The 121,896-nt window shown below is 43.0% G+C and overlaps 1 protein-coding gene across 13 annotated transcripts; it reads left to right on the top strand.

Moving 5' to 3' along the window:
- Positions 1 to 3,113: 3,113 nt before the first annotated feature.
- Positions 3,114 to 89,947, top strand: tcf7l2 (transcription factor 7 like 2). Of its 13 annotated transcripts, none has more exons than XM_085416532.1 (15): positions 3,114 to 3,756; positions 3,957 to 4,023; positions 4,224 to 4,348; positions 33,029 to 33,130; positions 39,566 to 39,625; positions 72,962 to 73,094; positions 75,542 to 75,644; positions 76,588 to 76,674; positions 80,797 to 80,937; positions 81,024 to 81,186; positions 81,406 to 81,514; positions 83,195 to 83,257; positions 84,023 to 84,073; positions 85,904 to 85,976; positions 88,380 to 89,947. In XM_085416532.1, the coding sequence occupies exons 1-15, from the start codon at positions 3,568 to 3,570 to the stop codon at positions 88,837 to 88,839; spliced, it is 1,926 nt and encodes a 641-aa protein (XP_085272658.1). In that variant the 5' UTR covers positions 3,114 to 3,567; the 3' UTR covers positions 88,840 to 89,947. The 13 variants fall into 13 exon arrangements, with proteins under 13 accessions (XP_085272658.1, XP_085272657.1, XP_085272663.1 ...); XM_085416531.1 differs by lacking the exon at positions 85,904 to 85,976 and adding an exon at positions 85,294 to 85,366 and having other exon boundaries at positions 3,115 to 3,756; XM_085416535.1 differs by lacking the exon at positions 85,904 to 85,976 and adding an exon at positions 85,294 to 85,366 and having other exon boundaries at positions 3,117 to 3,756; positions 80,812 to 80,937.
- The last annotated feature ends 31,949 nt before the right edge of the window (positions 89,948 to 121,896 follow it).

The raw sequence follows: 121,896 nt of genomic DNA, 5'->3' as shown, positions 1-121,896 counted from the left end.
AAAAACCCCAATGAGGACTATTAGTATAGATGTAATTACGGCTAACTGCAGTATTATCCCGGTGATAGAATTCATGTGAGCCAAATGCCAAAAAAAATGCTCCGCAGCATCTTTCTCAACAATAGAGGGAATTTGCAAATGCACATGAAGTTAAATCTTAAGTCTGGCTTATTAACAAGTAAACAAACCTCGTCGCAGGAATAAATAAGTTACCATAAAACAGCCTGCTTTTTTGTGCGGGAAAAAAAGGAGGAAAATGTCCAGCGTTAATATGTTAATCAGCAACGAGAGACCTTTTAGTGGCAACGCAGATGCATGATGGGAAATTAACCGTTTGACAACGCAGAGCATGTTCGCTGCATGTTGCTCGAAAGCAGGCGACTATTTGCTGTGATGTCTGAGGATTCGAGGACTCTGAATCTTTTTAACCCTCCTCCTGTTGTGTTTTTAAGACTGGGAACAGCTGTAGACAAACTTTATTTAGCCGCGTACATGTGAACACAAAACCTATGGGATATTTTTGTCTGTGCAGGCTGTACATAAACCAGTACAGCCTAAACACATGTCAGTTTTTACTTGTGCAGCTTCTATTTGCTTTACACAAACATGAAGCATATGTGCAGGGTGGTGGTGGGGATTGAGAAGAATTATGAGATTATAGTAAACAGTAACTCCTCTTCATGAAAGCTCTTTTCACCAAAGACTGTTTGGACTGGGTAGGCCATTTAATTATTCAAGCCACTATTTGAAAGCAAAGGAGCAAATTAAAAGCAAAATGTGGACTACTACGTAAAAAGCTTCTTGTGTGTGTGTTGCAAATATTGCTGCATGCGTGTATATTTCAAAGCAATGTCGTGTTTTGTTCCTGTAAAGCAAAAGCAAAATGATCAAAGCATGCATTATATACTTTTAATTTGACATTTAATTATATTAAATGTGTGTGAGGGAACATTAGTGTGATTAAATCTGGGCCAAGTTTCATTTCCAAAAGTGCCAGTTCAAAAAAAAAAGAAAAGAAAAAAGGTCAGAGTGCGATCATGTGATCAGGCGCAGGTGATGCTTCTGACTTCCTCCACGCGCTCAGCCAAAGGAGGATGAGGCAGTCTGCGTCTGCACTGAACGACAGCCACAAGGATGCAGAGGTGAAGATGCCGGTAACAAAATAAATAACAGCGACAGACACTGAGTGTGCTCCCGCTCCATCATTCAAGGCAGCGGCGGCAGCAGCATAGCCTATCATTATGATATTAAAGGGTCCTGTAGATTAGAATCACCAGGGCGGCATCAGAGGCAGGTGTCCCCACGGCATGCATGATAACATGCTGCCAGCCCCCAGTAAACTCTCAGGTACCTGCTGAGGCAATCCGGGGAGAGGCCAGCTTGGATCTCCTCTGCTTTGGTCTGGTCTGTGTGGGCTCGGGTTTGGAGGGCCCCGAGCGGAAGGGTGCCTCTTCTTCTTCCACCGGCTGCCTAAACACAGACACACTGGATGAGAACCACAGACGGCAATGCCTTCCCCTTTTCCTCCTCGCCCCCTAACACTGCTGGCTGGGCTGCAGCCAGCTAACACAATCACAGCTTTCACCGCATCCAGATAAGGCACATCAGTGATCACCGAGCGGAATCGTCTGCTTTCATGGTGCTGCCTGGTCTAGGTGAGTCAGGCAGGCAGATTCACAGCACAGTGGTGCTACGCTGTGCACATAATTCCCCATCAGTTCTGTTTGACAACACTGCTGAGAGCAGATACAGAGGAATTAGCGTCATAATATTTGTTTTTATGCGTCTTAGAGCGTGATGACATGAAACAATATTTTTTTAATCAGCAATTCTGTGGCTTGTTTTTTTTTTTTGATCTCACACTCTTTTATTTTTGCCTGAAAGGAGCCATGTTGCAACAGAGTATAAGTGTCACCTGGATGTATGATGCAGCTCTGTTTCTTGCAGCTATATTTAAATTTTTTTGTGCATGTGTGTGTGTGTTTGTGTGATTACTCCATCAAATATTGGCTGTAAGAGAAAATGCATTTCCTGCCTGATGAGGTTCACCTCCCCCTCCTACTCATTTACCGATATGCATATATATAGATATATATATGTATATCTATATATTTATATATAATATATAATATAATATAATTTCTTTTGTTATTTAACGCATACCCTTAATGAATCAATTTTATTTTGAGAAAACTGGTAAACATTTTTCCCTTTTTTAAAAAACATTTTTTATAATAATTTTATGCAATGGCTTTTAGATGATAAAATCTATAAAATCTAAAAAAAATATGTATATCGTCAAATTATAAGCAGTTCTCTCAACTTTCTTCCTAATATATGCATATGTGTAGTCTGCAGTATCATATAGCTGTCTGTGGTTGATTTTCTGCTAAATAAAACGCAGAATTGGAGCATCTAAATCTGCATCAGTTGTTTGTGTCCAGCCTGGGTGCTAAAAGAGAAGAGAGAGAGAGAGAGAAAAATAAATAAATATATGTAGTCAGTCTGTGCTGCCAGTGAGGAATTCAGGTTAGTCCCAAAGGACATCACACCTGTCAAGAAAGCAGGATGCAATAACACCCTCCATCCCAAAAAATAGATCTGAGGAAACATTATCTAATATGATGAAAAATAGATCTAAGGACCTGACAAAGCAGATAAAGTAGGAAAACAAGGTCGGAGTAATAGCTTTTATTCTGCCTTGATGGGCCTCTAGTAGTTAGTATGCAAACTAAGGACAGATCCAAAAGTAGGTTAGAGAATCTGAATGTGAAAGGATAGGATTGGAGGGGATAAAAAAATAAAACTTTAATTTCAGCTATGATCTTAACTTTATTTGGCCCTAGTGTGGCAGACTGGTCGGGAACAGAGGAGTCAAACTGGTTGCAAACAGCCTGAGGAAGTACCCTCTTTTCATTTTTTTATTTTCATTTTTTCTTCCTCCTCCCTCTGGGAGACCGCCCATATGTGCGTTTAATCCACATTTGCAAGCAACTCCTATCTTCCTCCTATTTTACCATCACTGTCCTGCTCCCAAACTGCCTTTTTCCTCCTCACATGCTTTTTTCACCGCAGTCGTCCGCCGGCTTCCTCCAGCCTCCATCTCTCACTATCTCTCCCCTCCCTCCCTCTCTCTCTCTCCTTTTTTTTCCTCCTATTTATGAAAACGTCACTTCAAGTCCCTCCCTGTTTGAATCTCATTAGTTTCTTGTGTGTTTCTCCCTGTCAATAATCCTGAATCCAGACTCTCTCTATTTCCATCCCTCTCTATCTGTCAATCAGCGCCGCCTTTGAACTGAAAACCACTCCGACCAACTTCAACTCACTCAATCCGAGCGGCTCGGCTCCTTCTCCGGCTTCCTTTTTCTGCCAAGATTCCCTTCTTTTTTAGTTTTGTACCAACCGCCAGAGCTTTGGAAAACGCCAATACAGACCCCAAACTTAAACTCGGACTTTTCTAGATCACCGAGATCAAGGTTTTTTTTAAAAACTTTTTTTTTTTGGTTTTTTTGTGCCCCCTTGTCTCTTAAAAAAAAAGAAAAGAGAAAAGATTTTTGCTCGGGAAAAATGCCGCAGCTCAACGGCGGTGGAGGGGACGATCTGGGCGCAAACGATGAAATGATTTCCTTCAAAGACGAAGGGGAGCAGGAAGAGAAAATTTCGGAGAACTCCTCGGCAGAAAGGGATTTAGCAGATGTCAAATCTTCTCTTGTAAACGAGTCGGAAACAAATCAGAACAGCTCGTCGGATTCAGAGGTGAGTTCAGTCTGTTTCTTCGCATGTTAGAGAAAAAAAAATCGGGGATCGATCGTCCCCCCGGCGCTGTTTTTAAGTTTAGGGGCCTACATTTACTAACACTGTAACAGCGGGTGGACTTGGAAAGAAAGTTAACTATCGCCCTTCACCGTCCGCTGTGCTAACTTTAACGCAATCCTTGTGTTTCATTGCATTTCAAGGCGGAAAGACGGCCTGCGCCTAGATCTGAAACTTTCAGAGACAAAACAAGGGAAAGTTTAGAGGAGGGTGAGTTTCTGCTTTATTGTTCACTCTTGTTTTTTATTTTATTTCTACCTACAACATGACATTATATGTGCCTGTGCCTCCGCCTTTTATTATGCAATTGCAATTTTTTTGCAAAAAAAAAAAAAAGTTCTCAAGGCCACTTTATAAAAAAAAGTTTTCTTCTCTCCCACAACCCCCTCTTCCCCCCCTCGCCATGTTAGCTGCGAAAAGGCAAGATGGAGGGCTGTTCAAGAGCCCACCGTACCCGGGCTATCCATTTATAATGATCCCCGATCTCACAAGCCCCTACCTTCCCAATGGATCACTTTCTCCAACAGCACGCACAGTAAGTTCATTTATTTACAGCTTGTATGTGCACACACACTCGTCACACACACACACACACACACACACACACTGACTCCCCGGGTTAGGCGCCGAGGCAAAGGCAGACGCGGAGTGTTGTCACCCTGAAGTGCAGCCGATAAAAATGCAGAGCCAAGTTTTGCAAACTCCCCGTGAAGTGTACAGTACAATGGCATGCATGCGTGCATGCGTGCCCGCACGCGGCTCCCAGCCCGTTTGCCCTGGTCAGAAGCTAGCATGCTAACAGTGCTAAAGAGCTGCAAGTGGGTTAAAATAAAAGGAGAAAAGGAAAAACAGAAATAAGTAGGTTATTGTTATATGTCAGCTTTACGTGCACGGCATTTTTACCAATATTTTTAGCAACTTTTAAATCAAATGCACAAGCCCCTGTGAAAATTTTATTCTCCTTGTTATAATTTAATAATGATTATGACATTATTATTGTTGTTATTATCATTATTACTACTAAGGGTCTGCGTATTCTCCAGGCTTACAAGTGCATGTTTTTACTCTCCTGAATAATGCAGTTGGCTTGTGTTTGCATGGCCTCATCAAAAATGCCCTTTTTTCTAAATGCAACACCATGCATGAGCATTCAGGCCTTTATATAGCAGCTTTTCTGACACACTGTAAGCAGGGGAAAGCAGTGTAAAACCACACAAATAAAATCAATATGCAAATTGGGTTGGTTTTTTTTGCAGAGTGATTTGCATGTGTCAAAACCTGTAAAGACACTATGTAAAAGATGCATGCGTGATAGCTTTCCCCCCTGAAACATCAAGCAGTGCATTTTTTTCTTTTTAATTTAATTTTTTACTTTTTCTAATTATTCTTTCAAATGCGTGTGTATATATATACATATACAGACATATATATATATATTTCTATATGTTTGAATGTATGGTGTGATTTACTGATAGGAATTGTGTGAGACTGTGCTGTTTTGCATCTGCACTGCCTTTGCTCCCAGCGAGGAATCCATGGCAAACATGTGCCATGCAGTAAACCCATATTTATAAATAAATTCATGTTATTTATTTAAACACAATCAGCCATGCTGTAATTATGCCCACTTACTCATTTGCTCAGCACCTCGCCGGTCCCACTGGGCGATGGCAATCCTTAAGCAGCATAATTTTCTCAACCATGGGTGTTGTTTTTTTTTTTTTCCTTTTTCTTTGCCCCCCTATTTTAAACGGTTGCAATTACAAGTCTGCGCTTTAGGACCTGTCATCTCATTTTACAAGGTTAAGGCAAAGACCAGGCATTAGGAAATGTGACCCTCCAACACCCCCCCGCCGCCACCACCACCACCACCTCAGCTCTGCCTAACGAAACTGATATTTGTTACCTCTTTTTTTTTTTTTGTGTTCTCCGCACACCTTGGAAATCAACGCACATCTGACACACAATGCCTTCTTTTGTGTTTGACACAAATTCTGCTTTTGAGTTCAACATGATCACCCATGGTTTCACATGAAATATTTCTTTTGCTGCTTACACAGGTTCTCTCTTTGCGTGCGTGCTTCTTTTGCACATAGGAGAACATTTTGCCATTCATTCTCTCTTAGTCAGCCAGCCTTTTTAACGCTGCTGGCTGGTATGTGGAATTAGTCACTCATTATTCTCATCAGCACTGACACAAACACACATTCACAACAACACGCATGATTTGAAGTGAAGCACTTCCTTGTTTCGATGGCAGAGTTTTGTAGTTTGCTGTCACACACTACTGTGTGTGGAGCGCTCGTTTCCTTGTGCTTATGCAGCAGTTAGAAAAGCAGTAAACTGTGTGGTATGGCTGGAGGATGCTGCGGCGAGACCGTATTGACCTTTGCCCTCTTAATGATGCCCTTGAAATACTATTCTCGGACATAATTGAGGAAAGGAAAGATTTTTAATTTTTTTTTTAAAATATATGCTCCCAGATTTATTTATTTATTTTTTTATCTGTTGTTTTCCTCTCTGTGCCGCTTTCCCTTATTTAAGGAAAAGTCATTACAAAATCTAAAAGAAGGAGGTGCTCGTTTGCAGATGATTAGGAAACCTTTATTACAGCTTAACCTACTGATGCACCTGGACGTGGTTTTTGACTTATGGTGGTCTTCCTACTGTACTGCCTCGGCCCCCTCTTGTCTGCAGCGCGCTGTGTGTCCAGCCATTAGCGCTTTGAAGTCAGCGGTCGCTGTAATATAAATCTATTAGACTTAAAGCTGGCATAAATAATTCACCTGGACATTGATTAGCTGTCTTGCTCCCTAACATGTCATGTAAGGCACTGAATATGACTGCTAGTATCATTAGAATGAGACTTTCTCCTTCATGGCATGAAAGGCTTTGATTCTCGCTGCTTTTACCTTCGCCTTTTCTTTTTCTCCACTCGGTTTTGGTGATGCTGCGATGCTGGTTTTTCCTTTTGCCTCTTTAAAAATTATATAAATGAATACAATTGATTGGAAGTCTTACAGGCTAAATTCTGATGGGTTTAAATGTTTCCCATCAGCTGGCGGTGATTCTGATCTCCCTGGACGTCTTAACTTGCTTCACTTATTTAGTGTTTGCATGACTTAAGGAGGGGAAAAAAAGATTTCTTGCATGTGGCTATTACGATAGTTTGTCTGACCTCTGGGAGTCATAACCAGTGAAAATTTGTTTTTCCTACCACCTAAGCCCAAGGAGGCTCACAATTTAGTATCATTTAGCAATTTGACATGACGCTGTGCCCGGGCTTTAAAAGCCTTCCTGCCCTCGTCTCCTCCTCTCCTTTCCCTGCCGTCTCCCTCCTCCCTAAACCTCACACAAAGGCCTACTGGATCACTCGGTGCAGGTTGAATTGCAGAAGTGGCCTGGCTAGTTCACCCTGGGTTTTCTATCTCCTTTCCCCCTGTTCCCTTTGCTCTCTTCCTTTCTTCCTCACTACCTTTTGTTTCCTGCCAATGCTAACACTAGGCTTTTTAAAAAAAGGCGGCGGGTTAACTCCCGGTGCTGTGGGCTAATATCTACACCTCAACAGGTCTGTGGATGCAGAGGCTGAGGGAGGGAGAATGGGATCTGGGCGGCCAGCTCCCCTGCATCGGGGCTGCTGGGCCGTAAATCCACTGGCTTTATTTACTGCCTCGCGGACTTATGAATGTTAAGATATTTGACGCCACCCCTGGCCCCATAATTCTCCAGGCCTGGAGACTTTTGGCGGAGGTTTTGAGTTTCGACGTATAATTACGAGCAGTTTAAAAAAGAACGAGAAAGTGCACGGGGTGGGGAGCAAAACGGGGGATGAAGACACAACACTGTGCATCCAATACTGTGTTTAGAGTGGGAAGGGAGGAAAATAAGAAAGACTCTCCGAGAACCCGTGATGATTCTACTACAGGGCGGTGAAAAGGCTTTGTGTGGTTGAAACAATAGTTTTCTCCCCTTTTTTTCCTCTTTTGTTTCATTCGTCTAGTCACGCCAGGACTGCTCATGTTGCTGCACATTCACCTATTTTTTTAATAAAAAAACATAAATCTACTTTGATACGGGGGCCGACTCGGTCTTTTGTCTTTTTTTATTTTATTTTTAAGGAAGAAATAATGGAGGATTTTCTGGTGAGATTATTATAATCAACACGCATAAGTGCACACCACCTCCTTTGTGCTCACGTGCACACATTGCTGTGGCCTGTTATCTGTTATAAATGACACAGACAGTATCTTTCCTAAACATGGCAGCAGCATAAGCATAACAATGGTATATCATATGGATTATGTGTGTTCGGCTGTTGTAAAATGGATTTTATTTTTTTGTGGCCGTGACAAGGGGGGAAGATAGTTTAATGCGGATTTAAGGGATAGGGCCCACACCTTATCAAATTGGCTTTACATGTTAATAGGGCCTAATTGGTGTCCGTGGGGGGTTTGGTGGCACGACGTGGCCGCATTTTGTGCCTCAAGCTGCAGAATGCACTCCGAATTTAGTTGGAAGGTTGCGCTCCTTTTGTCTTGCAAATCACTTTTGTTTACAAAGTATGGCGGAAGCGGCTCCCGCTCACTCTCTCACTCACTCTCCCCCATCTCTCTCTTCCTCTTCTGCATCTACTCCCTCTTTTCCACTCACTCGCTCTCCGCTGCTTCTCTCATCCTAGGCAAGGAGAGGGGGAAAAGGAAAAAAAGGTCCTTATTTTTCTTCGACTCAATAAACACTCATAAAAAAAAAAGTACAATCTGCTTTGGATTTGAGGAGTTAAGTTAGAGAAAAGGGGGAGGCGGGGGTGGCTGGGAAGCAAAGTTTGGCACCATTAAACTAAAATTGGGGTCTGCTAGACATTAGCGGTGCACAGCACATTCTCAGAGCTTAATTAGTCCGAACTGTAATTGTTCATGGTCTGCCAATAGGAGTAATGCTCAGAAAAAGTGGAGTTGCACTAAATCGGCCCGGGGTTTTTAAAACAATAAATCACTCGCATATTTGTGCCGTGATTCAAATGGAGGCTCGACCTCTCCCATCTCGACATGTGGTAAATTGTAAAGTCAATGAATCGCAGATGTAGGGGTGGGGTGGGGGGATTGGTGATGGTGCTGAGGACTCAGAAAGAGAGCGAGAGAGAGGGAGTACAGTAAGGTTTTGTTAGTGCCTGGTGAATGAATGGAAAAGATTTGTGCAGTAAATATTTACCTTTTTATATATAAAATATTAAAAAAAAATTCTCCCTGCTAGCGGGGCTTAATTGTCTAATGCTGATGATGTTGGCAGGCTGAGCCGTGTGAGAGCTTACGCGCTGGTCGATCTGTCACTCCGCTTGAAACACCACAGAGGCAGGAGGAAAAAAAAAATCAGTCAGTTTGTGGGGTGTGTTTCTAATCAGATTTTAAACTAGTGCGAAGGGAGTAGTGGTTCCCTGGTGGCAGTGTGAGCTGGGTTTGGGTGTAGCAGCTGCAGTAAAGTCTGGTTTGGAGCTGAACCTTTTTTTTTTTTTTAATTAAATCATCGACTTTATTGCTTTTAATGTAATAACAGCTAATCTGAGGCCTAATTTTGCCTTCGATGTGACATTATGCCTGTTAATCATTATCAATCTGGATATATATATGTATATGTTTATTTTTGCTTTTTATTCTTAAAAGTGAATTAATCCATTTATCCTAGTTTCCGTCAGTGAGCCACCAACACTCTGCTTTTCTGTGTCTGAGCAAAGAAAAAAAAAGGCATTAGTTAAGCAGCTGTGCACTGGGGTCCCTCTTACCCCAGCCCCCTGGTGTAACCCCCTTCCTCTCCCAGTTTACCCCCACCCATCCAGCCCCACCTCTTTCTCCAGTGCATTTCTATAGAGCTGAACACAAAGATACTACTGTACATCTGGAATGAAACTTGTGTCATCTGTTTAAATATATGCTAGCTCCACTCTTGGCCCACAGGGATTAGGGCTCCCTCAAACATGGAAATTAAATTATTGTGTGTGTGTGTCCATGTAGCCACACTTAAAATCTCTTATCTGTGTATGTTACCTTATTTTAGCTCAATGTACCCCGGTGAACAGCTCATCTTGCACATCCACAGCATTGTGGGCAAGTTCATGCTTAATATCAAAAGCAGTGTGGAGATATATGCTTGAGAAGCCAATATTTTCCCATTTTACTTCTTCCTCTTACAAAAATATTTGCACTGTTGGAATATGTTACCAACAATATACGCCAAGTTCCTTTAAAAAAAAAAAAAAAAAGCAAAGAAAAACAAAAAACCTTTACTGTCTCTTTATGGATTTTAAATTACTGAAGAGCAGCAGGGTACAAATGCAGGTGTTCCTAGGATGGAATGAACTTCTGAACTTATATGGAAGTGGCGATAAGATAATTAAAAGTGGTTGCTGGAAATTTTCTTAGCAGTGTTACTTTGCTGCATCCAGCAAAAGAAGATAAGGTTAAATGACTATTGATCGCATCTTTTTAGATATGAAGGTTATGGGTAGGGCTAGGATTAGCTGCTTTCAAGAGATGATTACCTAGAATTGGTATTTTTATTTTTTTCTATTTTTTAAAAGCGTCGTAATTACAAAAAAACACTGGAAATGTCACTTTTTAACAAGGCGGTGGATGCTGTGTATGTGCATCCAAGAAGGAAGCCACAGATTGTTTGTCATATTCCTTTTCCTCTAAGTTCATTCATAATGGGACCAGAGTGCTCCAGTAGTCAAATGAGTTCACCAGTAGCTGAGTGGGAGGGGAGGGAGGGGCTCAGAGAAAAGCGGGAAATGTGTGTTAGGCCTCTGTCTGTGTGTGTGTGAGTGAATTGGGACGGTGGGGGGGCCTGGGGGTCGACCGCACAAAAGCTGTCTGAATAGAGCGCATAATTGCTGTTAATGCCAGGGCAATGAGAGCAGCGACAGTTCCTGGCTAGATGTCCAAACAATAGTGCCCCTCGGCTTCACATTTATCTTCCCGTTTGGAGGAATGAAAAAAAAAAGGGGGGGGGGGGGGGAAAGAGAGGAACACAGATTGGAACAGGAGAGTTTCAGTTTTCATTCACGCCTGACGAACAGGCATGTGTTCATGTGCGTGGTTCGCGTCTCTGAATAAACCCCCCTCCCGCCCCGCCGCCCTATCTCTCGGCCCAACCTCCACTCCACGTTTTCCCTTCGTGCTTCCCATTCTCGTCGTCATCAGAAAATATTTGCCTTAAAAGCTCTGGGTGAGAAGGCCGCCGTGACGCTGGGAGGAATTCTGGTTGCTGTCGACCTTCTGTTTGGATTGCGGCATGTGTTTGGGAGGGGTCAAAGTGCACTGGCTCTGACATGCTTTTCGTTGACGAACGAGCTTCCCCTCTCACCCCCTTTTTCTTTCTGATGGGGAGTGCTTGAGTATCCATTGGAGGTTGTTTTGTTTTTTTTCCGTAATTCCAGCTTGTGTGTGTGTGAATGCAGGGAGGAGGTGCCAAACTGCCATCACAGCTCCTAATGATCACGTTGGGCTAGATAATGACTAGCCGTGCCAGTGTGCAGTGAACACCTGTGGTACACCAGCCTTTTATGGATGTGGTACAATGTCCTGGAATGTACCACAGAAGAAGAATTTCATTCATTCATTCCAGTATCTGTTTTAAAAATACTTTCCTCACTTTTTCCTCACAAAAGTGGTGGCAGTGTGATTTAAATATTCACATCTAGATATTAAACATTAATTATACAAAAGTCTTTGTCCGGTGTTCATCCAGCCACGCGCAATATATGCAGATGGTTGTTTTTCTACCCAGTTTGTATCTGCAGCCTTAATGTAGTCAAGGGAATTTCAGTATGCAGATAATCTGTTCAAAATGGCTCAGATGGGAAGGAGGCACTTGTGTGTGCTAAACACATAATAGAGGAGTTTAAGGTGATAAAAGTCCAGTCAATGTATTTTTAATCTACTAATTAAACTTTTAATTGTAGCGGGATAAGCTCCAAGGAGCGTGTGTTCGTGTGATTATGTGTGTGTGTGTGTTTTGGAAGCGAAGCCGGTCCGCTAATGAGGTGATCGTCTGCTTTTTTTGTCGTCAGGAGGTGGTGGATTCATAATTCCTCGCAAAAGGTGAGGGAGGGTTTAAAAGTGTGAGCGAAATAAATGCATTTACTAATCTGCGGATTATGGCGGGATTTGTGTAAAAAAAAAAAAATGTTGGCAAGATTATTTTAAAATGCACAAGGCTAATAAAATGTAACCTCCATACCCTGCGATGTGGTGCAACTTTAGAGTCTTTTTCTTTTTTTTCTTTTTTTTAGCTAGTTGATGAAGCAATTCCAGTGGAAAACAGATTAAGAGTAAATTCCCATGTTAACTCTTTAACCAGCTGTTAGAAACCTATTTACACACAATAATAATACGCCTCTTTTAAAGAGACAGCTGTTGGCTTGCGTACAGCACTAGATAACATTTCATGAGAACAGCTTGTCACATCCACACACGGCCTGCACATGGGCACTGAATTGCCAGTCATTGTGCAGGTGATGATATTTGGAAGTGCATATATATATATATATAAATACATATAAACTTCTGCTTTTGACCAATTTTTAAATAATAAGATGGATTTTTAATTTTTATATGGCATAGCATATTTTTTCCCCATTATTTTCTTAATGGCTTCAGTTTTAAAAAAATAAATCCCCCCTCCCATCCCTTCCCTGGCATTCTCAGTATTATGTATTCATCCGGGCTCCAGTGAGAGGCCAGTGTGTCACCAGTGTTCAGGGTCAATTCCAAAAGTGCACAAATTGACTGGTGGAAGTGAATTGTCAATTGTCTTTCTCCCTCGAGGGGTCAGAGTGAATGGAGAGGCTTGTTTGGACAACTGTCCCGAGGTGAGATGTGTGGCCCTCTCTGTCCAGCCAGAGGGGATGGACTGATGAACGGACAAGAGAGCGGGGAAACGAATGAACAGCAGATAGGCAAGACGACGCTGTGGAGGTAGAAAACAATGCAGTCTCGTCCCCCTGAAATCACAGTTTTGATTGAGCGGATTTAGTTGGCAACTCTTGATGGTATCCAGTGGAGGCACTGACACAATAGGGAAGTAATTATCACAGTCTTCCTATAATAAAACCAACACTGAATGACGCCTGGTCTCTGTGTTAAATATTAAATCTATTCCCATAACTTAAATGTACATAGTTCTGCACGGATACTGAAAATCAGGTTATTCCAAAAGTTTATTTTTTAATTTTGATCCCAGTAAAACTCAACTAAAGTCCACAATTCATTGATGGATCAACACGTAAGGCAAGATATGTCTCTAACTATTTGGATAGTCATATGTATGACTTTTGCATGCTCTACTGTGTGGGTTAAATTGTTCCGCTAAAGCGGATCTTTACTGTGCGATTATTTCGAGAACTATTCATTTTATTCTTAGATGGAACCTAGTTTTAGTTTACTGTCCATTGGCATGCAAACCAAAGGTTCATTTTATAGATTAACTTTGAACCTGAAACCACCAGTTCAGCCATAATGAAAGTTGAGATTAGAGGCAGGCATTACTAAGCAGGTTTGGCCTTTGTGTCATGTGATGCACGTCACAGTGTACTTTAGAACCAGAAGGTGTTTTATCTTCACTTTACTGCCTCCTCTATCTTTATTGGCAGCCACACTTTGCATATTTCGTGTACCAATAAAGATAAATTTCCTGCTTTATCATTACAGATGGCGTCAAATGGTTAAGGTCTGGCTCGGCGATGTTATTATTTTAGCTCTCAGGGTGGTCAGCTAGGACTACAGCATTCAGCAGCATGGGGAGCATTTCTGGAAGATGCAACCTGTTTTGCATGTTGTATAAAAGCCCTTTGTCTGTTGTGGATGACCCTTGCTGTTGTAAGGCCTGTATCTGTCTCTGCTCAGGCAGGCAGGCAGGCAGGCCTGCAGTGAGGATGCAGCAGCTGGCCTGGGCCCAGGCACAGGAATGCTGTGTGTGCTGTTTAAACACTGGCTTGTCTCAGTGCAGGCCTAGAGGACTGGAGGGAAGGAAGTTGCAGCATGTTTACATAGCTGAATTGTCCGTTGCCCCCCCCCCCCCCCCCCCCCCCCCCAATGGCTGATACACTTCTGTTCAAACATCCACAAGTGTGGAGATGACCCCCGTTGATGCCGGTGTTCACAGCTCTGCCTTAACACTTACTTCTTTCTCTCTGAATGTGTGTGTGTGTGTGTGTGTGTGTGTGTGTGTGTGTGTGTGTGTGTGTGTGTGTGTGTGTGTGTGTGTGTGTGTGTGAACACTGAACACTCATAGCCAGTACTTTCTTCCCTGCTGTGGGTGTTTGCTGTTTTAACCTGGAGGCTTGGATAATAGATAAAAAGTGTTATAAGGGAGCATTTATCACACTGAGAATGGCAACAAGAAGAGATATTCAGACAGATGAAGCGATAGAGGGGAACCTCATTGCTTCAACCAAGGTCCTATCCAAGCAGGGAGCCAGCCATTGACATACGGTGGAATTGTCATCTAATTGTTGTTTGAATTACCTGTTATGATCCAATGACAAATCTCTCACACTCTTGCCATCAGAGCGGAAAATGCATCCGGGGATTGGCATGATCTTTGTGAGTGTGTAAACCTGGCTTCAACAAGATGGATAAATGCAATTACTGGACAGACCTGGAGAGGAGAAAATCCATTTAAAGCCCGTAAAGCTAAGCAGGGGCCGTGCTTAATTCATTTGGCCAATTTACGGGTGATGTACGAGTGTCAGGGCACATTAGTCAGGCGGGGGGAGAGGTGAGTGTATGCTGGCTCAATGGGTTGGGTGTATTTTCTTTCTTTTTTGGGGAGGGGGGGCTTTTTGGTAGCAGAGTCTCCTTGAGACCGGGTTCCATGCTTTCCTCCAGACAAAGCCAGTGGAGCCTGGACATGGAAATGACAAAAAGATGCACTGAGTGGGAGGGAAGCGGGATTGCTTTGCAAATGAGGTGGGGAAATGTTGCTTTGGTCTGCTGGGCAGCAGAGTGAGTACCGGCATGCTTTGCCATACCAAGAGCTCAATCAGGTGCTGTCAGCAACCCTTGCGTCCTACAAGTTAAACGACTGATTTTTATATAGAAGTGTAAACGCTTGTGACCAGTGTTGTTGCCTAGTTTCTGTTTTTTTTTTTTAGTTTATTAATAGTGCCTTTGCAAACACTTTCGCAAACACTTTAATTTTAGTTAAAGATAATGAAGGAAGAGCAGACTAAAGCGTTAGAGGGCTCTGTTCATTTTGATCCCTGCTGACTTTGAAACTCTCTCTCAACTCTTTACTTTCAAAATGAGTTATAATTACATTGTTTATCTAGACTGCAACCGGTTCACCTGAGAAATCTTTGCTTTTGGCCTGTGCAGTGTTTGCCTCAGCCGCTGGCAGTCTCATCCGTGTTACTGTTATTATTTTATCCTGGAGGCACTTTAGTCTCCCAGTGCTTACATTTTTATTTCGTCTGTGCTTCTTGCGCCGCGTAGACCGACTTCTGTTTATCAACTCTTCCAGTGCATTGACATTAGACGTCTTTACTCTGCTTAGTCTGTTACGCAGCCATTGTCTTGGTGGAGCAAAACCACTCAACGGTTACACAAGCTGAGTGGTATGCAAAAACAGTGGTTAGAGCCTCGCCGGGCGGGTGAGAGGCGTTGAGGGAAGCTTTGGTTTACGGCTTCAAGCCGCAGCCTGAATCAGGGCAGGGTTAGCTATCAGACAGAGAGACATGTGAGGCTAAGACCTCACTCACTATGATGCAGATGCTTTTTAAGTGGTTGGGATCACACTTAAGTGCCTCTTGGGTTAGTAGATTTGGATTGCCAGAGTGTATGTGTGTGCACTCGGTGTCAGGGAAAGTGTGCGTTAGCATATCACCTGACTGCCAGGCAGCCGGCCTCGGGAAACCAGAGTTAGTGTGAATGCCGGGGCTTGTCAAAGACAGGTGCCACCACTGCGGCCCATGCCTGCCACACAGCAGCTGGGAAAAGACTGCAAGGCCCACGGTCAAGTGTGGGCCATTGGGAGATCGCATCAGGCTAGAATTCCAGATCAGTGGGGGGTGAAATGGGCATGCCTCCCTGCAGTACTGTGGCTTCAAGGGTGATGTATGCATGGTGCATAGGCTTCTCTGTTCACTTTCTGCAGCCAACACTGTTTAAAGTAATTAAATAATTTGTAGGTCAACTTTCCACTTCCTTCAAACATGTCTGTTGCATTGCTCTTGATGATAATCTAACACCGAAAGACATGCAGTGGGTATTTGGGGTATAAATTTTGAGTTGCACATACTGGCTACCATCATGTCCCCTGCTCCTCAGCCCCTTCTGTAAATGTCTCTCGACTTCCTATAGCAATGTGAGGATTGGTGTAGTGTTGTGGCTCAGTGGTGCAGCTTCTTTCCCGAGCACGGCAACTGGAAGCCTCCCCCCGTCATCTCGGGGTATCGTGGGGTTGTGGATGTGCCTGGGAGTCATCACTGTAAGTCCTCTGAGCCTTCTGGGGGAAGTTTCACGGACCCTTTCTTCTCATTTTCTGCACTTGCTTTTGGGATGACTTTGAGTCCTGAAAACTCAAAATCCTGTGCTGTAAATATGCAGATGTAGTCATCGTTTTTCCCTGATCCGCCTGCTCGCTTCTTCCCAGATGCCTGCCTCCCCCGTCCTCATGGGAGAACAACTGCTGGTTGCCATCTATAGGCCAGTGGAATTCCTCACCCTGACTCAAGAATAATAATATAAAAAAAACGTGGAAGTTTTCTATATGCTCCTGCAGATCATTTTACAGCAGTGCCTCTCAACACAACTGTTCCTAGTTAGTGGAAACTTCCAGACTTATTACAGTCACCAACAGGGCAAATTTCTTCACTACCAGTGCTTGTACGTTTAATGCTACATGGCTTGGGGTGACGTTATTTAAGCCAATGAGCCAGTCTGTCCTTGTATGATATGTTAAATTTAGAATTAAATGCTCAGCTGTAAATTATGTAGTCTCCTGGCATGAGACAAATAGTTTTGGTTTAATCTGACACCCACAGGCGTAAGCGGGAGTTACCCCAACTAGGCTGGAGAATTTATGATCATGCCGGCCAGAAGCCATACCTTTTTTGGCCCAGAACCAAAGTTTGGCAACCGAGTTTACATCAGTGGTTGCCATTGCACATTCAGAAATGATCTCAGTGAAAGCATTTTATGCATGACATTAATGAGGCCAGTCAGCACAGTTAATTTGCTGTTATTTAGCTCTGCGGTCGTGTTAAATCATAAACAGGCCGAGAGAGGCCTCACTGCTAACAGTAAGTGTTGAATAAGGGGTAAAACTCAGACCTGAACTTGAGGGGAATCTTGATTCTTGGCTAGGTAGCTCAGTTATCGGAGCTTCCTGGCCAGAAATTGAGATTCTGCGGTTTCAGACGCTGGGAAAGTTAACCTCTAATTGTTCGCAGAAGCTATTGGCAGGAGGAGCTAAGTGATGATGAGTGAGGCATCGACGGGGAACACGGGTTGGATGCTGAGATGAGACAGCTCACACTTGCCGGTCAGGGGTTTTGTTTTTTTTTCATTAGGAAAGAACTTGAGCCCAATGGGATTCTCCCCAATGACAAAATGGTAGTCCTAAAGGGGGAAAGAAATGAAGAAAACCCAGCTCTTTCTTTCTTGGCTCTGTTTTAAGAGACAGACACTTTGTTCACGTTTTAAATTGGCCTTGTCATGCGGTTTCCTCCACTGGGCTGCTGGGAGCTGACTGTTTCCACATAGGCCAATGTTCTGTACCAGTTTTGGTTTCGAGAAAAATAAGCGTCTGTTTTTTGTGGCACTGATCGCTGTCGTATTAAACTTGGGTTTTTTGTTGCTTTTTCCCCTCCCCAAAAGCTAACACAGCCGTGCTTGTATTCTTCACGCCTTATATATTTTTTTTAGTATTATTATTATTATCTCAGTTGCAGTTGCTTAACAAGAGGCACATCAGCCTCTGTCCTAACACGGCCACGACCCTGTAACCTCACCCCCGACCCCTCTTCCCGCTTGTACTACAAATCTACTTTTTGTAGTGTTTTTCTGCGTGCCACATTTTCGCAAATAACATCAGTAATCATTCAATTGGGCATAAAGTAATTGAGAGGCGGCCTGCTTGCCATCTGTCTGGTGAGATTACTACTTTCTGTGTAATTAAACGTGTGACCTTGCGGCCATGGAGGGAGGTGCCAGCGGGCGAGCCACTGCCAAAGAGCCAGGCTGTCTTATTTGAAGTCAGAGGGAAGCTGTTGGTGAGGGTGGGAGGGAGAGAGAGTTGTGCGGTTTTAAAAGTTTAGCCCAGCTGCTAAAGATAGCACAGGTTGATGTGAGTTGAGCTTAAGCGGCAGCCTTTACATGGCTGCGTCCTGCGTGTGTCGAAGCCCAAGCCTCAGTCAATTTTGCAATTCTACAGGAGCCTTGTTGAAGTCAGCATGATCCCTGTGTGCATACAGTGTAACCAGGAGAGGATAGAAAAGCAGGGGTCAGAAAAGTGTGTGTATGTGTGTTTCTGTGTGTGCTTGTGGGGTCAGGATGGGCTGAATAGAGACTGCTGTTTTAACTCTGATTTTATGTGTGGTTTTGTTTGGACTCCTGAGGTTTGGTTTCCTTTGGACAGTGTCCAGAGACTACAAGGCCTGCTTCTCCTCAGCTTTCTTGTGAGGCCGACGTGAAGAGCCCTGCAAAGCCCTGTGATTGGATTTCAGCGCTGATCTGGTTGATTTGCGTTGTAAACAGGACATTAAAGACAGGGGAGATGGCGAACTAATGAGTCTTTGTGTCAGTGTGCATACTGCAAAAGGGTGCTTGTGTGGTTTTATCCTCTGCATCCTGCATCGCGGTGTCACACGCCCAGTTAAGAAGAGGAACTAAAACTCCTGTAGATCCCTGATGACATTCAGTATACTCATAGACGTATACATAAACACCAAATGCGCAACTGAAAGAGACATCGGCATGGTTTAGTCAGTGTGGGCTGGATGGTGTCTTGCAATACTTCCGCTCAGATCTGGAAAAAAGAAAAAGTCTCTCTTGTTCCCCCAAACAAAAATAACCGTTTTAATTACTATGGTTGTGCTATGGTGCAGCCACAGCATGGCTGGTGGGACCCAGCTGAGGTGGCACTTGCCACTGGGGATGGGGACAAGGTCTGGGCCGGCCTCCAGGGAAATTACAGGGTGGTGTGGAGGATGGGGGGGAACTGTATCCGTCCTCCAGTCCCTGCTGTCAACCCAGAGAGCTCCTGTTTGCAGCTAAGCGAGGCTCTCTCCGTTTCATCTTCACCCTCTGGAGATAATTGGAGTTGTACTGTGTGTAAACATGTTTTTGGTTTCAAAGATAAGTTTCAGTCTGAAGACCTGTATATCTGCCCGGCATGCAGGGGGAGGAAAAAAATCAGTTTTTAATTTTTTTTCTAAAAAAAGAGCAGCATTTTTAAACTGAACTTGATTCTTATTTTCTGTTTCTTACATTCTTCTTCTTCTTCTGTTTTCTCCCTAACCTCTTCAGCCATCTCCCTTTTCTCTTTTTCCACTACCCCTCCCCTCCCCTCTCTCAGTATGTGCTCTGATTACCTCTCCAAACTGGCAATAAGTTGATTGCTTTACAGAGATGATGTAAGCCTCTGCCCTAGGGTACATCAGGTTGGATTTCTCCCGCTTTATCTTGTAAAGCCTAAATTAACAGCTGGTTTGGTTGGAGTTCTCCTGGATCTGACTAAAGGATTAGGCTTGGTTCTCATGCGAGTCAATCCGGTTTGATTTATTGCAGGTCTATCAAAAAAGATCAATGGGAGTCCTTTTGAAAGTAAATCCTTAATCGCTCTTTGCACTTACGTGTCATCATTGTGAATTTTTTCACTCCCCTCTGTTTCTTGCTCCCTTCTTTCTCACTCCCTAATTCTTATTCTTTCCTTACACCACTGCCTGTCTGTTTTTATTTTTTTATCTCCTCCTATACCCCACCCAACCCAATCTGCGGTAGCGTTTTGCACTTGTCGATGGTATCATGGTGAATTGCTGGATAGATTTTCTCTCTGTTCTCATTAGTTTTCCATCGGGGCAAATGCTCGCTTTTAAAGCCTCAGGTTGCGATTGCGAATGAAATATAGCCAGTATAGCTTGGTCTTAACCCAAACTTGCCCCAAGTTTTTTTCTGTATAAGACCCATCAGTCACCTTTGGCCATAAGTAACAAGGATGCTGAAGAAATCAGTGTTTGGTTCTCATATTCTCTTACCCATCTGGGGTTAAATTGGCCATAGATATAAAAGTGAATGACAGGTGATTTGGAAATTAAAGCTCAGTCGGACTATTAATCCCATTTGCATGTTATGGCTGCTGTTTGCATTTGGCACTTTTATTATATCTGACATTGCTGCCTGGTTCCAGCTAATCATCAATGCTTTTGGCTCATTAGTATCCAGGAACTGAAGATCAGAAACGCTTGAGATGTTTTTAACTCAAATAATGACGTATCATCCTTCACTTCCCCTTTGGATCTCTCCTGTCTCATGCTAGCGTTGAAACATTTGCTAAACTGAATGAATTAACTCAATCCTAGCTCTAATTATGGAGCACTGAATGCATTTTTCCTGCATATTCACATACGTCTGTGCTCACAAAATGATATGCGAGTCGAACAACACCCTGCAGCGTGCGGCGTATTTTCTTCCACACTTACGTAAATGGACATGGCAGCTTCTGCTATTTTTCCGCCCAATCTCTCTCCTTCACTTTCCCTTATTTCCTCATTAACAGGGCTCGTTATGTATTAAATATCATCCTCCTCCTCTTCCGCTAGGCTAATTTTCCCCTGCTCCGCCTCCATCGATGCCTTGGCTCTCTAGGAATCTGTATCTTGAAGGATGCAACCAGTATCACTGACAGGAAGACTAGATGGATTGGCAGACCCCCTTTGATGGTGCCAGTGATATGTAGGCCTTCTCCTGGCCAACATTCACATTTATCTTGAGGATTTTCCATGTCTTTAAATATATTTTTGCTCTGACGTATGACTGATGTGATCAGTGTCAAATTCAGGTGTATCTGCTTGGCATGCTCTGTGGCCTGGTTGGCTGTCAGACCTGGGTATGGAGGTGTGGGAGGGGCTCTAAATAAGGGAAGGGGGTGGGGGGTGGAGGTTGGTGGGTGGGTGGGGGGAGTTGGGTGAGATCGACGGGATACGTGGGAAGGAAGGGCTTGCTGTCAGCCAGCTGGACCTCTTAATCCTACAGCCTTGGGGAAAGGGTGTGTGTGAATGTGTGTGTGTGTGTGAGTGAGTGTGTGTGTGTATTGTGTTTGTCTCGTAGAGATTTGTCAATTTTAGCACACCTCTGCTCGACTCTTTGGCCCAGCTGAGCCCACAATCGCGCGTGCGTGCGCTTGGTAGTGTGTTGTGTGAGTGTCTCTGCTCCAGTGAGACACAACCAGGATTTCATGCACGCTGTGTTTACTGTAGTCTTCGCTTTAACAGCACACTGTATATTTATGTCAAGACGACACAGTCTCTCACCCCCTTGATGTTGGAGAGGAGCTGGTGGTTGGTGCAGGGTGGAATTGTCTGTCTGTGTTTGCACGTACACGCATGTGTGTGTTGAGGGTAATTTTTGTACTGTGTTGCTGGTTGAGGAGGAACCCGTGGATGGGGGTGGGGGGGCAGGACACTGCCAGCGCCACTCACTCCAAGCCTTTATGCCCAGCCCTGCGAGCATGAAGCATCTCTAAAACTTGTGCACGCGCGAGCTCCATCCCGCTCTACGTCATTTTGTAGCTCGCTGTCTGATTGCGTCACCCCCTTGTCATTCATTAGACACAAAACGCGCTATTTAACCAAATTCCATGCAAGCTTCCTCTTTCCCGAGCACCCTCTCCTGCTCTCTCTGCCCCACTCTCTCGCTCTCTTTTGGCGTAGACTTTTGCATATATAACAGGCTGGCAGGCTAAGAGCTTGGGACTTCCCCACGCCACACTCCAAGCCTTTGATCCTTTGCTTTGGAGGTAACATCAAAAGGAGAGGCATAGAAAGGCAGCTACTACTGTGAAGTTCAATGTTCAACTTGATGGCTTGGCTGAGGGCTTTTTTTCCCTCTCTCCTCCTCCTCCCCTCCCGCTTCACCTCCCTCCTCCCACCGCTCCCTCGATCCCTTCGCTGTATCCCTCAGCTGACAAAAACACACAGTTTGTAGCCAAGGGTTTTTTTAATTTTTTTTTATTTTTTTATTTTTTTTATTTTAGTGCCTCTGACCTCACCTCCATAGAATGAGAATCTGACATAAAACAAGATCTCAACCCTATAAAGAAAACAAAAAAACTCAGCTGTAGAGAGGGTGTACACAAACATTCAGATGTTTCCTTTTTGACGCCGAGGTAAAAGGCGCTTTTCCAGCGCCAGGTCCTTCTTTTCCCTCTCAGTTTCTCCCACTGTCTGTGTGGGTAACATGCAGCAGCAGCATCCCTGTATTGCACCTTGTTGCGTCAATGCCGAGCTGGGCTCTTTGCTGCTAGGTTAAGCAGCAGGATGAGGGCAACATAGCGTATTGTTTTCTGCACACCCTCTTTTGAATGGATGCATCCTTAAGCTTGATTTAGGGTCAGTGCGAACTGCCTTTGGATAGCTTTGAAAACCACTCCCCTGCAACTTATAAACATTGGACAGTGGTTGTCAAAGTTGCTTGCTCTCAGGACATGGGAGAACAGCCGGGCATTTTGCTTATTTTTTTCGTCTTACAGCTGTTTCTTTTTGCCCTGCCTTTGCATGCGTCTGCCAGGGATGACTTAAAACACATTTGATTTCCAACAGCACGCCTTGAAAACTTGTTCCGAGAGGTTATAACCTGACCCTTATGCTCTACCTCACTTTTTCTTTCTGATTTGCAGAAAAAGAGAGTGCCAGAATAAGCTCAGAGGAGAAAGACCTGTTTTCTGCTTCTTTCTTTTGGTTGTTTTGTTTTTTTCATCTTCTCCTTTGCAGCGTTGACATGTGAAGCTTGCAATCAGCCGTTCACGGAAAAAACAAACGATTTTCATAATGAACGTCTTAACCGAGTTTCTTATGCAAACTCTGTAAATTAAGGAAGAATCAGACGAGGCCGTGGCCTTCCAGGTCAAAAGCGGGCTTTTGCTGTGCTATTTGCAACTGTATTTAAATGACACAGACTTGATAAAGGCGATCTAGAAAGCTGAGATGCTTCACTAAATGCTTTTTCGTCCTTTATGAGCTTCGTTGTCTGACTGTGCCAATTAGCAAAGGCGTGTGGCCTGCTTTCCCTCTCCTCTTTTTCTCTTTTTCCCCCCTGTGCTCCATCTCTCTTTCTAGATAGATGCTTTCTCTATCATGCTCCTGCACACACACACACACACACACACACACACACACACACACACACACACACACACACACACACACACACACACACACACACACCAAGCACACATTTGGTGTATCATTAGCTTAGTGTGCGGGGAGGCGTGCGAGCCTGGGCTCTCTCCTGCCTTATCTCCATGTCAATCACAGCGTGTGTGTGAACATCAGTTGTAATGATCTCCATCCAGCCTGTCGGTGCGTGTTAGCGCCTGGCTTCCCTCGCCCCCGGTGCAAGCCGTTCCCTAGCTAATAGATGCAAAATTAAGCTGATCAATAGATGGCCTCAGCTCATTATTGACACGTTATCGTGGTGTGGGATTTTTGTGTTTGTGTGTGTGTGTGAGAGTGTGTGTCCAGGGGTTTATATACAGTCAGAGATGCAAGACAGGATGAGCCCACCCCCAAAAAATTTAAAGTTAGCTTTCTTCTCCAAATGGCTCAGACCACTTTATCTCAGGCCTGCAATGATATTGCATTAAGCTAATTTATTCTTACTCTGTTTTATGCATTTTTTGGATGCTAAAGCCTCTACTCAAAGCGTAATCATCGGCTCAGTGGTAGGAAATGAGATGGAGACTTTGCAAAGCGCCATATTAAAGATTCATCAATAATTGGCATGTGTGCTGCTGTTTGTGTTGCGGGGGAGGAAGGTGGAGGGGGCTCTTATGGACAGATCAGCACGTGATTGAGCTAAGTGGTAATTAACCATGAGAGAGGTGTGTATGTTTTGGTGTGTGTGTGCACATCCTAGAAGATGTATGCGCTGTTGCGTGTCAGCGAAGGTGGGAATGCTGAGGGTAAGGTTGGCTGACAGAGTTGATTTGGAGGTGAGCGTTTGGGGCCATGTGGTCAGGTCATTGAGGGATGGGGTGTACGGAGGTGGCGAGGGGTGTGTGTGACACTAGCCCTAGTCACACAACCGCCTCCCCTGACCCTCTTCAAGTCTTATTGTCTCGGAAGCATCCCCCATTTTAATGAGCTCCAATAACCAAGTCCTTATTACTTATTTATTCATTAAGCCACCGTGGCAAAGCGGCAGTACCCCACTGTGTGTGCGTGCATGTAATTGCTCGTGTGCATTTGTCTTCCGTGCACAATATCATAGTAAATACCATGTTTCAATGGCAATAATAAGTTTGATTAAAGCTAATTAAACCTAAAATAGATTAGATGAAAGCTAATGATTTTCCCCGCTTGTTTGGGTTACGAATCTATAACCTGAAACCATATTTGAGATTTGAGTTGAAACCTTAAAATCCTGGGCTTTAGCTCTGCTGAGGGAGTATGTCTCATGAATATGGAGGCTGAACCGCTTCAAGGTGCGCAAGTGTGAAAGAGACATGAAACAGACTAAATGTTTGTTAGTTTCAGATGATTCTTTTGTGAGGATTAATTGCCTGTTGGTATGTGCGTGTGATGCCTTCAACATAATGCTTTGTGATTGATGAACGCGCGTAGGTGGAATTGTGTGATAGCGTGTAGTGTTTTCAGAATATCGGAAGTCTTTGTGAAGCCTGAGAGTGTACACACTCTCTCCCTCTGAGGCATGTTTCATAGCTTCCCTATATCCAGTCTGCCGTTTAACTAATTCATAGTGAACTCTCGAAGAACAAAACCAGACACCCAACATCAAGGGCAGCGTTCAGCTCTCCTCCAGCACAATACCAAATACAGCATTCTCCAGCAGAACGTGGGCGCTGCAATCAGCTTACTTTTCTCCCGTAGCAGAGCTCAGCTGCTGTTCACCTTTTTAACTCTCCCCTCTGCAACCTTAAGCCTGCTTCCTGCAAAGGTAACATATGAGTTGCCCAACCTCTTCTTCTCCTAGCTCCTGCCCTGGCCTTGCGTAAGGGGCTCAGACACACCCAGGCCTGCAGACATGCCCGTTCACCTCAAGCAGCTTCTCAGTAGGTCAGCGTGTATGAGACTTCAACTGGCAAGGCCCTCATTGTTTTGTCGGACCATTGGCCCCTTCTGCCACTGATCTTCAAGGGTCTTCAACGGATTACTATTAGAAAATGATGCTAAATAAGTTACAAAGAATTCCTGGTTACTGGAACTATCTAGACTAAGTTAATATTTACACTGGGTGTTTACATGGGTTTCAGCGAGGTTATGTTGTCTTAGGTTTATTCACAGAGCTGTGTTTTGGTAACTGGACTGTTTTGAAGTTAAAGACACATTTAGCCTTTGTCTTGTCACTTGTTGGCTTGTGAAGTCCAGTTTGTATGAATCTCGGCCTCTTGGTCTGCTGGAGCCTGAAGTGAACATATCTTGTAAGTGTGGGGAATAAATTTATGTGGCGATATTGTATCGATACAGAGACAACAAATATCGATATTTCTTAAAATATATTAAAACACTATGGGAATACTAAGGACAGAAAGACTGTTGCCATCTGTCTGATTGAGTTTTTGTCAGCGAGCACAACTCAAGGGGACTCGACTCAGCTGGCTTCCAGCTGGTTGTATTCTTGTTATATTCTTTTAGAATAAAAGTGTAATACTAAAATATGAATTTCTGTCCTTTTAAACAGCTACAAATGTGTGATTTTCGCAGATTTCAACAATTCAGTTGTAGACTGATAGCAGACTGACTCCATCTTATGGCAACATTTCTGGCAGGGTTGAGTGACAGTGTTGGTATGCTTGATAAATGACAAAGTTGGATTGTTTAGTTGTTGTTATTTTTTAACAAGAAGTTTAGCTTTGAAGAAATAATTTAAAATTGATAAAAGGCGATAAACAGCTATATACGTATTACAAAACTCAGCTAAATGTTAAAGGGAAACAACCCAGTTTGCTTGCCAACCAAATGTGTTAACCACTACACTTTGGAACCTGTATGTTTTTGCTGTAAAGTTGAGCATCTTAACTTTGGAGTCTTCGGAGCTTGGATCCAGCCTCAAGAAGCCATTCAAGGAAATCCAGTTTTCCCCACTTACGTGTTTGTTAGTTTCATTTTTTTTCGCTGCTTTGCTAGTTGATTCATCAGACATCCAAGATTATTTGATCTTCAGCTTTCAGGAGAACACAAACCTGTAATTCCAGTTACCTTTGACTTTGTACATCTGATATGCCATTACACTGTTGGCTAATGTGGAGGGACTTGTTCATCGTGTTGATCTGATAGGGCGCCCGTCGTTTGCTGTTGAGGTACAAAAAAACCATGCTTGACGTATACTGCCTAAACTGAGCATTAAGGTATTCTTTCAGCTTCTACGGTGTGAACTCTAGAAGATATCAGTTCTTTCTAGTCTGCCTGAATATCCCACTCTGTTAATTGATTAATTTAACAACCCTAATAGGAGAAAGTAAAATAAATCAATTACGATTCATTCACTGAAATAATCAGAGCTTCCAGGCTCATAACAGTTTGTTACCCCAGTGAGTCTGGAAGTCAATGAAAGCACCCTAGAGCCTATTTGTGTCCAAGCAAAGGAAACGAAAAGAAGTGGAAGAGTCACTGAGAAAGATGAGCAGCAGGAGGAACACCTGAAAGAAAAGGCATTCTGTCGCAGAGCTGGATGCTAAAGGTGCCAGAGTACCTGTTCATTAACTGGCCCGATGGAAGACTAGCCATCTCCTGCTGGCCTTCACCCTTCATGCCACTATTTATAGAGCAGCCAAGAGATACTCTTAATGACACAGGACAGTGTTAACTGGGGGGGAGGGGGTGCAAAAATCAGAAATGGAACGGTGTTTACTTTCTGAGAAGAGCTGAGAAGTTGGCGTATTTTAGAATGCTGTCATATCATCCTCACACTTCCTTTGAGAACTTTATAGTTTCATCCAGGTAGTGTTCGTGGCACACTTTCCCCATCTAATTAATTGAATGAAGTGAATGTAACTATATTTTCTAGTCTTTTTCTTATGTCTTCTCCTTGTTTTTTCCACTTGGAAAAATATGTCTTCTGTGGCTTGTGCAATCCTTTGAAACTCTGGTCAGTCAGCTGGTGTTTGAACAGCACATTTGTCCACACCTGCTAAGCAAACAGTGATGGAGCATAGCCATACTTATCGCGTGACCCAGTGTTTAAAAAGAGTGAAACAAACTTCCAGGACGGACCTGATAAAAAGAAAAAAAAGACGAAGAAGAAGTGTTCATGGACAAAAAAAAAGAGTGTTAAAAGCTGAGAAATGCTCCCCCTTTTTCCATCATAGACTACAGTGCTTTCTGAACTAATATAGAACAATAGTAGTTTCTCGTTTCTACAGCTTCATTGTAAACGGTGAGCAAAGTCTGAGCTGGGTAGAGAGGCAGGAGAGGTCATGTGCACATTCTACCCTTGTGGGAAAAAAGGCTTATATGAAAGTGTCAGGGCGAGTTTTTCTGCAAGAAAGAAAGCGAGTGAGAGAGAGAAAGAGGAGGGGAGTTTGAGGTTTAGGTGGAGATTGTTGGCAAAGGGGGTAGGAGGTAAGGAGAGGAGAAGGGAGGTTTTGGATCAGGTCGGCAGCCCCTGTGCTGTCAGGGCCAGTGGAACCCCCAAGTGGTTCTGGCTTTGGAGTAAATATGGGCCCAGCGGACCCCTTCCCGCCCCAGGGCACACAAACCCCAGGCCTTCCCACATTTCACTTTTATTTTCCTGGTTGCAAAATGCCTCTGGCTATCAGATCAGGTGGGGTGCTTTTTTTTTTCCCTTTAATATTTACTCATAAAATGTGCATTAGTAGAACCAAAGCAGCCATGATGGACCCTCTTGTGTTGGCTAACTTTCTCTCAGTTTTGTCAAGGAACTCTTGCGCAGGTCTCTTTACAATAAACACGTTCCTCCTGAAAAGACATGTGCTGTATGCAGAAGCAGACACAACAATGGATCATGTAACAAAGTGGGCTGGTGGGTTTTCTTGGTTGTTTTTTTTGTTTGTTTTGTAACCAAAACTATTTCAAAGACTCTCCTTTAAGCTTTTCCTCTCTGTTGCAGAGAATCACTTTCTCCCCCTTAATAAATTACGTGTGAATAAGCGTGCGTTTGCTTCTTCTCCTGCACCTGTGAGTGAGGACAAAGACTGCCAGCATTATCCGCAACAGATCAAGACAATATGCTCAGCTCTCGTTTTTAAAGGGATAAAATTGTAGTCAAACTGGATGGACTAATCTTTTAAGCTCAGTGCAGTTTACTCTGTGCAGCTTTGAATGGGCTCCTCTTACTAGCCTTGATCATTTCAGACTTAAATAAAGCTCTTTATAGTAAGGGGTCTGATTGGTGTAATCTGCAAGCTGTCAATCCCATCTCTGAGCGCCCTCCCCGAGGAGCTGCTGGCCCAGTCGAGCGTGGCATGTTCAAATATGGGTGAGCTTTGTTTTTCAGGTGTGAATCAGTGAATAAGCATGTACAGTATGTTGGGATTGGAGGTGGGGGGTCATGTATATCTGTTATCTGTATATGTTCCCCCCTGATGTCTGTGTAAAGCTGTCATATTTGTGAAATGAGGTGGCCACAGATGGTCTGAATATCTGCTGGAGTCTAGAGCAACACCCAGCATCCATATGCTGACACTAAAACCCAGGCTGCTGCCTTTCTATCTTTTACATTACTCACATGGCTGAAATGCTCGATGGATCCCCCATTTGTCTCCTGTTCCCCATCTGGAAAGTAGACCAGCGTTTGGGAGCCACATTGGCACATAAGGACCTCTGTTTGTTTGATTGGTCTCGAGCCCTCTGCTCTTAATCCAAAACAAAACGAACAAGCCGTGCAGTGGCATGTGATAAAAACATCAGATGGGGGGGGCTTTATAGAGAAGAAGCTGGTTGTTGACGAGAAACAGACAGAACAATCCTGCTCGTTCACACTAAAAAAATTATGAGTAAGACTTCCTCTTCTTCTTTGTCGATATCTTATATTGGCGTTGGTCAAATTTTGATGGGCTGTAGTAAAAAAAAAATGTTTTATTTTCAGGAGGATTTGGGTGTCTGCTGTGGGTACTGGGAAGTGGTGTTTGAGGCCAAATTGCTTCTGTGCCAGCTTGTTGAATTGGTAATGACAGTGGTGGAAGCTGGTGTGAGCTCAGGATGCCCGTTCATTTGTCTCTAGGCTGCTTCCTTCCCCACTACCATGAGCTGTGACACGGTACCAGGGCCCTAGCTTGTTTTCCCTTCGATGACAGTCAGATCTGGGTTAACACTCTGTAGCTCATAACATGTCAAACCTGGGTGTAGTTGCAGTCAGTCACAGACTTGGGTGAGTGGTTCAACATGCAAGTAGGAAACACCTACTCAGATATAGTATAGTAACAAAATATAGCTAAAACAAGTAAAAGGTTATAGAATTAATCATTGTAAACAAGGGGGGGAGTTCCTCGGAGGTAAGGATATTTCAGGTCAGGTCAGGTCATGTGTATTCAAAAGGAAATTGTTATTTCTGTTTAGTGCATTTGGCAGCATGACTGTTTTTACCTACAGTTGCACATATGCGGTAGGAAAGAGAGAGACAGCTGCAACAACACAGAATACAGGAGTCCTCGAGACAACAGAGTTGACTTTGTTTGAGACAGAAAGGGTATAAAAAAAAGAGTTGCGGATTAGGTGGGTTGCAAAGAGACTTGCAGATATGCAGCGTAATAGAGCTTAAAAATGTTCTATGTGTGATTTACATATTGGATTTGAAGGGTATCAGCTGAGCTGTCAGCTGATGTGGGCTTGAACCCCACTTTGACTCTGTGGCAGGTCTAAATCTAGTGCTGTGTTTGGTGTTGGAGTTTCGGAGAGTCAGACATCAGCCAATTTCAAGGTTCTTGGACTCTGACAAGTTCTGGCAATGAAATGTTCCTGTGCTCTGGAATCTTTTATAGACTAAACCTATAAATTGATTGCATTTTAAAAAAAAAAGCTTACCTAATAAGCTTACGTAATGAAATTAATTGTAAGATGTAGCCCTTGCCAACACCCTCCAGCCCCCCCAATTGCCAATCACCAATTGCCTCCTTGTTCTTAGGAAAGCAGCAGACGACCGGAATATCGGGACAAGCGAGAGTGAGTTCATCCCTCTGTTAGGATTTAGAGGACTCCCTTGTCTTTCACTTCATCAGAGACAATTGAGTCATTCAGATCCCATTGTGGGGCTGGCCAGCTGAGGAGGGGTGCAGGGTAGTGAGGAGAGAACAAGAGGGATATTGGGTGGGAAGACTGAAAGGGAGAGAGGAGAAGCCGTATGCTGCATAACCCAGAGCAGGAGCACAACGGCTAGGATGGCTCTTACAGGGTGGGGGTCTGTCAAAGGGGGGCTTGCTAGTGTTTGTATGTGTGGGAGGGAGGGGAGGAGAGACAGACGAGAGGAGAGAGTTATCCTGGAATGGAGCAATTTGTCACATTGGAATGGCTCTTGAGTTACACGGGGGGCCCCCTCATAGCAGGAGAGTTTTCAGGTCGCAGAGTTGGGAACAGGGAGGGGCTTGGAGTAGCAGAGAGGGGGTCAGAGGTCACGGCCTACTCAAGCCCAGGCAGCGTGTCCGTTAGCAGGGCAGACGGGCCTGCGGAGAGAGAAAGAGAAAGAAGGAGAGGGAGGCAGGAGGCCAAGAAGGGGGTGGTCGGAAAGTCTGGTTCTTGCCAAGGCTCCGTTTTCCTCTGCATGCTTATAAAATCTGCAGGAGAGATTAGTGTGTGAGAACATTTGCAACAGCAGAGCTGAAGTGGAGCCACTTGTCAGGGCATGCACTCCCAGCACCCTCCCTCTCTCCCTGCTAGACTTTTGGTGTCTCACTACCCCATCACCCCACTCTGGAGTGTCACCTTCACGGTCTTTACCCACCTCCTCAGAATGTCCCCTTGTTTTAACCTCCCCTGGCTGCAGCTGTGTTTGAAAATTCGAATGTGTGAGCACATGTACACATGCGCACGGGATGGCAGGACTTTCCCATGACTGGATTCACAATTCCTCCAATTTCTCCACCACTGCCCTGTCCTCTCGCCCCTCTGGCACCACTGGACGCTGTCTTGAATTACCTCATACATGACAGCAGCCCCGTCACTCTCCTCCTTCTACTCCTTGCCTTTTTTTTTTTTTAGTTTTTCTTTTTTTTTTTTTACTGTTACAACACCACCCTTCTCTCCTACTCACCCCCCTTCATGGCAATTAATACCCAGTGTAGGGGGTGCATAAAAAGCTCACAAGACTTCGGCTCTGGAGTTTTTATAACCATTCCCTTTTCCACTCTGAGGACATACAAACAAGCATAAACAAACCCAGCTTTTTAGCAGTAAAAGCCATCTTTGGGTCATAAATGAGTGTTAGCTGTGGAGAAAGACCAGGCAGCAAACTATTTTTTTTCCCAGTACAGGCTATAACCGAGGACATGGAGTCAATAACTCCCTCCAGCGTCTATCACTGGCAGACACCCCACAGTGAACCCTTCGCTAATTACCACTGATTTAGACACAGTCTCAGGAAGAGTCGCGACACGCTCACTCTCACCAGCACCGGCACACTCTCGCACACATGCGCACGCACATATCCTCAGACGTGCCTGAGCCGTCACTTCTGCGAGATGGCAACACAAAGAAAGCGGATGCGTACCTTCGTCGCTGTGCGAGCGCTACCACACAATTAAGCTCGATCTCTTCCACTCTGCATAGATTGTCCTCGAGGAACAGATAATGCAAACTTTTTGTCATCATGTGCCAACATGTGATCATGGGTGTAATAATTATATATAAATATGGAGAAGAGACTGGGAAGAAGTGTGATTTAAGAGTGTCCGTGGCACTGAAGTTACAGCATTTGACTGTTACTCCTCTTTGGTGTTAGTTAGTCCCAATCCCAGTGATTTCTCAATGGAATTGAAGCAGATATAAAGCAAATATTCCAATGTAACTGAAATACCCGTTGTTATTATGCTGCGTAGAGCCCCTGTTGTTCCTTCCTTCACAGCTGAAACAGTTGCTGTGACCTCTTTCCCTCGAGCTAGGTGGCTGTGACATTGATAAGCAGAGTCAACACCAAGCAGTTGGTGGCTGAGCAAGCCACAGTTTACTGTGTGGTCAGCAAGAATTTATAAATTTCGTACTGCTCTTGCATGTTTGAGCATTTGCAATGTTTTAATATGACTAAATATGCACATGTCCAGAAAGTTTCCACGGTCATTTTGCCAACAGGTATGAGCTAATACTTTTTAAGGTCAACGTATGTCATCAAATTACAAAGGATGCCACCAAGTTTATTACCTGGACAGATGTTTCTCTTGACCTGTGTTTCTGCTTATCTGTGTGCGTGTGTGTCAGAGAGAGAGAGAGGGTGGGAGAAAGAGACAGACTGACTTCTGATAGAGGCCAAGTCAATCATTTATAAGTGCAGTCAAGAGGTTTAGCCTTAGACGAGCGTGGTGGTGAGACGCCATGCTCTATCCACTTTATGGGTTCTAATAAAATGTCTGACAACAGTCACATTTATGACATTAGGTCATCTTAAAGCCATAAGCTGCGTACAGTGCCAGCCCTAACTCGACCTTAACTCCAAAAATGTGTCACTGAATCATGTGTCTGCTGCTTAGTTAACATAAAAAAAAAAAATTAAAGATAAGTAGAGCTCTAAACCTGCGATGGAGCCTGGTTACCACATGTGTGCTATGTGTTTCTGATATGATTTGGTTTTGCTGCTGCCACTGCTGCTGCTGTGGACTCTCGTGTGCATGCTTGACCCATCCTCACCACCTTCTACCATCCGCCTTTAGATCTTTATTTGCGTTTCCATGTTTTTAAGTTACCACATCCATACACTTGTCAAGAAATGTCGTCTCCCCCTTTTTTTGTCTTTTTTTTAATTTGGTCTTTTGGTTTTTGCTTTCTGCATTGTTAACATGTTTTGTTTCTTTCTTTCCATTCTGTTTCCTTTCTGCCATTCAGTACCTACAGATGAAATGGCCCCTGCTAGATGTTCAACCAGGAAGTCTTCAAAGTAGACAAGCACTTAAAGATGCCAGGTCCCCTTCACCGGCACACATCGTTGTAAGTAATACGCCGCTCGGTCCTTTATCTCTTTCTTCCCTCATTCACGACTGACGGAGCTGAACAGAAACAAACCCTTGGACTTGAATACGCATAGCTGTTTGCATTTACCCTTAAACACAGTCACTAACCACCCAATCAGTTTTATATCAACTTTTTCTTTTTTGTGCGGGTGCACGCTTTGACAAGGGCAGTTTCGTGGGTCCCAGAAAGCAGAGGTTTTGCAAGTGCGATCAGGGGCGGCCGCTGTGGCAGGTGCTGTAATCTCAGGGAAAAATGATAACTCCCGGGGCAGGCTGAGCTGGCTGATGGTGGAAAAACTGGTCTCGTGTTGACAACTTTCATGAGAATAGGCTAACGCTGGGCTGCTAATACACCGCCTTTGAGAGAAGTGTGGGCGTTCCTTCAGCATTGATTACCCTACCCATGTAGTTGGAGGAGTACTCTGGAGTTGGCTGGACAGCCATAGGGGCATATTCAGTACATGCACATAACAGAGCATCTATCCCAGGCATGTCAATATCTAAGAGGCTAGCAGTTCTAGATTGAACAGTTGAATATGAACTTCATAGTTAGCCAAAGGCTTAAAGTTTTCAGGAGGTCAGCGGAGAGGTTGAACATGGGGAGGTGTACGTATGTGGTCACAGGGTTAGCGAGCCAAGAAAATCAATGAGAGTAGGGATTGAGCATATTTAGTGAGGTGGCCATCAACGCCCTGGGCCGTTATTGGCACAGTTGTTACTTTTGTTTGGAGTACATTAACTGTTATGAAAATGAAAATTTAAGAAGGAGAAACCTTCCAAGTTTGTATCCTCGTGAGTATCTCCTGAGGTAATGGCTACAGAGTAACCCACCCCCCCCCCCTTTTTTTTTTGTGTTTGCTGCACAGTTGTCATCATGACTCTGGAGCTCACGCCAAACTTAGTAAGGATTTTTGTCACGCAGATTACACTGTCAAGACACGGTGTCCCTCTGAGTCACATATGACATTTGATCAGTTCACTTACATTTATGGTGTGTAGTAAATACGTGCTCGAACGCTTGCTGAAAAGTTGGCAAACCAAAGCCTCTTTAGTGTTTTTGGCTATTTAAGTTAAGCACAACATAGCTTAAAAATAGCAGGACTTGACAAGGCTTTTTATTTAAAACAGAAACCCTGTCAAAAGTGGTCTTCAAGACAAAGAGCCAGTGATGACAGTGTTATTCTGAACAAAACAAGCCCAGCTAAGGCCCTCCTTATCTTCGCCTGCGATGCTAGTGTTATTTTTATACCAAAGAGTTCAGGGGGCCTCTTCTTACTCTGTTATTTTCGGAGACGCTGAGAAAAAGAGTCCCAACTTCTCTGAAGTCATTAAACTGGTCGTAGGCAGCAAACGCTGCAGGTAAATACTTGAGGTTTTATCCTGCTATGAGTCATATGGCTGTAAATACCACCTCACATACGCATCAACCCGTGCAGCACAATTCACGTTTCTTCCCCGCATGAAGAAGTTTAAGGACAAGAAAAAGCGCTGCAGCTCTAACTTTGGAGACTCTGGGGGTGACGTCATGCTGCTTTTCTTCTATAATAAACTGCTTTAATTAGAGACCTCATTTGGCTGCTAAAATGATCTATAATTGCAATTAAAGCACATTTTATAAATGTAAACATCTGATTTTTAGAAGACAGAGTAAGCTCCATTACAACGCCACACAGTCAGTCAAGCATGAAACAGTAATAGGCTTGGAACAAAAAAGGCAACACCAGCTCAGAAAACAGAAATTTGCTATGGGGCAAAAACAAACATGAAACAAGAAAGATGGACAACCAGACTGATGGAAGAAATAAGCTCGCAACAGTGAAAAGTAGAGACCGTACCTATTGAGTTACACCAAAAGATAAGAGACATAAAGACATAAATTGGTCATAAGTAATAGATCAGGGAGATGTAAAAGCAAAATGCATGAAGAGAAGCGAAGCCGTGGCCAGATCAGTTTTCTCCCAAGTTTAATAAAATCCTGGATCATTTTATGCCAAAGGACACTTTAAGGCAGTAAAGTGGGATTAAATGTAACAGAAAATTGCTTCTTTAAAACAAATAAAGACGAATAAAGTTATGTTAAAAATAGGGATGCTGCAGTTGTGACATTCTGAAACAGGCCGTATTTTATTTTCTCGTTTATCTCGTTTTCTTTTAAGCTGGTGGGCGGAAAAGAAATCCTTATTATAAACATTTAGCTCTTTTACATTTAGCCAGTACCACAGATAAACATTGGACACTGTAGGTCATCTAGTTTGCAGATAGCAGCAACATGTACATATGTTCATCCAACATAACCCCTAGTAAAAAGGAACCGTTAAGCCTAGTGTGGGCACAGATGGGCTTTGAGCATGGATACAATTTAGTTTGGGACTAAATAGGTGATTTCTGGCCAAAAATAATAGTGAGCCTAAGCAACCTTTTCCCAATTCAATCTCCTAAATGGGTTTTTACAGGGCTGTGAGTTGGATTTGATAATTAAAACCTCATCTGAATTCTAAATAAACCTTTTGGTGTGCTTTTTGCTTTCTTTGGGCTTTACTTGTAAGCAGAGAGCCAAAGAAATATCACATTGCAATAGTGAGAGCGCTCTTAAACTCTTAGTGTGATTAGTACCGACAGTGATCAATATGGGAGAATATATTGTAATATCTGTGGTCATATTGCCCAACCCCAGTGTGATCTGTTTGATAGAGTACACAGGCTGGTAAGATCAGAGGCATTGCAGCATGGCTGCATAGGCACACAACTGGCTGTTAGTACAAGTGATGAAATTGAAGGTGAACTGCAGCTTGTATTGTTGCCACTCCTTCCATCCTGCTCCAGCATCCACCTCTGACTGAGAAGGAAGTGTGATTGAATGTTTCCCTGGTTTGCATCATATCGGCTGTCATACATATAGAAAAGACAGATAACTGTGTACAGCGTAGTGAATTCCAATGATAACCCCACGCGGACTCCCACAGGTGTCACTCATCGGTCAAGCCCTTTTTTCCCCCTCCTTCTTCTTCTTCGTCTTCTTTTTTTACATCTACAAGATGTAGGTCTGCACGATCTAGTACGTGATCCCCTTATCAATCAATTGGGCTATAAACGGTAGCTTCTTTTTGTTTACAAATGCAAAGAAACATTCAATCACCTTGACTCTTCCTGCCTGGAGCGCTAACAGGCTGCTTCGACAGTGATAAGAACCTCTTGATTGGCCTGTCGATAACAGCAATCTGAAGCCTGAGTGACCAAGAGACAGTTAAAACAACAATATAAAGACGGAGAAAGAAGGAAAGACATCGATGCCTGCAGATAAAGCCTCTGAGAAAGTTAAGGCACAGAGAGATGGGCAGGGACAAAGATGCAGACAGATGGTGTCATTTCTGTCTGGAAGGCTCATTCGAGGTGGAGCACTGGAGGATCAGCCAAGAAAAAGAGGAAGTGACCTCACGCCGGCTGGTCTTTCTGAGGGCACGGTGTATGCCCCTGTTTACCATGCCCTCAAAGGGGGGCACGCAGGACTTTTTGAAGTGCCTGACCACCCCGCAGGCAGCCTCAAAACCTGCCGCTGCTGAACTTTCATGCCATTGGTTGAAAGTTATTCAATATTTATCTGCCTATTGATGTGTATTTCTAGAGGGAGAGACTCCAAGAAACATTTTTATGCCTCACACAGCTCCTGAGGGAAAGATCATAAACAGTCCTTACTTTGTCAACTTGCCTTTTTTATTGTGAGGGTTTAATTTGACACTGTGGTCTTGAAGACTGTTTGTGCACACTTGGCTAGAGGAAGTAGCCTGAAGCTGGTTGATAGGTTTTGGAGTAGATATGCGTGACTTAATCAGTCTTATACTTTTATTTAGATAGGGATTATTGCGTTAACTGGTAACACAACATGTCACAACATGAGATTGTTTTGGAAATCCACCTCTTACACAGCATGTGTTGATGGCATAACAGTATTGCCGTAGCTGAAATCCAGGCTCATGTTGGTAATGTCATGGCATCATTTGTCAACTTTCAGAAAGTTTTTTTCTTCTTTTTTCTCAATTTTAATTAATCCAGTACCAAGAAACCAAGATATGCCATTCTAATTGAATTGGGAATGGTGGGTGGGCATGTCCATGTTAAGAGCATACGCACACAGTCTACTTTCTGACATCCACGTGCACAATCATGCACACGCGTACACAACCCTAGAGTTTAGAGTCTAGTCCTGGACGAACAATGTCTCCATTGTTTTGTGGGCTTTCACTGGCAGCAGGGGACGGCTGGAGTGTTAACCATTTCCCGACTGCACCTCGCTGTGTGCCATTGTGTGCGTGTGTGTGTGTCAGAGGAAGTGAAGCATGGGCTCAGGGATGAAGAGAAGAAGGGCACTCGCTCCAAGTGTATGGTAATTAGTGTGGAGGAAGTGATGGAATCTGGGCATTTTTACGGCTTGTAAGACCTCCCACCTGAGCTTTTGCAACTGTTGAACATGCGTATTTTACTCCCATTCGCTCTCACCGGTTCTATACTAGAAGGAGGCTGGGAAGAAAATAATACAAAGTGACATATTTTTGATATTAGGTTGGGGGGGGAAAAGCAGCTTTAGCCATGCTTTCAGAAAAGACAGACCACAGTGGATTCTTATTATAGTCGTGCGACTGCTGCTCAAGGTCAGCATTAGAAAGAGACAGGATCACATTCACCCTCCTTGACCACTTCTCTGTCCATTTTGAGGGAAGAGGGATAAAGGGAGCTTCCTGTGGTCTGAATGGGCCATGCACCTGGGCTGTCCAGACAATCGTCCAGGCCTCCGGGAGGCCTAGCCTTCTCTCTTGTTAATTAGTGACCCCGTGGTCAGCAGCCACCACCCACAAACTGTCCATAGGCTTTACCCAGCGCACTTTCTCTATCCTGGCTTATGTCAGCCTTAAGCTGCTTTTTCCTTCTGCATTTAAGCCTTCTTCTAAATAACCTCTTTTACTCCACCCCACCTTTTGTCTTCTTTTTGTTCACGTGCATCAATCCTTGTCCTTCACTGCACATCTCAAACATAACAAGTAATTTTCATCTGATTCTTTTATGTGCAAGTATTTTCTTAGTTGAGTTTACTAATACTAATACTGCATTTTGTCATTCTATACACCAATATGTAAATCCAACTTAGCACGTGACACCACTGAAGATTCCATCCACATAGGCTAGTTCTTCTTGGCGGTGCCGTCCAGCTCTCAGATTAGAGACAGCTGTGACTGTCCGCTGTCACTCGCCGTCTTCTCCAGACAAGGAGTTTGTTCAAGGGGTCACGCTTACATCATCGGCTCGGGCCAAAATCTGAGGCAGTTGAGACATGGCGTCAGGCCCGGGAACTGTGACAATGAAAATGAGAGCACCTCAGTCATTGTATCTGTCCAGCAGTCTGGATGGTGGCTTGTTCCCACAGACAATCCACTCAGTGTTGGCTTAGTCAGCAACAACACCACAACAAAGCTCAGAGTCTTCGTGCTCCTAGGATTTGGAACATAACACCTTAATGTGTTAAAACACCTGATAACTTGTTAACAGGCCACCTAGTGAGAATACAAATTGTTAAATATTTAATTTATTTTGTCAAGTGTGCGTATTAAATTTAAAGACATAGTTAAGTGTCTCGCCCTCTTGGCTCTTTATCTCCAGCCCTTATTTTCTTCTCCTCCTGTCCTCCATAATCCCAAACTTTAAGGCAAATTATCGATCTTTTTAAATGTGCCAGTTTAACCTCTGAATGCCTCTTAAAGAAAAAAATCGGTATTTGAAAACCTAGTAATGTAGTTCACAATTTTAATGCCTATATCAGAGAGGTAAAAACACCTGAAAATTCTGCTCTGGGGACTCAAAGTCGCCATCATTTTATTTCAGGCGTAATTTGTTCTGCCATCAGTAAAAGCACGACTGGTGACACCTTTCATCCTGTCGCCTGTTTGCAGTTAAAATATTTTGAGCTTTTGCCAAAATGGTGGCGACGCTAAGTCCCCAGATCAGCTGACTGCTGCTGAACATATGTGAAGGTGCACATGCTGAGGAGATGAAATGTTCTACCAAAGTGAAACACTGTTTGAACAACCAGCCAGCCAGTACTGACAACCGCGTAACCCCGTGCCGAGCCAGTGTTCTCCCATTCTCTCCGAGTAAAATTAGTCATAACGGGGCCGAGCGCGCACCCAGGAGAAAGCTGAGCCAGCAGAGATGAGGCAGTTGCTTAAATAACTAAAAGGCCAGGGGGATGCGTTATTTCCAGGGAGAACATGTTGCTTTCTGCATAAAACCTGGCCGGCTGGGATTGAGTGCAGATATCTGTGTGTTCGTGTGTGTGTGAGAGTGTACGAGTGAGAGAAAGAATAGATGAGATGGAGAGCTGATATAATTGTGTGACTTGGGAACGTCCATCTTTGCCTTACAGGGGCCCTTCCGCTGGGAATTCCCCGGACAGTCAGATCTGAGCCTTCACCAATTTCATTTGGTGAGAGACCTTTGAATTCCAAAAATATCTTCTTGGATTTTATTTTTGGTTGATTCCACACACAAATTAACAGCTGATAATTGATGATTTAAAACAACAGCAACAAAAATAAGAATGAAAAATGAAATCCTGGTGATGATGATGATGATGATGATGATGATGATTATGCTTTGCTGTTTATTGCGCTAATTCAGTGCTGCTGCTCTAATGCTAATGTGCTTTTTGAATGTCTAAAATGCCTTCATCCAGGAGATGGTACCGGAGGGACGGTGCTCAGGCTTCATTCTTTTACATCCATTTAACTTCTTGGATTTTCTTTTCTTTTTCTTTTTCTTTTCAGCTTTGAAAATGTTTTTGCATGTGACTGTTTTTACTTTCCAGATCTTTCTAGTGATAACATTTTTTTTAAAAGAGGAGTAAGAAAAAAATAATGCATGTTTTAATGGGTAACGTCCTTTTTAGATGTGTGGCAGGGTAAGACCTTTTTTATGGGGGTAGCCAGGTTGAGACTAGTATGCAGACTACCCTGCATACTTTTTATTGTTTTTATTGCTGTTTCAAATAATTTTTATGAGGTTATTGGAGTTGAAAATATGATCAATTGGATGAAATTGCAGTTCTGTTTGTATATGCAAAACTCCTTTGCCGGCTTCATTTTTGCTTGTGTGGGTTGGCTAACTGTTTTAGACACTGAGGGCAGTGGGTACCCCTGGCCACCCTTAACTCTGCCACTGTCTGTGCACTTGTTTTGAATATTGAGAGTTTTCCTTATTCCTGGCATTTGGGTCCAGATTTTATCAAAGAGCAGCAACTCATTGGTTACAACTTCTGTGGAATCTTTTTTAAAGCTCACAGGTAAAGTTAGTCCTGTTTCTACTGCAATGCTGACATTCTGAGGACATCGCTAAGCCTTGTTTTGATTTGCTTCAGTCGGGCATTGGGAAGTCAGAAAGAGGCTGGCATTACGAAGCCCATCAGAGACGTCTTAATCTCCTCTGAGACGTCCGTGGCTCTCTAGATTGCTTACTTGAATTGTTTGACTAATCAATTGCTTGTTGATTTTGCACACCATGTGCAGCCTTTGTTGTTAGGAGGGAAAAACCCCCAAACATAGCCCCTTTAAAACAGGCCGAAGGGAAATCAGCTGTTAATGTGGTTAACATTCCTCCGTCGACGTTGACACGATTCCCCCCCCCCTCCCCTCTTGTACAAGTGCCTTTGCTAGAACTTGTTTGACAAGGTCTGTAAGGATCACTGTTGGGTGTGCCTGTCTGTCTTTTTCTGTGTGTGTGTGTGTGTGTGTGTGTGTGTGTGTGTGTGTGTGTGTGTGTGTGTGTGTGTGTGTGTGTGTGTGTGCTCGTGTCTTACAAACAAATCTTTGTCTACAGGAGTGTGTGTGCGTAGTGTCCTTGTGTTTAAGGTGTGACTTATTTAGATGATAGATAGTCAGGTTATGATATAACTTTTATGTGAGTGCATTCAGGAGTTTGACTCTATTTAACCCTGAGCTCTGACTTTCAGGCTTTCAAGGAGTGGATCGAAAGCCCCTAACTAAGTAGGCTTTGGAAAAACATGACAATCAAGTCAGAGTTTATTTGCACAAAGAAACAGGGTCAAGGTTCAGGAGTAATATTAATGAATAATCTTAATTTACAACAAACCAATCCTCACATGCCGCCAGTCGGGGTGTGCTGGCGTTTGAGACATGTCCTCAGATAGGACGATCCCTGGTTGCATTTCTGTGGTCAGCCTCGCGAGTGACAACAGACTCAGCGTCTCGGTACGCTACTGTATTAACACTGGAGGCCGTTTCACAGAGAAACTTGTTTTGACAGAGCTCCAGGTGTCTCATTGTTAGGGATGACATGGTTCAACAGATTTACCAATTAGCACCGGGTTGAGTGCGCAGGGTGGGTGGTAGCAAAGAAGAGGGGAGGGAAGAAATGAAACTCGGAGCGGTGGAGGGCGGAGTGAGAGTCGGACGAGGCGGATTTGGCCACAGTGATGGAATGAGGTTTTAAGTGAGTGGGGCGGGGGGTGGTGAAGAGGGGGTGACCATAGGGGAGGCAGGCCTGAGTAAGGCGATCCTTGACCTCATTTTCCCCCCCCCCTCCCCGCAGTAGTAAGGAAAGGCCTGAGGTTTCAGCCGAGCCACAAAGAGGAGGGAAGAGGCAGTGGGAGGGTAGCAGTGGCTCATGGCAACTTTTCAGGAGTTTGTGGCGTTTCTCTTGCAGACAAACTCCTACCTCTTACTTCTGCTGCTAACACAGGTCCATCTGCAGGAGTGGCAATTTCTTTTCGCCGCACCGCCTCGCCGCACCGCCGGTTTGCTGTTCTCACTGTGGTACGAGGCAGAATTGTGCGGGATTAAACAAAATGTTATTACTCCGTGCTGTTATTACTCTCACTAACCCTCTTTGTGTTTCCTCAGAAAATTCTGCTCCTTTTTTTCCAGGAAGTTTGGAAGTGAACTTTAGAGAACGGGGTGAAGAGATTTAGAGAATATATCCCAGGGGTGGCCTGCAGAATTTAGTGTTTTTTGGCTCTTGATTGTTAGCACATGCACACACATACACAAATTCTTTGTAGCATGCATGTTGTGCAGGTATCACTGCCCTTTTTTTAGTTTTAAAAAAGCGGGCGGTTGAATATATATATTTATATATTTCTCTCCCTCTCTCTCTCTATATATATATATATACACACACACAACTAGTGAAGGTGTGTTTGCAGTATTGTGCTTCTTTCAAAATGACAGCCTTCTGTAGTTGAGAAAAAATCACTTTTCAGAGGAGCATGCCTTTTTTTTTGAGCCACAACAAAGAGAAGTCAGGCTTTTTCTTTATGTAGGAAACTGTCAGTTTACAACAACAACCAGACTACAACAGGGGCAAGTAGCAAAGTTGGGGAGCAGCTGTTTGTCTGATCCTTGAGTCAGCACAGGCATGGTGTTTAGTATATATTACTGTTTAATATCAAAGACTTGGACGTACACTTAAGAGAAATCTGGTAACTAGAACCTGGATCTACTGTCCTTTTCCTTATATTCTCTCATGCTGTCAGAATGATGGACGCTTGTATTTAAAATGGCCAAATTTTCAAATTGTGAGGGTAGCGTATGGACTTCAGACTGCTCCAGAGGGTGGGTTTTAGACAGTTTTTTCCACTCTTATCTGTCAGTGATGTCAATGAGATCATATATCCCAGCCAGCCCTGGCGCTTTAGGGCTGTGGAATAGCCGAGGGGCCGGACCAAGGCAGTATAAAGCCTTAATCACGCAAAGTTACTGTAGTAGAGCCTGCAAATAAAACAATATGGCATTGGAAATTAAATTTAGAAATTATAATAATAAAAGCAGTGGTAGGCGTATTTTCTTGTCTCCTAAACATATACCATTTAATTTTCTTACTAAAGTCTTGAAGTAAAATTTAAAAACTTTGGAAGTTTTGCCAGTTTTTCCCGCCCAGATATTTAAACCCTTTATTAGCAGTGCTGATGCACATAAGTTGTGGCCTATAGAGCAGAAAGACAGAAGGCATCTGAGACAAGCAACATGTACTTAAAAGATTTAATAAATGCAAACAGTAATCAGAAAGCAATCAATAATCCAACTACAGAAGGTGCTTCAAGGACATAGGCAATGAGTTATTGTTGCCTTCGTCTTTATAAGCCCCGGATCACTGTTGTGGCCTCACAGATATTTCTGGTTTTATAATGATTTAGCACGGAGTGATCCCACAATTGCTTTGGCAACTGTCTGTTCTTTACATATGAGCAAGCAGCTTGTGATTGAGAGTGATGGAGACAGCTTTTTGGAAAGGCCAAGGATACAGGGACTGTAGCGGGGAAAGATGGGAAGGGGTTGTGGGGTGTACGAAGCCCCGCCAAATTCCCCAAAGAACAATTTACAGTTATGGATGAATACACTGTCGCAGTCAAATTTCAACTCGGTGAATGTGTATGTGTCGGAGACGGTGGAATGCTGAGTGATTCCAGAGAGCACTTAAGCTGCCTCGAATTCAGTTTTCTCTCTCCCACCCGCGTTATAACAGGAGAGGGGGCTTTTCTTTTGGAGTTTGCAGGGGTAAACACGGGGTATCTGCTTTCTGAGTCATTTAGCATCGTCCTCCGTCACCTTCCTCATATATCCTAAACCGTGTTTCCTGGTTTGTCGGGGCAGCCTGAACGAGACTAACCCCCCAATTTATTTGATTTGTTCCTCTCTGCGGTTCCAATGAAGACCTATCTGAACTTTTCTTGGATTTGTTTGGCTCTGGTTTTGATGTGTGGGTTGTTATTTTTTTCCCTCCGTCTTCCAAGTGCGCGCAGTCGACAGTGTCTGAGTACCAGGCCTCGCTTTTGTCTCGGCCCGGGGAGGGAATTTGATGTGATGCTTATTTTCCTACTCAGTCAGTTTCTTTGAGTGTTTTTTTTTTATTTTTCCCCCTCTGCTCCTGTTTTCCCTTTTTTTGTTGTTTTTGTTTTTGTTTGTTCTAATAGTCCTCGAAGTTTGGGACACTTCTTTGAGGCAGGTGACGCTGTGATACGACTGCTTTTTGCATAGCTATGCAGGTGTGAGCACGCTTTTGTATTTATTTATCCAGCCATTCTGAAACGTCTGCTCTAATTGAACGGCCCGTTAAAGACGTCACTGGAATCAGTCAAGTAATAGCAGGAGGGAATGATGATGGGGTGAAAAGGAGAGCTGCATTGTGGGAGATTAAGGAGGATCATCTTCCTGGAGGTTTTTGGATGAAGCGAGAGATGGCTCAATACTCAGGGTATTGGCTGCTTTTCATGGGAGAGAAGTCTAAACTAATGTGTCAGACCGCTTTTTCTCATCAGCGAGATGTGCTATAGATGCCCAGCGCTGGCTAGACGGTGCCTTTCGAAAGATGCAGAGAAGTGCATGCTGGGAAAAGAATAAACAAGCTTGTCACCAAAGTTGGGAAGAATCCTTAGTGCAGCGCTACTGTCAAAAAGCAGCTTCCAATTCATACATTATTAACATTACCTAAACGCATTATTTGTGTATTTATTCATTCATTTGTCTTGTTAACATCCTCCTGGAGTAAGATAAACAGCGCGGCCAGACTGGCTGCGTGACAGTTGTGTTTGAGATTTGAATAAAAAGCCCGGCAGCGTGATTGGAGTGAGACAGGAGCCCATTCTGTGGACACCAGACTTCCTCTCCAGGCTCATTAAGGGACAGTAAGGCGATGATGTCGAATCGGCGCGCACTTTACCGGCCTGCCTTTTTCTTTGAACAGCATCGCCCTCTTATCTGCAACATGCTCTGTTCCTCCATAACAAGACGCTCGTACTCCCGTGCACGCACACGCTCAGTCCGTCTCTCTCCCTGTCTCCCTCACACACACATTCTGCCTACATACACACTCTTCGTACTTATTTAGTTTGTGTAGACAGAAAACTCTTAAGTATGTGGCTTGTCCACAGAATTTTGGCAGCTTTTGTTGTATTTTCTCCTACGCTATCGAAAAAGCCCGGTCCTTGTTTTCTTTTTCTTTTTTTTTTTCTTGCACAGACATCACAAATGGATATTTTAATTGGAACTTTTGGCACTGTCTCCATCTTGTGTTGGAATGGCAGACAAGTGAGTGGCTGGCGAGGCCGGGGCTGGGCTGATTGGTGTGTAGCGAGGCGTGCCTAAATCAACTGGCAGCATGAATAGCTTGCTTGATTCTCACTGGCATTCACTGGAATCCATGCCTTCTTTCCTTTTTTTTTTTTTTTTTTAAAACAAGATCCTTTCTTTGGGAAAAAAAATAGTGTGGAATAACCAACAAGGGAGAGAGAATACCTCCTGCTTCCTTGAAGCATGACTTCCCTTTTGTTTTGCTGGTGCAATTTACTTGCCTTTATGCCGACTCACTCCTTGAATCTTTTGTGCTTTTTGTCAGATTGAAATGGCTAACTCGTGTTGTTGCTGCTCCCTGGCCATAGATTCATTGACTTCACAGCTTCATGTGAAGATTTTTTTTTAAATATGTGATAATAAAAACAAACATTTCACTGCAGCGAGATATCACTTTAGTCTTAATGGTTTCATATTTGAAGTCTAACTCAAAGGAAGTGGCAAGCCTGTTGGGATTAGTGTAGTTGCAGCCCTGATGATGATTAAGAATATCTGCTTTTTCAAGTGGTTTTAAGGCTTCAGACTGTTGCAGAGTTTGTTATGACTCCGTTACGCTGCTTTGTGAAACTGTGACGTCACGCTGCGATCTCTGCGCACCTCTGGGTTCAACGCCGAGGATTAAAGCAGTTAAATAAAACCGATAAAAGCGCTCAGTGTGGTTGATTGTCTTGTTATTTCTTTACTTGAGCAGTGCTAAACCCATTACTCCCATGCATGAATTCAATTACAACAATTCGGAAATAATTAAAGCAGTCCACTCACAATTCTGAATTATGCCGGAGATTAAATAAGCATATGTTTCTAGCGTCTCGTTTATTCATTTATATTGGAATTTGAGGAAGTGTCCACTTCCCGAATTCATGGAAAGTGAATAGATCACCAACCCCAAGTGACAAGCTGGGCTTGGTTCCTGCTCCAGCTTTGGCTTCACTGCAGCAGCTAATGCAGACCACATGTTTGAGCCTTGTTGCATCTGCATAAGTATACACCTGTTTAAACTTTGGACAGTCTTTTAGCCCCAAACAGTAAATTCAGGGAGACTCACGCCAGAGGTAGAGCGGCTGCAGAGCCGGGTCAGGTTGGAGTCATTGTAATCCTCCTTGACATAATGTAGTCTTTGTATTTGGCAGGGACGGTGTGCATGTGTGTGTGTGAGGGAAGAGAGAGAGAGAGAGAATGCAAGACAGATTATGTGTGTGTGTGCAGGTGGGACTGTGTGAGCTGTATACTTTGGGCATGCAAATAAGTGTTTTTGTGTATGTGTGTGTGGTATTGGCCCTTTCTCTTCGAGCTGGTAGTCAGTGCTGTGTAATTACCTGGCTGTCTGCCACCGAGCCCCACTGGAGCAAAGACAGAAGTGAAGCTGGGTCTTACACAACAAAACGCAGCAGCTCGCCCTGAATCACAGGCTCTGAGTTTGTTCATTTTGGGTTCTGGACACATTCTGTCTTTTGACACGCAGATGACAAGTCAGGGGTGATTTTGAAAGACTACACTTAAAATAAAAGCCTATGAAATGAAACATTTTTTTTAAAAAAAACACTTAAATTTCCATAAAATATGTTATGTCAGAAAAATCTCCACCAGAACTTCCCATAGCCCAGGATGGCACCTCCAGATTACCTGTTTACCCAAGCTATTCAGTTTTAATTAATGCAAAACAGAAAGACTGCAGATTCTTAAACTGAAGATGAAAAGAAAAATCCAACAACAACATGGAGGATGTTTTTGCTTTATAAATTAATTAAATAGTTCATAAATAATGAAAATTCTCGATTAGTTTAAGCTGCTACAGGCCAAAAAAAGGTTGTGAAATGTTGCTACAGGGGAAAAAAGCGCCTAACTGACAGACACAGACGGAAACGAGGTGGGGGGAGCAGCCAATATGAAGCCAGGAGAAGCCACAAGACAGATTTATAGCACTGGCATAAAGAGCATATCTGAACTTGCATGTGACTTCTCATTGCTCCAGCAGGCTGTGGTGCTCCCTCTATTTGCAAAGGCCAGTGTCCTAGGCGCACAGGTGGGCACATGCCTGTGCAAGCACGTGCCGCGACGTCAGCCTGTCCCGCCATTTTAATTGTTATATCTCCTCAGCCTTGATATGAGCAAAAAGGGAGGCCTAGGTAAAACCTGGCACATCAAAGGCTACCTCCCCTAGTCTTACAAGTTGCCTGTCTCTTTGGAGGAGCGCAGGCTTTGGAGAATCAGAAAGGGGTATTGGAGAGGCGGTGTGGATCCCCGGCTTGAATGAGTTTGATGGACTAATTGTAGCCCCCAGTGGACACAGGCACACATCACAGAGGGCTGGCTGAGTAGGGGAGCAGAGGCTGCTGCTGGAAAGTGTTCCTGCTTAGCTTTTCCCTCCATATCTGGATTTTTGCACTGTGTCACCTTTGATTGCGGTGTCCTGTCTTAAGTAGATGGATGCCATGGATATTCCAGTCCCTCTTTTTCTCCACTGTTCCTCCATTTCAGTCCTGCCTTTCCTTCCCTTGCTATAAACTTAAAAACTTTTTGTGTTTCCTCACACAGCTGGAGTGTTTTGTGTGCTCACTTTGACATCCTCCATTGGAATTAAAACCTTTTTCTCTATGATTGCATCCATCAGTGATAGCACTGCATGCTGGCCTCTGCATTTAATAAGCCTTCTGGCTGAACTGTAACACAATGCACAACAAAGCAAACATTGCACACACAATGCCTTACTACCAACAACATTACCAACTGGCTCGACTGTAGTGGTGATCAAAACAAGGGTCTCTCTGTAGCTTTGAACAGTTTTCTTTATTCCCTATCTGCTTCAAAAAGAAATCAATAGCCAAAACTTTTGAGTGCATTTATCGGCTTTTCCTCCCATTGCTCTTCCCTCCCTATCACCAGTTTGGCAGTTGTATATTATGCCAAGAGTAAAGCACAGTTAAAAGGAGAAAGGCACAAGGAGATGACACCAGCAAGGAAACAGCTTGTGTTGGGTAGGGCCTTGGCTGGGAGAAAATCAATGGGAGGGAACACTTCCATACACGGAAATGGCACAATGGGAGGGAGAGGAGGGAGTAAAGATTCTTTCTTTCTTTCTTTTTTTTAAACTGAAAAATGATGCATTTGTTTTTCCCAGGGAGAGAAAAAGCAAAGACGAGGAGATAAAAAAAACGGAAAAAAAACCACTCTTCTGAACATCTTTTGAAAAAAAGCCAGTTCTTTGGTGAGGTTGAGTTGTGTGGTTAAGGTTTGTTTTATCCAACTGTGCGGAAGCGTGTGTAGCTGTCTTTCAGGTTTCTTTTTAGTTGAGGCGCAGAAAGACTACTCATGGCATGTTCAAGGGCACTCAGTGGACACAGATGCCCTGCAGGAGGCGGAATTATGAATACAACATGAGTAAACAGACACCTACATATACTATTAAAAATAGTAAGGCTAGCACTTGGCAAGAGACCATCTTTAAGTAGTAATTTGAGCCGGTCCGTAGCATTTCAGCCTTACTCTTCCGAGGGTCATTGATAAAGACTTGTTTTAAAATAAATAAATAATTTTTTTTTTAAATCGTCTCTAATTTGCCTGATAGTGGGATGATTTGCACATTGGCAGTAATGTATTCCTGTGTGCATTCCTCCAGTACAACCGTTTTAGTATTCAGTTTAGTGATAAAGGATTTTTTTTTGTAACACAGCAGCTGTGAACAAAGAATACAATAGCACACAAACTTGAAACACAATTCCAAGCCTGAGCCTTGAATGCCATTCAGACTTCACTGTGACTGAGCAAACCCATTCAGTGGGAGTACGCGGCGGTTGAAGAGATGGTATCAAGTTGCCTGCAGATGGAGGTCAGTGTGACTGGCACAGTTGGCACCTTGGCAGAGCAGCAGTGTGCCGCAGCACTCAGCTCCGCAAAGGATGCGTCGACTGAAGGAGGAGGGGTGGGGGTGGGAGGGGGGGGGGGTGACCGGGGAGCGAAGCGTTCTTCTCACTTCTCCTTTTTTTTTATTGTCTGCGCTTCCTGTTTTGAAAGCCATTAAGGAGCAAATTTCCTCACAGCGAGAGGGGAGATGAAAAGGCCCGGTCTTTTGAAACATGTCCAAGCACAAATGTGAAAAAGAGGGGGAATGATAGCTATCTGTAAACATCTCTGTCGAGGGGTCGACGGAAAAGGAATTGTGAGGGGGGAGAAAATGATACATTCATTTGCGTTCTTCTTCTTCTTCTTCTATTTTTTTTTTTTGATTTGCTGATGAAAGCGATGCTGCAGTTTTTGTTCCAAGCCAGCTGTATTGCTCTTTTCACTGCCACACTAATGTATCAGGGCAGAATCGCATAACTACACAGCCACCCCCCCAACCCCTTTCCGAAAATGCTTTGTGACATCTGCATCCACACATGTCTGCATTCACTGTAGCCAGTGAGTATTTATAGATGAGTTGGTTTTGTCATCCATTGATCCTTGCAGGTTCTCTGATCACAAAATTGCGCTTCTAAGCGGCGTTTGTGCGCCATCACAATGGTAATCTCTCTGCATTTGAACAGAGGTTACCTGCAGAAGCGGACTTGATCCGGTGCTTGGCTTTTTTTAAAAAGTCCAACCTAGTCATAATTGCCACAGCTGTCCTGTTTAGTTGGCATACAGTGTATTTACACCAGTTTCCCCTCAGTGGTGCTTGCCTAGTTTCTCAAGAGCAGCGATAGCTTGGTGCTGCAGACTCCTCCTCCCTTTCCTCCTCCTCCTCCCTCCTACCCCTCACTGCCCCCGAGCCTGGCCAGTCTGCGCCTCTTAATAAAACCGACAGGCTCTAATTGGGCTTAATTGCACCCTTCGGGCGTCGTCAAAAGGAGTGTTGCTAAACAAACTGCAGGGTCTGCAAGCAGGCCAGCCAGTCTGCGGCTGCACATTGGCCGCTGAGCTCATGCCTCCATGTTATGCGTACCGATCGCCAGAGCTCGCTGCATAAAATGCACAGCGCATGTGAGCGTTTAATGGCACATTAGCAATGTGCATGAGTAAGCATCAGATTTAATTGCGTGGGTGTGCGTGCATGCGAGTTTGGAGCTATGCAGCAAGCCATTCATTCCTCTCGGTGAGCCAACTGAACAAGAGATCACAAGTCTGAGAATCTTATGCATTCAAGTAGGCAGCGTCACCTGACTGTGAGCCTCTCAGCGCTCTCTGCCGCTAAATCGACACCGACAGTAAAACAGAGTACGTCTGTGTCTTTGAGGAAGTGTCTACAACTCCAGGTGTCAGAAAAGCCTTTTAAATCCCCGCTATTATGAAAACCCCTACCAAACAAATCCCTGTCTGCCTTTCAGCTATGTAAGCAAAAAGATGAAGTAGTGCTCTACATCCCGGTAGCACCACCTCCTGGTTAATGGACAGGGGCGGCCATGATACTGATTTCCTTTCTGAATGTGGTCTGATTCGGAGAGGTGGAGCAAGGCGCTCGCCACATGGGCCTTTGCTGGGTCACTGACCACAATCGATGGAGAGCTCCAGATGCGATTGAGTCATTGAAACGGCAAAGCCTAACCTGTGTCTGTGTGTGTGCGCGCGCGCGCGTGTGTATTAGACGGCAGCGACCCTAAAGCTGCAACCCGCTAGGAGAGAAAAGACAAATCAGTGAGCACAGCACAGCGCTAAAATCCTTCTGGCTATTTGTTCCCCTTCTACCCTTTGAGCTATTTACTCATTACAGCCTTTCACAGCCTGTTAGTCTTCCCGAAAAGTTTCGGAGTTCCAGTTTGTTTTGAAGGCGTGCAGCTTGAGACGAAAAAATGCCATAAACAGGATCGCTTCTATTATGCAGCGTTACGCCAGGAAAGACACGGGGAACAAGGCATCCACTGTGTTTTTGTCCAGAGCTTAAAAGTCGTGTAATGATGCAGTGGCTGAGCTGGAGGCCCCATAAAGACTGGAAGGGCCTCATTTCAGTGGCCTGCTGCTGCTCCAGTGCCTGACTGGCAGACTCCATCACCGCTTCTTTTAGGAAAAGAGGTAGAGCACATAATTAAGATATACAGCCCAGGGTGGACTGAATATATAGACTGAAAATATAGAGGAGCAGGCCAGTCTGCCTCAATCACAGCCTGTGGTTTAGTGTTTGGCTGCAGATGGTGCCCAGACCTGTGTGTGTGTGTGTGTGTGTGTGTGTGTGTGTGTGTGTGTGTGTGTGTGTGTGTGTGTGTGTGTGTGTGTGTGAGTCTGAGCAGTGTGAGCAGCATGCTATAAAAGGCTGGTGAGTTGAGCCATAGCCTCTCTGTGTGTCGGGGTAACAGCGAGCCAAACTGTTTGTGCGTGTTTGTGAACACGTACACATACTCTGTGCGGGTATTCTGTGTATTTATTTGTGTGTGTGTGTGTGTGTGTGTGTGAAGGATGCAACCCTGCTCCCTGACCCAAAGTTCTTCACCATCCCATCTCTCTGTATTCATACTGTTGTAATATACAATCCTGCTGTCTGGGGCAGCAGTGTGCATCAGAGAGGACACCTCTTCCACTGCCGGTGTGCACACAAACGCACACACGCACTTTGCTGCTCACGCCTCAGTTGTTTCAGTGCTTTGTCACTCTCTAATGATAACTATCCATCAATGGTAGGGGCGTTGCTCTTGGAAATGAAGATGGATTGAATTAGCGCTGAGTGTGCTGGCCGCTGCGTTGTGGCGGCAACCCGTAATTACACTGTCAGGACCATTGAACCCCCCTCAACAAGACACTGAACTTAACACATTTACACCAGGGTTGATTACAAGGTCTTTTAGTCTGGGCAGATTCAGATCATGTAGTTTCTAATAGCAAGTGAAAGGCCCAGTCATTTGCAGGAGATTAGTGAAACGGTGTGATGTGTGTGTGCGTGTGTGCAGCGGTTCCCTTGCGCTGAAGTGAAGGCAAGTTGCTGCGAATTTACCCTTGTGGTTTGGGAAGTTATAACAATAGCAGAAGCTTCATGCAGTTTCATTGTCCCGTGATGAGCAAACACATATGGGAACGATCATGTTCTGAGCTAGCCTGCATACTGGAGTGAAAAACCTGATAGAAAAGCACGCAGCTGGAACTGAGCCTGAGTGGGAAAGGGGAGTCCAAATTGAAACTGATGCATACTTTGAGGGTAAACTTGATATGTGTACATGCCAGGGATGCTGATATTGAACCCATTCACTGCCAAATAGCATTATATTTATCAGTAGCATATTCTTGTGTCTTATCAATTATACGCTGGCTAAATGCTTAAAGATTGTGTTTCTTCTGGCGCAAAAGATCAAATAAATAACAACAAAAACCCAATAAATGCAACCATAGTTTTCCCAAGGTTGTTTATTTTAAACACTGGCATTGGTGCAAGCCTGACAGATGCAAAAAGTTGAGTGTTTTTTCTTAACCACAGTCAAGGCTGAATGCCAGAGTTTGAGACTGTTTGCAGTTTATGGTCGCAAATATTGAGATGTGCAAACGTGCATTGCCTCAGTAAACATCGTGTTAGGAATATTAGGGATATTACGCCATAGATAAATGCAGAATTAGCTTAGACGACAGATGAAAGCTCTTCTTACACACTGTTGGAGAACAGAAAACCAAGCGAAACCCAACTGTGGTCTATGTGACAAGCAACCACAGTGAATAAGTACAGTGTGCAGCCTCATATGATTTCAGATTTTTTTTTTTTAAAAAAAGAAGCCGCAGAATAATATTTTGCTGGTACTTAGCTTTTAGGTATCTGTGAAATACACAGCAATAATTGCATTCGTTAAGTTACACACTGGTCTCAGAAGAAACATAAACACCGATGGCGTTAATAGTATAGGCAAGTAACACAACTAAAAACAACCAACCTCCACCCCCTCCACACAGACCTTCGCCAAGCTTCACTGTATTTCTCCCTGCACCCTGGAACATGAAAATTGGGCTGAAGTGTTTGTTATTAAACACGTCCGGGGGAAACTCCAGGAAATGGACTTCATTTCATATAGAGGCACATGACTCAGAGGATCTTAGTGAACCAATTAACCTTACCTCAGCTCATTAAAAACTCTCCTTTCATGGCCAGAAGCAGCAACTCATCTGCTAACACGGGACATGAAAGCACAAATTTGTCCATCCAAAACTCTTAAAAGTAATTGGGAAGGTAGATACGAAGGGCCGGTAATCTAGTGACACAGCCTAAGTTGAGTGAAGTGAAAATAGAGGTGATTATAGGGCGAGCCGAAAGATCACGCTCATGATCTCATAAAAAATCTGAATGTAATTATCAGCCTCGGAAGTGTGCAATAGATCTTAAAATGACCCTTCAGGATTAAGGCTGTTTCGCTCAAGGTCACAGCGAGGTAGAGGGGGCATCCTGAGAGCAGCGGAGGCTGGAAGGACAAAAACGTCCTCTTCACACAGTGGAGATCAGCTGTGCCTCAATTATGCTGGTGCCAAGAGAGAACTTAAACTTTAGACATAACATCATTACTGACTGACGATATTACACATTTTCCTGCTGTTTTTCTGCAAGATGTGTTCCTATGAAAGCACGTAGTCTGCTTTGATTTGTTTTTAGGGGCGCAACAAAATATTTTTTACTTCTGTCAAGGTAAGATAGTGTTTTTACCACAGCGGTTACATGTTTAAGCTTAGCTCAACACACGCCATTCTTGTCCGAGGATTTCGCTTTCGATCTCATTGAAAGTCCATTTGTGTTGCCCAGCAAGAACATTAATTTTTTTCCCCCCTTGCACATAAAACATTATTCTCAGGCCTTTGTTGAAATTATCTAATGGGTTAATGGCATTGAGAGTACCCATTCAGCTCTTTCCACGCTCGCGTGCCTGCCTGAGAGTGTGTGTGCATGCCTTGGCTCACACTGTGCACACTCATCTAACCACATGCAAACAACCAATCTCTGTCATCTGCATCAAAATAATTACAGAGAGATAAACACACCATTTGACCATTTTCACAGTGATCTAATCTGAAGCCGGGCTGTGAAAGCGCACGGGGGAGATGATCAAATCCCCGCTTAATGGAACTGATCACTACTGTGTGTTCAACATTCAGCCGACAGCCGTGTTACAGATGCATCGCCTCGTTTTCCTCTGCGTTTAGCATGCCGGCTTCGCCGCTTCAGCCATGTCTATTTAGAACAGAAATAAAGATTAAAATGACATTAGGAATAAATTAAAATTTTGACTCCGCGTCCCGTTTTTCTTGGCCGTACATACCAGTTTAGTGTGAGAAAACAAACGCAAGGCCTTTTGTGTCGAGGTCAGGATTGCGATGAACTCTTAAGTATACTGGTTACAGCCCTATTGCTCCAAGCGTTTCCATCTCCTTTTAGCTAGAAGGCAAACGGCATCCGAAATCTGATTAGCCTCCATTACAAAGAGTGATATTTTCATCCCGCCGATTCTCGGCACTGCATCAGAGCATTCGGTCGCTTTAATGCCGGGAAAAGCCTACTCTTCTGACAGATAGTAGATATTCCCAACATCACTTGTTTGGACATTTATGTCTTTTATGACATGGAATAAAAGACGGGCAAGAAAATAAAAAGCTACTAAATAATGTCAAAAGATCAGAAATCAATGGGCCGGAGGAACGTGATACGCACATCTCCGTAAGCGACCGGCCCGCTCCCCCCCTCGCATTGCGAGTGTCTTTCCACAGCCACTAAAGTTGCTTTTGTTCACCCCCTCGGAGATGTAACTCAAGCATGAGGAAGCCGTCTGACAATGTTTGGATATCGGCAAAAAAATAGCCTTTTACTTAAAGGTTACCGGCCGAGGTTTATTGAGTTACATGTTCATCAGTGATGGGAGGCAGAGGAGTTGAGCCATGAGAGAGCTTCTTCATTAATGTGTAGGTTTGTATTTCACATTTTGATGTAACTGTGCTGTGGAGTAGCAGGAAATGATCAATGAGGCTGTGGATAAAATGGTTGTGATTTGTTTGTTTTTTCGTTTGTTTTTTTTAATCGAAATTTATTACATTTATTCAATGTAAGTCTATTTTAAAATATAGTTTATAAAAAAATGCAAATGTTACTTACGTAATTATGCTACTTTATTGTAAAAAAATTATTTAATTGTAGTATTATTATTATTATTATTATTATTATTGTTGTTGTTGTTGTTAATATTTAGATGATGCATTCTTAAATTTCATGATAAAAATTGTTTTATTAATAAACAGCGATTTTAAGATTTCTTTAAAAATAGTCCTGGATGTATCAAAAATATTTTAAAATCAAATTTTATAATTTTTTTGGCATAAATGAATATAACTGCAGAATTCGTGTGACAATGTTGCTGCAGGACAAACAAAATGTAACAGCACATTTTAAATGGTGCCGTGTAAATTAAATGATAAATGCTCGTGTGAAGATTGATTTTGAGAACTGATAAATACAAAAGAAAAGCCCTAGCGTTTTTTCCCCGTAAAGCGTTTTATTCCTTTAATCTGATAATAGCTCCCCTTGTAGGGTAAAAAATAGATACTGCATTTATGGTCTAGTATTTTTGTTGGATCCGTAGGTCACGGGCAGGCTACTTTATCGCCTTCTTTTTTCTTCCCAAAGAAATGTTGGACTCCTTTTAAAGTAATTTCTACGGGTTAGTCTAGAGGTTACAGTATAGGGTTTCAACTTCTGTGGGAGTTGTGATCTGTTCTAATGAGAAAAAGAAAATGTAGCACCACAATGCTTTGTGTCACCCACTGAGGCTGAGAGATAGACACAGGATTTAAAAAAAAAGAAAGGGAAGAAAAAAAAACAATTTCTGGACATTTCTAGGAGATAAATTTAATTTCTTTGCTATTTGGAGGTCTTCTTTGAAAACGCAATTGTAATGAACACATTCAAAACTGGAGAATAGATTTACCCTCGGCTTCAAATAAGGCTGCGTTATCGGACTCTGTCATTCGCTCCTTCCCATTTTCGAGCTGCTAATTGATGTTTTTGATGTTGGCGAGAAAATTGAAGAAAATGTCATGAGTGAACCGGCGCGGAAGTTAATAAGATTGACTTCGTTGACTGAATTCACAATGAGCGAAGGAGAGGCGTGTAATGGGGACTGCTGCGAATTCGTCCGTCCATCTGCCGAGGGATGAAATTGACACCGAGCGCGAATGGGCCCGTAGAGGTCGATGTGGAGGGAGGTAGCATTTGGGATGCCCTGTCTGTCTTCAAAAAAAAAAATTTATGAAAAAAAATAAATTTTTCCCCTCCCTTCGTAGCCGTTGGGTTTTGGTTTGTTTGTCTACTGAGTGGAGTGCATAAGCAGCTGCTTTTCCAGAGGGCTCCTTGCCCCAGCTTTTCTGTGGCGTCGTCTCCCAGGGCTGTTCTTTCCTCGCACCAAACAATGCTACTTCTTAATGCTGTTTTGAGTCTGAAAAGCTGCACAGCTTTATAAAGGTTAGATTAAGATCTGGCTAAAAGATGCACCAATATCAGTTAGGGTCATTGCATATGCTTGGCCAATGTGTAGCCGAGCCTGAACTTAAATCCCCTTAAATAAAAGGATAGAAGCACCACTGGGGTCGCGCCATCTTGAGCCATTTATCGAGCACTGGCTGATAGCCGAACGGAGAAGGATAATTTCTCGTGTTGTCTCTCCTAAAGTGAATTTGCGCTAATACTCCAAATATTTGTCAGAATTTGGCAAAGTTTAATCAATTTAGCCGTAATTTTAAGGTTTTTATTTGTCGATGCGCTAATGTTCAGTGTAATGGGTTCGCCGTTTTTAATTGGAGTACGGATTACTTGAGTTTGGTTCAGTGCTTCTGATTATTTTTCCCAGCCTGAAGGGGACTGAGCTAAACCCCTAATACGGCCAGTACCCCTAAGCGCTCGTCTTTTTGAAGACACCAAACAAAAAAAAAAGAAAAAAAAGTGGCCTCTGCTAGCGTTCGGCCCTCCGAGAATCGTGGTTAAGGGACATTATTCTCAGAATAGGCAATTAATTCCGCTGGCAACGATCGGTTCGAGCGACTTCCCCCACCGCCCCTCCAAATGCCCGCCTCTCCACCCTCCACTCGCCATTTGAAATGCTAACACAATGAAATATTTTTCTATTGGTCCATGTCCCTCGGCTAAGCCACCGCCGCGGGCAAAGAATTTCATCGACTGATGAGACCACAGGCATGCCCGATAAAAAGGTTAACTGTACGTGACACGCACTCCAAGTAGCCCGCGCTACCTTGAACTCTCAAGTTCTGTAACTTTTATTTGACTTTTTTATTGTTAGCGAGTGCGGGCTGTGTGGCCCGGTGAAGCAGTTTGAAAACGGGGATAACGTGACGTTTTTCAACAAAGTAATTTTCTCGTTTTTTGATTGCGCTTTTTCTGGGTCGGCATTTTACAAGCAAGCTTCCATTGTCTGGTTATTCTTAGACAGATTGTTGTTGGGTTTTCTTGTTTTTTTTAATGAAACGGAAACGAGCTTTAATCAAAGACAGGATAACTTTACTTGTAGTGTCGTGTTTCATACCGTACAACTGAGGAATATATTTGTCGGACAGTAATTATTCCCTGTGAAGATTAAAAAGACAAATTTAATCTATTATTATTATGATTATTATTTTTATTATTGTTATTGTTTTTATTGTTGTGGTCTTCCATTGTTTTGGATTTTACCTCAGCTTGGCTTTGCTGTGTGTGAGAATAAAGAAAGATCCAAGATGGCACATTTCTTCCACCTTCAGGGGTAGGCAAGGTAGACTGCCAGAGAGTGGGAGGAGGATTCCAGGCTGTTTTCAAATTGTTAGTAAAAGATATATGGGCACAGAATAGGCATGGCTGCTGAAATACCCCCCAAAACCATCTTTCATGCACATAAACACACATGCATACACACCGCGCGCACACACACATACACACGGAATGCTGTGCGAGGACTGAGGCAGGTGGCTCCCCATGGCTGCAGCTTCATGACAACATGCCATTAGAAATAGCAGGCCTGTTGATCAATCCTGCCGACATGACAGCTTCGCCGCGAGGCCTGGCTCTTTGAGTGCCGACGCCGCGGCAGCTCCCTCTCCCGTTTCTCCCCACTAATTGGTGAAGGTTTCTCTTATATATGCTTTTGGCACAGTGCTTTTTTTCTCCTCCACCTCCTCCTCCTTTTCTTCTTTTTCTCTCTCACTCTCTCTTTTTTTGTGCTTTTTTAGCTTTCCATTCTCTCTCCCACCACCCCTTCCACCCCATTTTATCTCTTTCTCTTTTTCTCTTCCCTTCTTTAACATACTGTGATAAACAGACGCTATATATTACATAAACACACGCACACAGTATAGGTAGAGTATATATTCTAGGTATGTAATATTTTTTTGTTTTTCAGTTTAACGTTGTCACAGTGGAAACGGTAACTTTGGGTGAGATATTGCAAGTGGGTTGAGTAAAAGGAATGTGTGTGCCGCGGGCACTGTTCGTTCTGTATTTTTTGCGGGACTTTTGGAGCTGGGATTTGACATTGACTCTAGGCAATGTGCATCAGTATGAGATACACAATGGGGATCAACCAGAAAAAAAAAATTAAGTCTTTGTCAGGTGAAATGAAGGAGACTCTAGGCCTTTGATATAGTTGCATTTTTAATTGCATGGTTTGTTTTGACAATTTAGGCAATGATGCTAAAAATACTTTATCCATAATCGAGTTACGCTGTCATTTACGTTGTCCTCCTTTTTTTTTTTTTTTTTTTTTTTTTTGCTTTTCAGAAACAGCTGTGTAGCAGAATCCATATTTGTGTTTATTTGATTTATTACCTAATCCCTTTCTTTCCCATCAAACAGAATTAAGTTGCAAAACGTCAAAACAATTGTCAGGAAATGGCTGCGTGCTGCTTGCTGACTTCTCGCGGCGCACGGGGCTACGTTCTAATTCCGCCAGCGTTTCGCCGGCACATCACTCTTAAACGCCACCCACTCTGAATCTCTCCCAACTAAATAAATGAGGGGGGAGATAAGCACACATTAAATGTTTAACTGTCTCGCATTTGTCATCTGTTTTACCCCTCTTAATTAAACAGACGCAGCTTAGCCCCGGCACTCCAAGTGCAGACACACTCGCGCGCAAGCGCACACACACACACACATACACACCCCTGCCTTTGAGCACTGGAGCTTGAGTGCAAACACTGTCCTCCCGATGATTAATTTAGCCGTTAATATTTATTTTACTTGATCCCGCTAAGTTAGCAGCTCAGTGGAGGGCAAACCTAAGTTTTGTAGGCTGTTTTGTTGCAAAATGATGAGAGGAAACAAATAGGATTTTATTTAGTTGTTGCTTTTTTTCCGTATTTATTTCCTGTATTTTGTCCTGTAATGTTTTTAGTTTGTGGAGATGAGGTGGTGTTCTGTGGGCCGGCTGTGGTTTGTGTCTGCTTCGGTATATTGTAGTGATAAGAGTGCATGTTGAAAACATTAACTACTACCTCCACCCAGTGGCACAAAATGAAAAAAAAAAGGCAGGTGTGATTGGCAGCACACAATATTTAATGTAGTGGGAAGACTTGCCTTAAGCGAAGAGGGGGATGTATTCACCACACAATAGTACCGCTATCTTCCACTCTGCATTGTCTCTCTCATCGTCGACCTTATTACATGCCGTATTTGGCATGAAGAATCCCCTTCTTATCTACACTGAATTTTAATGCCATTGCGCTTAGATGGCCGCCTTAGTCTAGTTGTTGTTTTGACATCGTATTGCATTTTTTGGTGTTCGTGTGTGTGTGTGTGTTGCTTTATTATGATTTCTCAGTGAATCAGAAAAAACATCTGTCTGCACCACTGTGCACTACTGCGTTCTCCATTGGTGCGATTGAACACTGTGTGCCAGCGGTGCTTTGCCGGTTCTTGGGGCATCAACAGATGTGGAAAGGGAAAGAGAGAGCCGCAGCCCGGGCCCGGGATGAGTGGGAGAAGAGAGGAGAGCAGAATTGGGGGTTCCTCTGAAGCCCCCTCTCCAGATCCGAGGAGCGGAGCCGGGATCAAAGTGGCTTGTTTTATGTGGCTGGTGCAACACTTTGAAGTCCCAGAGTCACCTACAGCACTCACTTCATCAAGTTCACTAGTGTCTTAATAGCAGATCAATAAATTTCAAAGTCAGAGAGTTAATTTGATACTAGCGCTGATGTGATCACGCTGGGCCACAGAGCTGGCTGCTCCGCTCACTTTCGTCTCTCCCTTCCCTTCTCTCCTCCTCACCTAGATTGGACCTGTTTTAGGCTCTCAACTTGAATTAATTCGCAGCGTTTGGTGCCTGTTTTCATAGACGGCCTTGTGTGAACACTTAATCAGTGTCTGTGCTCTTGTCACAACAATGAAAAGATTGTTTTATTAATTGTAATTTAAATTTGAGTCATTCCCTTCCTTGCACTTATTTGAATTTAAAGAGATGTATGTTTAAAATCTAAATTTGTTATGTTTTTAATTAGAAATGATTTATTAGTGATGCACATTTGAAATTTTGATTCTTTGATATTTTTAGCGATACGTGTTTAATTGAGATAATTATTTAAACCCACAATTAATTAGATTTTTTTTTTAAACTAGGTTAGCTTCCTAATTTTATTACATTTACAATTTTTAGCCGGTGAAATCAAACATTGAACAATCTTGCAAATTAAGAGTTTCACATTTTTATACTAAATTATATGTATGACACACATTTAGTTAAATTTCAGATTTAAAAGTAAATAAACTGGTAAAAAAGAAAAATCTAAAGAATTATTTCCAGTTTTTTTTAAAAGCGACATAATTTAAAAAATACAATAAAATAAGATAATGCCGCGCCGACGGCTTTTAGAGATCGGGCGATTCGGGATGAAGCAGCGCTTTCTCAAGCGCGCTATTCATCTCAGAGAAAACCAGCACCATCTGCATTCGGTGCCGTGATACCAGTGAGTTGGTGAGGCCGGATCAGCTCCTGGAGAACAAAAGGCCAATTTAGTATGTTCATCTAAGGGTTACTAATGGTATTAGGTAGCCGGCAGGGTGGTCGGCAGGGGCTCGGCGCTCCAAGGTGAGCCCGCAGCTTGACCCCTACACTCACACCAATTCACTGGGCTGCTGGCATTAGTGCCCCACATCTGCCATTTTTTTGTGCGACTGCTTCTGTGCCTTTTCGCTTTATTTTATGGTTGTGTTCTTCAGACGACAGAAAGTAACAGAAAATAAGTTTTAATTGGACCCGGTAAGAATTTGTCCGTTCCCCCGATTGAAATGATTGAAAAGAGAAGAGAAATCAGATAATTGTGGGGAAAGGAAGGATGCTGCTGGGAAAGCTGGGCATGGTGCCGTTCAAAATTTACAATACTAAGAAAAGTGTTTTGTATTTTTTTTAAAATCATGCAAAAGGTGCTTTGGATACAGAGGAGTAAAGAAGATGATGCGTCATCTGCTTAATTTTTCTAGACACGTGTTAGTAGCAGTGATATTTGTTGAGGTAAATATTTCAACGAGAGCTTTAAATTTACTAAATAATTCCGATGAGGATTTTCATTGGAGAAATGAAACCAGCATTATTATTATCATTCAGATAATAATAAGAATTGTCACACGTTCGATTAAGGTTTGGAAAATTGTGCCGGGAGCCGTAGTTGCTGGTTGTGATGCCGTTTCAGTGGAAAGCGGGCGGCGAAGCAGGGGAGAAAGCTCCGGGATGGAGCTGGTGCAGCGGGTGGTGCTGATGCAGGCTGCCTGTGTGGTCCTCAGCGGTCGGCGATCTGCCGGGCTCTGCCGAGAGAGCCGGAGGTCCCGTGTTTTAATTATTGTTTCATGTTAAATTTATCTCCAGCGACGCTTACTCTGAAGCGCACGCACGTCTTATTTTTTTCTATGATCAAAAGAAAAAAAAAAAAGGTGAAATCCAGCTTTTATGTATTAATAAAGATACCTGAGAGAACAAATGTTTTTCACTCCAAAAAAATATAAATCTTTGAGGTAAAATTTTGTCTCCTGTCATCGAAATTAGTTGTAATTTATAAATCCAGTGCTTAAATGATTGTAGAAATTGAGCCGAAATATTTCTATATTCCTCTCTCCTTTTTTTCTCGAGGTTCCTGCTGTTCGTGCACCATGAAATCTTGCTTCATTAAAAGTGTATTAATCTTGTCTCGTCTCATGGGAGGTACCTTAAGATGATGTTGTGTCTTTTTCTTTAAATTGTTGGAGGGGAAAAAAAATCTTCCAGATTTGGTCCCTGTCAGTCAGAAATAATTGTGTGCTTAATCTTGTCCCTGATGGATGACTTGGAGTTCAGCAATGGGCCAGCTCCAATGACAAATACAATATTAATATTCATTAACTGCTTTGACAATGCTAATTTTGATGCAGTAGTAAAGGGCCTTCCAAAGTTAGCGGCCAAAGCATCAGAGCTGAGCAAGGTGGCAAGATAATTTGTGCTGCTTTACTGAGCTGAAGGCTTTTAAAGTCTTAAGCAGGGGGGAAAAAAAGGCTAGGTACCACAAACAAAATAAAAGAGAAAGGGAAAAAGTTCAGACGCATTGGAAACCAGGACTGTGGAAGTAATACGATCAAGAGACGGCTACAAAAATTTGACACCTCCAATGCTGCATCTTTGAGCAAATATTTTTTTTATTTAAACAAAATCTTGCAACAAAAAAGGAGCACAACATGGTAAGTCAGCACATTCTTGATTTTTCTCTCTTTTTCTTTTTGTTTAATCTTTTTGATCTTTTCAATTATCGCCATTTGAAGATCAATAGTAATTTTTTTTCTGCTGTGGTTAAAAGGCTCACAGCGGTGGTATAGCGGATGGTCGGATCACGGCTTTAAGAGTGGGCTTCCTCTCTTCAAGCCACCAGTTGGCCGGGTTGAATTTACTATTGCCAGTTCTCCTGAAAACCGTCCACAGCTTGTATCCATTTATTTGTATTTTTGGGTATTATTTTAACTGCCGTTGTTGCCTTGTTGTCTGGCAGGTTTGACTTTGGAGTTGGGGCTCCTTTTCCCCCCTCAGTTGTCTTAAGAGAGTTCAGGCAGGAGAGTTGGAGGTGCAAAAGCTGTACTACAGTGACAGGCTCTTTTGGTGATAAATGTCTGTTTTTTTTGTCTTTTGTGAGACTGGTTTTTTTTTTTTCTTCCCGGGGCTTCCTACATCAAAAATTGGGGCTACCGACGGGCAGGACTTAGGGGCAACGTGGCTGCAACACCACACACCCTTTGCCCTGGATCGGAAAGCTTTCTCTAGCCTTTTTTCCCCCTTTTTCTGACACTTCTTCTGCCCGGTGTTTGTGTTTTTGATTTTGCATTTAATTTAGTGTGACTAGCAGTGAATGGAGCGTGGCTAGTTTTGGGGATTAATGACATGACGAGAGACACCCCGCTGCTTGAGTTTAGCCAAGTTAGGGCAACTCCTATAGACAGCACTCCACTACCTTTATGTCTTCCAAGCAAGCTGAATGAAAGCTTTTCTTTCTCGCCCTCTTTTTGTTGTTCTTTCAACTTATCAAAGAAAGAGAGATGGACACAAAAGAGCTTATTAGGGGGGATATGAAGATGGGCAAGGGGTAAAGAGGGAGTCCCGGACAGACGCGGAGAAGAGCAGCGCAGCCTCTGAGTGTGCGTTTGAATGCGTGAGGTGGCTGAAAGTGAACAGCCAGCTCTGGCCGCTCGCTCGCGGTCCTTCCCCCCCGCTCTGGGACCCGAAGGGCTGCCGTCCTAAATTCGCTCCAGCATTACCTTGGCTGTCGCCCGGTCCTCCGGCCGCTGTCTTATCGGCTTAACCCATCGGGCTTTAGCGAGGGGCTGCCGTAGATGAGGTGCTGCCCCCCAGTGGATTAGTGGCTGACATGGTGGTGGGAGTCTGCTTGGAGTCTGTGCACTACCATGAGTGCCAGCATGCTTGTTTTAACCAGGAACCGAGCAGCATCTCAAATACAGCTCTTTTAAATGGTAAGACTTTTCAACATTTTAATTACAGCTGTGCTTAATTTTCTGGTGCTTGTTTGACTTTAAATATCATGTTTTGGTTGAATCTATCCGTGGATATTTTTCTGTGCTCCGTTTGGCAATTTATAACACTTATGTTGCTAAGTGACAGATTGACAATTTGGATAATGAAAGGCACTGTTTGATTGCTTTGTCCTGACAGCCTGACAGGGGTGCATTATTCTAACACATCAAACCAAATACGATTCTTATTTATTGTGTGCTTTAAAAAATAAAATGCTGCTATTTCACGTTTTAATTCATGCATGCTGTTATTCGTATCGAATCAGTTTTAAAATATATATTTTATTGACATTTTAATTTAAGTAAATCTGATCATCGCTCACATCAGCTGTTCTCATTCTTCTGGTAATATTAAAAAAAATCTGAGTCAATATTTAATTTGGATTTTGTGTGTTTAAAAGAATTTCAATTGTTTTTACTCAAATAGAATTTTTTGGAAATATCATAATTATACTGTAATTATTATAGTAATTGCTGAGGACTTTGAAGTTGGTGCTCGTGCATTTTGCCTCCGATTGTTGTGATTTATCAGAGAAAACAATGAACTGCTAAGGTCATAGGTTGTTTCATTTCCTTGTTTTGTAAAACTTTTTGTCCGTCATTCTTTTTCTTTTTTCCCCCTCGCACACTTTTCGGTCTCGTGCGAACATCTTAGACCGTCGAATAAAAAAAAGAGGGTTTTTAAAAGTTTTTTTTATCCTCCCTGTGCTCTCTTGTGTTGTGGCGTTGATGCCATTGTGGCCGGATGATTGGGAGCTGTCCATCACTTGCTGGCAAACTGGCAGTTTACTTAAGAAAGTGCACGTGGGACAAAAGGAGATGGCAGGAGTGTGGCGGGGCGGCTGAATGGAGGGAGGGCAGGCAATTAGCCACCGCCTTGTCGGAGCTCTTTTACTTGTCAAGCTGGAGCCCCGGCGCTATTGTTCAAGTTGTGTAAAGGACATTCCCAGGGCTTTGTTTTGGCTTTAAGGGCCTCAGGAATGCCTGCTGCAGGCCAGGGGAAGAGCAGGGTCCTAACAGCAGCAGAGAGGCTGAGCGAGTGCAGGAGGAAAAGAAAGCGAGAGCGTATTTTGAGGAAAACAAAGTCTCTGTTGTATTAAGAAAAAAAACTTTGCAGTTGTTTCTGTTGCCAGCTTTTAAAATGCTGTAATGAGAAGCATTTGTGTTTTCATTTCTCTGACCTCACTTCCAAAAAAGAAATTATTGCTTGTTTCTACATACAAATTTTCTCACTGTAGTTAAACTTTATTTTTAATTTTTTTATTGATATTCTTATTTAGGTCATGTTAAAAAAATTGAATAAATGTGACATTTATTCTATAAATATTTAATTTGTCATGGTTCTTATTCAGGTCCAGGTGTTTAGATAATTAAAATAAGGCAAGCCTAATTATTATTATAGAACGCAAAATTTAAAATCTCTTTAAAAAGTGTGACAGCTTGACTTATTACTTTAAATAATTAATTTGTTGCACTGAAAAAGAAGTTTTCCTCAACATGTAGCATTTTTTTTGTTTCTTCTCAGTTTACTAAACTAAACTTTACTAAACTTTTTATATTTCCTCTTCTCTTATTTTTAGTCATGTTAGGATAAACAAAATATTTTTGGATATTTCATTTATTTATTTATTATTTTATTGCTACACCCAAAACTAAATAAATAAAGCGAACAAACAGCATTGCAAAATTCTGGAACGTTTTTATTTTCTTTTTTTAAATAATAAATGAAAAGTCTCGTTTGAAGGATTTCCCTTTTAAATACATCTCGTCTATTTCTGCAGTGGATGGCACATCTTTTGAATTGCTCGGGGGGGGGGGGGGGAATCTTGACCACACAAAGCTTATTGTTTGGTTTCAGTATTCAGAAGAATAATGGTCTTGAAGGTGAAATAGTTGCAGAGAAAAAGGAGAACAGGGAAGAGAGGGCAGTGAGGAGGGGCTCGAGGCCTTGTTCACATGAACCTTGAATTGAGTTGGAAGGAGGGAGGAGGGGGGTTAAAAGAAGAATTGTTCTCCACTCTAAGGTATTGTTTAGAGGAAAAAAAGTAGAGCGGGGTAGAGGACAGGAACCAAAAAAAAGAGAGAAAGATTGCAACGAAAGGTGCCACGTCTGTGTCAGAGTGAAGACTTTCTCTCCCTCTCCTTGGTTTCTCCCCTGGAAAGTGGGCATGAAGAGGGGACTGTCAGCATCACACAGATAAAGTGACTGTTGGCCACACTTTGCTGAGCCTGCCCTCCCTTTGTGGATGTTGTTGTGTCTTGTTCCTTTTTTTTCCTCCACTTTCTATCTCTCTCTCTCTCTCCTGCTCTCTCTCTCCTCTTTGTCTCCATCTCTCGCTTTGCTCGCTTTACCTTGTAGCCAAAGCTTTTCAAACTGCCAGTTCGTCTCTGGGCATCCTGGAGGCACAGCAGAGCCCACACACATACACACACATACTCTTAAGAAACACATACACAGACCCAACGTACAGCAGGGATTTGGGTAATAACTGATTTTGTGTGTATATGTATGTGTGTGTGTGTGTTTGTGAGTATTTTTTTCTGGAGTATAGCTAGTGGGAAGACTACTGCGGTGCTGAACAACTGCTCAGAGTAATTTTTCCTTCTCTCTGTCCACATTCTGGCTTTCACTTCTTATACTTCTTGTCACCGGCATCAAAACTTTCTCTGACAAAGAAGAGGAGACTGGTGGCCGCAAAGAGCAAGTGCTTCTGTGGTTAGAGTGAAGGATTTTGGGGGATTTTCTTTCCTCTTTTTTTTCCTCCTTTTTTTTGAGCAGGCAGATGTGGGTGGGTGGGTGGGTGGAGAGGATTTGGTGACTGTGTGTTTATGGGGGGGGGAACTAGGCCTCAGACCCTGAGCCTGCTCTAGACACGTCAGGAGACACGCACTCTAATGTCAAAAACCTGAGGGAACAATGGTCAGCTGGCTGCGGCACCAAACGCAAAGCGAGGGGGGACGACAAACACATATGCACGCTCGCGCCACACATGCCCGGCAATACACTCGCACACAGTGGAGGAAGGAGTCAAGACAGGAACAGACAAAGGAGGAAGAGAAGAAGTGAAGGAGAGGAGCGGCCAAGGAAAGTGAGAGGGCTTTTCCCCGGCGTAGACGGGGAAGGAGGAGCTGGGGGGGGGGCCAGGTGGAAGAAGAAGGAGGAGGAGGAGGAGAAGGCAGGGGCGGGGGTGGGGGTGGAACCGAGGGGGTCATGTACCCACGGGATGGAGCTCCAGCCGGGCCGGAGGAGACGGGAGCCAAGGCAGGAGTCCTAGGCCCCGGGCTCTCTCTCCTCCAGCAGGTGGGCTGCTGGCACCTCAATCTGAGCAGCTGGGTGAGTAACGCTGCTCCCCTGCTTCTTCACTGTCTCTGCTTTTTCTTACCACTGAAGGGTTTTAACATTGTTTTGACAGGTAGCTGTTGTGGTGCAGGCCAGTTGTAGATAGGTGAGGGGAAAGGGAGGAGGGGAGTGGTTTTTTGGGGGGGTGGGGTGGGGGGGGGGGTGGCTGAGAGAGTGGTGGTCACTTGATTTTTTAAAAAAAAGCCTGTTAGAAATACTTTGACGTTAAAAACTCGTGCATGTTCGTGTGCTTGTGTATGTGCATGCCTGACCTTGATCCAAGACCAGTATCCCAAATATTTTTATTTATTTATTTGTTTTTTGCCACACACTTGTGAGCATAACTTTAAAGCCCACATAATAAACGTTATAAACAATGTGCTTAAATTAATTAAAAAGGCAATAGACGTGATTCTCTCAAGAGGAGAATTATTTACTTGATAATATTTGATCAAACTCATGTCTTAGCTGTGAAATGTAAAATAAGATTTGGGGCAACCTCACAGATTAACATATTCTTTTGTTAATGTTGCCATTCAATTCAGATTCTAATTGCTCGGCTTTCTGATGAAATTCTTAGGGACTGATTGCATTTCAAAAGGCACAGTTCAGTCTGGCTCTTAACGCCGTCATACAATATCACCTCTCAGAGAAGCCTCCTCTAACTCAGGTATGTGAGTTCAAGAGGCTGTTTACACTGAAAAGGAAGAGGGGGAAAAAAGCTTGAACACACGTGTGTCTAAGAGGATGATTTGTCTTCACAGAATACAACAGCTCTACCAAAATACCACTTCATATTTAAGCTATTTGTGCGCAGTTTTATTTATCTGTGACATATCAGAACATGTCCTTTCTGCAATTCTATTTGATGTGCCGACTATCAAAGATGGGAAGCAGAAGGAAAAAAATAAATGATGACGAATGACTTGAGTGTTAGTGAAGAGAGCAGGAGGAAGGGGAGCAAAGGCTCTGGCCCACATAATATTTTTGTTCAGCGCTCTGATCAAGCAGTCAGCATGTCACTGCAGCAAAGTGAATAGATTAACTTTTAAATATACTGTGGTCTCGGGAGCCTCTTGCCCTCGGAGATGCATCTTCTCTGCAAGAGAAAACTGATCAACACCGCCATATCTGCTTTTTAAATCACCCCCCCTCCCCCTTACAATCCCCAGGTTCTTAATATTTTGAGGAGTTTTCTTCTTCTTCTCCTGCTTCTTCTTCTGATTAACCAAAAAATTATTATTTTTGAAATGTAGCAGAGTTTTAATCAGCATGTTATCCTGGAAGGTCATGGCTTTGATAAGCCTGTAATTTGTCAGAGCATTTCATATTCCATCGCTGCTAATCTCTAAGTATTCCTTTAGATTGTCTGCTTGAATCTGAGGATTGATTTGGCTGAGTGCTACGAGGACTAGCGTGTGTGTGTGTGTGTGTGTGTGTTTGAACATTCATTGGTATGATATGGCGTTTGCTTAGAGATTAATATCTGTAGCCTGGAGGGGGCACTCTATGCCTCCCAAAGGAAAACTAATTCTGTGTAAACAGATTTCAGCAGGACAGCATCGATTGATACCAGATGATTAGATTAGTGGCAGCACCGTTTGTACTTTGTTTCTTTTTTTTTTTGTTTTGTTTTGCTTTATATCAAATCATGCGCACACACATCTCCCCCCTTCCCACTATTGCTGTTGTGTTGTTTTCTGTATGGTGTCACTCCATGTGATTTGGATTCCGGCCACTTGCGTGTTCTGGGAGAGGCAGTGTGCTCTGGCAGCTTTTTCTGCTTGCTTTGGAATTTGGAGGACCCCAATCCATCACGCCACTGTCATCCCCACGTCCCTCACCCCTCTCTTCCCGGTCTCCCTTCCCTGCCCCGGCCTCACTACAGCTCATTAGCGCCCTGCAAGCTGTTGTGACAACTCATCATATCATGACATGAAGCAGGGAGACAGAGGCTCTAGCCCCCTGCCCAGCCACCCACTGGGCCCACAAGGTCGCCACCTTCACATTTAGGGCTCAAATTGGCCCTGCAAGGTTCCACCAGGCGGAAATGCAAGGCCAACAGCTTTTTCCTGTCTGGCCTCCACCTCTCTGTCCCCCTCCCTTTGTCTTACTCTGTCCTGCTGTCACTTTATTCCCCCCCTGACTTCTCCTGTACCCCATCTCCCTTCCAAAAGGTCTGACATCTGAAAGGCTTTTCACTGATGGAAGTTACCAGCTACTATATATATTATATATAGTTTTTATTTATGCACTTGCTGAAATGGATTGAATTTGCAGGAAGAGGCTGATTATGACCCTATTAAAACATGCAGGCTTCCTGTGAGCATTTTAACCTCACATCTGGAAGAAAGAGGAGCGGATCAGAATAAAAAAAAGAGCCAAGGCGATATTAATAACACAATCAAACGCCAACAACTGCTGCTTCTGTTTGTGTCTGCTGGGTGGATTTCAGCAGCAGGTGCCATATCTGTGTCCTGGATGTGGAAAGAGTAAACGTGCTCACTGATGTTCGCACAAGAGGGTGCCCTTAAATTTTACTTCAGGCTGTTTTGAATGCGAAATCTCTTTCTCGAGCTTGCGAATCAGCTCGTCACATCTGCAGAGCGGCGCGTCCGTCTCCTGCTATATTTGTTTATTTTCACGACATAGGTGGTGGGAAGGATGCGAGTCAGCGGGGGTGTAGGGGCAGGAAATGTTCTTTTCTTTTTACCCCTGGCTTTTGTGGAGCAGGGAGAGTAAAGCCTCCCACGTCGCCTGCTTTTTGTTTCCCTGTGTGGGCCCTGTGCGGCTCAAGCACCCAGCAGCCTGCTAGACGAGTCCTGGGCCTTGCATTGTCCCACAGTGGGCCACAGGGCAGGTGCTGGGCCTCTTTTCCGCAAGGGACCACCGGGTACTGTCTTGACGTCAGCAGGAAGTTATGATGATTGCAAAAAATGCAGAGTGTGCGTATTAGCTGATGGAAGAAGGTCGATATCAGCTGACTGATTGATGTAAGCAGGATGTAGATAACACAGTGGGGGCTAGTTTGACCAATTCTTGAGTCCTCAAACTATAAAGGCTTCTTTTAAAGGACCTACCTTTAAAGTCTTGCAACAAACACCAAAACTTGAGTTTATGTTACAGTGTCCTTTTTCTGGCTTCACGTTTTTCCACCTCCAGCAGGCAGTTCAGCCTACTGCTATTTGCATCACTCTGAGCTTTTCAGGAAAAAAAAAAAGAGGACACTCTTATACCACAAGTGACTGTGATGTAAATCGTCTGCCCTCTACTTCTCTCCCTCCCTCTTAGTCCCATACACACCCTCTCTAACACCCTCTGTCTAAATGTGGACTCAGTGGATGGGCATTTTGAACTGTCTTCTCAATGGCCGGGGTCCCTGGACAAAAGAACTCATTTAAAAGTCCACTAAAGCTTTTTCAGCGCAGAGAGTTGAAGAATTGACAACATTCTTTCACATCATTACCCGAGGGAGGAGCGGAGAGACGTGAAGGAGGAGGTTAGGAGGTGAGCGATGAGGTGGTGGGGATGGGGGGACAAAAAGAGGGAGAGAGGGAGAGACCGAGGCCGTCTTCTAGCATTCAGCTGCCGACTCATCGACCACATTCAGCAGCTGCCGTAACCTCTATCACGATTGTTTTTTCCACCTTTTTTTCATCCCTGTATTCTGGGTGTGCAGATCAGATAAGGATTCCCTAAGCAACAATGAGTGCCTTCGTTTGTGTTTCTTTTTAACGAATCCCATTCCATCTATTCACCCCTCCAACCCTGACACACAAACACACACACCCGCCCCAAACCCTCTCTCCCTTTTCCCATCCCTAGCCTTTTCAGCTCAGGGCTGTGAATGAGTCCCAGGAGTCTCTCTCTGCCTCCCTGGAGTTCTGCTGGGGTTCATTAATCTTTCATTGGGACCACGGCAATAGGGAATGCCCCCCACCCCTCTTCCACACACACTCTTCCCACTCCCCCAGCATTGCCATTATAGAATAGAGGTCTAGATGGCCATGCTTGTACCAACCATGCAGATAGACAGCTTTAACTACCCAGTGAAAATTTAGCACGGGACTCTGAATGGGCTGTTGCTGCATCGGGCTCTCACACAGACACGATATTAACTTCAGCCTCAAACAGACTGGGCGGATGATTAGTTTGCAGCATTAATCTCTGCTCACATTTGTCTTGCCCTGGGCCTGTAGCTTTGCATTTGTATTGTCAATGAGCACTGGGCAGCTGTGTATCTTATGCATGTATCCCCCCACACACACTCCTCCTCCTCCCCTGCCAACATCTAGTCCCATTAATGTTTTTCAAAGTCTTTTGGAAATGTGCCACAGTGGAGCTTTTTTCTCTTTCTTTCTTTCTTGCATGGGTTAAAGTCACTAATGAGGGTGTGTGGCCTACGAGAGAGCAGACTGAACACACACATACGCACGCAAGCAGCTTGGTGTCTCACTCCTCTCCCCCTGAACATATCATCCATGTTATGATAAGCCTGATTAGTGCTGCTTCTTTGACTGCTGAGGGCAGGATAAGGATGTGTGGGTAAAGAGGCGAGAGCAGCCTCTGCCACCAGCCTAATCTACAGCAGAGCTCTAATCTGGTTATCTTGTGGTTGGGGACTGTGTGTATTAGTCTGTCCCCAGCCCTGGCCTGATGAGAGGGGGGCTGAGCTCCGGTTAACACAGGGGCCCACGGCAGCACACCCCTAAAGCTCAACTGTAATCTTTGGGTAATTGAAAAAAAAAAAGGGGGGGCCTGCGCCACTTAGAAGCACAAAGAGAAGATTACATAGCTAAAACTAATTTGGCAAAAATGCAGAAATGGATTTACGGCCCCACCTCTTCTCTCCTAACCCTTTTATTACAATACACCCATACCCTCCGCGAACTGGGGCCCTGGGGGAATAGATAGAGGGAAGGGGATAGCAGAAGGAGGCTCGAGAGCTGAGCGGAGAGCTGCTAATGACTGTGGATATACGCGCGTGCTCCCTTGATTTTTGTGGTTTACAGATGATCGATTACTTCACTTACAACCGTGGTTAAAAGTGCCTCATCACACATCAAACTCAAATGTGAACAGGCAACCCCACAAGCCTCTTAGATTGTGTTACCGAATTCCAGAGTGACACCACAGAAGTGTTTTTAATTACAAACCATGCTATTTTCACTGTGGTTTGGTGGTTTGGCGCCTTGAGTATACCCAGAATTTGATAGCTCTTCTTTGGAGAACTTTCAAGTTGTAACTCTATGGCAGGCGCCTGCAATCTTTAACTCACATCCCAAATATTAACATCCTCGCCTCTTTTTTTCTCTCTCTCTCTCTCCCCTCCTTTCCTCTTTCTTTATCGCTGTCCATCTTATCTTTCTCTGTATCCTCCTCCTCTCTCTTGTCTCTCAGTCTAATAAGGTTCCAGTGGTACAGCACCCCCACCATGTGCACCCTCTCACGCCTCTGATCACCTACAGCAATGAACACTTCACACCGGGGAACCCCCCACCTCACCTACAGACAGACGTGGATCCCAAAACAGGTACGGTCCGGAGTGTTTTCACACAAGTTTAACTGGCGTGCGGAGACGGGCGTGCTTGATTTCTGCTCGAAACACCTTCAGAATTAAGTGCACTTGTTTTCCAAAAGCGACAGGATGAACCTCCCGAAAACCCAATTATGTTCCGAACAAATTAACAATAAGTCTCAAGGGGTGAAAAAACACATAAGCTTCTCTTCTTTGATAAGGAACCACAGCTCTTTGAACAGTATGTAGTCGTGTTCATGTCACACTTTCAATGCAGGTAACGTGAAAAGGAATGAAACAAAAAAAAAAAGCTTATTTTATCCATTAATTGCTCATTTGATGACTTCATAAACATGACTAGCACTGTTTACAAGATACTTAATGTAGGACAAGGTCAGCTCAAGTGCTTCTTATTGAAAACTGCTGCTCTAATTTGTTTCTGATTGATTCAGCTATCATGCTCACTAAAATTGTTTGGTTTTGATTGAGGGGGGTAAAAAAAAAAGGGCCTTACATTTCAGAACAACAACCTTGCAGAGTGCCTCGTAAACTTCTCGTTAAACGTGGAATTCAGTAAACAGCCACCGCTCTAATTGCCAATGCTCAAAATAATACTGCCACTGTAGTGGGAGCTCTTTACTTTTAAAGACCAGCAAGCACACAGTTTTCAACTAAGTGCACAAAACCCCTCGGTATGAAAGATTTACACAGACTTTTACAGGTTTTCTCCACGCCTGCTTTATAGCCTGTTGATCCTGCAGTCAGTGTCCATGTTTATACTCACAATTCAGTCTCCTACATTCATTCAGCGCACTTTTTTTAAGGCAATTTCATTCATTTCCACGAGCATCTTGACCCAGCACTTAATTTTGCTAACTGTCATTCAGCCCGTCCTTTCAGGTTAATGCATTTTCAGTGTGCTGAATAATTTCATGCTTTTCAGAGGTCTCTGGTGGATTCACTTAGTGTTTTAGGTAATAATGTTCCCTTATTATGATGGCCCTTACAAAGGGGAAATAATGTGCCAGCTGCTGTTTAATGTAGTGCTTAATGGGGCTGCTTAATTGGGCACAGTGTTTAATTAATTAATGAGCTATATTAGGTCTTGAGCGTTGGGTGGCGATGGGATAATTTTCCACAGGCTTTCTTTTTTCTTTTTTTTTTAATAGAACTCACTTTTGGTATAACTGTACTCCCAAGAAAAGTTTTCTGCTTTGGAAAAAAGAGTCCATACGTACCATAATTCCTCAAGAGTCAGATCCTGGATGAGCTAAATCAGCTGGGAACAAACACCAGCAGAAGCCAACGTCTTTAATCTATGAAGATTCATCTGGGTTTACGTTGGCTTTGTTACCACAGGCCAAAATACCTGAAGCATCAGCTGGATGGGCAAAAAGCAAGCTGTGTGGAAGAAACGCACATCAGCCAGCCAAAAAAAGAAAGAAATAAAAAATGTCCCCCAGTTCCTGGTCTGCTGCACATAAACCCCTCCCTGCCACACTTTTACACTTGTCTAGTGTTCCCTGTTTGAAGTTTGTCATGAGAGAGAAAGTTATTTTTACTGCTGGCTGTGTACGAGACCTTTTCAAGGCATTCGTTCGGGGCAGCTTGTCGATGCAGCTCCTTCGCCTGTCAGCTGCCACAGAGAGTAAAGGCAACACCGTGGATGCTGTGATTGCTCGGCGATGCCCTCAAAAAGAGCTGTCCTTAAATTGGATATCTTTGTCACCGTCGGTGGGTGAAAAACAAAATTTGCTGCTTGTTTTATGCTAAATCTGAGGATCACTTCAACGAATGGAGACTGATGATCGGATATTGGGGTTTGATCGTCACTGCATTGTACTTCTGGTAGCATCGAATGTAAAGCTAATTGACTATTAATCTGATTTAAATCCAGAAATATTGAGGTGAATTTGGAAAAAAGGAAGCTCTTAACTGCTTTGTTTATTCACGTATGTAATAACTACGCCCATACAGCGAGGACTGTCAGTGTAAATCAGCGGGCAGATTCAACTGCTAGCCTCATATTGGCAGCTCTTTGATCAGATAGAAAGCTTTAATTATGATACTATGTTTTGTTAACTTCTAAACCGCAGTCATTTTATATCATTAATCTTCTGAGTCACCAGACAAATGTGACAAGAATCGTGTTGGTGTTTTTTCCTCACCTCTCTTCCCCTCTGCCTCTTCCAACACACTGTGCCGCTGTGCCGCCTCAAAGGCCTTTGATCAGGAAGTGTGATTTAGCACTGTGTACATTCGATGCAACAAGCCCTCTTCCTCCTCCTCTTCCTCCCATCTGCACTCCTGTGATGTCTGCCCCGTTCATATGTGAAACTGAACAAAGAAAAGATCCCAGCACTGACAAAGATTTTGGTTCTCCTCTCTCTGTCATCGTCTCATCCTGTCCACCTCCTCTCTCCTCCTGTCATCTTCTTTTTCTACTTTTTCTTCTTCCACAGGAATTCCAAGGCCTCCACATCCTCCAGATATATCTCCTTATTACCCACTGTCACCTGGCACTGTCGGCCAGATCCCCCATCCGCTGGGATGGTTAGTACCACAGTAAGCAAATCCTTTTTTTACTTCTCTTTCATCTTTATTCTCCTGTGAGTTGTGCGGAAAGGCTAGAAACATCTTCATGCTGTGATGATTGCTAAGCATAAAGGTGCGCATCAAGCTAAACCATTAAAGAGTGGCACTGTAAACAAGAAAAGTGGATATTACCTTTCATACATTTCATTTATGGATTTATGGACACAGTTTTAAAAGCTTTCTCTGTCTCTCACTGGCCCACCAACTTCCACACTCGCTGCTTAACCATAGCAGCAGCTCCTTTAAGCCCTCACCAACCTCAACTTGCTATTTTGTGTCAAATACTATTTTGCATGTCTGTGTATGGTTCAATTAGATTAATGAACTGTGATTGCCCGTATTTTACCCACAATTCCACATAGGGGCTCTCCCCTGGTAACTCTTGTCAACACTTGTTAATATGACAAAAGGCTACAAATTAAGCTCTGTTAATTTAATGTTTTCTCACCGCGATCTAAATACCGAGAGAGGCCTTGAGCGCAGCCATGGCGCCCTTTGATTTGCTGCACTTTATTTTGGTATAAATTTACATTCATTATTGTTTGTCTTTGGATGTGTAGACCTCAATTAGTGTGATGGCTCCATTAAAGAGACCCGCGCTTCGTCTTTAATTATCACAACAAAACACCTAGTTCCAGCTTGGGGAGGAACGGGGCCCCACTCTGTCGACACAGAGCGAAGGGTTATGAAATTTAATTAGCCATTGCTATCAAGATTTGTGGCATTCAAATTGTTCAGAGTTTTCCTCCCTTTGATCTGCGCTCTGCAATCCCCTAGATTTTTGTCCTGATCAAATGAGAATAAAGAGGCCCACGGTGGGGAGAAGTGAGAGACAGAGGGCTTTAGCGTCTCCTCTTCCATCAACTCTGTTCCTTTACCTTTCTGTCTTTCTTCTTTTCTTCCCTCTTCTTAGGCAAGGTCAACCTGTTTATCCAATCACAACAGGGGGTTTTAGACACCCCTACCCAACTGCGCTCACTGTCAATGCATCCATGTCAAGGTGAGTTAAGCCCTAAGAGCTAAACACACGCATGCTTGTTCTCATTTGCTTGTACCTTCACTGGTGTGTGTTTGTGTTGGCTGTGAGGGCAATGCGCAAGCAGCACACACACACACACACACACACACACACACACACACACACACACGCTCATGTGCACAAACAGTGAGCAGAAACTTCTCCCTTAAGGAGCGCTCCCACTCCCCCATCTCTGTTCAAAAGGCCAATTCTCCAGTGTGGGGCTTCAGCTAGCATGCTCAAATATTAATTATATTTATCATTTTCTAATGAGGCCCCTGAAGAACATTTACCCCCGCTGCATGTCAGGCTGATGTGAAATGAGATGGGGCATGTCCTTGCTGTGAGTTTAAGCAGGCAGACAGATAAACAAACAGCAACACTTTGAAGAGGACTACGTAATATAAGCTGGGGTCTGACACTTGGCCAGTGCTTTGGTCCAGTTCATCTGCTGCTCTGGACATTAGTGCACCCATGGGAGGGCATTGTGTGTGTGTGTACTCGTTGCCATCTTTTATACATGTGTATCTATTTGTCAGTCAGCAGTTAGCTACTTATTGTTCCCCTGAGGAACGCACGTCTTCTCTATTGTGTGGGAAGTGACCGTAATTAATTTAGGATGCCTGAAAACCCCATGATTTGTGGGTCTGGATGAGTCAAAAAAGCACCAAGACAGAAAAACAAACAGCCTCCCACTCTCTCCACTCCCACTGCTCCTCCCTCCTCCCTCTACATGCCCCTGCAGCAGGGGACTTTGGACGGCGCTGGTTTGGAGTCTAGGGATGAAGCCAAGCTTTAGTTTAATTACAGCCTGATTGGAAAAGCAGCTCCTGAGGGCGGCTTGTTTAGACCTCTGTGACATTGATGGATCATGTAGATGCAGGAAGGGAGCAGTTTCAAGAGGGAATTATGTTTTGTGAAGCATAACCCTGAGAATAAAGGGTAGCTTCATTTATAGGCTAACCTAGACGGTTTACTTCAGTTTTTTTGCATCTGGTTTTTTAAAATTCTGTCTTGCACCAATTTTGCTTTCTCGTTGGAACGATGTCTGCATTAGAGTCAGATTGGGCCCCTCACAGCCCATCCCCAGCAAGTCTCAAGTGCAAAGGGTCAGATGGTGGGTCTATCCAGACATTGGCATCTGGCAACAGTACCCAGCCAACTTGGGCTTTAAGTGACTGCTAATTTGGTCCCTTAATGACAGCCTCTACATTGTGATCATCTTATTTCCAGTGCGGCTAATTGAATATACTGGCTGGGGTGTGGGGGGGGACTGGCCATGGGGAAGAGCTAATGCCCTGTGATGAGGCCCCTAATTGAATTAGTATAACTGAATAGATGGAGGGCTCTGGGAGTTCTCTGGTGAATGGGAGGGTTTAGTACATCACCCCCCTCAAAATGAGGTGAAAAAAATGTACTAGCTGACAGGTCTTTGCAGGAGAGCGCTGCTTCATATCAGTCCCGGGTGCCTTAGCCCGAACTGAATTAGGATTCAAGGAATGAATCCGGTACCTCGTAGTCTCCCCCCCAACCTATGAGCACCTTACACCTAGGTCCTGTTAAAAAATACATTCTTGTAGGAAGGGAGGAAAAAGAGCCAAGGAGAGTAGAGACAGTCAGCGGAGCAAATGAAAGACATTATTTTGATAATAGGGTTGGAGCCAGTGCAGGTCCCCCATATTGTCTGTGTGCGTGTGAATGTATGTGTGACAGGTGGGTGGATGTAGAGGCCCCCTTGCCCCTTGTGCTTAAGCCTGCCCTTTGATATGTTCCCCCGTCATCCCACTCCCTCTCTTTTCCTGGTTAACGGGAGAAGCGCACCGGCCGGATCATTATACATTAAACAGGCACGGGGGCTATCGCTTCACACTGGCAATTAAATGGCACTGGCTGACACTGGGCTTGCTGCGCCGGTGACCCCCCCCCCCCCCCTTTCCCACCAGCCATTCTTACCTTTGAGATTGAGACGTAGGAGCCCCGGGGTTGGGGTGGGTGGATGGGTGGGGTCTCCAATGCATCTCCCTCTCTGTGTTGGCTAAATTGGTCCAAGGCGCTGCTTGCTGCTGATGAGCCTGATGATGGTGATGATGATGCCCCCATGCTTCAAAGGGATGGCCGTCATGTTTAAACCATAACCTGGGCCGTGCGGTGGCAGCAGGAGGAGGGGTGGAGAGAGGAAACGAAGGAGCGTGGAGGTGGTGAGGGGACAGGGAGGAGTAGAGAAGAAGAAGAGAGTAGAGAAAAATAGATCTTGGAACAGAGGAAATTTTAACAAGTGCACAGAGAGAGAAGGAGGGAGGGGTGAACAGGGAGAGAGGAAACGGGGTGAGTGAAGAAAATGCAGCAGCCTTAATGATGGGCGATATGCAGCCACTGCTGCCGAGCTCCCCATCATCGGATGACATGGCACAAACACCAATGTGTCAGTGATGAAGGGAGAAGAGGGGAAAGGAGAAAAAGAGGGAAAGAGTTTGAGGGGGAGCACTGGCACTCCCCTGAGATGGCCTCCAACAGAAACTAGTTGTTCCTGGCGAGTTTATCCTCATCATTATATTCTGGCTCGGAGCCATGCAGCCAGACACTGCTGGATAATGAGCTGCTTTAAAAAAAGAATTATTTCTCCTTTTTCTTCTCCTTCATCATCCTCTCTTCTCTTGAATTTGTGTGTGGTCACGTGGAACTAAGGCACCATGCTGTAAACATACACATGAACGTGCATGTTCAAATAATCGCACACAAATAATTATTGTCATACATACACTGGCGCATACAGAACAGCAGAGTCTTATGGCTGTTCTAGCCGGTGCGAGTGATTTTTATAAATAAGAGTTTTTGGCCTCGATATGTGGCACAGTTGGAGATGATGAAATGATGATAGGAGTGCAGAGGGATGAAGATAAAAATGTCAGTGCTGCTGACAGTGCTGAATAGGCAGAAACGAATGGGGAGGAAATAAATACAGACCCAATACCGGAGTGTATGATAGAACATTTTCATCTAGTTTGCAGAATTCCTTGATAAGAGATAACACTTCAAGCTTTACCTCTCCCAAATCTGGCATTTTCATATCGTTTAACTGGCAAAATGCAATAAGCTGAAATCTTTGATCGCCCCTTGTTATCTACAGCTGAATGATGGAAATAGTAATTGCCAGTAGAATCGTATTTGGAAACCATGTGCACACCTATTGTATATGTCATTTGTTATAGATGGCAATGACATGTGCGTGCTGAGAAGTTCTCAGCTATCGAAGGCATTAAACTATGAAAACAGGAGTTCAAGGAGCCCTCAAGTCCTAGACGAACAAATTAAATTGGTAGCTTAACATACCATCGGAAATTAAGAAAACAAATGGACAAGACTAGCTAAAGCTGCGGCTAATAAGCTTTTAGGAGATAAAATGTGTTAAGAATGACATGGCCCTCAACAACAGTCCCAGTTTCTTAGGGAGCCATTGGGAAAATTAATTGCACAACACTAGTTAACAGTATTAATAAACAAAGATCATTTTTAGCTAACATATAAAATGTTAGCTAACATATAAAATGTTAGCTAACAGCAAGCTAAGCTGTTAGCTAAGCTAAATTAGCTAAGCCTTTCCTCTAAACCTGTGTTCTTTCTGTTGACCAGCAGGAGGCGTTACAATTTTTTTTGATTGTCTCACATTGAGCTGTGGCCTCAGTAAAACATCAGTTACTGGTTTTATGTCTTACTGAATTCAGCACGATGTTTATTTTTTTTCATGTTTGTCCCAGTAGTTAGAGACGCATGATAAAGCTACCATATAAAGGATCCAGTATCCCATCAAAAAAATGGACTGGGTGTAGTGTGGATTTGTAGTAATTAAGCAACAGAAAATGACCTTTTTACTATTTTTTAAGCTTTAGTGACTGAGTAAACTGTCATTTTGAGTAGATAAGTCTATAAATGTTTATTAATACTTAGGAAATTTTCATGTGAATGTTTGTATTTAGTGTGGCTAAGGGTCAATTCCATTTCTGTGAAAGAAACTGAAAATACATGATGTGCTTTGACGTGTAGTCTTGTGTGTACATGTGCTCCATCTTCTCATTTCACCTGTGTTCATTCTGACGATTTACACAGTCTTCTGTCCTCTAGGTTCCCCCCACACATGGTGCCCCCTCACCACAGTTTGCACACCACGGGCATCCCTCACCCAGCCATCGTAACACCCAACGTCAAGCAGGAATCCTCGCACAGTGACATCAGCTCTCTCGACAGCTCGTGAGTAAACTTTCTCCTATTACTGACTTTTGGTGACCACTTGGAGATAGACTCTGCTCATCTCACTGCTCTCTGCCCCATCACAGGAAACAGACAGACGGTAAAAAGGTAGAAGAGAAAAAGAAAGAGGTCCACATAAAGAAACCTTTGAATGCCTTCATGCTCTATATGAAGGAGATGCGGGCCAAAGTGGTGGCTGAGTGCACACTCAAGGAAAGTGCTGCCATCAACCAGATCCTGGGGCGAAGGGTAAGTCCTACCAGCTTATTCGCACAAGACATTCAGCCATGCTGATTTCAATCACAACATGGCTGTAAAGGGCCTAATGGGATGGAAGAAAAGAGTCGTAGTTAATGATGACATACTTTGGGATTTACAGAAAGTACACAACATGCACACATTCTTCTATTTTTATCTCTGTTCTGGGTGAAAATCTCTTCTTTCTGTGCCTGGTTTCTCATTTTGCAGTGGCACGCCCTATCGCGGGAGGAGCAGGCCAAGTACTACGAGCTGGCCAGGAAAGAACGACAGCTCCACATGCAGCTGTACCCAGGCTGGTCAGCACGAGACAACTATGTAAGTTTTTAAGTTTACAAGTCGTATTAGCCTCTTCTTTCCCCCCCTTTCGCTAGGTCACATATTCAAGGCCATTTATTTTTGCTTTTTTTTTTCCTTTCTTTGCCCCACAGATCAAAATCTGTTCATGTAGATCTAGGACAAAAATGCTCTGGTCTTAAATCCACCTTATCATGCTACAGATAATGACAGTCCAGTAAGGAATAAATAAAGGATGCAAAGTACCAAGTCTTAGTATTAATTTGAGTGGGTTTATCAGTATAGAAAGCATTTAGAACACAGCCCCCCCCCCCCCCCCCCCCAGGGAACAAAGGTCATTTACAGACATATGTGAAGTCAAACTACATTATATTTAAAATATTGTGCAGTCTGTAAATGCCCGAGGTCCCTGGTCCATAGTCATCAGCAGATGCTTTGTAGCTTCCCCGGTGGTGCTCTCCCTGCCCTTTACTGCTGCAGCCTTCACCTCATGACTGCTGCCATGCCTCTTTGCCTTTCCAGTCTTCAGAAAGTGGAATTAAGCCCAATGTGATTAAGATCAGATTACTGACCTGGCCGTTCCAGGGTGTTTAACTTCTTCCCCCTGAATTGCTCTGGGGTTGCTTTGGGTAAATGTTTAGGTTTGCCATTCTGAACGGGTTTAGAGGCATTTCGGAGAATCCTACCACACTAAATGCTTTTGTATACTTCGAGTTGCTTCTATCTGCAGTGAAATCATCAGTAAATGCCACTGGCCAGGTTGATATTTTGTCATTATTCCACAGAACTTGGTTGCACAACTCAACCTGTTTCGTTTTGCATGTGTTTTTGTGGATTACCGAGGGGTTCAACATCATGATTGCTGGCGGGTACATCCTGGAAAGCATCCTCGGCATTCAAACATTACTTGCTGACATTTAAAGTTCGTGAGCAAGTAAATCTTACCTCATAAAAACGTGACCAGGGTGCTCATTCACACCTGCTTGTCTAATAGGGGCTATAAATTAGTCCTCCAATCTGAAAGAGTCGTAGTTGGTTGTTGGCGAGTTTTACCTCTGTGCACATGGGTTTTCAAAATATACACATGTGATTTTGGAAAGACAAGTACCTTAAATGCCACTTTACATGGATACCTCAAACCACCTTGAACTACAATGCTCGGTAATGCTCAGTGAGCTTTGAGCCACGTGAGCAACACATAGCTGCCCAAGAAGTGCAGTATATCCCACATAGCTCTTGCTATGTCATTGTAAAACTACTCAAATTAAAGCTGAGATTTTAAAGTGTGAAATGTTTTGTAGCCTGGATAGTTCGCTCTGACCCACGCATACCTGATTCTCATCTTGGGATCAGTCTGACCACTGCAGTCGCCCAACAGCAGCCTTGAGAAATCCGTCTTCCAAATAAGAAGTGCGTCGAGATGCCTAGGCATTCACAAAACAGAGGAAAATGAAACAAAAGATTAGAGAACAAGAAGAAAAGAGCCAAAAAATAGGGAGAGAGAGGAGGGAGAATTCTGGTCTTGGCCTGCAGTGGCTGCTGCAAACCGGAGGGCAAAGACAGAAAAAAGGCAGAGAAAGAATGAATGAATAAATAAGTAAACACGAAGATGAGTGCTATTCTCTGTTTCATGTTTTGGGCATTCTGCAATATAATAACTAAGGTTCCTGTCTGTGTCTATTTTTTTCTTTCTATTTTTTGGCGGCTAACCAACAGGGGAAAAGGAAGAAGAGAAAAAGGGAAAAGCAGCAAGCAGAGAGCAATGGTAAGTGAGCTGCAATTATCTCTCATATTAGAAGAGCCCCATCATGTGTCAGGCAGATGTGACATCTTGCAAGATAAAAGTGTAGCTGGTTTTTTTGTGTTATGTTTTTTTTAAATTTTTTTTATTGTGTGTGTATGTGAGTTATATTGCCTGGCTTTTTCTCTCTTTATTTTTTTGGTATAGTTGCTACCCAATGCAATATTTAAATAGTAGAATTGCTTGTAAACCCCACCCCTCCCTCCTTTTTCCAGTTTCCCTTGCTCTCCCTAGCTAATAGCGACTGAATATGCATGACCCCCCACAGTCCTTCTCACCCCCCCTCCCCTCCCCTGGCCCTTAGCCTTCTGGTATTGTGATATGTTACGAGAATGTGAGGTTTAAGCATCGTGAGAGCCATTAACTTTGACAGTGTTGTGTGCGTGTTTTATATTTACTTGCCTGTGCCCTGCAGACGGACTGCACGACTGTACCGCGTGCGTGTTTGCGTGACTGTGCATGCGTGTGCTTGTTGGGCCTACCTCCCCTTCCCATCGCCTGCTTCCTTGCATGCTTTTATACCAACTTGAGGAAAAAACAAAATAAATCACCTATATCTTAAAAATTAAGGAGGTTTGCTAAACCTGTGATTTTCATTCATTCATTCATTATGCGTTTTAATTCTGATGATGTAAGGAGCAATGACGACTTGTTCTTATGTATTTTGCGCTCGTTTTGGTGACGGATTTCTTCTTGAAGGCCTCTCTATCTGTTCTTTTTTTTTTCCAGAACGCAGAGAATATTTTCCAAACCCTTGCCTTTCACTCCCTCCGATTACAGGTGCTAATGTCATTTTGAGTATTAAATCACTAACTGTTTTATTTTCCTTCCTTTTAAAATTATGTATACATTTATATATCTATATCTATCCATTCATAAATGTGCAGTGAGGCAGGTTTAAGCTTAAATCCTATATTTTGAAATATGCTCTTTTTGCTTTGTTTGCTGCTTTCTTTTCTTCAAAAATGTTGCCATTGTTTATTTGACTTCAGGGTAGCTTATATTTAATTCATTTTACACTCATTTACTGTTGCTATTTAGCTCAAATTACTATGCAGTATGCTTGAGGACCTGGTGATATATATATATATATATATTTATATATAAAGCTAGATTATCATTATGAAGTATGACCTGAAGGCTGTAATGTCAGGGTAAACCTCCTTAATCTATATGCTTCAGTAGCTGCACTTTTGCCTTTCCTATAGGCCAGCATGAGTTTGGCCCAGCCTCTGTCGAATAAGTCTCTGCTCAGACAAAGCCTGGACTCAAACGCTTCCACCACAGCGTTTTGCTGTCACTCAGCTCTATTTCTGATAATGACTTGATTACTGGGTAGAGCTAGCAAGTGACTGGCAGCTGTTCCGCAACAGACCGCCAATGCTGATGGAAAATAATCAACTGTTTGATGCCAGGTCTAAAGAGTAGATTCCCTCTCCAGATTCCAGCCTTTTTAATCCTTCCCCTGGCTAGGGCTAACTCACGACTGTGCTGCTCCAGCAATCTGCTACTTCTTCCTAGTTCTGCCACCTTGACCTCGTCTCTTTGAAACCGTAGTGCGCTGATAGCATCTAACCGTAAATTAATCCAACCTGCATTTGCTCCATTTATACCCCTCTCAGCCAAATCGGTCTTTATCTTCAGCTTTAACTCCAGCCAGAATTTAGATTATGCTACTGAAAGGTTTCCACTGTTAACATCCCGATTGGATAATTTGCATGCATTTTGATTTTTACTTGTGTTTGAAACTTACTAATCGAGTTCAGCCCTATCTTTAAAGGCACACTTGATAATGGCTTTAAGGGGAATTATTTTTTCTTTTTCTTTTGGGTGCGGGGTTTTGATTTCTTGCAAAATGAGCCACTGCCAAGCTTCATAGATTCACTGTTTTTTCTCCTTATTTCTCTCCTCTTTTTAATTTCTGTTCCTTTTTTTTTTTTTTATTGGTTTTGGTTCTATTGCTCCTCTCTGCTGGCTTCCCTTCCTTGTTGCGGCATCAGACCTGAGCGCTCCTAAGAAGTGTCGAGCGCGCTTTGGGCTCGACCAACAGAATAACTGGTGTGGCCCGTGCAGGTGTGTATGGTGTGTGCTTGCACTGGCCAGGGCCAGGTGAAGGCTGGGTCACTCTACGCTGGGACTTCCTCCTCTCTTTTATGCTGCTGCTTTTCCTTTCTCTTCGCTTCCCTCCCCCGTCTGTCCCGCCAGGCTATTATGACCTCTCAGCTTCCTCCAGCCACACCCTGCCGGTCTATCTCTGGGTTCACCCTATTTGATTTTTTACCTCCTGTTTGGGGAAAAAGGTTTTGCGTACGAGTGCTTGTATGAGTGGTGTCTGTGTGTATGTGTTCAAGTTGCAAAGTTGCAGGATGCACAGTTACAATGAGCCTTACTGAGATTAATCAGAAGTCCTAAACTGGCAGGTCGGGGCTTGGAGGTTCTGGAGCCTGATGGCTTGGTCAATATGGAGGACATCCCAGTGTTGCCAGCCTAAATCTAAGCCCTGGCTACATGTTTTTGTCTGTGCAATGACGTGTCCATTTTCTTTTTTCTTTCTTTTTTTTTCCTTTTTGTCTCTGTGTGTGTGTTTGTGTCTACCTCTTTGGCTAACAGATGCAAATACCCCAAAGAAGTGTCGTGCCTTGTTCGGGCTTGACCAGCTGAGTTTATGGTGCAAACCATGCAGGTATAACTCCTGTAGTAGCAATGGGAGGAAAGACATCCACAATGAGCATCTTCTCCTTGATTACTGGCTCAGATGTCTTGCTAAAAACACGTTTCCATCACTGTGGTAACAGATGGAAAACTTCTCAGCTCCCCTTTTCCTAACTGAGAAGTTTCCTACTCCTCTAAAGTCAGTTCAAGCCAAGTGTCAGAAAATGGATTTCTAAATAAGACTTCCAAATATTTTATCCAAACACATGTTGAAAGATCATGGCTCCTAATGTGATTTAGCAGAACATTTCTGACCGTCTAAGCTGCTACAATTGAAATCCATTTTCTCTCCAGGCAGTGGATAATTCCCTCCCATCCTAAATGTCATGTATGTCCTAATTGGCACTCTTTTTGAATAACACTGTGATGCTTACAAATTTAGCCCTGCTTTCTCTGAGGGCCTGCTCAGTGACACTCTTTTCTGTGCCCTCTTCCTCCTCCTTCTCCACCTCTTCTTCCTCCAAACTCCTCTTCGATAACCCTTACTTAGTCCCTACCTGTTGTCTTTCTGTTCTGACACAAGCAGTCTTTGAATTGGGAATATTTTCATGGTAGGTATTTGTTTCTGCTAAGTAATACCCTTCTTTGTGTCTGGCTTGCACCACATCTTGCCCCACTCTTTCTCTACACATTTCATCGCAGCACATTGTCTGTTTAATGTTTCATTTTCACTGTTTCTAAAACACAGATGAGCTTAAAAAAAAAAGCCAAAATTTTGTAGCAAGATGAACACCAAAAGGTCATTTTTCTGTTTTTTCTGTAACCGTTAGCTTCCAGCTGGCCCCTTCCTTTACAGCTGACACACACATTATCAGAAACATGGCTTTATTTCTAATAATAGCACATCATGAGATCAGGAGACTGAAAAGTGCAGTAAATCAGCCTTCATTTTAAGAGCAGAGAGGTTAAAAGTTCTCTCTGGGCTCCATTTCCTAAAAGATGCATCTGCTATAATTTCCCCCGAGACAGAGAAATCAATATCATACACGGGCACATACCATAAATCAATATGCCTGTTAAAAAATGGATATTAGCTCATTTGTTGCAGTTTGACAGACAGTTATCGAGAGCGGGGCGCGCATGTAGTAGCAAAACGATACCTTTTTACGCCCGATCGATGCGCCGCGCCGTCCAAAAAAGCTACAGTATCGGCACAGGATGTACTTAACAGCCTCATCCTCACTCTTTTCTGCTGTCCTGGTGTTGTGTGCTTGCACTGTGTTGACTTCATCAGAAATGCATGCCTTTTTTCCCCCCCACCCAGCATGCGATTGTGGGCTTTTATATGTAATCTGTCGATGTCCCTCCTTCTTTTCATCCTCAGTGATCTGCTCTCCGTTTGCGTTTATGTAGATCAGAGTTAACAGAAATAAAGGTTTAATTAAACAGTAAGTCAGCGTTACATGTTCCAAAAGGCTCAGTTTTTGGTCTATTTTTATTTATTTTTTCTTACTCGACATCCCTGCAAGTCTTAAATACTGGTACTCCGCGGCCTTCGGGCATTCTTGTGATAAAATAGAGAGCTGAGAGAGAGAGGGGTCACTGTCAGGGTCAGGGTAAAGATGAGGTGGGCAGAGATTCCCCCTTAACCAAATCTGAAGCACAGCCTTCAGAGCAGAGTCACCACAGAAAAATGCAACAATCCCCTGCTCTCCTGATCACCCCCCCTCCCTTCTGTGTTTCGTTCACCGGGTTCTGCGAGCGCAACGGGCCTGGCCTCGGGACGCGGCAGGCAGGGGGAGGGTCCCAACCCCAGGCAGGAATGCAAACATGGTGCTTTGACCCCCCTCATGCACACACACACACACACACACACACACACACACACACACACTTGTGTCTGTGGGGCAGATGCAGGGCAGTTTGGATCCTGTTGACTTTTTCGCCTCATATCCAAACTCTGTTCCCTCAGGAGAAGAGAGAGAGAGTAGAGTCTGATAGAAGTAGAGCAGTGAGCTGGGTCCAGTAACAGTTGTGTTAGAGACAACAGGCTGCAGTTCTTCCTGTAAGAACAGCAGAGCGTTAGGAGAGCAAACGCGACCACAGCTCATCTCTTTCATTCTTCATCGTCCTCATCTCTGTGTGCGTGCTTCTCATTCCCTTTCTGCTTCCTGTCCAGGCGATCTTTCTTCAGTGTCTGTCCTGCCTAATGACTTAGAAACTGACTATCATTTCTACCACCTTCCTCCTTTACAAAGTTGCTTAAATGCACCTCCAAACGTTATCCATCGAGTATTGTTTCTTTTTAATAAACCCTCTCCCCACAAATTTCTGAAGGGAAAGGTGCATTTAAGTCAGCAACAGTGCTAAGATGATATTCAGTGTGAAGCTGTGACACTGAGAGACGCTCTCTTTCTCTCACCTTGTCCTTTAGGAGAAAAAAAAAGTGCATTCGCTACATCCAAGGTGAAGGCAGCTGTGCCAGTCCTCCCTCTACGGACGGAAGCTTACTAGACTCCCCCCCATCCTCCCCCTCCTCAGTGGTTCCTTCCCCCTCCTCAAAAGAGTCCAAATCTCAGACTGAACAAATGCAACCTCTCTCACTGACTATGAAACCGGCCCACCAGCCACTCCACCACCCGCACCTCCTGGCTGGGCCTCCACCGCCATCTTTGGTTCAGCTGGAAAACTCTGCCGCAGCAGCTAGCAAAACGCCCGCCGCCTCCTCCCACAACGGAGCTCTGGAGCACCGTGACGTCTCGTCCTCGCGGCAGCCGGGCTCCTCTGTGGCGTCCTCGATGGCCCGGCCCTCGGCATCGCTGTGTCATTCCCACTCGCTCCTCCCCTCCACAGCCCCACAGCCTCTGTCGCTAGTGACCAAGTCTATAGAATAGTCTATCCTATTCTCCTCCTCCGTTTGTTTTTTTTAGCTCTGCACACACACACACACTCACACAAACATCTTTCTAGGCCCTCTCTCTGCTCCGTTTCACTCGCCCTCGGTTCTTTTCTCTTTCTGTTTCTGTGCCATAAGGCTTTGGAATTTTAGGTTATGTTTTTATTAAAGTTCATTGGTCAATATTTGACCCGTCATTATCAGACAAATCTAATTATTATAAAGAAATGATACAATGAGCTGTAGTATAGCTTTGTGAATCTGCCAAAATTTTTATGAATTTTGTTTTTGTCTTTTTTGTAGTTTTAAAACAGCGCAAAACAGAAATTATCTAGTTCAGCATCCAAATGTTTAAAAAGACGGATATAAAAAAGGTAGGCTAGATTATTCAACGAGCCCTTTTCTTGAAAGAGTTGGTTCTCCTTCTTTATTTGTATTAAATACGAGCTTGCGAACCAATCATTCGACATCTGTTCAAAACTCTTGGAGGGCATGAGGCTAGCGGTGACACCTCTCTGAGGAACAACTTTAATTGTGATGTTACTTGTTCTTGTTTAAATGTACAGAATAACGGGGCGGGAGGGGATTACTGTGTTAAATATGCATTCTTCCACTGCGTTGTCTTTTTTTTCTTTGTTGTTTACCTTTGGGGTGGAGTCAGGCAAGTTTGGGTGGGCTTGAGGGGAGGTCGGGTGGGAGGGTTGTGGGTTATTAAATTCAAAATGTCACAACGCTAGGACCAGTAGTATTTATTGCTTTAGAGATTGCTTGTTGTATCTTGTATGTGTCTCTTTTTTTTCTTTCTGAATACATTGTACAAATATTTTTTCTTAAGGTAAGCAACTATACGAACGATCCATTTTTACAAGGAGGTTTTAAAAAGGCAAATCTTTTTGTTATCTTTCCTCTCCGAAAAACCTGGATTCCGCTCAGTGTACTGTGTAGATCTCATGAACAGATGTATGCACAACTTCATTTCAAGAAATGCGTCTATAAGCCATTTTACAGGAAAAAAAAAAGAAGAAAAGAAAACTTGAAACACGAGACAGTGGGTACCGCGTGTTCAGTAGTTGGAAAAGTGTCAGATGCCCTTCTTTTTTATTGCACAGTCACATCTCTCGGACTGTAGATTCGTGTACAGATTTTCCGTGCCAAAATTTTGTGATAATTTTTCCTCTGCCCCCACCCCAACCATGCTGTAGGGATCTCTTTTTGTTTTGTTTTGTTTTGTTGTTGTTTGTTTGTTTTGTTTTTTTAATTTCGATACCATTTTTTTGCTGTGACGTTACATAGATTGCTATGTATGTAGTATAAATGTTGCTATAACAAATGTGTTTGGTAGCAAATTGTCAAATATTAAAATTTAAACTTAATAAAAAGACGGACATCATACTGTATAAACCCACCAGGGCCAAATTATGTATATTAGGAAGTTCATAAAAAAACTATTAAATACAAAAAAATACACAAACTGCCACTTTTAAGTACACTACTACATATAGGTAGATAGAAAAAATAGGCATGTTGATGTTGCAAGAGGCTGTAAAAAAAGCTACAAGAGAATCATCCACTCGGTGCCATTGTAGTTGACATGACGCGACTGTAATCTGTCGATTTCTTCTCTGGTTTATTAAGATGCTAATGATAAATAGTTTGAATGTTTCCTTAACGGCTGTGATGTTCCTGTTCTATTTTATGCTCTTATATTTTTTTGTTTGTTTTTTCCTGTTATTTTAAATGGTTCTAAAACCATGTTTTTTGTAATGAATAAATGTTTATGCTGTACAGTCTCTGTAGCATGCAGTTCTGTATTAATAAAAGCAACTTAGTATGTGCGCATCTGTGTTTCGCTTTTATTCTGAAAATCCCCGAACCCAGCGTCTCAGGATGGGGGTCTTATAAGGAAATCTGCCAAAAAATGTAGCATTTTATTCAAATAAAATCTCGAGAATCATCATGTCGTAATCATAAAATGGAAATATACATCCAAGCGTGTTTTTTGGGGGGCTACTTGTTTTTTTATTATTATTATTTGCTATACAAAATAACAGAGGTGTTTCGTATTCTACTAAAACAGTTGTGATTAACTTCTGCAAAACTTTTCATAGTGAGAAGGAGTAACATCACTTAGATAATTTGAACCGCTCCTCCTATAACAAGTCTTTTTTTTTTTCTTTTAAATTATAAGCCATCTTTATACTCGTTGTTTGCAGGGCAGTACATCGTGCGCAATCAGAAAACAAGATAAAACATGTTTAGAGCTGGATATTATGATTTGATGGGCTCATCAGTGACCAATCACAAAAAACAGCACTGGTTTATTTTTCTCTACAAAGGTCAACTTCCAACTAACCTTTGAACCCTCTCTTGTCCCACTACTAACAGTAATGCTCCGCTATGTGATCGCTTTTCGATGTGCTTACAGTCCTGACAGATACCTGCATCTACTGGTGGATTTAAAAGCATAGGAAAGAATGTAATGAAGGATACCGGTGGATGTTTTAGAGCATAGATGTCAAACTCTTTACAATGAGGGCCACATACAGCCCACTTTAATCTTACGTGGACCGGACCAGTGAAACTCACGTTTCTGTCAGTGTGAAGATGTTTAACTAAACATTTCATCCCAGAGGTAAGAAAAAAAAAGTCTTTGTTCTACATGAACAATGAGTAAAATGACAGGAAAGTTTCCTGTAGTTTTAAATGTAATGTTTTGGGGGGTTTTTTCCTTTCTTTTTTTTTTTTTTAAACAATTTTTAGCACAAATGTTCAAAGTTTTAAACGTTTAAAGTTCAAAATCTACATCCTCACAGCCATTTAGTGGGCCGGACTGTAGTCTTTGCCTGGCCAATTTTAGAACCCCGGGCCTTATGTTGGACAACCCTGTGTTAGACAGTGCTAAAGATTTGCATTACATGTGTGTGTAAATTCTGTATTATGCTATATATTTTGTATTTTATGTTGTATGTTTAGCATTTTCTAGATGTTTGTAAGGCTGCTACTATAAGCTGCTAAAGGTAATAATAATAATTATGCACTCTGTCGTGTCTCCCTTACCTGCAATGTGTTTACCAGTGCATATTTCTAATAATATTTGTTCCCATTTTTCAGAATAATTTTAAAAGAAAATCTGATTTTGCCTTGAACTCTTTGCACAGAGAGGTCAGGGTAGCTCTCCCTCGTATCCAAGATTTAATACTGACCAGACTGCAACCCAGACACAACAGCTGCTGCTTAAGGGGAAAGAAATGACACATCTGTACAAGTTCATGCATTCAAACAGATAAGAGGATATTCTTCTAGTGTTCAGGACCTTTCATTAATCCCAGGCTAAGTTAATCAGTTATTATTGCTCAGTATATGGACACTACAGATTTGAGCAGCTGACACTGATCTAGGTTCACATTCTATTACCATTTAACTCCAAGCTTCTCTGTATTCCTGCCTGCGTTACCAACTATGCTTTTTTATTTCAAGTATCGAACAGAGTTGAAAGTAGAGTACTTTGTGCATACGTTTAAAAAGTACAGGACAGCACAAATGTGTGAGAGGACTGCAGAAGTAGTCTGGTAAGAAAGGCAAGAACTACTGTGCTCCAATCTTAACACTTCATAAGAAGAATCTCCTTTTCCCACATTGCCTGAACACATTCAGTCATTTGTGTCTCATGCAAATGGACCTCTTGTGCTAAATTAATGATAAGGTGAAACTTCTCTTATTCCCATAGGGAAATTTTCCATTCCCTAGCCTCTGTTTAACATGGAGGCCAGAGTTCAGGATGAGCTGAGGGCAGTGGGACCTCTGGAGCTGCAGAATCACTGACATGTAGAAGAACATTAAAAAAAGACTTTTTCTTGGTGACAAAAGTACGTTATACTGGGGCTGGATGTGTGCTCCACAATGAAGTATTAATGGACATTAATGCAGATTAACATAGGGTGGTCCCTGAACACATTCAGCATTTCAACACAGTTTCAATACAGAGGTTTACAGAGGTTTGATCATAGCTGTCATTTATTGCATTGGCTTTTAGACATTTTCTTGCCATACCATCCATTAAACATCACCACTGCAGGATTTCATCTGTTCCACTGAAGTTGTGTTCCTGTGTGAGGAAAGCTGTGTACAAAGTTTCTGTAGTATATGCAGTGTTTTTTGGGCAGGGTTGGTCTTCATTTACGAGGCATTCTCAAGTTATCAACAACCACTTCACAAGGAAGAGTTTCTCTGTACGTGATTGTGTTTTTTTCCCCACTCCTTACACTGAGGAGCTTACCACTGATTTCTTATTCATTCCAAGTTTCCATGAATATACAAAATAGCCGAGCAAACAACACAAAAGTACTAAAGCTGTAATGCAGACTGAAAGCCAGGCGAAGAAGAGCTGGAAAAGAAAGGGTTCACTTGCGATCAAGGAAATGCAGGAATTTTTCTTCGTTCCCTTTGAATGTTTGCACATTTAATGTATTTGTGCAGTATATACCCTTGAACCCTGAACCGGCGAGCTACGTATAACATGGATGTGTCTGTGATGGTTCTATTGCACTTTGAGAAGGAGGAGAGGCTTTGTGTACCTGAGTAGAGAAATTAAGTGTTTTGATGTGAGTGTGGCATGGAGGAACAATGTTGAAGGCCATCGCCGCAGGCAAGCATACAAATCAGAAAACACTGCAAAACATTAAATATGTCCCCTATGTTACAACAAACAACATACAAAGACATATTGTTTTGGATGTATTCCCCTGACCCTCATTGTGGCAACAAGACAAAACTGAAAGGTTGCAGATATGGCTGCAGCATAGCATAAACAACTAGTCTCTTTTATTAAGATTAAAATGGCACATGTTTTCATATAGCTTCATATTAGCGGATGAATGTCGTACTTCATGATCATAATCCCTGTGCAGACGTACATTTCAAAGATGCTCTTTAGTTTGGAGCCACTGCCATCTCTGAAAGGAGTTCTCATAACACTGTAGAGGCATACAAAATTAAAAAGCCTGAATTGCATAGCTAGTTCAAAATAATATATTGAAACCAATTCCAGTGCATTGTGGCCCTTGTTGTGACCTTCATCGCATAGGAACAAACCTTCATTCATTCTTCATGCACTTGAGTATACTGCTCCCTGAAGAAAGACATCAAATTTCATAGGTTCAAAAAGCACTTGAGGAATTGTTTGGGAATAGGAATACCGAGCCAGTGGCCCCGCGTACCGTTCTTGACCGTATCTCATGGAGTTTAGATTTAAGTCACGAGGATGAACTGAAATCTATTGATTTTTGCAGGACTGTCGAAAGAAAAACAAGTAAAGGATCCTGAGGTGAGGTCAATACTTACAAGTTTGCACTCTATAGTGTAGGTGAAGTGCTACAGTGCAGTCTGCGTGTTATCAGTGTTTTTGGTATTCTTAAACACTGGGCTGAAGAAAAACGGTAGATGTAAAAGGTGTTTAATTACTGAAAAAAAAAAAACACCTAATATTTTTTTTGTTTATATTAGACATGCTGTTTGAGAGAAAGAACCCAATTCCTCGTAGGGTATGTGTACACATACTTGGCCAATAAAGCTGATTCTGACTGTCTCTTTCTGCATTGTTGATTTTTTTTCTTCTTTTTTTGTACAAGCAAGTTGATAAAAAAGAGAAAAGTTAGTAATCCTTTGTCTATGTCTTTAGCTTTTGATGCTGAGACCACCTTGTTTTCATAAAATCCTAACACACACTGAGTCATGCATAGACTCAACATCATCTTCCATCCTCACACTGTTTAGCAAGAATCAGCCCACTCTTTATTCACTGACAACTGTCCGATGACCTTGAAGAATAAAATGATGCACATGAAAGGTGAGCATTTCAAGACATTTTTTTCCTCTCTCTCACAATATGAAAGAATCTCTTTCATCAAATAAATAAACAGGGGCCAACAAATGAGGGAAGATTTGGTATGATTTGGTGCTTTTCCTAAAGGACTATCCCACAGTGTGCCGGCAGCAAGGCCAAGCTGAATCACAAAGACTCTGGATGCATAAAGGTGTTAACGTGTGTATCGCACAACAAATAGATTGTAACGGGGGAAAAAAAACGGGGGAGTTCCAAGAGAGAAAAATAAATTCTTTCTCGTAATCTTGTGATCCTCCTTTAAAAAAATTAATTCTGCGACATCGAACGATAAAACCAAAGGTCACAGAATCGAGCAGCAACAGAGGAATCGATTTGGATGCATCTTATGCTTTCTGTTGTTTTACAGCATCCTCACATCTACGAGTGACAACACAACGAGTCCAGTTTCTCAGATCTGCATTTGACTGACTGAGGTTGCCGGTTCGAGCCCCGGCTTGGACAGTCTCGGTCGTTGTGTCCTTGGGCAAGACACTTCACCCATTGCCTACTGGTGGTGGTCAGAGGGCCCGGTGGCGCCAGTGTCCGGCAGCCTCGCCTCTGTCAGCGCGCCCCAGGGTGGCTGTGGCTACAATGTAGCTGCCATCACCAGTGTGTGAATGTGTGCGTGAATGGGTGGATGACTGGATATGTAAAGCGCTTTGGGGTCCTTAGAGACTAGTAAAGCGCTATATAAATACAGGCCATTTTTACATTTCCTAATCGACTTTTAAAGTTTACTTACAGCTCGATCTCTCCCGAGTGTTTGTTACAAAGAGCTTCTTACAAGGGGGAGGACTCAAGTAGAAACACCTCGAGACCGAGTGTGAGACAGGCGGAGTTGCCGAGAAGAAGCGCAGCATATTTACAGGTGTTACGTGTACTCGCTGCTGTCTGAGTGCAGGCTTGCGTTTCACCTTCCCAAGCACAAGTGCCCTAGTCCCTAATGATGGCGGTGTGCAGTAAGCTAACTACCCTCACAGTGGAGCGAGCCCCCAGGCTAGTGCCACATCTCTCCATCAAGGCTTGCCTTCATCCCACTTTACACTGGGCCCTTTCCAAAGACACACACATACACACACAGAGCCAATGACAAATAATTCATATTATGGCCTGCCTGAAAGTTTGCCACACTACCTCATTAAGCAGCCTATTGTAACTGGCTGACATTCTCTCAGCATAATAACATTCCTTGGTCGGGTTGTTTTTGAAGTGACATCTCACTAGAGGGAAACAGAAATAAATAAAGAAATAATAATAATAATAAAAATAAAATAAAAAAAACAACAACACCCCAGTTGTGCTACGCTGTTTTTCACCTTTGGAACTCTCAAGGTGATGCAACTTTAGCTGCTAGATATCAATAATGGATCCCTGTTGTTTCTTGATATGGTACAAGGTCCAGCAATGACATATCAAATGAAGACAGAAATGTGGTTACTTGTGTCATTTGCATGGAAGGAGCAGCTTTTTCTATTTCAATAAATACCTACGAGGACAGGATGTGATAAGGACGGGAACAGCAGACACACACGCGCAGCTTTAGACTTCTTTGCATGAACTTTAATTACTAAATCATAAAGGCAAGCTGTCAGTTTATGAGACGGATAATGGCCAAGGTGAGGAGGTTTGCTGTCACACGTGGCATTGTGCGTTGTATATTTAGACATGAAAAGCCGAACTTAGATTCCACGTTAGGCATGGCATAAAACAGCACAAGTACCTCAGCCTTCACCTTTTTTGGACGAGGTGAGCGAAGAACTAAGGCAGCTCGGGATAAATGAAAATTTGCTTACTTGCAGAGAGGACATTTCATTCTATGCACATCTCAAGCGAAGGAAACAAACAAAGCCTCCTCAGCTTTGTGCCCATGTGGGCTTTTCTCACACACACACACACACACACACACACACACACACACACACACACACACACACACACACACACACACACACACACAAGAGATAGATTTATTCGGTGTAATAAAGACACTATGGCTCAGTCCAAACCTACATATTGAGTTTGATCTCCCACTTAGGGCCGCATTGATTTTTCCTCTTAGCCACATGGTCCAGTGCGCTGCTTCTGATACGCAATGAAAATTAGTCTGTTTGAAGTAATTTGCAAAATTTACCATGGGTAAAGAGAGAGGCAGAGTAAGGAGGGAGGGAGGGAAGGAAAGAGGAGGAGGAGTGCAGGGGTGCATTCGGGGAATGGGGTATATGGCTTGATGAGGATGTAGAGTGGGGCTAAGTGAATATGCTCCTTTGATGTGCTTCGTGTTTGTGCGTGTGGCAGCAAATGGCAGCACGGCAACAATGTGGGAGTTTTTTTTTTCCGAGTGGCAATCAGTCAGTTCAGAGGCGCTGAGCTCCTGGCGAGCCTACAAGGCATGTGGCTAGGTGCTCTCTGTCCTGGGGGCGAGACAGGGAGAGCTCTGACTTAGCTCTGACTTTTCCGGGGCAACAACGAGGCATGGGAGAGGAAGAAGAAACTTTCTCAGCAAAGTGAAAGGGGAAACAAGGGGGAGAATCATCCAAGTAAGGCAGGCTTCAAGTTAAAGTACTGACGTGCACTTCAATCTTCACTTCAGTCTCGACAAGTATGCCAAACATGGATTTTGCATAAACACACAGCACTTCAGAGGCGCTCGAAGAGATAAAGATGAAGTTATTCGAATAACAAAAGGGAAAATGAGAGGAAGACGGAAGGCGAAGCCTTAAAACATGAGGAAAGATGGAAGACAACCCCTGCTAAGTTGGAATCTGCGTCTGCTCCGTCTCCCTTAGCAGATATAGCGAGAATGATAGTGGTGCATGTTCCAGTCTCTTGTAATGAAGTCCAGATGTATCAAGTCAGCTACGCTCCTCATCATCACAGGCAGCGACCTTGGGAAAACTGCCTCAGCCGTGGGCCTTTTGTCATACTCGGAGAATATAGCAGTAACACTGTCGCTTTGGGATAAGGGAATAGAAAATTCCAGGTTACATTTCCCTTGATTACTTTTGAATTAATAGAGTGGTTTGCGTCTACCTGTCCTCCACAGTTTATCCTGTCTCCGTGAGGGCAGTGCCGTTCAGCTAACCCCGACGTAACCTGCTTAATAACAAAGAGGCCGACCTTTAAGGCGAGGATGCCGTGCACGGCTATTAAAACGGGAAACTTTTTGTTCTATCGAAACAAAACACACCGAGCTAATGGAGGTGCATCACGATTTCACAATGGCTTGTCAATAAATGAACTGCAATTCAAATCTGATTGTACTGTGCGCAGAAAACAAAGTAGTCTATGAATGACCGTGCACAAAAAAAGGAAGAAAAAAAAAGAAGAGATAAGAGCCCCGGTTTAACAATGACAATGAGAGTGATGTACTGTGTGCACTGGATGTAAAACATCACCCTAATCAGTTAAAAGTGGCACCAGTCTCTCTGCTTTTTTTAGTTGCAAGGAAAAAATGTGAGTGCTCCTTAAAATAAAACCTCAAATCCCGCTCCGGATCTCCCTGCAAGGTCCTGAATATGAGCCCGGGAGAAGAGGCACTCCTACACCCTTGCGAAATTCAACAGTCTCAATAGCTTTCCAGAGTATATACTTAAGAAGTTGGTTTTATCCCAAGGCTGACAATGGGAGTAGATTGTGTTTTTGTACTGCATATTACTTCTTATTACCTCTTTTAGCGATGGAAGATTAGAAAGCACAAGACATGGCTGAGAATAGCAGGTAAAAACATTCCACTGAATTTCGACTCCTCAGTCAAGTGCAATGTATCACAACTTCAGTGGCGCGCGCTCCCTGTATGGAACAAAAGTGGCATAAAAGTGGGACGGCAAGTCTCATCGAGTAGACACAATTACAGTGCCGAGGATATGCTGTGAGCATCGGATGTAAGACAAGAGAGCCATTTTAAAGGAGATTAGTGCTGACACCTCCCTGTGTCTCAGCATGCAGTGATCACACTGCGCCAGCTACTGTGTGTGGGAGGCCTTTTGTCACTTGTACCATTCAAAGTGGGAGAGGGAAAACAAGCGATGGGATGACACCCAGCCGCCTCCGATAGATCAAAACCAAATTAATAAGCCAGGATGCTCAAATTAACAATGAGGCCTCTTGTTTAACTCGGCTGCTTGACTTCCTCAGCCGAGGCACATCGACTACACAGGCACGTTTAAATCAGACTTTGGAAATAATGACTGCACTCAGCGTCACCGGAAAAAATTATTTAGGGCGAAAAAGAAGCTCTTCTGTCAACACACCTTTATGTTCAACTCTAAAGAGGACGCACACGGGATGCAATCACGACGACTCGCAACAGAAGCAGCTGATTGTAAGTTTGGCCGAGGTGGAGGCGCATTAAGAGGCCAGACATCCACTTAGTGAAGCCAAAGCACACAAGGCCCTCCCTCTGCAATAGTAATCCATCTCCATTGTTCCCCTGAAGAGGCTTGTTGAAAATTAATTTGGGCTGGTCAACAGTCAATAACACGCTCCCCAGAGACACGCAGTTTAACCCCTATAGTGCTCGATGTATTAGCGCGCACACACAAACACTCAAATCCGCATTCCTCTCAATAGTGAGAGGAAGGGATTATTGACCAATTGCTGAGCTTAATGTACCTACATTTCCCCCCTCCGGGCGATCCGCTCGCACCTCCTCCACCCACTTTTACCTCGTTATGTTATCCTCTTGTCATGTGGTCTTTTATTCATTGCACCACCAGATGAGAAAATAGCAGGAACACGAGACCGATAAGGACCGCGCCAAGACAGCAACCTGATCATTTTTAAATAAGCTGTTATATGTCAAATGACAATAATTCATCTGTAACTCTAAATAGACATTTTCTTAATTCTACTTTTCTCTTAGTGCACTTCACTGTGATAGATTATATAAATGCATGAAACATGAGCTACTAATTACACGCAAATACGCAAAAAAAAAAGTCATACTATCATGTTATAACTCCAACTTTGCTTGGTATTTTTTAGACTGATTCAGAGATGAGCACTACCGAGTTTGAGAATTAAATCATGTCGGTGTTGTTGAGGACGAATGTTCCTTCGCAGAAATACAACGTGAGGAAAAAGAGAAAGGAAAAAAAAACAACAAAAAAACTGACCAGAACCCGACAAGACCACTTGTTTTACTGCTGTATTTTCATTTTAGATCACACAAAATACCGGACACTGCTGCTGTCAGCTTTGTGTTCAACCACTCACTGCAGACCATGTTTGACATTACAGACTTTTTCACATCTTTTGCTGAAGAGTGCACCGCATTTGTGTTAGAGCAGTCAGCTATTTTCAATGCTCAGCACTCAAGTTCGGCGTGTGTGTGTGTGTGTGTGCAGAGACGCAGGCATGAGGCAATCCTGCAAAGAAGAAACATAATAGTTTATACTGCCCAGTGTGTATTTACTCCCCCATAAAACAGACATTGTGATTCATCCCTAAGGGTGACCCCATAAAAAACACATTCTGTGTCTAGTGACAGACTGAGGCAACAGCCAGCAAAAGAGTTGCAACTGCCTTGAAGAAATTTAGGACACTTACATCAGGACGTTTTATTCAGCTATTATGTTTTTCAGAAGTGAACACAGTGACAAAAGTGTTGTGTGACTTCTTAAACGTAAGAACAGAATACAGTTCATTTGTATGGATTAAGAAGTAAGAGCAGGAGTCTCGATTAGGGCTGGGCTATATCATACCGTTCACGGTGATACCGGTGTAATGTTGGGCAATGATAAGAAAATGAAATATCGCGATAGAATATGGGTAAAACGCGCATGCGCAGTGCCTTTGTTTACATACGCACATGCCGGCGATGCAGAATGAGAAGAGCGAAAGTGGATCGTTGAATGAAACAGATGAACCAGAATTGGTTTGTGAAAATGCTGCAACTTCAGTGGTGTGGGACTGGTTTGGCTTTCGTCCGTCAGATACACAAAAAAGCACTATTTTTGGTAGCGTATGCTAGCGGGCCGTCGTTATTACCGTGTTGTTTGGAAAATACGGCACACTTGAAATCAATCCTTTGATTTTTCTGAAAATCAAGAGTGCCCCTTATAATCCTGTGTGCCTTATGTATGAATTCTGGTTGTGTTTACTGACCTCGAAACGATTTTATGTCGTACACGGTGCTCGAAAATCTGTCAAATGTTTCAGTACGACTTTGCTAAGCTACGAAGCCGCACCGCTTGATGGATTGTCGGAGCATTACGGCTATATTAGGCAGGAGCCTCGCGGAGTGATACGTACTGTGCTTCAACATAATTTTACCGTACTGTGTGTGTATAACCTCTTTTTAAGTTTTGTGGATATTATACATGGTTATGCTGAGGATATGTCGGCCAATTTCCACTGGAAATGCCTTTTGGTTAAACTGTCAGCAAGGATTTGCATTTGCACTGCAAATTTTTTATATAATTTTAATGCACATAAAAGCTGCTTGTTTAAGTGCAAAATACATTTATTTATTTATTTTTTTGCACTAATAAAGTTGAGGAGTTGTAAAGTATTTTTTCTAGTGTCAATTATATCGTCAGTTATATCGTTATCGCAAATTTTCAAATGTATATCGTGATAAATATCTTTGGTCATATCGCCCTGCTCTAGTCTCGATTCTGATGACTGAGTTCGGAAAGATGCGTCAAATTGAAACTTTTATTTGCCATTTGTAATCTGTCCATTTAGAGAACGGCAATTCAGTCCTGTTCGTGCTGGCTGTTATATTTCGCGACACCAGTTATATTTTCAAAAATTGGAAGGTTTAGTCTGCTACGATGGATGGAAGAACAAATTAACGCTAACCGAGCTTCCTCCGTCTCATTCTCAGCTGATGCATCACTCCACATCGCGAGATCCAGGGCGGAACAGTGGTTAGCGCCGTCCCCTCACAGAAACAAGGGTACTTCGGGTACTCCAGCGTCCTCTCACATCCCCAAATTAAATTCAGTTTCATTTATATAGCACCAAATCACAATATTAGTCAGCTCAAGGCACTTTATATTGTCGGGCAAAGACCATAAATAACAACAAAACAGAGAAAACGAGCAAACACTTGGCAACAGTGGGAAGGAAAAACTCCCTTTTAACAGGAAGAAACCTCTGACAGAACCAGGTTCAGTGAAGGGAGACAAAAACAGGCATTTTAGGTTAATTAGCTGTAGGTGTGAATGTACGTATGAATGGCTGTCTCTCTGAGTTATCCCCCCTGATGGCTAACCTGTACGGGGACTACCAGGGAATGCAAGCCTCAACTGGATAAGCGGTTTAAAAAGTGGGCCTAATAAAACATTTCAGAGGCCCATTGAGAACTCTTATTTTAGGGAAATAACAGATAAAGCTTTGGTGCATATTAAGGAAGAAAAGGGTTATTCTCTCATGGAATCACAATGCAGCTGTATATCACTTCTTATTTACTGAGAATTGGGCACGGCGTGCTTTATTGTTCAGGTAGCAACATAAAAAAATCAAAAGGATGATTCACAGCGCGGTTCCTTTCTTATTGTGCCTTGTGGAAACGATTAAAACAGAACCGAAACCTCTTTTCAAAGCGCAAACTTCACCTGCGTGGCTCAACATCGTGGAGGAAAATAAAGGCTTTTCTCGAACACTTTTTGGTGCCAGCTACTCATAACCAGTCCAGCGCCCTGCATCTATTGATAAGAAAACTGTTGTTCTCCAACTCTCACCTCCTCAGAGAGAGAAACTACAAGCCCCTGAACGTTTGGTGCTGCTGAGATGAGTATAGAGGAGCACACATGAGCCATTTTGTCAGAGCAAGTGGTGAAGGTTTGGCGGTGAGAGAAGACACCAGAGGAGAAGAGCCTGTATTGAGGTTGCAAAAGAGTGAGAGAGAAAAGAGAGAGTGGGGCTCAACCCCCCCACATCAAAGCTTTTCCCTCCAGCGGTGTCTTGTGATATTTATTTATTGAGATGATTTTGCCAGAAACCCAGTGGCCTGGCTGTGCCCCCCCCACTCTTTGATATGTTGCTTGGTTCTTAGCTGGCTGTCCTCAGAGAAAGAGAGGTCGCGGGGTCAGCCAAAGAGACCCCCACAGGAAAAAAACACGGCTCACAGAGTACACCTAGAAACACCACACACCATACCATATACACATACACACACACAAACAGCTCACCAGATGATGCACAGGGAAAATGGAGGGGTGGTGCTGGGCGGGGGGGATAGGCATTGATTATTATTAAAGGGCCAATGATTTGTTTCCTCCACCATTTGGAGGAACATGGCTCACATCTAAATTAATATCCGATTAAAACCTTGAAGTTATTACAGCGGACTCTTGTCATGTTCAGTCCGAGCAAAGCAGCGAGAAAAACCCTGGGAAAACAAACCGATGTGAGATGCGGCTCAGGAGGTTTTATTTTTTCCCCTGTAGTGGACACACACAGCCTCGGGGTTCATTTCTCTCATTAATTAAACGACCAAATAAAAAACAATTTGACACCTTGTAATGAGAAAACCAAACACGTCTACACGCTGCGCGCGCACGAACACGATCGCATTGCACCACTGCAGCCGCGTCTTGTATAACCAGATGAAGATTCCTTTATGGTAAAAAGAAAATGGTCACATGTGGTTTAGAGAGCTAAGATTAGCTGCAGTACAGAGCCAGGAAGGACAATCCTGATCCAAGGTGGAAGACATTTGTTAGCACTATGTTGTGTCCCAGAGGGAAACACCCTTGGAATGGAGTACTTACAGGCTAAATAATTTCCATGTAACAGTAAACCACAGTACATTCGAGGGCTGTGAACTCATGAGAACATCGACTGGAGTAAACAAGTCATCATAATATGAAAGGTTTTTCTTAGATTTTGATCACATAACAGTTTCTGCTGTAATCAACTCGATCTAGCTCTAGTGTACTAACAGTGGCCAGGGCTCGCAGGCTTTGTATTTTAAAGTGGGTGTCATTGTACCTTGTAGGTTTGTCTGATAGGATTCAATAGGAGTCCCTCAACATGTGCCATCTGCCATCCCAACTCACTCCTAATTCAGACTTTTAGTGCTTTTTGTTCTTGTTTGTACCTTGCACACCAGAAAAAAAAACAAACGTACGAATGAGTAAAATGCAATGACAATGGGTTTCTGACCAAATGTTTGCATGTGGCCTATTGGGAGTAACTCAAGACGTACACATTTTTTGCCTCTATGTGCAGGCCTATAGGAACTCTGCTATAATACTGTGCAAAAGCCTTGTGCCACCCCTCATTTCTTCATATTTTGCTTCTAAGGAGACAAACTTTCTTGTTATTCTTTAAAGTGTGTTGGTGAATAGTTCTCTGAAAGTCGTTCAAATTTTTTCTTTAACAATTGATTGTTTTTTCACTCGTTTTCTGTTCAGTCCTTGTACCTACCCATTGTCAGAAGAATGTGTTTTGATCTATGAGTCATTCGAGCATAAAAAGACACCTAACTCAAGGGATGAGCCAATGTTGTCTCTAGACAACTTAACAAAGAACCACCTCTTTTGTATCGATCGATAGATTGATATGGAAGACAAAGGTGACAGGCCCAAAAAAAAAAACAAAAAAACTATCTATAGGAGATGAACGGTATCTGAAGGTCATGTGTTTAAGAAATTGAGGGAAAGTTCCAGCAAAGACCTGACACAGGACCTGAGAGACACATCTGGCCCATTAGTTGATCCATCTAGTGTTTATTGGATTCTCATCAGAAATGGTCTCAATGGAAGGCTGTCTGCCAATGAGTCATTCTTAAACAAGGGAAACAAAGGGAAAATACAGACGTATGCCAAATACCACACAAGAACTGGACCGAAAATCAGCAGCAACAGGTGTTGTGGAGTGACGAATCCAGTTTGGGATCGCGTTGACAGAAAACAGAACAAGAGACATCCAAAGAAGAGCTTTGAATGTCCTTGAAGAGGCCTGGAGAGCTATTCCTGAAGTCTAATTAAAGAAATTATAAGAAAGCTTGCCTAAGAGCATTTAGGCTGTGTTGAAGAATAAAGGTGGTTATACAAAAAAGTGAACTTTCAAATTAGATTGAAAAACTTTTTGACTTATACCCTGTATTTCCATGCAAATCTTTCAATAGATTTCTTCAAAGAAATGTGGAGTGACTCAAGACTGTACAGTGCCATAACTAAGGTTCAAAAGTTGTGTTTATAGGGGAAAACATGCAAAGTTAAGGTGCTGGTCAACAATATAAATCGGAGACACAAAACGACAGCAGAATCCATGCATACTGATGTTCTTTATTATTTATTTTGGCAGTTACTAACTGTGAATAAGTGAGGAAGGCTGCGGTCAGTGGGTCCTACAGTGGTCCATAGAGAATTGACAAAGTAGGAGCCACTCCTCACTGCACCGCAGGTTGTAATTTCAGCCGCACAGGGAGGGCATGCTCATCTTTTTTGCGTGACAGATCTCCAACATAATGCATTGTCAAATAATTCTTAATATGTCCAGTATGACACGATGGCAGTGTTCTCAATATTCAGATTTGCTCTGGCTCATAAATTCAGACGCCACTGCGCGCCATTGGCCCATCAATCAAGACATCTCCACCCCCGCCCCCTCCACTGACTCTTTTTCACCTGTCAGCCCATTTGAATATGAGGTGGCGCTTGGATGGCTTCCAGAAAATAAGCTTCTGGGAGAACAAGGCTCGGCAAGGCTGTTTACACGTGTAGGAATTTTGATTGAGGAATATGCACGGCTCTCCTGAGATTTGACAACCACTCTCACCCCAGTCACAGGTCTTTTCCAGACTTATTTTACACATTATAACGTGCATCACATCATCCTGTAAAAGTCAAGGCTTTACAGATCAATTTGAATATTTACCTCTTAAAGCTGACCATCATTGTTTGAACAGGCATTTAAAAAATTCTTTGGCAAACACACTGACAAGAACTGAAACACTCGACAATGTCAGCACTGGTTTGATGACGAGAACAAACATTGACAGAAGAAGTCAAGGGCTGAAAATCGCTGCCCATCTTTCTTCATGTCCCCTTCAATAAGTCTCCATTTAGACACCCCCCTATAATTGAACTTGTGTAAACAATAATCCATCTAAAAGCAGAAGGCCCATTTAACACAGACTGATTGTCTGCATATGAGGGTAAACAAACAGAGTGCCACTGGATCTGTCATGTCTTGGACCCCTCTAGATAAAGATGGATGGAGGAGTGGAAAAGGAGGGAGGGGAGCCGAGGGACCGGGACGGGCAGTAAAGAGCCACGTCAACTTCTCTCCCTCCTCATGCATTAAATTCAAAGGAAGCTGGTGTACAAAACTCCCACTGATCAATTGTAAGCAAAGGGGAGTGGAGGAAGGGTGGAGGGGTGAGCGAGCCCCTGGTTTGGCATACGTGATCAGCACATCGGGCCAAATGATGTCATCCATCAGGATGGACACTGCAATTTGCCATCTATTTCCTCATCAATCAAACGTGGACATTGGTACAAGGGGGTGGAATATGCGGTGTGTGTGTGTGTGTGTGTGTGTGTGTGTGTGTGTGTGTGTGTGTGTGTGTGTGTGTGTGTGTGTGTGCGTAATGTGTGTCTTCTCAAGAAAGAGAAAAACAGACCTATCGTGAAGGGCATCAAATGGCATTAACAGAATACAGAAAAGCTCTTATGGTGTCTTATCTACATTAAGAAAGACTTCCTGTTTGTTTAATTTAAATTAGACACAATTCATGAAATACAACATAATTTACTCCAGCAAATTTCCGAGGTGTTAAAGTGAAATTCTTATAAAGCATGCCTTTATTTCCTCAGCAGTCAAACCTTGTTAACAGAATACAGAAGACTGATTTTTCCCCCCCAAATAGCCTATGCTGTGCATGCTCTTTCGTTCGCTTGTTGACCTGCTATCTGTAACTTCACAGCTGTTGGGCAGTTTTGACCTCAGTGCTGCTCTAGCTCTTAAAAATATTCTCAAATAAGATTCTCTAACTTACCAGCAGATGTTATCCTTGCTAAATTTCCCAAAGAGCCCCTTAAGTGTTTAGTGCTAACTTTTCGTTATCTACTATAAACAGCTTTTTACCCAGTGGCACAATTCCCTAAACTTTTTTTAAGCATTCAGCTGGAACAAGCTCATTAATGCAGCTTACATCTGAACAAGCCAAAATTCAATCTTAAAATATTCCCACAAAATGTTACACAAGTTGTCATGAAACTCTTATACACTCCATCAAAGCTACCACCTGGATCATGGTTTATCCTCACATACTAAATATTCTGTAATTCTCCCTAATGCTAAAGTCACAGGCTGGAGAGTGTAGCACGTTCAAAATTGGTGTGACCGTGTGTAATCAAGTCGCTATCTTGTTGCCTCTGAAATGTTTGCTTTGAAGATAAGGACCAAGTCTGCAACCACACAATCAGCTGCAGTCTTCAAAGCAACTTTGGTGCATCAAGACAGCAATAAAGTTACAATAAGATGGAGATTGAATGGGGTCAAGTTGGTAATTTGGAGATTTGTAATAATACAGTGATTAGCTGATCTATTGGTGAAAATCTCTCAGAAAATCTGTCATTGTAAATTCTAAATCTGTCGACATCTACATACAAAGAAATCCACATCAAACAGAACTTTCACATTAACATAATTAGTTAAAAAGTTAACTACAAAATGACACAGGAGCCTAGTAACCTTGGTTTTATATAAAAATATAACCAGAATGCAACCAGTTGGCAACCAGTTTCCAAATGATTGTATTACGGTAAGTTGCGCTCATCAATGCGGGCTGACACAGGCTGATTGGAACGTGTTAGCAATCTGTCTGCATTTATAAATCTGCTAGTGTAAGTTCGACCTCAGCTTTTTGCACAGGTTGCCTCCTACCAGGCGACCTGTGAAATCACCTTACAACTAAAAGTGGTTGCCCAGAAGTTGAGGGTGTTGCATGCTCAACCTTTGGGAGACCACTTAGCTACTGCAACTACTTGCATTCACTCTCTGACTGCAAAAAAAAATTCTGTGTAAATATCGAGCAACCACCCATTTTTCTTAGTTACAGGGAGGTTTTGTCCTATTTTTACTCTATTGTGACTGAAGTGTAACAGCTCTGAGCTGTAGGAGGTAGACACCGGACCTGTCATTGTATAGCACTGGGACCCTTTGGGTTTTGTGGGTTGCTTGGTTGGTGGGGATCGGGTATGTCCGACTTGTTTAGGTGCATACTGTGGCTTATTGATCTGATTGGGATCTGGAGAGCTGGAGGCTGGTACAACCACTTGGTCTCTTTGTCTTATTCCTCCAGCCTTCTTTGAGCGGTTCTTGAGAAAATACAGGGTACACTGTCCTACTGGTGGAACAGCTTCATGCTTTTTAGACAAGTGGTAGGTGTCAAAGTCCACATTAATGACCAAAGGTGCTACAATGCATTGCGATTAAATGATCCAAGACATCAAGATCATTTTAATACTGTGGCTCAGTTATGCATATTCACATATTTTTTTAGTTTTATCTAATGAAGAGGATAAGAATAGCTGCACCTGAGTTGCTCCCGTTTAATGTTTTAATGACTGACACGTGCAAGAGGAACTCTAGTCTAGTCAAGGAAGTCTAGACTTGAGGTCAAGAGTGTTAAAAGTCTTTTCTGTCGGGACCATTAAGCTTTGGAACAGTGTGCCCAAGGGGATCAGGATCTAGTTTCCTAAATCCTACTTAGCACTATGCTCAGCTGGCTTCTGATTTTACCATGCATGGCAGAAAAATCAACAGCAAGCACAAAATAATTAAGGAGCACGTAATGTCTTGATTAAGATGGTTTAAACATAAAATTGTCAGGTACAATCTTTATCCCTGACAATAAATTCAGTAAAAATCCAGTATGAGCTTGATATAGTTATAAGTTTTAAAGATATACATACAACATTTTTATTTACAGCAAGTGTGTGCAGACAGCCCTTATACAGCTGCTGGTTGTGCAACATTTGAGTCCAGTGTAATGCTTCTTAAGCGTGTCAAGTATTAAAAAGGGTTTGTAATGAGGTGTTGGAAAGAAAAGGCAAGTTCTGGCACCATAATGTGTACATACTGTTGAATGAACAGCTTTCCATGAGTCAATGTAGTCCAAAATAGTCTTCATTTGTAGATTTCCGTGTGCTGACCTCATTATTTGAAACAATGGCCACTTTTAGCACTGATATGTATAGTCCACCTTAACGTCTTCCTCTTAATATTGCCAGTACAACTAGGATTTTTACTACCTTTGTTATCAATACTAATAAACCATTTATCTGTAATCTCACCACCATGATCTGACCCAGCAGTTTAGAGCCACTACCACTCTCTCCCTCATCACTTTCCTCTTCTTACATTGCTGAGATAATAGTCTTCCTCCCCTCTGGGGGGAAAGAGTGACTGGTCTTCTCTGGGACTGGAGAAGATCAAGTTCACCTCATTATTAACCTACACACCCCCTCTGACCTTTCCAGCTCCCACCCACCAGGCAGCAACATGTGCATCTCATTGCGGCGGAGAGGAATCATTGGCCCCGTTTTTCACCCTGGCCTTCCCCGACTGGCTTATGCGGAGATCCAGAGCTGATTTATGAGCCTAAGCAGATTGGTCCCAAGTGAGTTAGATGGTTTGCGAAATGTGACGCATGACTAAGGTTTGGCACAAGTGCTTCTTGCGTGATTGTCAAACAGGCGGAGTCGGAGTGATTTAGGAGGTCTCCCTTTTTAGAGTCTGGATGTCATGATTTTTAAAAAATTGTGCAGAAAAAAAGAGGAAAAAAGTCAGCACTGTTATGTTGTAATCTTTATCTTTATCTATCGCAGTACCAGCTGTGATTTTTTAAAAATCCTACGTAAAGACACTCAGAATCTTCAGAGAAATAGCAAACTTGTGTTTACTAATATTAAACACTTGGTAGTGTTTTCTGAGTGTCTGTAAACCCTTGTGGATGCTGGAATGATGAAAACTTAATGGATGTTGATCTATCAAGTCCATAACCTTAAATATAAGTAAGCCTGTATGTTTCTTTTTGAATGCATTTCTTCACTGACACATTTATTCCTCATCGGGTTTGCATGGGAGGGTTTTTATTGCATATTAATTGCTAATATCTACAAGGCAGATGGTGAATTCCTGCAAGGCCCAAGTGCTTGGTGCACTTATGTTTGCAATGATGGACTGTTTGAAATCTTATTACTTCTCTCATGTGGGGTTAATCAATCAAGCGCCCGAGTATCAGCTATTATAAAACATAAGTTCCTTTGATCCAGAATTTCGTGGCACTGTAAACAAACATGGGACACCCTTTATGTGTCTTTCCTTTTGCCTTTTTTTGTTTCCGTCCTGCAAACGATTGTGGCCTCGAAGCACGTCCACTTTTAAATTCATTTCATTTTAAATGTTATAAAACGATACGCAAAATATGTGGAATGCAGAAAGGCATCCTCAAAGTGCGACACACCTAGTGTTGGTGCGCAGCAGATGAGACGCAAAACAGAAGGACAGAGGGCCAATAGTTTCGTAAAAGGAATAAATATGCAAAAAGAACAAATATGCAAAAAGAACAAAAAGTAGAGGTACTGTAGAAAACACACACAGACACACACCCCACAAATCCTCTATTTCTCACTTACTCTCTTTCTCACTCTCTTTTTCACTCTCTTTGTCATCCAGTCTCAGTGATAGCGAGAGTGTTGGCATCCACTCGGGCTGGGAGATGTTCTAAGACCTCTTCTCACTTTGTGCCAGCTCTGCTATACCCTAGTGGGTGTGCGTTTAAGTTTCCCCATCTGCTTCTGTTCACATTATCTAGCTCCAGGGCAGGCACCTTGCCTAAAATACACACATGCACACACATGCACTCACGCAAAGACACACACATACTCTGAGTTTCATCTTTTGTGCTGATGACGCAGTTTTAGAGTTGTGTGAAGCCCACACACACGGCTTAGCAGGGGTGTTTTTTTTATCTTTACCTTCCTTTTCTTTCTCGACAGAACAGGCGAAATCAAGAGGAAGTGCTGGCCTCTGGAGAGTGGAGGCCACTAACTTCCTCTGAGCGTTGTGATCACTGGCTGCTCATCCCTGGAGGTTAAATCAGCGGTGGAGCACAGAGGACGTAAGGGAGCAAACATCACTGGCAGCTCTACTGTGAACTAGGGGCCAAATTTGCATCAGAGTTCTTCTTTTTTTAAATGCCTCCTCAATCAGATCACATTCTTCAGCACTGGGTTATGACTTTCGAGGTACGAGCACGCAAAAATAAAAGCTCCACAAGCTTCCGACTATTAAAGAACACTGATGATGAGCTGAGAAAATAAAGGAAGCGAATAATATGTAAGGACAACGTGTAAATGCCCAAAGTGCTTTGCAATGTCATGCTGTTAATTCAAAGCCTAACACTGAGTGCATGTGACTGAGAAAGGGTTACAATGAAAAAGAAGGAAGCTGCCAGTGTTTATTTCCCTGGGACCATCTGATGTGGCTGTGGTCTCTTTTCTTTGCTATGACGGGTGCCATAAAAAGCAGATTGAGCTGTCTGCTCGAGGGATCAAAGGTCAAACTCATCCTGTCAGAAGGAGGCTGGTGGTGAGCCACAGGGAAGGGTTGGGGGTTGTGACCTGTTGATTGTCCAAGGTATGATGGACTGGGAGAGGGCAGGGGGAGGTTGCCGTATGTGGCTCCCACTGACCTATGAGGAAAATCAGTGGCGACACGAGGTGACACTGGGTGGTTGGGCAATTTTGTCACCACCTGGCGCTCTTTTTGAAACGCGAGAAAGGAAAAAGAGACGGTTGAGGAGGAGAAAGAGAGAGGAAAATATGTCCAGCAGGGGGGCTGTTCTTCTAAGGATATTTTAGTTCAAAGATTTAGGCGGACATCATTCAGAGTTACTTGAAACTACATCAGTGGAGGTTAAAAATAAAAGAACCATGAGGTACCTGGCATGATCACATGGCTATTATGTAACCAAAATTCACGATATTGCCTCAATCCATCTCTGGAAGCAGCATCTCAACAAATTAATGCACGGAGGCAGGCAGGGGAGGCGATCGGCCTCCATGCGCTGCAGACCATCAGCGATGACACCTTCCTTACAGTAAATCCACATGAAAACTAAGAGACCCTGACAGCCAAGCAGCGCCATCAAACAAACAATCCCCCCCCCCATTTATAAACGAATGCTTTCACATGCCTCGTCTGGGAGGCAGACATCGTGCGCATGCCTGTCTTTTTGCCTCCCCTCTGCCTTATAGATTTACATTTGCTTATCTGTTTGCCTTTACTTATTCATATCTGCGTTTTGGGCACTCCTTTCTTGCCTCTTGATATTTGTCAATATAGGCTTGACCTCAGTGGGCCAAGTCTCTCCTCTGAAGTGGGAGCTGGTGATAGCCTTGAAAACAGACCTTTAAATTAAACGAGGGAGAACACAGATTGTTGTATAATTCATCTAGACCCCCTGCCGAGGATCCTCTGTGCAGTCGTGTTACTGTCTAGATTAGAATTTCCTTTTGTTGCTGCCTGTTTGTGTAATACACAATGTAGATCCTGCCAGGGCCCAGTAAATTACCTCTTTAAACATTCATTTGCCTTAACCAAGAGGAAGGGGGAGAGGGAGCGGAGGGGAGAAAGGAAAAATCCTCTTGATTTCACATACAATGAATAAGTTAATAAAAAGATTTCTTCCCTCTCCTGTGCATCCATTTTTTCCTCCCCTCCACACTTGAAATCATCCTTACCAAATCAAAAAGTAAGAGGGAAAGAGAAAGGGAGGGAGGGAGGAAGAAAGAAAGACAGAGAACTACAGTGGGACAGAGAATGTCTGCGTATGCAGAAGTACAACAACAAGAAGAAAGAGGAGAGGAGTGAAGCCGATTGGAGAGGAGAGAGGAAGCAGGAGAGAGAGAGAGGGAGACAGAGAGAAAGAACCAGATGAGCTCTTGGAATGATGTGCCTCATAGTCCCCGCTTTCGTATCCCAAAATACCTGGTGCTGGAAATGTGAAAGCCAGGCGCACGACGGACGCCATTCCCCAGAGAGGCTCCGCTGGTATCATTAGCGAGGGAAACGGCGGGCTCAAGTGGCGTACAAACTTCAGCAAAACGTCAAGCGAGAGAAATGTGCACGCATTGCGCCTCTTTTTTCCCCCCTCCCCTCTTTCCCCCCTTTTTTCTCACTCTCCCTCTCTCTTTTTTCTTTCTCTGTGTTGTGGTTCAGATACGACACCACTCTTCTACCAAATTAATATTTCTCAAAATAAAAGCCAGGACAACTTTAAACTAGCGAGTGAAGAAAAAGGGAGGGAAGAAAGGAGGAGAGACAGAGAGGGAGAGAGAGAGAGGGAGAATTCGGTTCAGTTTGCACGCTTCCTGTGAAGTGGAGTCTCTGTCTTCCTGCTCCTCTCATTTTGAGGTCTGCGGTTTTGTTGTCTCCGTCTTGGAGTCAGCTCCATCTAACTGATGAGGTCGTCACAACTGCTTATGAATGCCAAATGAAGAAGCGCAGCAAGCATCCGTGCTACCAGGGGGACATTTCCATATAGTTTGTATGATAAGCAGAAATCATCCTTGACCCGGACAAAGCATTTTCAAATTGCTGGACCTGTGCTGGCATTTACTCTGGTGCGCTTCTGCTGTGTGCTTTAGTTGAAACTTAACACATACCCATTTAAAATGAAAGTGTTGTTCTGTCATGTGAAATAATACCTCATATTAACACATTCAGAACAGTGGAGTCACTTATAATTGCCTCTTAAGTGATATTGTGGTTCTTCTCTCCCAAAGCCATCGGGATGGCACGGCTACAATGCACAACTGTAATCAAACGGGACAGCGACCGCCCTTTGACGACTGGCTGCTGAGTGGGGCCAAATATGTCTTTTCTACGTGGTGCCGTCTGTCGGAGACGTAATTACAAGTTAGAGCTAAATAAACAAACAGCTGCAGCCTGACTGCCCCTTCAGGAGCTGTTTGGTGGCTGCTGCCGGAGATGCACGCCTGCTTTGCTGCAGCACAGTCACAGACGTTTTCTATATGCAGTTCACTAGACACATACACACAGCACAACTAACCCTGCTATCATGCAAGAACTGACATGTACTCCATACCGCCTAATGGCAATTCTAGCACAGGGATAAATATATATGTATATAATGCACACATTCAGACGTACACAATGCATAATTTGGGATGTGACGCCCTATAGAGAGGAGAGAGAGGATTTTCCTGTCTGAGGAAAAAAGAAGGCACAAACTAACAATTAGCCTTTATTTTAATTGGAGCATTTCAAAGTAAATCAGAGGGCCCACTCAGGCCTAACCAAAAGTACAGAGTGGTGCTAAACTTGGAGGGCGCAGAGCTGTTTTCCACCTCTCCTCTTTTAGACATAAAGAGGAGGGACGTATAGATGCATACAGTCGAGAGCCAAACTGAGACCTGCTCCGGCGTCTCAGTGAAACATATTTGTGGTAAACCGCGACAAAATCAGACAACATGTGAAACATTTGCCTCCCTTCGGGGAAAATTACAGGTGGTGAACAATTTAATGTGCGTGCTGTGTACTTAAATGTGTTTGAGACCAGCGGATGACACGGCGTTAGACGGTCATTAACAGCTGACACAGTTTAAACGGGCCCAGCGTTTAAACAGCTGGAATCCGGAGCAGAAACTAAAATTGAGCATGCTTCCGACTAATGTGATGTTAAACTATGATCTGGTGTGACACGTCGGATGAAAAGAGAACACTTTGTGTATAGCAGTTTGCACAAACTGACAGCCTTGTTTGTTCAACGTTATTTTAAAAGACAACTACAAATCTGCTCCGACGTCTATCTTTGGATTGTTTTTTGGGATTTTCTCAGAGAATAACTTCATAGTTTTGAATTTGGTAAGACCTGTGCCATATTTAGACATATAGAAAGTACTGATATTTTAGTGGAAAAAGAACCCGTGTGGAGCATTTTTATGCTAAAATGCTAACAGGCTTTTCACTCAAATTTGATTATTGCCAAAGCTGCTATTGTTTTTATCTGATATGTCACCTTTCAATTAAAAAATATTCCAATTAAACCACTTTTTAAACAAATAATCAGATTCACTGAAGGCCACAAACAGAAGAAACACTAAAGCGAATTTAAATTCCTGGAAATTGGAGTTGAGCAACCGATTGTCAAACCAAGCAGTAATTATAGCTAGCACTTAAGCCAATGTATGACCATCTGATTAATCAAAGATATGGGAGGAGAGCTGACAGGACCGACCATAAAAACAGTTACTGCTGCTCCTCCAGTTAATCCAGATGCTTTCCGGTGAAAGTTTTTGGAAACTGTCCTGGGGAATGGACAATGCAGATGTGAATTCTTAAAGCTGCCGGCTTCCAAAATGTGTGTTTTCTTTTATTTATTTGTTTTTTGTTACAACTACCCAGCTACTAATTGATGAACTGTCAAACTGAGAAGCTGGTATGACTATCTTAATACTGCTGGATTGTATTTCTTTTCCGAGAGACAGGCAGGTAATAAACTAAAGAGCAAGGCCAGCAAAAAAAAGAAGAAAAAAAACGTGAAATTCAAACTATGTGAGGAATCTGTTATGTGTATCAAACTGCTGTTTAGGGACTTCATTTGGTTTCTCCGATCAGAACATGTGTTTCGTGAGATGAGGATCCTGCAGCTTTCTTAGAAAAAGGAAGAAAAAAAATATTTGCAAAGATTGTCCAACACCAAACACACATAACAAATTTAAGATGGATTAATATTTTCTGGCAGAAAAAGAGATGCACTCTTTAATTAATCTGAGTGTCCAAAAATAAAATAAAGCTAGGGGGGGGGGGGGGGGGGGGGGGAAAGTGCATGGTATGAAATCAGTGAGGGCAGTAAGCAGAGTTGATAGGTCGCTGCTGTTTTTCAAACTGTGTTACACTGTCCCCTGCAGAAACATTAGCCACTGATAGTGGTTTTAGAGCAGCTAATGTGCTGATAACACATTACATTTGAAGGTTTCAGTGCTTTGAAACACTGGAGGGATGAGGTGTGGGAATCCAATCCATTAGATAAAGCCAACAGTAATAGGTATCCAGTATCAAAGGAATATAGTCTAAACTGCAGGGGCTTTGGATGCACTCATTGCTATTTATTGTTTTAAGTGGAGCTTTATGCACAGGAGGTGATATCAACACACTAACAAAACCCTTTCAACACCAGTGGGCTTTGAGTGACATCAAATGTGTCTATTAACCAACCTCTTGACAAGCCAAGGTGATTCATCTCTACTGTGCTGCCTCTGTGTGTGTGTGTGTCTTTGTGTGTGCACACGTGCACGTGCGGATGTTCTCATCCCAGATACTGATTTGAATGTAGCCTAACAACAAACCGAAATCCCAACATTAACTATTTTAACAACTCGTTAGAAGTGATTTTCAAAGTCACTTTCTTTTTTCTTTTCAAATTCTACCCTCCAAAATTTGGACTTTTCTTCTAAACCGGTGCCGGATAAAAACAAAAACAATGAAAAAAATTTTTTAAACACAAAATCCCAAAAAGACCAAACCTAATTTCTTCCCTTCAAAAGAATGGACTCTGTGACTTGCTTAGTACAATAAATTGTTAAGACCGAATCTCTTTTGTGTATGGCTTTTGGTATATTAAAAAAATAATTAAATAAAAATTAAAACAAAAGTTAACCATCATTCGCTGACAGCTCACCAGATTCCTGAAGCCTGGTGGCTAAACCCAATGCCATTCGGAAAAAACAACAAGAGGCCCTAAAATCAAAGTCCCCCTTCAGCTCAATCACTCTGGCTGCCTCTCCCAAACACTAATAATCACTTTCCTCCCTTCCTTTTTTCTCCCGTGTGTGAAACATCGCATTGCCTTTGATTGGGCTGTTTAAATGATTAGCACACCACCTCGGCAGAGACGGCTGGCAGTGGCACCGGGGAGAAGGGGAGCGCGAGCCCCCCGCTGAGTGTGCTGAGATGCACGGTGTAGAGATGAGGCATGGACCCCCTGTCACATCACAAGAAGATGGCGTCCAATAAAGGCTCACAATGGCCACAACTCTCCCGCAGTTTGTCTAGCTTACCTACATGTTTTCACTTAGTATTTGTTCCCTAGAGGCTTGTTTTCAATGTGTGTGTGTGTGTGTGTGTGTGTGTGTGTGTGTGTGTGTGTGTGTGTGTGTGTGTGTGTGTGTAAGTATGTGTGTGATGCAAATCTGGGTGCTGTGTATGGCTTCACATCTACCACCTAAGCGTAGTGTAAAATTTAATGTCCAAAGTCACAGATGCAAAAGACCAGAGAGAAAGGAGGTATTTTTCAGCTGCAAAATAATCCCTGCTTGTACCTGATCTGACACTACACCAAAGTACAACATGAGGACAGTTTTCAAGGAGTTTATCCTACCCAGAATCCTCTGTACTGGCGAGCACAAAGAGTAACAACACCGTCATACAGCGCGCCTTTGTAGAGGAAAAATGCGTGGCCTTCATCTTTGACTACTTAACGTCTAAAAGGGGTGAATTGTGGTGACCGTTGGTATTCAGTGGCCATAGTTCCTGTGGGCAGACTGGAAAAATACAAGTGGGCAAACAATTGGAACAAGCAAAAAGATAAAAATTAAAATATGAAGCCACTGCCAACGCCAGCTATTTTTTTCTTTCCCTCCTCACTTTGAGGACACAACTTTGGTCTTGATGCCCAGAGTCTTAAATGAATAGCATGGAGAGAGACTTTGATGTGACAATCATTCCCAAGTTAATTTGTCTTCAGTCACAAGCGCTCAGGGCATCTAGTGTGCAATCAGTAGAAAGACAAAGAATCACTATAGAAAAAGATGTTTTCCAAATAATGTTCTTACTTTGATATGCTGGCTGATCAGTGCCTACCTAAAGGCGAGGATGAAAATTTAAGAAATCAAGACAATGCATCAGTCAGACACAATTATTATGCAATATGTAGCCATTCTTTAATGTCTCTCCTTTGTGTTTGTTCCTGGAAACACACACACACACACACACGTAATTCACACAAATACTCACGCGGATGCATCCAAAATGTTACACTATGTCTACACTATCTGAAAGGGAACAAGATACATGTTGTCAGTGTCATCAAATTGTGCATTTAACTGTTATGTTTCTAAGCGTTAATATTCAGGCAGTTTCTTTTTAGAGAAATGTGGAAGACAAATATGGCTGAATCTAAAGACATTTAACTAGATCTCAGATGCAAATCGTGCACATAACTGCACAGAGTCAAATAAAACACCATGTGCAATGTGTTTGTTTAAAAAAAAAACAAAAAAACACTTGGTAGTTAAAAAATTTATGGAAATGTGAGCTAGTTTAGATAACTTTTATCCTCACCTGCTATGAGCAAGCCAGTCTATTTCTTGTTTTCGCCTTAATGCAATGAATTGTTATTGAATATTGCAAATTCTTTAAATTATGCCTTTCATCATCTCAGTCCTCCAACACTTTTACTTGACTCTGCCTTTACTTTAGTTCATTATAGCAATTCACCAACTCGTTTTTCACAAAGAGTCCTTTTAAGAAGAATAAAGGGTTTGCCTTTTAATGCACTTGCATGTGTACAGCTGCAGCCATGTGATCATGAACCATATCTGTAACTTTAACAATAATTTTGGGCTGCTGGGGTAGTTTATTTTTTATTTTTGCAGTTGGTTTGCTCATTGGGGGAAAAGCTTCTTCTACTCCTCTGTGGTATGAGAACACGAGCAGTTTCAAAGAGCTCTGCGTTCCTTGTGCTCTTCTGCCACCCGGTGGCCACTGGGGAGAACAGAGAAAAATCTCCAAAGAGGTTTTGCCTGGAGAGGTTGATCATGTCTCATCCTGCATCAAAATCTCATGATTGCATCTTAGGAGATTCTTAGCCATCAGCCTGGAAGGCAAAAAATAAACCTCTCTTAACTCTCTTTTCTTCACATTCTTCTGTCTTCCCTTCTCTTTATGTCTTTGTCAGTGGCATGACAGCTGATACCCCTTTAAAGACTAAGACAATTAACTTTCTTGCGGGTGCAAAATAAGCAATAAGGGGCTTGCAGTGGGGGTGGGCTGGGACTCTTAAAGACAGAAAAGGAAGCTGTCTGTTTACCCACGTCATCATTAAAGTGACGACCAACACTCGCCCAATGGGCTCATCTGCATAATTGAATAGAGTTAAGAGTTTCACCAAAGCCCATGATTTCAGGCGCGCGTGTGTGTGTGTGTGTGGGTGTGTGTGTGTGGACTCTGGAGACTCAGTTTCTTCCTCTTGGTACAAACGTCATCATTAGACCTCCTTAGCCCAGCACATAACAAAGAGTTAGCTCATTACTGACAAAAATATCTTTGCTAATGTCCCCCTCGCTTTGTCCGTTTCTCTTCTAATCTCTCTTGGCACAAGTGACTTCAAATTCATGATGATAACATGGAGGAGAGAGCGAGAGAGGGGAAAAAGAAGAGAAAAGAAATGTGCACAGAGGAACTGGAAGAGAAAAAGAAACAGCTTCAGTGACATGGCCACACTGTGTGTACAGAGATAGGCATGCCAAAATACAGAGAGAATAAAAAGAAATGAAAGAGCTTTCTTGCTGGCAATATTCCTGCCAACATCTGTCACAGGCAATGCTGGCTGTGTGAAGGTGTGTCTGTGCGCTATACAGTATGTGTCTTCCATGCGTATGGCTGTGTATTTTCTCCTTAATGCGAACGGAATACATATTCATGTCGCGCGAGAGCGTGTACATCTGTGTACGTATCCAGCAAACGTGTGTTTACGTGATTCCATCTGAATGTCTGCAGGAGTATGCATTCACATGCATGGGTACTTGTGCATGTACCTCCAAAGCCTCCCCTCCTCATTTCCTGCATATTTTTGTATACGTGTGAGAACGAGAGACTACAGTTTCTATGCGCGCGAGGCCGACCCATACATCCAAAGCTTCCTCATTTACCCCGTATTTGTAGGTGTGTGTCTGTGTGTGTGTAGGTTTTGCGCGTGGCGACGTGCATATGTGTGCGCACACTCCAGTATGCCATTAAGATGAGCTATGACAGCTGTAGCCTCTTCACCCTGCAGCCCTCCTTTCTGCTTCTTGAAATGTGCCTCCTGCTTGTCATAGAGGATCTTGGCCTCTCGCTACCACCACATATCAAACTGCTGAACAGAGGTGGAGAGAGTGCAGCAATATTTTACTCAAGTACAATCACTGCAACTTCAGGAAGTGGCCCTTTTGAATAGTGTCGCAAGGCTGACTTCAGTCAGAGCTGAATGAGATGATAGAAAAGTGCTTTTAAATGAATCACAGAGAAGTAGGCAGGAAAAAAAAGGTTGTGTTACACTCAATATAGCTTTTCAAGGAAAATAAGAGATGAAATAACTACTTAATTTCTACCTTTGGTCTTGAGTGTATCTAACAGACGAGAGGGGCTAAGAGGGGAAGTGAGGAATGTTGATCGCACACATCGGAAAATACAGATAAAAAAAGTGCGCTATAAACGAAAGAAACGGATCTCATGAGAAGCATTGGATTTGTTATTTAGCGGCGATGTGAAAACAACTTATCACACCTTTTCTAGCTCTGTCACAATACCTGCAGCCAAAGGAAAGAATTTTAAGGTCAGTTATGAAAGATGTCAGAACGTCTGCTAAGCCGTTACTCAGAAATGAGGTATAAATTCCACTGAGCAGGGAGACGTTAGAAAATGACAATTACAGCAAGGACGGTGGAATAACATCGTAAATTTTTAGGGCAGTAAACATCAAGACAGCTTTTTTGTGTATTCTATCAAAACTACAAGCGAGTCTGGCATGAATTACAGTATCTCTGACTCTGGATAGCCTTTAATGGGCCAATTTTTAATTTGACTGGCCAGATGTGAGCCTATCTTTTTGTCTGGACGTCCTTATTTGGCCTTATATCTGTTTGGTAGTGTTGGAGTAACAGGCACGAAGGTTATTCCTCATCAGGTCATGCATTGCATTCTCTTTTTTTCTTTCAGTACCAACCTTAATGCCTCTACCTCCCTCTGGGTGCTGTTCCTGCCCAGTTTGATCCAGAACTTTTTATCCATTTGTACCTTGCTTCTGATGTCCTGAACATCAAGAAGGACTGACATACCTTCATCTTCTAGGGTAGCCAACTCTTCCCTGTTCAAGGTGCTTTACTACATGTGAGACTAACTGACCACGTGTTTTATTAGTAGCATACTCTTTTCCTAGACCTGAGATTTAAAGTGCATCGCGTAGTTTACCAGCTGTCTACAGTCACCAGATTCGGTGGTAATTTAAATTTAGCGTTAGCGGAAGAGTTAGCATAAGCGCTGCAATGACGTTTTATCGAACTTAACTGGCTTTTTCTGCCCCCTAGTGGTCACTTTGCTAACTTCAGAACACTTACGTCAGTCTAGCAACACCTCAGCTGTTTGCTGTGCTCCTTTCTGATGTCTGGATAATCCGTGGGGATGATTGACATGACATACTCTGATGGGCAAGGTTAAGTGGCAAACCGTCATACCTACTTACATTTGTGCTGGAATTACTCTGTGACAGCAGAAATGTACATAAACTACTTATGGTAGGAAATTTAGCCAAAGTAGGACGTTTCGTCAGAACACTGGACTAGTGAATTTACCGGTTTGGGCTTAAATTGTAAGAAATAACTGTGTAAAATTACAGAAAAAGTTCTCCTGTAATTATAAAACACAAATACTTTGTTAATTCACAGAAAAATCTTTTTTATTTTTACTGCAGTCATACATTTCTATAGTTTATAATTTAAAAAAAAAAGAGATTTTTCTGTAATTGTTTAACTGTTACTTAATTACGTTGTTGTAGTATGAATGGCAATGGGAAAGGTCTTTATAAGAAGAAAAGAACAGTAAAAAGTCCAAAATTTATGCACTCACTTTTTCCAAAGCCATCAAGTTGAATTAGTCTTTGCCTGGCCGATTCAAGCCCCCTGGGCCTTATGTTTGACGCCCCTGCCTTAAACAGTGAAGAGAGATGAATGAAGAGCTGCACACCTCTCAGGTTTCAGTCACAAATACTTCAACCAAATCCAAGTTTTCTCTGTATCTATACACTTAGTCTCAGGATCACAGTTTTCAAACAAAGTTATCCTTCTTTTCTCTTCTACCTTGTTAGCTAGCGCACATGAACTGTAACGTGAAGTAAACACATTGTGTATTTTAGCTAACATATTA

The sequence above is a fragment of the Rhamphochromis longiceps genome, linkage group LG8 (genome assembly GCF_057381845.1).
Source record: "Rhamphochromis longiceps isolate RC_006_pf linkage group LG8, R_longiceps_female_GT1.1, whole genome shotgun sequence".
In the NCBI taxonomy this organism is placed as follows: Eukaryota; Metazoa; Chordata; class Actinopteri; order Cichliformes; family Cichlidae; genus Rhamphochromis; species Rhamphochromis longiceps.
The sequence above is the reverse complement of the archived record's forward strand: the minus strand, read 5'-3'. Positions and strand labels throughout refer to the sequence as shown.

Excerpts from the sequence above, each read along its gene's own strand:
- tcf7l2 (XM_085416532.1), top strand. The coding sequence starts at position 3,568 with ATGCCGCAGCTCAACGGCGGTGGAGGGGACGATCTGGGCGCAAACGAT. Across the intron at positions 84,074-85,903 it reads TTCACTCCCTCCGATTACAG|ATGCAAATACCCCAAAGAAG; the intron begins GTGCTAATGTCA and ends TTTGGCTAACAG. Across the intron at positions 85,977-88,379 it reads TTATGGTGCAAACCATGCAG|GAGAAAAAAAAAGTGCATTC; the intron begins GTATAACTCCTG and ends CTTGTCCTTTAG.